Here is a 117,994-nt window from a genome sequence, read left to right on the forward strand (position 1 = left end):
TGAGGAAAGTCACCAATGGTGTAGGAGCATACTATTTAGTACAATAGTATGCAGGTTGGAACAGGACTCATGGGGGGTTGGTAGCTTAGTGATTAAGGTGTTGGACTATTGATTGGAAGTTCAAATCCCAGGTCCATCAAGCTGCCACTGCTGGGCCCCTGAGCAAACCCCTTAACCCTCAATTGTATAAAATCAGATAAAAATTGAAGTCGCTCTGAATAAAGGCATCTGCCAAATTCCAGAAATGTAAATGAGCTAGTTAGCTCTGATTACGATCCCCCTGGTCTAATAGCTAGCATGAATGTGCTGGACTGTGTGGGTGTCTGCTAGCTCCTCACCTCTCCAGCGTTCTACTCTAACAGTGACAGCTGTCTCCATCTTGACTACCTTTATTAAATCTTTCAGCAATGCACTCATCATTCCTAGTCATAAATTCAGTTCTGAACGACAGAATAAAACACTAAAACCTTTAGCAGCTCGGCTCAGAAACGGCGGTCAGACTATAATTTGAAGATTTTTAGAAGAAACATCAGATCTTATCAAAGAGTTAAGACGTACTTCATTTCGATCCCTTTATTATTCCATGAGTTACAGTGTGACACTAAATGAACAGGACTTTTAGGCACTGTGGCCTTTCACATTCCGCTGGTCTGAAGCTACATCCTGCCAAAAAACCAGTGTACAGTATACAAGAAGCAGGCAGGCCAACAGAAATGGTACAGTATGTTGTGCACAAGTCCGTGTGGCAATCAAGTCAACGTTACATCGAACATTAGCACATTCGTTAAAATATTTCATATGGGCATCATAGTATTCTTACTGTAAGCGGAGAACGTCTTGTCCTTTTTTATTTATTCTTCTATCTTGCGCCTCATGCTGGCTCATATCCTCTCATCGGTAAAATAGTTGCATAGTTGTAATGAATAAATTCACAAATCTCTTCACCCAAAGAAAAGGTCCATTTGTTGAAGCCCTATTCAACCTCAGAACCTCATCATCATTGCATTCTCTATATTTATAGAGCTTAAAGGCTTACATTAACAACAAGCTGAATCATGCTAGTGCTGTAAATGAGCTGTTTTCTCAAGCACTACAGCATGAGTCCTGAGTGAAATAAACAAAAAAATCCTCTGTAATTGTTTTGAGTCGGAGTGACTGTATGAAATACACATGTATAAAGTCAGTGATCACTTGTACCCAAGGTACATGTATGAGTCTGACCCAATGAGGTACTGCTGCATGTAGAAATATGTCTCAGGGTCTCCGAGTGCTACGTTTGTGAGTGTCTGAATAGCTTTAGGTGAACATTTGGCTCGATTGCTGTGTAACTCTGATGAACGTGGTCCTGCGACTGAGCTCTTTGAGTTTGGCTGCTCCTACATATGTACAGGTGGAGCGCAGACCACCCAGGATGTCTCTGATGGTGTCCTCTACATCACCTTTATAGGGGATCTGCACGGTCCGACCCTCGGACGCCCTGCAGAGACAAAAACCAGGATCGGGACATTCAATCTTCAATAAAAGGAAAAATGAGACCTGGACTACATGCAGTGTGGTCAGAAGATTGAGAGTTTAAAATATTGCTACTCTTGCGTTCTTTTGAGCTGAGTAATTGAGGGTCAGAATAATTGTTTAAAGGCCAGCAATTATTCTGACCCTCAGTTACTCAGCTCAATTGTAAATGAATAGTTGCATATGAATAAATGATTAAAATAATTACTTAAATAAAAAAAATATTCCCTACAAAATTGAAAAAAATTTAAGAACAGTGCATGGAAGTGTATAAAGCTTGTGGCCAGAAAAGTACAAAAAACGTCTACATATAAATTCATTTAAATGAAGTGTCTATGTTTAGAGTCTATGTGTGTCTTTACCTGTATTCTGCCACACCACCAACATATTTTTTCATGGCTGTGTCTGAGCTCATGCCATAGAACAGCTTAAACTTCTTTCCATCCTTTTCAATGACTTCACCAGCACATTGGTCATGACCTGCTAACATTCCTCCTAGCATGACGAAATCTGCCCCTGCGCCTTCAAGATCACCACAGAGACAGGAAATCAGAGCAGTCTCACATATTACAGATTGTTTTTATTAGGAAAATGACCCGAGAGCAAAACTTACCAAAGGCCTTCGCAACATCTCCTGGACAACTGCAGCCTCCATCCTGGAGAGGGACGAACGATTTAAAATACAACTTAATATAAAATTGAAAAAAATGGAAATTAAAAAATCCAGAAAATGGAATTAAAAAAATAGCCTTATGTGAATTTTAAGGTTAAAATACTAATCTAAAAGAATAAATGAGTAAAAATAAAAACATACATACATTTATTGACACAAATAATAATAATAATAATAATAATAATAATAATAATAATAATAATAATAATAATAATAATAATAATGGCAACAACTTTAGGACTTCAATCCTCTGAGCTTAAAGAAAAAAAATCCATCCTGAAACATATACAATATTTTTCTATTAAACTATTTATATAAATATTTCTATCCTCTGGTGCTGATTTGGTGGTTGATGATGTGTTTGTGTTTTTCTTTCCCTAAGAAGATACACCAATCAGGCATAACATTATGAGCAGTGACAGGTGAGGTGAATAACACTGATTATCTCCTCATCATGGCACCTGTTAGTGGGTGGGATATATTTGGCAGCAAGTGAACATTTTGTCCTCAAAGTTGATGTGTTAGAAGCAGGAAAAATGGACAAGTGTAAGGATTTGAGCGAGTTTGACAAGGACCAAATTGTGATGGCTAGACCACTGGATCAGAGCATCTCCAAAACTGCAGCTCTTGTGGGGTGTTCCCGGTCTGCAGTGGTCAGTATCTATCAAAATTATCCTTTAAGTCCTGTAAGTCCTTTAAGACCTGTAAGTATCTTTTAAGTTTTTGCAGAGTTACTCGACTCTGAGATCTGGTGTGGATGGTGACATTAGCACTAAAGTTCTAAAGAAGCTTTAGAAGCTGATCTGGACTTTGGCTGGACCGTGGACATATGATGAGGTGAGAGAGCTGGACAGACTAAAAATCTAAAGTGGTGCTGCATCACTCTCTTTAGCTAGAGATGAAGCAAAGGTTAAATCCCATCAGTACCTTTAGCAGCAGCTAGTCGAACAGCATTGGGGGTAATGCAGGAAACTCTTAACTAAAATGACAAAAGTTTAACATCTTTTACATCGATGAAGGTCAAAAGTTATTGATCGAGATGAGTAAGTTGTTCAGAGTGGATTTTTCCTTTAACTTCTTATCATGTGCAACGTTTCTCTTCTAGTGAAGCACAGAAAGCTAGATGCTGCCCTCTTATGATAAACTAAGGGAAGTGCGACTTGATATTAAATTGTGTATCCACGATGCAGAAAAAGTGTACTCATGCTCACAGAGATGATGTGTCCTTTCAGTCCGTGAGCAGAATCCGCACACTCAATAACAGCACTTAGCTGAGGGTAGCCCACGCCGGTCTTGATGCGGGTGGTACATACAGAACCTGCAAGCACAGTTTATACTTCACTTCTGCTGAACTCACTACACTGTATGCATCCATGATGATTTTCTGAGGTATTTTTCCAGATGCAGCTATTTCCAACTCTATATATCATGCAGTCTTGTTTAGAAGCAGCTCGTATTGCTTGTTTATTGCTCCTTAGTTTCAAATATGAATAGGAAACATGGCACTCACCTGGACCGATGCCCACTTTGATGATGTCAGCTCCAGACAGAATGAGCTCTTCCACCATTTCTCCCGTCACCACATTTCCAGCCTGTTGTATCCAGAAAGATGTGAATAATGGGATTTGTTTTTAAACGAAGCAACAGGTGATTGCTATTTGATGCTTGGGAAAGAAATGTCTTGGCTCTCTTCCTTACCATAATGGTGTGGTTAGGGAACTTCCCCCGGACTGTTTTGACGAACTCCACAAAATGCTCGGAATAACCATTGGCCACATCCAGGCAGATGTACTTAATGAGTGGAATGGCTTCCAGAATGCTGCATAGTTTCTCCAGATCTGCCTGGCCACTGCCTGAGCTCGCGGCCACATGCTACGGATCAGAGAAAAGATGTTGCATTTTCAGTCAGGAGGCAATCCAGGAGACAGCACACTTCCTACTGTGCCTGAATCATGACAACCACTACAATGGCACTACTGTTTTTTTCCTCTTAAAATTTGTTACTTGGCTGTGACTAAAGATTGCAAAAGCTCAGTCACACTGTCACTTGGCACATGCTGCATTTAATTTAATGTTACCTCTAGGCACTCTGGATGATTGGATGCAAATGACTTCCATTCTTCCAGAGAGTAATGTTTGTGGATGGCGGTGAAGAGCGTATGCTGAGAGAGAAGAAGAAGAAGAAGAAGAAGAAAAGTTTTTGAAACAAAGCCAAGTGTGCATAGTAGAGATGTATCTGAATACATGAAAAGATCATATGTTTTGAACAGATACTAATAGAATTGATGCAAACAGATTTTAATCACACACACATCTCTAGTTGATAACAATTATGAGTTATGTAACTGAGACTGAGGAGCTGTCAGAGCCGGAATTCACACACAGTGCAGCCAACTCTACCTCTGATAGAGGGGGGGGGGTAAAGAAAGAAAGAAAGAAAGAAACCTAGACCTAGAAATCATGCAGAATTGTGAATATTAGATATTAAAAATATTAGACATTTTCATTATTTGAAAAATTTCAGATTTCTCAAAAGCTCCTATTTATTTCCAATTTCAAAAATATTGTCTAAAATTTTAAACCCCACTGCATACAAATAGTCATTAGATTCATTATGGGGCTATACATATTTTATGAATTTATATTTTATTACATTTATAAACTTAATATTTTTAAATACACTATTAAACTAGTCTTACTAAAATATAATTATTTAAAATTGTATTGTCCTAAGGGAACACAAACTTAGCACTCTGCTAAGTGCTGAAACAGACTGCAGGTATTATGGCAGTTTCATCACGTAGAGTGGTGTGTATGGCACAGCAGATGCTCACCTTGCTCATTACCTGGGCCATCTCAAAAGTACCTGTGGTGTCCATGTTAGCAGCGATGACCGGGATGCCATTGTATGTATGTTTTGAGTTGCGGAATGTGAAAGTCCTCTGCAGGTCCACCTATGCAGGAGAGACACGAGGGCAAATGTATTAGGACACAGAGAGAGGGGGGGTGGGGTGGAGAGAGACACAGGGAGAGAGAGACACGGGGGGGCACATGGAGAGAGAGAGACAGGGAGAGAGAGAGAGAGAGAGAGAGAGAGAGAGGGAGGGAGGGAGGGAGGGAGGGAGAGGGGGGATGGAGAGGGGGGATGGAGAGAGACATGGGGGGAGACACGGGGGGCACATGGAGAGAGAGACAGAGAGAGAGAGAGAGTGAGAGAGAGAGAGAGAGAGAGAGAGAGAGAGAGAGAGAGAGAGAGGAGAGGGAGAGGGGGGATGGAGAGAGACACAGGGAGAGAGGGGAGAGAGGTAGAGGGAGAGAGAGAGAGGAAGAGAGAGAGAGAGACAGAGAGAGAGACTAATAGCTAATAATAGACTAATAACTTATTAACTTCTAAGTAAATCTGAGTAAGGTAACTAAACCTAAAATCTGGTATTTCCTTTCCTTAGACGTTTCCTCTATTTATGTGTTTACTTATTGTTTATTATTCCATTTTTTAAATGTTTATTTATTTTTGGATTGTTGTTACACACATGTAGCCAGCACAGTATACATTTAAACACCACTCTCTGTAACACATATAATTAAAGATAAAATCAAGTTTTTTCCATTAGAAAATACATATACTTTCAATAAAGACTCGTCTTTCAGTCAAAATAGGAAAAATACTATAAATCCTGGTGTTGTATCATTCGCACTAACCAAACAAAAAAAAGACTTATTTATTTTATTAAAAATATATTTAAAAATAGCATTTTATTACAATTTTTTAAGATGTTCAGGTACATCAGAGAAACGTGGATTATGGTTAGAGGTCAAAAATATGGTGTGTAATGAATATAGTTTTATTTCTAAATCCCCAAGAATCATCTCAGTTCCTCCTTCCAATATTCCACCATGGATTAAAAATACTATCATCTGCTCACTTCAGTGCTGAGCTTTGAGACAAACTCCTACGTGTCCATTCTTTACGTGTGTCTGAAACTACTTGTGGAAAAGTTTGCAGTATGCAAATGATATGTAAAGTATAATTGTTAAAGAAATTGTACCTGTCTAAAGAAAGTCTTTTGTTCCTTTTGACTGATTTTAAATGGAAATATTCGACTATTATGCAGGTTGTTTGAATGCAGTTTGTACTGAATCATTTACAGGATCAGTGGAGTGAATGAGTGACTCTGTGCCTTGTGATTTTAATGTCTCTCTCAAACACACACACACACACACACACATCTAATTTTTAATGAGGTCCACTTTGGACATGTATCATATTTTATATTTAATATATAAATGCTGAATGTCTGCAGTTTTTCACGTCTAATCTCTGTGTTTCTATCCTTCCCGTCATCCTGCTGTGACTCCAAACTGTTTCATTTTACTGCGTTAATGTGTCATTTTACACAATAAAAATTGAAACAACACTTAAAATTTATTTATAGTAAATTAAGGAGCTTATAGCCGAACCCGATTAGCTAAATTGGGATTGGCATATTAGGATTGGCATAATATCATTCATAGCAAAAAAAAAAGTATCCTGATGAAATGAGACATTAGAACTGAATCAGTGCACCTACAATTTAAAAACAGTGTTGAGAATACGGACTCCTCTAATGACCCGGTCATCTGTCCAGCCTGTAGGTGCTATGATAATTACTGTATTACTGCAGTTTCAAATGAAGGAAACCTCCCCTTTTTTCCTCCTAGTTATTGCACTGTATTGTAGATTATTTTATTACACCTCAGTACTTCTTCTTCTTATTTTCTTCTTCTTATTATTATTATTATTGTTGTTGTTATTATTGTTGTTTTGCCCAAATGTTTTTCTCTTTGTCTCCTTGTATTAAATATCTTTGTTCATTAAATGTTCAAAATCACGAAAGATATAACAAGATAAAAAAGAGGCCAGGATTATTTAGCTGTTTCTGTGCTGCAGCTCCCGTATATAGCGTGATCTGCTGGGCTGTGATGTCATCCTGCAGCTTCTCTAATGCACAAGATCAATAGTTGAGGTGGACTCGTGGATTATGAGGCAGAATCTGGGTGTATTTTCCAGGATGCCCTTTTTCTTGTTATTAAACATCCTTTTATAAAAGGAGAAAGTGGTGGTTTGGGAATTCCCGGACACATCAGTAAGACTGTAAATCAGACATGATGGCTATTGTGTGTAAATTATACCTTATTGTGGAATGATATAATTAAAAGATGATTGCAATTTAAGAATATCTATATTGTCTGGCCAGGAGACTTCCAGGAAAGCAATGGCATCTGGAATCATATAATGTATCAGAGCGCAGTGCATTGTGGGTGTTTCTCACACATTCACTTAAAGCAGACAGTGTTAAACAGAGCAGCTGCACCACAGAGTGGAATCTATTTTCAGAGGCATTAAGAACACAGGTCTATTTTTAAACATTTTCAGCACGTAACTCAGCTCGTGTTGCTCTACCTTAGCGTGATCAGTTGTCACCGTAAGGTAGCTCTCCCTCGGGGTTATGTATCTAGGCCGGATTCAGGTTGCATCAAGACAACATACTGAAGAAGATGAAAACACTCAGCATAAACACCGCTCGACTGACTACAGATCGGTCCTGATCAAATGCAGCCTTTTAGAGAAAACTAAACATGGGCCTAAATAAAGTCTGGTCAAGTTAGTTTGACCTCAGCAAGGTCAACACTCCCATTCTTCCAAGCTTTAAATTCCACTTTGACAGATTTAACTCTCACACAGTCCACTGATCTTACCTCAGACCTGCTCTTTAGGCTGCTCCTCTTTGGTCTTAACAGTACATCTTTAAAGTCCAGTTTGATGTCGGCGTCCACTCGTGGCATGGCTGAAGGCCTGAGCGTGGATGAGATTCTCCTGAGCTGGGCCGGTGCACTTGCTGCTACACAGCTCCAGGCACCAAACCCGAATCGGCAGAAGCCCAGCGTATTTATAGTGTGGAAAGAGCCATCCCACCCCAGGCCCACATGGCTTTATTTGGCGAGGGCCATACGCTACCTCTCGCTTCCTCGCTCCCTGCCTCGTCTCTGCTCACTCCTCTCTCCTCTTACAGTGTTGAGTAGCAGCAGCAGCCGAGGCAGGCGCATTTCCCGTCTGGCCAGCTGACACACATAAACACGCACTCGTGTACACACACACACACACACACACACACTCTGCGGCTCAGCACTGCAGTATGCGCAGTGGCACACAGACAGAAGCAGAACTCTAGCTAGCCTTTCAGACCGCCCCCTGGGGAATACGGGGGATGGGAAAAGGGGGAAATGAAATAGAAGAGGACGAATAAAGAAGGGATGAAGATCAAAGCATTCAGTCTCTCTAATCTCATCCAGTCTCACTTTCTTATTATCCATTCAAAACAAATGACAGTGAAATGTTTGTATATTTATGTATTGACGATACAAACTATTCATTTCTGGACATTTATTGATTCGATTTCTCAATATACTGAAAAGTAGTTATAATAGGCGACGACCAAATCCATACACACAGATATACATACAAAATACAGTCATCTTTACAAATGAACAGAAATCGTTTAATTGGCAAAGATTGTAATTCAGTGATTTGTAAACAGTGCATCTGTAAAATCGAATAAAAATCTTCAATAAAAAAATGTAAGGCAAAAGATTAAGGCAAAATACAGTCTTGTGTAAAATCATCTAGAAACTTCTCTCCTACGAACCATGCTGCACGTTAGACTGTTATGCCACGCCGTTCAGTTTGATGGTCCATGCCCCGGCGGGAGTGTACGGCAGCTCGGGCAGCAGCAGGATCAGTCCAGATGAATGCAGTGGAGCCCACTTTAAAGGCTCGGGGCTTCCCAACAGAGTCACCTAAACACGGGAATGAACATAAGACTTATCTTAATTTGCATATAATGTGCTTTTATGTATTGTAAACTAGCGCTTCATCATTAATTTAGTTTCATTATGACTTGCAGCTCTCTTCATGAATGAACCACACGATAGAATATCCGAGCCAAAATGATGCTGAATTCTGCTACCAGTGATCCGGAAAGGAGACCTGATTTTAGGCTGATCTTACATGACCATCGTTCTTTATTATCCTGAGGTGTGGGGTGTTTAAAATCTTATCAATCTACAATCTACCCGTCAGGGCTGTCCAGATTAAAAAAAAAATCGTACATTTAACATGTTTGACTTTGCATCACGTAGGTAGATTGTTGTATGAAAACGTCTTCCGGATGTCGCGTGTGATAAACTGCAGTTCACCAGGAAGTCACCTATTTTCATGAGAAATCCTACAGGATCATTGGACTGCAGCAGATCTTCACTTTTTATGTAGATTCGAACAATATGAGGCAAAGTTGCTCAGTTAGACTAAATCCTATAATTGCCTAGTCTGTCTGTCTGTCTGTCTTTCTGAGCCATTTTCTTTTATTTGTTTATGTCTGTTTTATACATTTAAAGAAATTATAGGCTTATGTTACCGAATGTAAAAAAATATATATATATACACATGTATATAAAAGTTTATCAATAATGAGGCAAAGGCTTCAGTACTACATACCACAGTGGTGTCTGAAGTTACAGGAGAGAAGAGCTCGAATGAGTACTGCTTCGGTCTGGTGTGAAAGATGGCATACACCGTAGTGCCTTTGGAAGTGTACCTGTGAACAAAAAGACAGGTATCTTGTATAATAACTCCCTCAAATGATCCTAAAGTGTGTGTGTGTTTTTTTTTTTTTTTATCTCAGGAGATGCAAAACAAAAGCAACTGTAGTCAAGGGTTTTAGGACCTCATCTTTGGAGTACTTAAAGATTCAATAGACGTTTATGTAGGGAATAAACCACAACAGGAGAATAATCAATGACAGGCTGGAGTGATGTGGACTAATGCAAAGTAAAGTTACATTAATCAACCAGAAGAGAAGCAAAAGATTATCATTCCTCTCATATGACATGGACAAATGAATAAACACAGTCACGCTTTTTATCCATTTATAATGCTGTAGAAGGTCAGTGCATTATGTTACTTCCTATTATGACTTATAAGCCAAAAAACACAACAAATCACACAATATAAAAGCTGTTTGTCAAGTTACCAAGAAACCTGCACTCCATTTTTCTGGGTTAAATAACCGGCTTTAAATCTGTTTAATCTGTCATGCACGTTATTACTATAGAAATAATAACCTATTAGATCAAACACAATAATATAGACCTGTGACTTATGTTACAGACAGAAATACTGTCAGAGCTGCAGTTTCTGAAATCAACACCTTCTAACCAATCAGAGTCAGAAACTTTAACCGTGTGGTGATGGTGGTAGGTTCGATTCATTTGATTGATTTATTCCTCTACTTATTTGTCTAGTTTAATAAGATCCTGCTTCAGTACTGAGGCCTCTACACAACAGGGCCATATATCTGAAAGATTAAAAAAAAACTGCATACGATATTGAAGATAAGAATTAGCATTTAAGGGAAAAAAAGTAAACAAGTTTATGTTTGGTGGCACACCTTGCACAAGCTTCCAAGTCAAATTTAATTACATGCAAGAACAACTGACAAAAGCTCAAGAGGTGTCAGTCGAGTGTTACTCAAAATCTTTCATCGCTAAGCTTCGAGTTAAGCAAAAAGGGTTATAATAACTCATTACATAAAACAACTCAATGTTATAGCTACATTGAATCTTATATCATTATGCTCCAAGAACAAAATCAGTGAAGTGGCTGGTATTCGGTATTACACACGCTGTCATTGTTTAGATCGCTAATACAGTATATATAAGCCACATTTGTGGCTTTATATGATGTGTAGTGTAGTCTGTCTCTGCATGCTCTTCAAGTACAAACTTTAAATGAATCACTTTGCAAAGAGAACACTGTATTCCCTACAGTTAAATAAACCCCACCTTGAATAATATTACACTTTACTAAGCCACAGTTAGCACACAATGCCATCCCTATGTTTGTTTTGCTCTTGTCATGGCCTAGCTTGTGTTTTTATGGAAATTTGTTCTGGTCAGCTTGGTACAGCAGTCATGTTCGGGAGTGTGTTTTATATATACACACATAAGCATCCATCTATAATCTGAACCACTTATCCTACACAGGGTTGCAGGGATCTTGGAACCCATCACAAGGGACTCTGGACACAAACTAGAGGACACCCTGGACTGGGTGCCAGTTAGACTACCATGCATGTGTTTGGCCTGGGAGTATGTGCAAGAAACCCTAAAGCACAGGATGAACATGCAAACACAGAGCAGAGATAGGAATCGAACCCCCAACCCTGGAGGTGTGAGGCAAACATGCTAACCACTAAGTCACCATGCCAATAAAGTCCTGGTACAGTGATGAATTGTTGCACAGAGTGATTGCTGTTGGAAAGAAAGACCTTCTGCACCGTTCCGCCGTTGCTGAATGAGTCTGAAGTTGCGCTTTACTAACATGGAATGGAAGGATTGTGGTACTTCACATTTTTAACCTGTTCTCTAATTTTTTTTTGCATGAAACTAGTTTTTCCTTCTTTGACAACATACTGCATCTAGCCTCGCCTACGATTTCATCTCACTTCTGTATTTACAACAAGGAAATTGGGGGAAAACACACACCAGACTGGCACAGTGGCATTCTCCTGCTGAACTCTCCACGGTGTGGTTGCGTAGATAGCTTCACCATTAACCTTCAACCAGGCGCCAATGCCTCGGAGCCGCTCCTCAAACACTGCTGGAATCATGCCATCTGACGTCGGTCCGATATTCAGCAGGTAGTTTCCTCCATAGGCTACAGTGAAGACGAGATCCTGCAGGAGAGAAAAGTGTGATGAGAAGGTTTGCTACCACACAGCCTTTAAAAAAGAAATAAAACTCTCAGGGAACATGCTGTTTCAGGAAAAGAGTCGATGACTCTTTGAATCTGAATCTTTGACTCTATGAATTTGGTCTTTTCATACAACGGCATGTTCTTCCTCTTCTACACCAGCACTTCACCAATGTTTTTCAATGGACAGCAGATGTCTTTTTTTGTTATTAGTTTATAGTTACATGTAATGTTGTGAAATGTCCATCCTTAATCTGTTTATTAAAAGATCATTCGATTGAATCCATTTATTACTAGAACATATTTCACCTTTATAATGGTGGGCAAATCCATCAAATCACTGAGCTTCATGTTCCTGCGATAACCCCAGGAGTATGTGTCTATTGAATTACATTTCTCCCATTTGTGTTCAGGCATTGTGGATGGCGTGAACTTATCAGCACAGTTGTAGTAACCGCCATGTTTGCAGTAGGTCCCGTTCCCCCATCTGTCATTCACCACAATTACATCCTGCAGAGATGGATTTACAACATAAAGATCCAGTTTAAATCCAATTTAAATGTAAGATACTTGTACAGATTATCTCGGACAAATAAGTGTATATGGCACACAGGCTACATTTCCCACCTTCACTGGACTGTCGTTGTAAAGCCAGGCTAAAAAATCAGTGGAGTTCCAGTACGTGTCAGGGGCTTCCCAATCCCCATCTGACCAGATCAGCTCCGGGTTGTACCTGAAAGTGATAGAGATATCAACAGCTAATAAACACTTCCTGGAACAGTATAAATAGAAAACTGAGATGCCATAGCATAGCTCAAGCTTAACAAAATGCATGTCTAATCATTTCTGCTATCTCAAACCTCTAATTAAGGTACGTTTTAGTCTTTTACACCTATAAAAAGACATGTGATGAGAGTGTGTGACTGCTCCAGCTTACCTTTTGACAAGGTCAATGAGCTCTGGCAAAGTTTTGCTATAAACAAATTCCTGGGTCTTAAAGCCTGACTCCTTGTCTTTTAGATACAGGGGATTGAACCATTCATATAAAGAGTGGTACAGTCCATAGTGCAGAGACCTGCAAGAAGCATTCATGAAACATTATGTCAATATGTCAGTGCACACAATATATAAGGAATTAAATATAAGGCATGTGCTTATAGGAAATGAATCAGTTAGAGATGAAGAGATGTGCCATGATGTTAGTAAAATTGAAGTTATTCATTTTCCTATAACAGCATGTACTGACCTGTGTTATTACTTTTCAGCATTTTGCTGAACACACTAACAATTGTTTTTTGTTTTTTTTTTTATTAAAGAAAGGCATGTGTTATTTTTGTCTGTTTAAAGTTGCAAGTTTCTGTAATCACTTCCTCACCGGCTTCTCATATCAGTAAGACAAAACGATTTACAGATACAGCTAACAAGGGAATCACAAACTGTAAAGCCATCTCGTCATTAAGGCTTCCCTGTACTGCTGGCTGTTAAAGAATTGAGGCAGAAGACAATGGTGAATAAGCAAAAATTTCCACAAAAAAAAAAAAAAGTTTCCACCATACCAGTTCCTGTTATTGAGTTGATACTATAGAAAAGATAACATAAACATAAACTAATTGCGACCTACTCGCCGATCAGAATAGAGAATTCAGCAATGCTGGAGTGTATACACATACAAGAAAGCACAAAGATAAGAGGCCTGCACAAACCTGTTCCTAATGGCAGCCCCCAGCTCCCCGACGAGGTCCCGATGAGGCCCATTATCAACGGAGTTCCAGTTCCATGACGTCGGCGATCCCCAGTTAGTAAAACCTTCATGGTGTTTCGTAGTGAAAACAACATACCTGTGAGGTGTAACACAAGCTCAGAACAAGCACACTTAAGACAGGGTTATTATAATAAATAAAATGTTCTAACACACCTGAAACAACACATCAATAGGTGTTGCCCTAGTGGAAAGTGTGTTAGAGTGGGATATACTGTATACTGGACTTGTTCTGTGGTGCAATACTGACTGTAATGCTTTGCCTATATAGTTTCTCTATATGTACAGCTTCTTGTGTAACATGATGCGTCAGGTCTGCATACATAATAGTTCTGCATTCAAAGTTCTAAGTTCAGTGATGATGGGGGCCTATAACAAACTGAGGAGTGGGCACGTGACATGCAATTTGGCCACGCCCCTGGTTTAAAATAGGAAAGGTGCCAATCATTATATATATATATAATTAAGTATATTAATATAGCAAACCACGTGGCATTTCTTTATTTATTTATTTATTATAGGAAAAGAACTCTTATTTTATTACGTTTTAAAATGTGTATTATTAAGTATACTATTCTGATGAAGCCTTGTTTGCATAAAGTTGAAATTTGTGGAAAGAGAAATGTTTTAATTATATTACAGGTATAATAGACCATGGTGATGGTGAGTATAGTGCTTATGAAAGGTATAATAGACCATGGTGATGGTGAGTAGTAGTGCTTATAAAAGGTATAATAGACCATGGTGATGGTGAGTATAGTGCTTATAAAAGGTATAATAGACCATGGTGATGGTGAGTAGTAGTGCTTATGAAAGGTATAATAGACCATGGTGATGGTGAGTAGTAGTGCTTATAAAAGGTATAATAGACCATGGTGATGGTGAGTATAGTGCTTATGAAAGGTATAATAGACCATGGTGATGGTGAGTAGTAGTGCTTATAAAAGGTATAATAGACCATGGTGATGGTGAGTATAGTGCTTATAAAAGGTATAATAGACCATGGTGATGGTGAGTAGTAGTGCTTATGAAAGGTATAATAGACCATGGTGATGGTGAGTATAGTGCTTATAAAAGGTATAATAGACCATGGTGATGGTGAGTAGTAGTGCTTATGAAAGGTATAATAGACCATGGTGATGGTGAGTATAGTGCTTATGAAAGGTATAATAGACCATGGTGATGGTGAGTATAGTGCTTATGAAAGGTATAATAGACCATGGTGATGGTGAGTATAGTGCTTATAAAAGGTATAATAGACCATGGTGATGGTGAGTATAGTGCTTATGAAAGGTATAATAGACCATGGTGATGGTGAGTAGTAGTGCTTATAAAAGGTATAATAGACCATGGTGATGGTGAGTAGTAGTGCTTATGAAAGGTATAATAGACCATGGTGATGGTGAGTAGTAGTGCTTATAAAAGGTATAATAGACCATGGTGATGGTGAGTATAGTGCTTATGAAAGGTATAATAGACCATGGTGATGGTGAGTATAGTGCTTATGTAAGGTATAATAGACCATGGTGATGGTGAGTATAGTGCTTATGAAAGGTATAATAGACCATGGTGATGGTGAGTATAGTGCTTATGAAAGGTATAATAGACCATGGTGATGGTGAGTATAGTGCTTATAAAAGGTATAATAGACCATGGTGATGGTGAGTATAGTGCTTATGAAAGGTATAATAGACCATGGTGATGGTGAGTAGTAGTGCTTATAAAAGGTATAATAGACCATGGTGATGGTGAGTAGTAGTGCTTATGAAAGGTATAATAGACCATGGTGATGGTGAGTAGTAGTGCTTATGTAAGGTATAATAGACCATGGTGATGGTGAGTATAGTGCTTATGAAAGGTATAATAGACCATGGTGATGGTGAGTATAGTGCTTATGAAAGGTATAATAGACCATGGTGATGGTGAGTATAGTGCTTATGAAAGGTATAATAGACCATGGTGATGGTGAGTATAGTGCTTATGTAAGGTATAATAGACCATGGTGATGGTGAGTATAGTGCTTATGAAAGGTATAATAGACCATGGTGATGGTGAGTATAGTGCTTATGAAAGGTATAATAGACCATGGTGATGGTGAGTATAGTGCTTATAAAAGGTATAATAGACCATGGTGATGGTGAGTATAGTGCTTATGAAAGGTATAATAGACCATGGTGATGGTGAGTAGTAGTGCTTATAAAAGGTATAATAGACCATGGTGATGGTGAGTAGTAGTGCTTATGAAAGGTATAATAGACCATGGTGATGGTGAGTAGTAGTGCTTATGTAAGGTATAATAGACCATGGTGATGGTGAGTATAGTGCTTATGAAAGGTATAATAGACCATGGTGATGGTGAGTATAGTGCTTATGTAAGGTATAATAGACCATGGTGATGGTGAGTATAGTGCTTATAAAAGGTATAATAGACCATGGTGATGGTGAGTATAGTGCTTATGTAAGGTATAATAGACCATGGTGATGGTGAGTATAGTGCTTATGAAAGGTATAATAGACCATGGTGATGGTGAGTATAGTGCTTATGAAAGGTATAATAGACCATGGTGATGGTGAGTATAGTGCTTATGAAAGGTATAATAGACCATGGTGATGGTGAGTATAGTGCTTATGTAAGGTATAATAGACCATGGTGATGGTGAGTATAGTGCTTATGAAAGGTATAATAGACCATGGTGATGGTGAGTATAGTGCTTATGAAAGGCGAAGGAAAATAAGGAAGTGTAATTATATGTGAAAAAAGTGAATTACTCACTTGGCACCGGAAGCCTCGAACACTTCTGCCCAGACGTCTGGCTCAAAGAACTGTGCGTTGAACTGCGGTGCGAACTCGGCGTATGTGAACCCTGGAGGATAATTCTTCAGCATGAAGCCGATGTATGCGGGATTCAGCGCACCCAGCCAGTTCCACCAGAACCACTCACTGCCGAAAGCCGGCACCGAAAACACCCCCCAGTGCACGAACAGCCCGAACTTGGCTTCATCATACCATTTCGGCAGAGGTCTGGCGTCCAGGCTCTTCCAGTCGGGTTTGTACCGCTCTCCAGTGACCGCCAGCACGCAGCACACCACACAGATCCACAGGCGCATCGTCCACACAGACACAGTGACCGGAACAGCTGGACAAACGAGGAGCGATCTCAGTGCACTCTGTAAATATACGATCAAACAGGAAATTTAGCTGCTGGTGCAAGTGTAAATACCCCCAAGAGGACAATAAAACTTCACATGATTGCACTAGACTCGACAAGTGCAGTGTCTCTCTTTCGGTCATATGAGCGGCTTTCCGCGTTGGTCATGTGAGTTTGTACGGAGAGTTTAGTGCGTCGTTAATGCGCCGCTTTTACGCAGACAGCAAATACAGGCAAAGGGTTGGTAGGATTGTTTTTGATATTTCACATCTGACGTACTTTGAATAGACATTCTTTAAAAAGTGGACAGAAAGGACTGAAATCCATTTGATTTTTTTTTGCCAGTTTATCAATTTTAAATATATGTATATATTTGTGATTTTTTTTTTTAACTGGGAAGAAAGATGAAAAGACATTACATTTACATTTTGCAGTCAGGGACCTCTGGACAATAAATTCCACTGACCCCCTGATTGATTTTCCTGAAATATTCACACTCATTATTCCAGCTGCAATATAGAGGATCTCAGAGGATCATGGGAAGGATAACATGAGGAGATGGCTTAACACATATTTGAACAACTCGATGCATGTTTTGTTGGATTCAATGATAGAAAATAACATTGCATTACTGGGGTACACCAATCTCCAGCTGGCATAACCTTGAAACGTTGCATTTGATTTCACTCAAAAGTGTGAACTTGCGACACACAATTACGTCATTTTACAATCTCCATGTGTTGGATCAACAAAATGAAGGAAAAATGGACAATGAATGAAACAGAAATGGAGAAATCTTTTCGCCAAGAGCAAACAGTGAAGTCTACTTACAGCAGAATATAGTCGATGTTCCAGGTTTGATATGTGAACATCTATATGGTGATTGACGTAAAGCAAATACTAGAATATACACCATGCAGCAAAAGTGGTTACTGCTGATGTAAGCAGCCATGCTGACATCACATGACGAATTCAAGGTTCAGGTGACCCGCCTTACATTCCGTTCAGGAAGTTAAGGGACATTTCTTTTTGTCTGGATTGTCTGGATACACGGAAAAAGGAAGTGCTGAGTTTTAATCTTACTGAGCATTAAACACCCACTTCAACAGATGCCCTGTATTCATTTAAACATACATAAAAAAATACAACGTATTGACATAAAAATTGTATTTACTGAAAGAATCGGATCTCTGAACCGAACAGAGTAGAAAGAATTCACGTGAATACATTAAAGATCAGTATTACAGGTCAGCATTTATTTTCACTGCGTGTTATTTCAGCGTAAGGCTGCAACCTTTCATGTTCACAGGTGAGCAAAAATTACATACAGACATAAATAAAAAAACGGAAAGTTAGAAAACAATTTGCACTTTGGTCAAACATCACGTCCCTGCTGTAACCGCATTGACCCATAAATAACAGCTCTCCTTTCAGTAAGACTTGTGGGTTTTTATGATTGACGCAGTAACAGTTCAGGTCCGAGATTTACAGAAATGTTCAAAGGCTGCACAAAACTCTTAAATGGACTGAAACACTCTTATCACGATTTGCACTGTAGAAACATTCAGCAGAATAGAGCTGCACAATTCATTAGACTAAAGACCGAGTGCGGTGTGTGTGTTTCGACCGTCAATCACACCAACCTCCCCTCAAACACGTCGATTTCATTCACGCACAAATCTAAAGATCACCAGACAAAAGCAGGGCAGATCTGTAACAGCCATCATTACATACTATGGTAGCTTGTTTCATTTCTTCAGTCTTACTGTATTCAAAAAAAAATGAGAGATATATTATATTAATTACCGTGAATATTTTTTATGTCGATTTATACATTTAAAAAGAAATATTTAAAGCAGTATGGAAAAAAAAAGCCAGGTTTCTGTTCCTTTAAAAAATCATAAAGTGCAAGGTTTTCTACTTAACTTGTCTAAATAATTATGTTAAATTATTTTGATTTATAAATTTTTTATGATTTCAGCCCCAATAAGCCAGAATAACAATTTAAATGAGAAAAATAATAAAGATTTGCTTATCATTATTATTAAGTCAAATTTCCATTTGTTTCCAGTTTATGATGTTCTATATGAGGGGTTTTCAAAGCCTTTCCATGTCCTTTTACAGTCAAGGACACCAGTCTAAAAAAATTCTCAGCACAAATTTATTTGACTAATAATAATAATAATAATAATAACTATTATTATTAGTAGTAGTAATAATAAGCCACATTGTTTGAATGTGTACAATAATGTTTTATACTATTTAATGATTTGTTTTCCTCCAACAGAACATTTTTATTACAATTATCATTAGATTCCATTCAGCAGGATAACAGGATTTATATAGGCACAATAACTTTAACCATGGTGAGGTGTAGTAATATAAAAAAAATAAAATAAAATAAAATAAAAAGTTGTTGACCACCTAGTTATGCTTTAAAGACCCAACTTTTATATAGAACCATTTTATATTATAATGACATTTAGGATGCAGTATCTCTCTAGACAGTCAGTGTTTCAGTCTAGAAGATAACCTGCATGTGTGTAAAAATAGCACTTGTCTAGTGTTATAATAATTAAGATTCTCTTAGGATTGTGTGTATGATCATTCTTGACACTCATTAAATATGTGCAGCTTTAAGGTGTCCTGTTAATGGTATTATCAAAATTCAAATACTGACTGCTGTACCTTTAAAGCAAAGTTATCATTTGATAATTACTCGATCGTATTAATCACTTATAATCGATTCCACCGGAGCTGTGGAAATTTGGTTCTTAAAGACTGCATACCCGTAAACATGATTACAGATCAGTACTAACTTTAAGTACTCTTATTAATTGGCATCAGGCCAACAAGATTATTTCCTCCAGATCTGTCTATACGCTTACTCTTGCTGTAGTGTCTATTCGCAGGTTCTCTGTAACATCCATCATCCCAAGCTTTGACAGCATGGTTTGTTTACTAAACCTTGAATGAAAGGATAAGTCATCAGAAACCTCAGTATGTTTACAGGAGACTTCCCCCCTCTGCAAGCTGCCTGTGGAGGTCCTTCTTATCGTCTACTTCCCCAGCGCCTGCACTGGGCTCCTCGTCCCCGTCTACCATGAAGATGGGCCAATCGTCCGTCGTGGCCTGTTCCCCGCCCACAGACTGACTGCTCAGGTTCATGGAAGGAGGGTCCTCGTTAGTTGTAGTGACGCAAGTACAATTATCACAAAGTCCGAAGCGCTTCAGACCCTGAGATACGGCTCCGGAGAAGACACGCCTGCAGCCTTTACACACGATGGGCCAGGTCGCACGATGGACCTGTCAGATATACACAAGGGGAAATATACACAGGATTAATAGTCAGGGGTGGACAGGGATGTCCTAACCCAGGACCAGCAGATTTTTTATCCTGACAGACATGTTAGAATAACAATCAGAATAAATACTCCTTATTGACTTGTACAAAACAGTTTTCATTGCTCATGTAGCTATGTTTAAATATAATGCTTATATATTTAAATATAAAGATTTTCTCTCTAATATACTGTATATATGTATATACTTTTGGAGTCATGGTGGCAACAGGCTGAGAAAGTCCCTCCAGACTTCCTAGCCATAGCTTCCAACTCCTCCTAGGGGAACCACAGACATTCCCAAGCCAGCTGTGACACATGATATCTACAGTGAGTTCTAGGACTGCCTCAGGGACATGTTCCACAAGCCGGTTTCCACTGCAATGATTTAGTCCTTCTCATGATTTAGCCTGCTGCCTGACAGGCATGGCACCTGACCCTCGCCATTTGATTTATAAAAAGCGAGAATACTAGAAGGCTCCAGGTCACCAGTTTGGGCTGAGCCTGACTAGGTTACTTGGGCGGTCCAGTCACCAAATGCTCTTCTGCATGTGACCCTAATCCTGGCATGTGTATTTTGGTGGATCTCAGGACTAGATCAATAGGTGTTTACCTTTTAGTGCCTTTAGATCGACTCGCCATTAAATCCCTGGTGATATAACCCTGAGCTTCACCAAAACACACAAGCCCCTCAACAATATTTGCACAATCCAAAACCAGGAAAATTATATGAAAAAAAGGGCAGGTATTAAAATCACATGACTAGAAATATTTTCATAGTGTGAGAAAACAGCTCATACGAAATATGCCAGAAAAATTTGAGCCAGCCACCTGATCTTGACAAAGCTGGACTTACAGTGACAGCATGTGTGCGTAGATGCTCCTGTCGAGTGAACCGCTTTCCACAGATCTCACACGGGTACGGCCTTTCCCCCGTGTGACAACGGATGTGCCTCTTCAGAATGCCCTTCTGTTTGGTTGTATATGGGCAGAACGGACACTTATGCAGCCTCCCTGAGTAGAAAACTGACATTTTATGATTAAGCCTTTGGCATTTAATGAAATAAAACAAACAAACAACAAAAAAACAGGTGAGCAACCAAAGGTGAGCAAATACAAACAAAAGAAAGAAGAAAAGCAAAAGCTGATTCCTCACCTGCATCCTCCACATACCAGTCGCTTTGGATCTCCATACTGCAGGATCCTCCATGACCTAGTCCTTCATCTACTCGACCCATCATATTACTGCTTCCCAAACCATGGCCAAAGTGAGGCACGAGCTCCTCGCGGTGAGAGCTGGTTCCTCCACGTAGCAGCACATCTACATACTGCTTCATCTGATAGTTGGGGTACGGAGGCAGGGATGTTGGCTCGGTGCTAGGTGCAGGACTTGAGCTGAGAGTTCTGTCTTCACCGTTGCTTGGGTTTTCATACAGGTCCATGTCCTTGGCTTCAAGAGAACACTCACCTTCTTCATCAGGGTCAAATTTAATCTTGGTGTGCACCGGCACGATGAGCATCCCTGAAGATGATGGGTTGATTACTTCTTGCGCTGGGTTGCTCTTAACAGCAGCACTGGTGGCTGGCTGGCTGGAGAAGCCTCCCTGAGAGTTCTCGCTCTCTGAGTCTTTGCTACTGGTAGCAGCTGGTGTGGAGGGAATATCAGAGGACGCCTCAACAGATGTGGGCATCTCCATACTCTGCGGGGTTCCTCTGTCTGCTTGGGAAGTGGACGGTGCAGGAACACTGGAGACTGAAGCAGGTGTCCCACTGTCAGCAGGTCCTTCTCTCTCACGACCCATTTCTTTCTGGCTCTCCTTCTCCCTGTTACAGATCTCCAACGAGGATTTGATGTAGCCTTTGCAAAAGTTCACCACGTCAGTCATCTGCAAGTAGCTGGCAGCGGACATGATCTCGATCACATTATCAGTGCGCAGGTCAAGACGACCGGAGTACAGAAAGTCCAGGATGAGTGAAAAAGCATCTGCTGTGACGATGTCCAGAGAAGCTGTGCTGTGCCTGTGGCTGCTGTCCTGCAAATAATGCACCAGAAGAGCCCGGAAATATCCGCTGCTAGCAAACAGGATGTTTCTGTGTGCCTTGAACACACGGCCCTCCACAATGACGCTGCAGTCACAGAAGAAGTCCCTCTTACGCTGTTCGTTCAGCTCACCTAAAAGCTTGGAGTGATAAGAGGGAACCTCCATCTTCTCCCTGAACATTCAGGCCTGAGCTCTGTTTCTGCACCAGAGGGAAACAAATAAGAGAAAATATGTGATGTGAAAATTCAGGCAAAGACAAAGGCAAAGCCAAACGAGAAACAGGAAGACTATAAAGAGAGGAAGACAAGAACACGTACTATAAACAATGTAGTGTGATGTGACCCAACATAAAGCAGATTTATTGTCACCACCTCAAAATTACAGTATAGGAACACACTGAGTTGATTCTGCTTACATCAAACTTTCAGTTTCCATTTTATGAGGAACACCTGGCAATGATGTGCACTTAAGCAGTAAGGATTTCTAAATCCAAGAAAAACAGCTTGGCTTGAAATGCATTATTATCAGAGAAAAGCAAGTTAAATATGCCAATAAACACTATAAAATGTGTCATGTCTGTAACACATATTTACATATTTGCACAAAAATATAAATCTGTCAGTCGGTCTGCCAAATGCTGTAAATGTACAACTATTGTGTCAGAGCCCCTCAGAGAATAATCTACTATCCAAATACGCTCTATCTGACTTTACAGAATAGTGGAAGACTAATGATTAACAATCCTATGACTGGGCGTTGCTCAGAAAAGGACTGGTTCCTCTACATGTTTCTTCCTCATGTTGCTTTGGGGAGTTTTTCATTGCCACTGTTGTCTGAACAGAACTTTCATTGCCACTTTTTTGTTCGCTAAAACTACATCTGGATTTCTGTAAAAATATCAGGCCAGTTGTTGTCCCGTGGTGGTCCCTGTATATTGACATAGAGAAGCGTCACAAACTTGTGCACCTATACACTAGAGCAGAACAGTGTAAAGATACAGTGTTCCCACTTCCCTAATCCTGACCTCTGGTTAGCGTGCGTGCAGTTACGCATGTTCTTCCTGTTTCATGTGGGTTTCTTGTGCATGTTCTTGGAAGATGAAAAGTAGGTGGACTGCTGACTCTAAATTGTCTGTAGGTGTGAACAAATGTGTGAATGTGTGTGTGTGCATTGTGACCTGCACTGAACTGGCAATCCATTCATGCTGTATTCCCACCTGACGCCAAGTGTTCCTGAGCTAGGCTCTGGTTTTACCAAAACCATGACCAGTAAGAAGCGGTTACTGAAGATGAATGAATATACACGATATTGCCAAAAGTTTTGCCTTTACCTGCACATGAATTTAATATGGAGTTGACTTTGCAGCTATATTGCAGTTGGAAAGGCTTTCCATAAGGTTCAGGAGTGTGATTTTTGACCATTCCACTAGAAGTGCATTTGTGAGGCCAGGCACTGATGTTGGACGAGAAGGTCTGGCTCGCAGTCTCCGCTCTAATTCATCCCAAAGGTGTTCTAACAGGTTGAGGTCAGGACTCTGTTCATGCCAGTCAAGTTCCTCCACACAAAACTCTCTCATCCATGTCTTTATGGACCTTGCTTTGTGCACTGGTGTGCAGTCATGTTGGAAAAGGAAGGGGTCATCCCCAAACTGTTCTCACAAAGCTGGGAGCATGAAAATGTCTTAACATTCTGAAGCATTAAGAGTTCCTTACACTGGAACTAAGGAGCCAAGCCCAACCCCTTGGTGTCCCAAAACCTTTGGCAATATAGAGTATGATACAGTCCTTAATAACTCTGGATCAGTGTATACATTAATATAAGTAAATAGCAATTATTATTAATAATAATAATACTTTCTAGTCCCTGGCACATCATTCAATATTTTTGATTATTTTCTGATTATTTATTAGATGGACTTTTGGTGTCTTTTTCTACTCACCCAGCTTCACTATGAATATTTTTTCTGATGATTTCTCCTTTCACATTTATAGTATCGTATAAAGAAGATCTTCTTATCTTTAGACGACATTAGGCTTTCTTCCAGGAGCTCTTAAGTATATAATAACGCATTATGCCACATGTACAAGACCATATATATATATATAAATATAGCGGAACCCTATTCAGACACTGAGATTAGTCTATTAGCTCGGTAGCTAAGTAGCAGTTCTTTTTAAACAAGGAGTCTACGCTGTGCATGCTAGCACGCTAGCTATCTAGCAAGACGTTTATTCTACTGTTTCCATTGATAAAAACATCAAATTGAGTGACCTGCAACACATATTTCGTAAACCCCTTACCTCTGCAAAATAAAGTCTATGTATTCCCAGCGGGTTTGATATTTATTTCAAACAAAGTTCCAATCCTATTTTCATTGCTAAGATTTAGCAACTTCCGGTATCTAGGTAGTAGCACAAGAGGACTGACGATGTACTCGTGGGCCAATGAAAAGGCGGTATGCTGTTTGGGGCGGGGCCAGAGACTTGCAATTTGCACTAGCGTGCAATTTGTGTTTGCTAAAGTTAAAATATTTATGTTGATGTCAAATTAAAAACTCTTTAATTGTTTTATTGCCTTCTTTACAGCACAAACTGGCCATAGATAATAAATATGAAATACCTTGTGAGTCTAGAAAATAGTGTTAATAGTCTATATTGGACTATTATAGTTTGTATTATTGTATATATAGTCTGTATATTGTCATGTCAGTCACTTGTTTTGGGAAAACGTATATAGTCCTTTTTAAACAAAAAGTCTTGGGACATTAGAGATTAGTTTGGTTTTCATTTGAAATGACTTCAAAAAATCTATTTCAATAATATTGTTGAATCCTCTGTTTGTATTAACTTTGTCGTGGAATATACACCGATCAGGCATAACATTATGAGCACTGAGAGGTGAAGTGATTATCTCCTCATCATGGCACCTGTTAGTGGGTGGGATATATTAGGCAGCAAGTCAACATTTTGTCCTCAAAGTTAAAAGCAGGAAAAATGGACAAGCGTAAGGATTTGAGCGAGTTTGACAAGGGTCCAAATTGTGATGGCTAAACGACTGGATGAGAGCATCTCCAAAACTGCAGCTCTTGTGGGGTGTTCCCGGTCTGCAGTGGTCAGTATCTATCAAAAGTGGTCGAAGGAAGGAACTGGTGAACCGGAGACAGGGTCATGGGTGGGCAAGGCTCATTGATGCACATGGGGAGCAAAGGCTGACCCGTGTGATCCGATCCAACAGACGCTGTTGCACAAATAGCTGAAGAAGTTAATGCTGGTTCTGATAGAAAGGTGTCAGAATCAGCGCATGATGGGTCAGGGCTATTTTGGCAGCAAAAGGGGGCCAGCACAATATTAGGCTGATCTATGTCTGATCAGTGTATATATTGTATAATAGGATGTGTAATATATACAACAATTCTAATTTCTCATTCTTCTTTTCCTTCTTCTGCATCTTGTTCTTCTTTTATTATCTTCCACCACCAGAAGGGGGTGCAAAAGCCCTGAAACCCTGGTCCTATACAAGTTCTGTATCCCATCCCCTGGAGATGCTAATATTCACATGAAAGTGTAGTGATACATCCATTGAATTGTCTTCAAAAGAAAGACAAATGTGAAAACACAAACTGGTTCTATTCTTTATTTACCCACAAAGCGGTCCAGCCAGAGTGTTGATCCACTCACTCTCTCTACCTTGTCTGCTCTGAGATGATTGTTTCTATGAAACAAATGGTTGTTTGCTTCCTTCCAGACTGAAAATAGCTGTTTTTTTTAACATGTGGACTGAGATAAAGAAAACACAACGTTCCTGCGGGCCGCAGCACGCCCGTACAGCACAATCCACAGCTCTCAGAAGTGTTTTTACACAGAGGGGTCGCAGGGTGACATTTGTTTAAAGAATTTTCCCATGGTGAAGCCACAAAGCACAAAAGGCTTCATGGTGGCCTTTCAAAACCACAGAGCAGGCAGGCGGACAGAGACTGCCCTACAACCTCTTTTGAAAATGTAATTTATGACACCTCATAAAGCTTATTCATGCTCATAATCTCTGTATGTAAACCAGAATAAACCAGAGCGGTGTCCCCTAGACAGTAAAGTCAAGGCTGCATAAGTCAAAGCTTGACTCTGATGTGGCTGTTGGTCACACAATAAGCCAGTGGGAGTAAAAGAAAAGCTTTGAATCTCAAGTTTGACACATCAGGTTTTCACAAGGTAATCCCCATTCTCACACAGTTCCTGTAGGAGGATCCAGAGAGCTGCAACCAGTTTCCCAAGTGAATATAAGTTCCAAAAGTCAGGGTATAGACTGGGTCTTAAACTTCAAGCTGAGTGTAGTCAGTTTATACCTAGCTATTCCATGCTAAAAAAAATAATTAGAAGTTGCCAGATGATGAATTGCATGTTAACTAAGTCAACATCTATCTATCTATCTATCTATCTATCTATCTATCTATCTATCTATCTATCTATCTATCTATCTATCTATCTATCTATCTATCTATCTGTCTGTCTGTCTGTCTGTCTGTCTGTCCGTCTGTCCATCTGTCCGTCTGTCTGTCTATCTATCTATCTATCTATCTATCTATCTATCTATCTATCTATCTATCTATCTATCTATCTATCTATCTATCTATCCATTTTTCTGTAACGTAGTGGCCATTTTAGGCAAGTGACTGCTGTTTTCTGTGATAGCAGCCCCCCTGAGTACAGACAACCAGGCTGTGTGGTGTTCTGATGTGCTTAAGGCCAGCGCATGGAGAAGAGTTGTGTTTTCCCAGATGCACACACACACCACAGGCGTATTTAAAGCCAGCGAGAAACTCTGATTAAAGAGGAAGACAATAGGAAGCGATTGCTACAGAATGGTGGCCTCGATTTCCAGCACCCTGCTCCTTATGGGTTTAAGATTGTGCCGTGAAACTTTTTGAATTAGCCCAGAATCTCTGGAATTTGTTTTGTGGCACCAACGCAGACCGGCTCTCATTGATCATAAGATTCGAGAGGCTCAGAGGCTCACTCGACTGTCTTTGTTGTGTGCATCTGTGTATGCGTGTGTGCATGTGTGCGTGCATGCGTGCGTCTACAAAATCCACAGCAAAGAGTTTCGAAGATTGAACAATGGTTACGGGGGAGGGTTAGATGATATGATCCCATCTCTTTGGGTTTAATAGGACAGGCGCCCTTCTTTGGCCTGAAGACGCCGCTTTCCTCTGTGGTCATGGGCATGAAGGGGAAATCTCCTCTCGCTGTAATTACCACTTAATGCAATTGTGCCTCTTGGAGACTTTTTTTCTCCCCTACTGAGTTTTTCTTTTTCTTTCAAATTCATGCCTTCCTGAGGACAATAAGACTTTTTAATTATCACATACATTCTGTATATAGAAGGAACGGATGATAATTAATCGCACAAGCCTGGATGAGCTATAAAAGCTCATGCTTTGCTGTCTAGAATTGGCAGTGATTGCTGGAGCAGTACAGAAAAGTCAGATGAATTTTACTGATTCACATGTGAACATTACACATAAATACACACAGTAATTTAGTCAATTCATTTATTTTTCACATGTGATTTATCTTCTCTTTTTCATATGAGTTTTACATATTATTTTTTTTATCCATAGAATTCTTTACACATAAAAAAGTTTATTATCCATCCATTCTATACCGCTTATCCTACTGGGTCGCAGGGAACCTGGAGTCTATCCCAGGAGTCTCAGGGCACAAGGCAGGGTACACCCTGGACAGGATGTCTATCACAGGGCACAATCTCATACACACACCCATTCACACACTTACGGACGATTTAGAGATGCCAATCAGCCTACAACACTTGTCTTTGAACTGTGGGAGGAAACCAGAGGAAATCCCCGAGGCATGGGGAGAGCATGTAAACTCCGCATACATATTGTGGAGGTGGGAATCAAACCCTCAACCCTGGAGATGTGAGACAAATAAGATTATGATGATTTTTTTTTACATGTTTGTTTATTAGTCATAGGTAATCATCTCACATGATTCATTTATTTTCACCTTTTCTGTGTAATATACGATCACGTGAAAAGCGTATGATTTTTCTATACATGTCAGTCATCAGATCAGTGAGCCATTCACATCTCACTGTCAATGTCAGTTATACAAGATCATGACCAGCATCAAGCAGAGACAAGAAATAGCCTGTGTCAATCCTCAGATGTATACAAGCCGTGCTTCAGTGCTAAAAAGGACGTGATTGTGTTTAGGACTGCGTGCATGCGCCGTTGTGTTTTTTGTGTATGCGGTTTGGACTGGGCTGTATCCGTGCCAGAGAGTGTGAGCTTTTAGTGGCCGAATGAGTGAGCGTGTGACTGTGGTACACTGCTGTTTGGCTTCCTGCTGCTGCTACCTACGCTCCGGCCGCCGGTGCTCTATGCTTGGCTGTAATGACAGGGCTGGCTGGATGTAATTAAGTTCAAACTTAGCACCGTGGCAGCTGGAGCTGGAGGCCTGTAACCCTCACTATAATACACTCTGACCACAGTGTGACAGCTCTGAAAGTCTCGCCAAAACAAAAAAAAAAGCCTGAGGTTGCCTCTCACCTCTCTGTCTGAGGTTACACCACGCAGGCATGCCCAATATCTACCTCCAGAAGCTTTATCTTATATCACCGGGCCTCTTTGTTTCTCTATTACAAGTCACCATCACATACCAGGATGACACAAATTTTGCCTTGTATCAAATAACAGATCAAGCAGCAGAACCTTCCGTCATCAGATCCTCAGCTCATCTCTTCCACTCCTCTTGCACACCCTGCATAATCCTGTTCTCAGAGCTGGAAGATTAACCTCTCTTTAAAATGCTCTGACACCTTTTTGTTTTTTTTAGCCTTGAAGCTTATTACCTCTGCCCCAGAAGGATGTGTTAGAGCAATCTGTCTTTGATAATATGTCACTGTGTGTTTTTATAAGCAGGCCATGCTTATTGAAGTCGTTGATAATATTATGCCACTGTGTATAATATAATAGAATGTGCAATGTATGTATGACATAATCAGCCTGAACTGGTGAAATCGCACTGCAGAGCATCAGAGTTGATTGTGTTGATTCATTTTCTATTACAGCAGCTCTGACATGGTGATGGACTGATGTCCTATCCAGGGTGTACCTGGGAAATGATCCACTGCCGCCCTGAAAGCAGTTACACTAGCTTTAATTCAGCTTTAATAGCTTTAATTCAAATCATTAATGCATTGGTTCTAATATATAATATATATATTTCTATAGTAACAGCTGATTCACAGAGATGGTGGACAACCTAAAAAATAATTGAATAGTAAACAGATTATTTAAATGTGTTTTATTTAACAAAGAACAAATAATCACTGATATGTTAAAGCTGTAAGGATTCTCTGAGATAGACAGGCATCCTGTTCATGGTGTAACTGCTATATGCCCTGAGTCTCCTAGAATGGGTTTCAGGATCCCTGCAGCCTAGGAGCATAAGCTGTGTAGAGGATGGATGGATGGATGGATGGATGAAAAGAGTCTCCAGGGTCAACATTCTGTAATAGAATGTTTTCCAACACAGTCTTCAGTACAAAGGACCTTTCAGTAACATGACAAGCATTCCATCATATCACCATCTCATCACTGAATCTTTTCTGAAGCATCATCTTGTCATGAATTACTATGTACTATGTACTGTACAAGTACCATACATAAATATTATTATTCATTTGCTATTTTTAGCTATTTAGCTGAATTATTTGTTCTAAGACATACACCAGTCAGGCTTAGCATTATAAGCAGTGCCAGGTGAAGTGAATAACACTGATTATCTCCTCATCATGGCATCTGTTAGTGGGTGGGATATATTATTAGGCAGCAAGTGAACATTTTGTCCTCAAAGTTGATGTGTTAGAAGCAGGAAAAATGAGCAAGCGTAAAGATTTGAGCGAGTTTGACAAGGGCCAAATTGTGATGGCTAGACGACTGGATCAGAGCATCTCCAAAACTGCAGCTCTTGTAGGGTGTTCCCGGTCTGCAGTGGTCAGTATCTATCAAGAGTATCCTTTACATCCTGTAGGTATGGAGGCCCCACCTCACAACCTACAGGATCTGCTGCTAACATCTTATTCTAGAGGAGTCCATGCCTTGATAGGTCAGGGCTGTTTTGGCAGCAAAAGGGGGACCAACACAATATTAGGCAGGTGGTCATAATGCTATGCCTGATAAGTGTATAGTTACATAACAGATCATTATTATGAGATTATTAAGCCCGCAGTTGAATCAGAAATGTAACTTATAAGGTATATATCGTTACATCCTGACGTAAAATAGCAAAAAGAAAATGAGAAGATTTGTCGCTTCACAGATTCACAAAGTTGCTGAGAGATGAAGAAATTGAAAAATACCTGCAAACATGTGGAGCAACTTCAAGCAACTCTCCCAGTTTATAACTCAAACAGATATCCCAGATAATATCTCCTACAAAGCAAATACAGCCAAGAAGTTGTAAATATTCTGCAACATTTCCAGTCGTTGTGCCAAAAGTGTGCCGTTACATTGGCCAGAGGGATAAAATGAGACAAAATGAGTTATTCATTTTTTGCTCTTTGCTCTTGACTTTTATGCTCCTCTTCTCCAAATCATAAAAGATGAAGTCGTGTGTGATGTGGTCAGGGACTTCAGTCAGAATTAACTGATTACCGTAGAACTGCCAATCCAGTGAGTCATGGCACAGACATTCTTTCAGCTCTTAAAAATAGAAACCGGTTCTCTCTTTTTTGGATTTGTTTTTCTCATTGGATGTCTGTGGGGCATCCTCTCTTGGTTTATGAGACTCGAATCATAACCAGATCCCTTTTTCCACGTTCTCCCTTTCCTTTCCTTCTGTTGTTGGAGCTTGTTTAATCTTGAGACGAAAATTGGCTTAGTGTGGGAACGACACAAATCTTTAGGGATAGGTTTTGTTGTTTTAGTTTGCATGTTTCTTTTTTTCAAAGCCATGCGAAAAGCGCTATCTGTGCCAAAACCTCATAAACTGAGATTTAAAAAAAAAAGAGAGAGAGAGAGAGAGAGAGAGAGAGAGAGAGAGAGAAAGAGAGGAGGGAGACCACAGCACCGTGACAAAGATAGGGCCTGTCTGCTACGAAAGAGCTTTACAAATGACAATCTTCCAAAGGAAAAAAAAAGACAGAGAGAGGACGACAGCATTTAGGGGGAGAAGGCTAAAAGGGAAAGAAATGCGTTTGGAATTGGGGGACAAAGGGGAGGAAACATTCCCCTGGCCACATTAAAGAAATAAAAAAGAAAACAAACAGAAAACATGTCTGACATGAAGACACTGGTTTCTGTGGCGACAGACAATAAGTGCTTGTGGCTTGGTGAGGCCTGAGCAGCCTGTCTGTGTCGCGGCACCAGCGAGAGTTACCGCAGTCAGGCCTTCGATCAGGTTTCTGTACTGTGGGAACGGCGCTTGAAAGAGACCTCGCCGGGGGCCACAAAAAGGCCCTTTCTGCTTCTTCTCCCTCCTTATTTATCTTTTGGGAGTCTGGATGAGGCGAGCATGGCTCGGTGGGTAAACAGCAGAGCTGACTTTCTCTCTCGGAGCCAGACTACTCTCACACTCTCACATGCTGCGAGCGCCGTCCAAGATGCTCACTGTCTCTCTGATCAATAATGCCAAACATTTGATGTCATGAAAGGAAATCTTTTGATACATAACAGATACCAGCATCACTCATAATATGAGGAACATGTGATGGGAAGGAAAATAAGCAGGACACACACATCATGCACACTGGGAACGCTCGCCCATAAATAAACACACGCACACGCACATGCACACACGCACAAGCTCAAATCCTGAGGAGTGGCAAGACGTGACAGAGGAACACTTTAGAGGACTAACACTAACAGACGAGATAAGAGCCTGTGGAATTCCAGTGTAGGCTCTCCTCTTCATGCACTCACACGTTTTGTGTTGAAAGAAATGCAGACTAAAGTATATATGTATTGTACATTTTTGTGTCTTTATAAATACCACGCAAAACTATAACACTATAAACTACTATTTATTAATTAGTATACTTTTTTTTTTAAATTTTTGATTTATTATCATTTTGAAAGAGCATGTCATTTCATCTTATTCTGTAAAATTGTTTCACGAACTTGATTTTTTAGCTAGGTTCTTAATAACTTTTTCTATTCGTAATTAAAATAAAAAACAGTAAACAATAAAAAGTGAATCCTGTTCGAGTGTGAATGCATGAAATTCCAATGCACAATTTAGCCAAGTTTCACTTAAAACTGGAACACGGCTTAAATAGAAGTAAACAGCAGAACCCCGACCGAGACGACACTGCAACACCTCCAACAAAAACAAATCCAAGTGACATTTTAACCTCCCATTTACATTGTCTTATTAATGAGTGGCTGTGTTGAGCTCCTTTCATGCAACCACTCAGAATTTAACAAGAAAAACACATGTTCATGTACACAACAAAATGCACAAACAAGTTACACAACATGTGAGTGATAAGGATCATGAAAAAGTCCTGAAAATGACAGAATCTTGGCTTACAAAACCAGACGAATATTACTTTGTGTTGCCTAATTTTAACTCTGTTTTATCAGATCAGATTTTGATCTTTGAAAAATGATTAAAGCTTCTAAAATAAATGATGACAAAGATAGTAGAATAATGAAAAATGGATGAGCTTCCTTTTTTATTCTGCCAGTAGTTTTATGTCATGTTTTTATATCAAAATATGTTATGACACATATGATCATAATGGTTTGAAGTGGTGTCGAAATTACACAAATTCTCTGTATGGGATTTATGTCCTTATACAGAGCAACTTACAGTGTTCTTTTATTTATTCTTACACAACTGAGCATTTCATTTCCAGCAAGAGCCTTCATCCTTACTGAAGACCCCAGCAGTGATACATTGATGGTGTTGGGATTTGAAGTCACAACCTTTCATTTGGTGGGCCAATATTATGACCACTGAGCTACTACTGTCCTGTAAAAAACAGATGCATAATTATTTCCACATTAAGTAAATTACCCTAGGATGTAGCATGTCCAGGGCAGTGGATCCTAGGCAGTGGCACATCCAGGGCAGTGGGTCCTAGGCAGTGGCACGTCCAGGGCAGTGGGTCCTAGGCAGTGGCACATCCAGGGCAGTGGATCCTAAGCAATGGTACATCCAGGGTTTAGATAGCAAAGCGGTAGCAAAGAAGGGGGCAAGAGTACATTTTCTATTTGATTGCAACCAACTTTATATATATTTGTTACCTGGTGAAAATAAATGAAATTATTTATTGAAGTATTGGCTTCAGTTGTTCTTAATACTGAAGGGATTTGACCAAAATATCTACAATGTCTACAAAATATCTAAAACAAGGACTTATAGCAGCATGAGCTCTGCTGTTGGCCTGAGATGCTGCAGGTATAGAAATCCCAAAATTGCAAAAGCTTGATTTAAAAAGCTAAAAAATATAAGCTAATACATAAATTGTAATTATTATTAACAGTCAATCAGTTGTATAACCATTTCACCAGTCCCTTTGTATCTCTGTTTTCTATTTCTCTATCAGTCCCAGCACATGTTTAGTCTTCTCTATTTCCAATTTTACTCATGTCATTTTTTCTAATTAATAAAAACCTCTAGGTATTCAATTCTTTCTTGAACATGTTGAATAAATGTCAATAATATCAGTTCTCACTCATGGACTTCTATAATGAATGCTTTTTTATTTTTATTTATTTATTTTTTATTTTTTATTTATTAATTTATTTTTATTTATTTATTTATTTTTATTACAAGGAAATGGTATTTTGGGACTTTACAGAAGGAGTTTCCAGTGTCAGTACTTTGAGACAGTCGGAAGAAAAACTATAACTTTTTTTTAAATAATTAAGAAAATGGGTTAAAGCATTCAGAAAGGAAAGCTTTACATTTCGTGGGTTCTTGATAATATGAGAAGCTTTACATTTCCAGTTATCCAAAGCTATTTACAATTGATCTAATTTTTATACAATTGAGGGTAACACAGGGGCAGCTTGGTAGACCTGGGATTTGAACCAACAATAATCTGAAGAGTAGTCCAACACCTTAACCACTAAGCTACCACATCCCGTGTTTTTTGTGCTAGCACATCACATGCTGTGTTTTTTTGTTCAAGAGAGAAAGAAAAATATGAATGACTCTGTACAGCTGTTACATTATGAGCAATAACAAGAACTTGCTTTCTGTCAAGCTACATCATACCACCCTGTTAATGATTTTAAAACAGGATGTCCTGTATTGTGTTCATTACATAATTAACATGATGCACTTTTGAAAATTGAGAAGACGTCTTGTTTTAGGAAATTCAAAGGCTGGTAGGTGAGGTGAGTTATTTCCCAAAAAATGGGATGGTTACATGCAGAAAAATGAGCTAATTAGACATGTGACAGTTTTGATACAGAGCAGACATTTGGTTTCAGGTGTGTGAATCAAAACTCAAATTCAATTCAATGACCAGTCAGAGTATTTTAGCTCTTTGAGAGGAATAGAAATGTATCAGATGTGGGGAACTATGCAAAAAAAAAAAAAAAAAGTGTTTTAGGACATAATGTGATTTGCTTTTGTGTGCATGTGTGTATGCTTTAGTGTGTGTGAGAATGTCAGGGAAATATGAGCTTGTTAATGTCAAATTGCAGAAGTGGCCTTGTTGTGGTGAAAAACAAGGGCACACCGAAAGCACTGAAGTGGCCAAGAAAACACGCCAAAAATTCACCCCCCACTTAGTGTCAGCATTCACTTTGTTCTCTTTCGCCCCCTATTTTCCTTCAACTACTGATTTTTATAAATTAAGTTTCTATTGGTTTAAATCTATTCTGTTCTGTTCTGTAGCATTTCCCTTTCCCAGGCTGCTATTCCCTCCGTAATCAGAGGAGGAAGTGTACCTCAAAAAGATGAAGGTCAGAAGGAAGAGCAGAACGGGATGAGAGTCAAATGCGAAAGAATCCAAGAAACATCGTGAAGGAAAAATACTCAGAATGAAACGAAGAAAATCACTCTTTTGAAGTGGAGCAGTGATAAAAATAACAGCAGAGACATTGTGAAGGCCTGACTTCATAGATCTCTCTGCTGCTTTCTTCTTGTTTTCAGACCGAGGGCTAGAAATAAGATCCAGACATAAGCAAAGTAAGGACTGGTAATGAAAGGAGATGGAGTCTGGGGGATGAAGGGAAAAGGGGGATCTCTTTACATTTGTCTTAACTCATACACCACACCATAAGCTTCTGGCGACGGTCAAACTCCATGTTTCCTCTATATTGCTAATGACATCCACCATCTCCTCCTGACAGCACTAAAGAGGCTCATGGAGCATCGGCTTCTACACAGCTAATGACCACAGAGGACAGTAGAATCGTTCCACACACTCCTAATGCCATGCATATGCAAGTACTATGAAACAAAGATGCATGAGAAAAGTGATTTACAGAAACCGAAACAAAACGGTTGTGTTTAGTTCAGCATATATGTGCCTTTAATGTATAACTCATGCATTCTTCTATATCCTGGTCAGAGTGGATCCAAGGCTGATCGTGAGAACGTCAGGTACGAGGATGAAAATATACTTTTAACAGGAACGTATGGCACCATGCACACATACTTTCACACCTAGGGACAATTTATAGTCACCAGTCTACCTACTGGCATGTTTTTTGGAGAAAAATGAACAGAATCTCACAGACACACAGACAACAACCTGAACTCAGGATCAAACCAGTGAAGATTTCGTTATATTTTGATTATTGTTCAGAGAAAATACCTTTACACCTTACGTTACAATTACTGTGATCATGCATATTAATAATTTCAATTGCTAATTATGTGATTTGTTTTGGCATATAAATCTTGTCATATGAGATTTTCCACTCTGTATGATGGTGCATTAGTTACACACTTCAGTTATAAGTTCGAAATCAAAGGATCCAGAGGTTATAATCCCTGCTAGTGACAAGAGACTAGCAGCCAAATCCTCAGTGGCAGCAAGTGTGAATGAAACGCGGTGCAAGGAAAAGAGCTTTGTTTATCACCGCTCTAATGGTGTGGTGCCAAATGAGGAAGGTTTGAAATCCATCAGTACCATCGTAATAACATGCTTGCTGTGTACTAAAGACTGACATAAAAAGGACAAACCAAGAGACTAAATGAAGGATGATTTAACTTACCTTTAACTTATACAAACCTGGCTTCCATAACATCACCATGAGCCAGCCTTATGGATACCATACGTTACATCTGATATGGACTAGAGCTTACACTTTGCACCACCTTCAGACAGTAATTTCAATGCTTAGATATAGTTAAGGTTGAAATGGACCCATCTTTCAGTCAGAAAACTTCAGGTTTGCTTATGAATGTTGAAGTGCAGACACACATTTTATAAATCTATTTACTGGATCTGGAGCATCTGCAACACCCCTGTTTGTTATTATAAAAACAATAATATATAAAAATGAGTGTATTAATATAATCCTGAGATTTGAATCACAGCTTGTCCTGTAGTCAACAAAGTAAGAACAAAAACTGTACAGTGAAATAGTGACCATAGAGGATCTCATGAACCCAGATCTCCAGCTTGTGAAATCATCATTTATTATCAATCAAGGAGCTGTTCATAGAGATTTGTTTTATTTAGTGAAACAATCAGATACTGCATACTATAACATATTATAATTACAGTCCATACAGCACAGCACTAAGAATGAGCTAAATGACAAGCAGAACAGCAGCAATGCAAAATTATGCAACTGCACCAAAGTATTGGGCAATATAATCAAAATATTTTTGCACTAATGGAACCTCATAGAACACTGACACTCCCAGTAAACAGGGCACGGGAGGACTCTGTTGCTCTCTTTCACACACACACACACACACTGTGTGTTTGTGTGCGGGAGAGAGACAGAGAGAGAGAGACCATCCAGTTAGAAGTCACTATTCCCACAACTGTATTATTATCCTTTGAGAGAGAAGCAGCAACTAATTAAAAAGACTGTGTGTGAGAGAGAGATGGCCTGAGAGTGAGAGACAGAAGATGAGGCGGAAGAAAGACAGAAAAGGCTAATTAAAAGGAGGAAAAATGACAGAGGAATACAGAGAGTGGGAGGGCTGATCAGGGCTGGGAAGGAGTGTGAGAGCGTGAGGAGGGGAAAAGAGAAGAAGAGCCAAACTGGCAATTCAGCCAAATTGCCTGAATTTGCCTCTGGAGAAAGAGAGAGAGAGAGAGAGAGAGAGAGAGAGAGAGGAGCCTCTGTACAAAAGGGATCAAGGGAATGTGACTTGGCAAGTGGCAGAGCATAGGGGTCTATTGAAGAAGAAGACAAACGAGGACCAAGCTGAAACAGCAAGAGAACACTAATAAAGAGTCCCCAAACATAGACGTTTTATTGTGGTGAGAGGGAAAAGGCAGAGACACAGGGGGGGGGGGGAGAGGCGTGTTGCTACCCCGGACTGTCTGATTTACTTTCAGTTATTTGTGGAGGGTAGAAGATCTGCTAAAAATTTCCTCCAAAGGATCAACTGCTGTACTGGTTCTTCATCTCTACACAATTCACCTGGTCAGAAGAGAAGAGCTGCTGAACCATGAAGAGACCTCACGATTACAGCTCTCCAGATTCCGATGTGGATGAGCTGATCGACGTTGGACAAGAGGACAGTTACTGGTGAGGATTAAACTTACACATAAACTCACCTGGAGCTTCACCTTTCCTCCTTAATCCTGCAGAGGGCACTGCCCAGTAGCAGGGACTGAGCAGGCACACTTATCTCAGGTGGAATGTCCATGCATGCATTCAAAATAAATTTTATATTTTTTTCTCTTCTAAATTTAGTTGTCATTAACTGGACTGGATTTATTGTGGTGGTTACAAAACTAGACATATCCGAGAAACTCCAATAAGAAATAAATGATATTTAGTAATGAAATTAGTAATCTGAGTTTAAATGGTACCTCATGTTTTTTTTGGCCAGTAATTGGAACTGTCCAGCTAAATCAGGACAAGGAACTAGCAACAGTTCATCACTATAGGTTAAGATAAAAAAATTTAGACTTTAATCTGCTAAAGACTATTTAATTTAGGGGGAAACCTAATTGTTGTTATATCTTAAGTAATATCTTAAGATATATAGCCATCTTTTAGCCAATTTTTTCCTTCATTTAATAACCAATTAAATGAAGGAGAAAATATCATGTTATGATTTAAAGCGATGCAAAGTTTCTTTTTTAATGCTTTTCCTTGCTTACCTTAGCAAATCACAAAAGCAAGCTGTGATAATAATAATAATAATAATAATAATAATAATAATAATAATAATAATAATAGGAGGAGGAGGATTCTGACATTGTAAACTAATTACTGTTGTATAATATTATATAAAATTATATCTAATATAAAATAATAAAATATCTTTCTTGTCTTAAATTTCAGCCTACCTGTGCAATACTATTTTTATTTTTAAATGCAGTCTTTATTTTAGAATTGGATGAAATGGTGCTCATGTGTATTTGCTTCAGAAACAAAACAGTGCGTGGCTGAAGCCTGACTTCACTTAGACAATTATTATTCCTCATTGTGGCATCGATTAGGCCTAACTGGGAATGTTTACTGAATCCAGCTCTCTTCAAAAAGACACTATATTGAGTTTGCTTCAGTGGTGCTTTGTACTGCACGGAAAAGGCAACCATTCCTCTTCCAGTCTGTTCAGCCTGTATTCTGCCAGCATTGTAGAAAACCATGTATTAACTTCCTGGGGGAAAAAAAGGCTGTTCATTATATAACATAATTTAATTCACTTTCTAAATTGTCATTGCATAATCGTATAATCACATTGCATGGTGACATTCTTCAGAATTTGACACGCAAACTCATGTTGAGGTTCCTGGATTGCTGCAGTGGCTCCAGTGATAAAATATCACATTATTTTTAATGTAAGCAAAGATTCTGCTAACAAAACATGTCGACGTTGAAACGGCAGTGGAAAATATACAACGAGAAGTTGGGACTAGAAGAGTGCAAAGATAAAACTGAGTGAAAAACATGGCTTCATATCACAGTGCTGTTGAATTCTCACTTCTGATTGGCCGGAAGGTGTTGATTAATTTTCTATAACTGCAGTGCTGGGAGTACAGCCAGTTTCATATAAATCATGTTTTTATTAATGCGCTTATATACATAGTTTCTGCATTTCAATGGGATTTGTATATTGGCTGCTCAAATATTTAATCAGTTAAATAAATATCTTAAGAAAAGGTTTTATTTTAAGTATTATATTTTAGTTTTTTAAAAAAGGATTTTATTTTTATGATTTTATTTAGCAATTATGGAACGAGGCACTGCTACGTAACAGTCAGAGGTTATTGACTTTAATGGAGAAAGAAAAGAGAAACCACTAAGGAATGAACTGATTTTGGGTGTTATATTGAACATGATAATAGATCAGTTTCATGGACCGTCCTTGTTGTGTCATTTGTATTTGTTGGTAAAAGTGAAATAAAACCCTGGGGAATGCGCTGCTCTTGGGAAACTGGTTGATTGGGTGGATATTCACATACTTTAAACAAATAAACAAACAGACAATAACCAAGATTCAGTTACTAAATGATGCCTTGAGGGTCAAAGGTCAGTGTTAATTTACCGGTGTTAACTCAGGTGCACTTTGGAGATTATAGCTAGTTATGATGAAGATCACATGGGCAAAAAGTCAAAAAAGAGTGACCAGTGTCAAAGCAGATCTGAAGACTATTTGTTGGTTACATTTTCTTATAAACATTAATGTAAGTATCCTACACCGTTTGAACATGAAAAGACTTCCATCCTCCCTTCATCCTTAACCATCTTCTTTCTTTCACTCTGTCATGTCAACTATTCACCCCCCCTCCCCCCCGCCCCTTTATATATCTGTCACAGCTTTGCAGACAAATCAGGAGCAGATTTAAGAATTGTTCTCAATTTTTCCTTTGAAACGCACCATAAAGAAGTTTCATAAGTACATGTTTTTAGGCTTTAAACTGACATGTGCAAATTACGTACAGTCATGGAAACGTTTAGTGCTCTGCAAGAAATGTGTGTCTGAAGTAATAAATATCCGCGTTGGCGTCACGTTATGTTTTAGTTTAGAGATCAAACGTCATAACATAATGAGCATGTCTCTGATCAATTATGGTCTTTAGATGGGAGTAAATATGCTTAAGTCACCAGGAACACACAAGCAAACAAATAGTGTAATGACTCTGGATGAGAGTTAGCGAGGCCAAAGCAAACCAGATCCACACCGAGAACCTTCAGAGGATTGAAGAAGACCAATTGCATGCAAATCCCACTGTACTCTCCGTGCCCTACAGATATGTGATCATCACAACTTCAAAAAAATTTTATATAGATTTTTTTTTTAGATGCAAGAAGCGTATCATATCAGCCAGGCGCTCCTGTGTCTCGTTGTTCTTTGTATTAAATTAGATTGAGTTTGATGATGTGCAACTATGTTTCTGCATTGTATTAAAGCACAATAATGACAACAATATGCAATGACATCAAAGCCTTTAATCTGTCTTTCTTTTGCTCTCTTTTTCTCTATTGCGCTCTTTTCTCTGTGCATTCGCTGTCTCAGTTCTGTCACTGGGTCCATGTCTCCCGGCAGTACTTCACAGATCCTAGCCCGCAAGAAGAGAAGAGGGGTAAATTTATTATTATTATTATTATTCTTTCTCTCTTACCCATTGCAGACATCGATGGTGATGTATCTAGGACATGCTGAATATTGTGTTCTGATTTTTATTTTCCTATCCAAACAACTTTCTGTAGATCATTGAGAAGAGGCGTAGAGACAGGATCAACCATAGTCTGTCAGAGCTGAGGAGACTCGTCCCCAGTGCCTTTGAGAAACAGGTATGAGAGTCCTTAACACAACCTGCTCATGAGTTTGATAAGTAGTGCTCTAAAACATCAACAATACTGGAGAGATCATTAGTTTGTATTTTTTTAGAGGCTCATTTACTAAGTTAATTGCTATTGCCATTAGCAAATCTTCTCCTTCACCCCAACTGACTCCAACGTCTCTGTTAAGATGATCTATGTGTTTCAAAGAAAAGAGGCAGAGTTAATTCCAAGGTGGGAAAAGTGAAAATGGCTCCTGAGTTCCGTATTGTCAGGAAATCACAGGTTTGAATGCCAATGATGACACAAATAGCAAGCAAAATTGGCTGTGATATGCAGGTGGGTGGGGCCTCATACTATCTCCCCTGTCAATCACAGAGGTACAGTATCTCATGTATGCATTTGGAAGATGATAGAGGCTTTGAATGTGTTACACTGCCCTGTGATGCAGCATGAATAGCAGCCGGAAAAGAAGCTGTTGTCTGGCTTCACGTGTCTCAGAGAAAGCACATGTGTACCTTTACCTTCCCTTAGTAGATAGTGAGGAGCTGCTAGTGGGAGGGAATTGGCAAGTGACTAAATTAATAGAGGAATGATTACAAAAATGAAAGTGTAAAGTAAAACAGGAGTAAAGAAAGAGATTATTCAGATTGATATAATCATAGCAATGCTATGAATTATTTTTCATTTTAAGGTATTAAAATGTCACTGTCTTTATTTTACTTTTTCTTGGTTAGGGGTCATCTAAACTTGAGAAGGCTGAGATTCTTCAAATGACAGTGGATCATCTGAAACTGTTGCATGCCATGGGTTCAAAAGGTGAGGAAATATATTTTCTGTACTTTCTATAAGTTGTGTTAGGAGACGTACCTGTGTACTGAAATGTAATGATATTTCTTTAAAGGTTATTTTGATGCTCGTGCCCTGGCAGTAGACTACAGGACGTTGGGATTTCGTGAGTGTGTGGGCGAGGTGGTGAGGTACCTCAGCTCTCTGGAAGGTGCAGATTCTTCAGATCCTATCGGTGCACGTTTGGTGTCCCACCTGAGTCAATGTGCCAGTGAGCTTGACCCTCTGCATCATAGCCCAGCCGCCGTGGCCTTTCCTCCTTGGCCTTGGGGCTCCTTTCCTCAGCTCAGTGCCTCCTCCAACCCAGCATCTTCTTCACCCTATCCCCCTGCCAACCGCCGAGACATGGCCCCTCATGCTGCTGCGACTCTCCTGGCATACCCCTCACCAACATTGTGTTTGGCACCACTGGGAAACCAGGGGGCGCTACTGAGCCCTACATTATCTCCAGTGCACAGGATGTCCTCTGTTTCATCGCACCCTCATAGACTGGCAGCACCGTCCACAGAAGGCTCGACTGTTCCTTCACCTTTGCATTCTGTCCCGCCCCGTTCTCATAACTCCTCCTCCCCTTCCTCTAATTCCTCTTCGTCTTCCCCCTCCTCTTCATCCGCTGGTCATCCTCAGGTTTCCTTCAGACCCTTCGTTGCTCTGAGGTCTCCAGCGGAACTGATCAGGGTCCGCAAATCAGCGCACACTTGGGGAACAGAGATCGGGGCCTTCTGATTCATCTAACTTAGTGGACTTTTCACAAGTATGCAACTCATACCTTGTTGGGACAAGAGAGCTATGATATCACGAGTAATATACATTTCGGTTATAGCCATTACAAAATGTTAAGAATGTATCCTCTTAACACTCCCTATGCTGTTACTTAAAAATGAGAAAGACGTCATGCAAAATCCCAATAGTGTCAAATGAACAATGCAAATAGAGATATGTCCGAATTGATACTTATTATTTAAATGAAAAGAGAAGTTTTAACTCAATGCTTTGGCATCATATTACAGAAAAGCATGTCTGGTGAAAAAGGACTGGAGAAAATGTGCCTTTCTATATAAACACAAACCAATATCAACACAAATTCCATCATCCCTACTAATGTATTTTTCTGTTTGTTTGCTTCTTTGTTTCCTCAGTCATTTAAATATCTTTACTCAGATTCTCATCTATGTTATCCATTTGACATGAAATTGCTTGTGGAGATTTCATAAAGACAAACATGCCTTTTCAAATCAGTGTGTTACGTTATTGTTCTCTGGGTGAGTGCGTCCACTAACTCCTAACCATTAGGTGGCAGCAAAGTAATATTTCAAATGAATGAACTTAAGTGACACCAGTCAGCATGTAGTCAGAATATGATAGAGAAGAAGATGAGTCACATATGTCAGCATTAGCTCATAGTGTTTCTGGCATTAAGCATTACTCCAAGCTTGATGTGGCTTTGGGTTGGATTACATTCACACCAGAAACCATCCTTCGGGGTGCAATATCATCAACATGCCACTTTGTGTTTTTCCGAGCCCTCTCAGAGAGGATTATGGGTATGTTGGAGGGAGGAAGTGAAACGTGGTGATGGTTTTCTGATTTTCTTTGCCATCTGGTCAGTGCTACATCTCATTGCACATCCTCTGAACAGTATGAATACTGTAATTTGAAGGCTTTGCTGTCTATCAGATTTATACTCATGCATACACACAAAAAAGGTATACACTTGAGCGCAAGGTACTATTGACACTTCTGCTCATCAATAATGACACAGAAAGCTTGCTATAAATGTAATTATGCAAAAAAAAAAGATACTCTTTGCCCTGAACAGGATAAAGAGGTTAATGGAGATGAGTGAATTAATTTTGGAACCTGGCAACCCTTCTCATGTTCTTCTGCCATTCACTGACCTCTACATTAAAATAAAAAAAATCTTGGCTCACACAAAAATTGATTTATTCATGTTACAGGATCCTAATACACACACCCCTTCTGGAGCTTTCCTCAGCTCTGTGTATGTGTATACAGGTTTAATGCAATTGGTCAAACATATTGTAATTATTAGGTGTGTATATGTGTGATGAATTCATTACTATACTACATAGTAGTATAGTACAGAACAGAACAGTGCAGTATAGTACATACTACAGTACATTAATGTAGATAAATATTTGTTTTAATTATTAGAGTTAAGTCTTCTGCTCGGTTGGAATGAAAACCTGCACCCCTGGACACCCCTGTCTTAGTGGCTTCAAATCAATACTCTAATGAAAAGAAAAAGTAAAATACAATTAATTAAACAGGTAGAAGCTGATGTGCTGTGATATTTCCATTGTCACACCACTTCCACTGCCTATAGGTTAGCTATAACAGGGTCATCAGCTAGCTCCTGGTGGTAGAGCACCTATTGTAACTGGACCTTAGACGAGGTGTTACTACCCCAACATTTCTACTTTCTCCCCACCTAGAGACAAAGTCTGCTCTTCTAAGCCTCTTCAGCCAAGTCTTTTAGAGCCTTCTGCTGGTTTGTCCCACAGGAGGTGAACAGCTGATTTTCCAAAAAGCCATGGCAATCTTTCTTCTCCTTGCTCCTCCAAAGCAAGATTTGTTTCCTCCTTCTATAGGACAGTTAGCTCTATGCGGAGCACACTCTTGGTGCCACTGGGCCACAATACTCTATCATCATTAAGACTTGTATAGAGTGATCTCACTGAAGAACTGGAACTTCCTGGCTGAGATTCCTGACGATTCTCATTCTTCAATCCTGCATACAATTAACTATCCTTGATGGAAGTTCCACTTGGTGCCACTGTCTTCTTTGATGAAGTAGATGGAGGACAACCTCTCTTTCATACATCTCATACATCTCTTTCATCAATTTTATTCAGTTTTATTCACTTTATTTATTTATTTTCATTAACTCCAGTCCACTAGAGGGAGTGATAAGTGGGAGTAAGCCATGCCTTTTCATCATGGACATATATTTTAAACTCTAATTAATCCAGATTAGTATTTTTTAGGAAATTTTTATTTTATTTTGTTGTATTTATTATGTGATTCTAAGATAGATTATAATGCAAAACAGTATGGTTTGATGTTCATACAGCTATTCACTGGGCATCTTATATGACTGGAACGTCTCACTCTGTTAGAAAATATGATGATGAGGAAGCAGGTCATCCATCTTCCCTACTGTTGTCTTGTATTCCTATGGAGACAGATGCACTGTAAAAACTGTTCTTGCCAGACCCTCATCATAATAACATTCTGACAAGGACACCTTTTGACAGTGTTGAATAAAAAACAGTTAACAATATCCAGCCTTGTGCCAAGAGGCCAAGGGTAACTGTTAACATGATACTGCCACCACAAGTGGATTGTGTTCTGATATATAATCCCATCTATGTCAATTTTGACTCAGTTTTGTAAAACAAATGTGGAGAAGTTCAATTACTCATCAGAAAAAGTAGGTTGAAAATATGCAAATTCAGGGAGTTTATTGTGACAAACAGAAGGAAACAAATCCTAAGGCAAAAATCGCTATCCAGAACAAAAATCCCAAGGTCAGGTGACATGCAAAAGATTCAGTATGGGCACTGGAGATAGAACAATGTCAGAAAACCAGGTCAACTACAAAAATGCTGAGTTCTATTTCACAACCAAAGTGGGAATTAAAGTCTCTTTTTAAAGGTGTGTATGATTAGGAAGATATGTACATGATAAAAAAATGATTCAAGTCACTGTGAATATTACAGAGTTCTTTAGACTTTGGAACTATAGTCCAGACGGCCATGTTTGTAGCCTGCAGTGTGTTCTAGGAAAACTGTGGATGCAGATGTTAACACAAAACCCTCTGAATTATTAGTTTATTTGTATTTATTGGTGTTCCTGTTTGAGTGAAATAAGGATGTCTGATTCTTGCATAAACACAGTGTTTCTGTATGTATGTGGGAAGAAGGGTGAATTTCTATGAAATGTTTTTCCCTATAGAAGAACCGATGTGGACCTGTGAGAGAACACCGGTGATCTGTTAGGTTAAGAGTTCCATAAGACACTCTTCAACCGCGTGAAATGAAGAAAGGCCTGATTTCGGCTTTACAGAAGGTCGGCTTACACTGAGTCACATTTGCCTGACATTGAGCAGAGAACTGCAGAAATTGCTGTCTGTGGCATTAAATGACTCTAACATGCATTTTCTCTATAGCACATGTTCAGAATAAACACATTCTATTAAAGCCAGAAGGCAAAATCTTCTCTGAAAGTGATGAAACCAGAGCTGTGAAATAATTTGGATCCTATTCTTCTTCATCTATTATGTCACACATCCTTTGTTCTATCACGCATCCAGACCTGGCAGCTCTGCTTGTGAAAGATTTGTACTAGTATTTGTACTTGTACTTGTACTAATGCTTATTTCATTACCACTATGCGAATCCTAATACTTCAATTGCTTAGATGCTGCGTGGCATCCTTGTGTGTTCTTTGGGATTCAGTGCTACTCTATTACTCTGTCTGAAGTGTCTGGCCTCTGCCCCTCCCCGTGGGAAAGCTGGCCTTGTGTGACTGCGGTGGCCAAAGCTGGAAGCTGTGGTGGCAGCCCTGACTCTGCTGCTGCCAAAGGAATGGTAGGCAAGAGGAGATTCTCATGCACACACACACACACACACGAGAGAGAGTCTAAACATACTGCAACATAAACACACAAGCACACACTCTCCTGCCCACATCCAGCATGCCACTTGTCCAGCCCCATTCTGCCTTGTGGATCCACACTTCAGCCCTTACAGACACAGAGTCCCACCACAGCTGGGAACAAACACACATGCACATACACACACTGACATTTTATATGTGTAAGCACGCTCTTTTTGATATATAAACTCCAAAAAAAACATAGTCACACAAAAAAAATTACCCCAAAACCAAAAACATGCATCCTTTTATGCATTCGAAAGGATCGCTTTAAATCACTCTAATGTGTTGCTCTTTGATGTTCAGACAAACACTTTAATTGCACTACTTCTTGAGGGAATACCATGTAGTGGTACTGTTTGTTATACAAGACCACCATTACGCATTGCTTAATTGTTAAAGGACAAAAAATTACCCACATTATAAAGTCAATGAGGGAATAAGCGAATATGGTACAATGTACTGTGTCGCTCATGTGACACAGTCATGGATACTGTAAATTTGTACCTCCCAAAACTACCGCTGTAATCATAAAAGCTTTCCTGTGCTCATCCAGTGACACATAATCGCAATACGCTCATAATAAACATTCGATTTCCTTTCAACACATGTAGTACAGATAGCAGCCTTCCTGGGTTGTGTCCCAAATGGGATCTAGATTGCTGGGTCAGCGCGCTGGCATTACTGATCATTCTGTACTTCCCAATACCTTCCTCTCTGATGATGAAGATGATGATGATGTTGAACACTCAGATAATAAAAACAGAGCTGATGCCCATCTCTATTTTCTGGAAGGCTTTGGCAATGGCCATACAACCTCAGCTTCCGCATCTATCTATCTATCTATCTATCTATCTATCTATCTATCTATCTATCTATCTATCTATCTATCTATCTATCTATCTATCTATCTATCTATCTATCTATCTATCTATCTATCTATCTATCTATCTATCTATCTATCTATCTATCTAATAGCAGTATTTATAATTATAATAGTATTTCTGTTCTGTAAAGCTGCTTTGGGACAATGTCCATTGTTAAAATGCACTATACATAGATGGAGAGAGCACATACACAATTTATGCTCTCGTGGTATTAACAAAAACCCCGAATTAGTTACATTAAACAGTCATTGTGTCAGTGAGCATAGAATAGACCACTTGCAGTATACACACCATGGGCTCTATGGCTCTGACGCTTTATAACAGCTTCAAAATAGTAATCCAAGCACTTTGTCTGTCTACCATGAAACTATCCATCCGTCCATTGTCTATACCTGCTTTATTCCTAATTAGGGTCACAGGGATCTGCTGGAGCCTATCCCAGCACACATTGGGCGAAAGGACGGGGTACACATGAAACTCTATTAAACTAAATTAAATAATAAATAATACCAGGAACATTTACATTATTAGTATTATAGTATTATTTACATTGTCAGTATTATAGACAAGAAAAATAACCGATGTTAAAATGATTATAAAATAAATATAATAAAATTATTAATAAAAGATAAAATTAATTATTATTCCAAAATTATACCCCTCGGACATATAGTATAAATATAGACACATTTGTGACACAGACATTGCAAATATTAATTAAGAATTAAGAAAGTTTTGGTTCGTTCATTCCTGATGGCTTTATGTTTATGTAACTTGCTTATCAGAAACTTGCTTACAAAAAAAACAACTTTTCTGTCATTGCATTTTTAGTGATGAAATGTGAAACATTGTCGTTTTTAATTTTAGAACTTCAAAAATAATAAATAATTTTTATAAAGAATAAGAAAAATAAAAGAACAAAAGCATTGTGGTCATTTGCAGCCAGTTCATGTTTGGATAAATGATGTGACAAATCTGGGAAGACTCACTACATTAACAACCGCTATTTCAAGCCTTCTCAGATGGCTCTCTAATGCTCTCAGTGGTCCTTATTCAATGGTCAATAAAGCCCTGGAAACCATGTGACAGACTGTATTTATTATTGTTGTTCAATTTAATTTAACTTTGCTGATTAAACAGCAGTTCATTTGACTAAGCAGTTAGAGAATCATATCAAAATATGGGTAAACACTTGATGGTTTTTCTAGTGCAACTTTATTTCGTGTCACAGTATAATTGACTTTGAAAGGAATCTTGTTTTTCCTTTTCACAATAGCTGGTGCAGCCAAATGCTGCGCAACGTTCCGGCATTCTGTTGACAGAAACGCACAAAGGCAGAAATGCAGACCAAAAACTTTCACATACAGCCAAGTCCCATTTTGATAATATTACACAAGCAGTGAGCTCTCTCCACCTTTATGCCTATGCCACTAGATGGTAGAGACTCTGGTCTCTGGTTTACAAGATCATCTTTCCCTCAGAGTTTCTTAGCATAGTATCTGAACACATACAGTAATTACCCATAACTAACAACAAGTTTGTAGGATTTCTGTGGAATTACTAACACAGCCAAGATATCTGAAATAATGTTCCTTCCATAGCTTACTTTCTTTTTTAATTTATGGCAGTGGAGGTTTAAGTTTTTAAGGCTCTAGGTTGTTGACCGGAGGATCAGGGTTCAAACCCCAGCCAAACCAAGCTCCACTGTTGTGCAATTGAGCAAGGCCCTTAACACCCCCAACTTTATACCAGGGGTGCTGTATAATAGCTGCCCCTACACTCTGACCCCCAGCTTCCTCAGCTGGAACACGTGAAGGAAAGAAATCCAGTGTGTTGTAATGTATGTGTGGTTATAATAAAGGCTTCTTGCCCTCAGTTCTTCTTTCTGTTTGTCAAATAAAAATGTTACTTACTCATTTGTATTCAGAAACTCAAAGCTCAGATACTTGAATATAACCCTTTGGTTCATCCATCTGTCTGCGTGTCAGTACACAGTCGTGTGAGATTGTCATTAATATCTGAAACTCAAGTAATATTCAAGCAAGGTATAAATACGCCAAAAGGTCCCCAAAACCACTCAGGTACTTTCCATGTTAATCTTTGGTGTGTAGTTGCAGAAAGCTGCCTCACTGGTGTGTGTGTGCATGCTGCATGCAGTAGAGGGAGTGCTTTAGTTGTTGGGCTGCTGGTTGCTTTGGATAGTAATTTTAATGTAGAAAGGCGTACTGCTCCACTGAAACATACCTGAATCCCTGAAGCTACATCAGCATCACTGTTTAGTATGCTTTTGACCCCACATGCACTTACGTGAATGGTCTGGCTTTACAATATATGACTACAGGAATTGTAAGTCTTTTCTTTTTTTCTTTCTGTTTCTTTGTCAGTTAGAAATAGTGTATGTAAAATTTAACAAAAACAGTTTAACCTCCTGGACCAGTGACTACTTTTTCTTTTTTTCTCCCCTGATCTCTTTCCTTTTCTAGCCTCCTCATATAAAAAGTTTAATTAAAACATCAAATGCAGTTGGGAAGCTGTGCATGCTCTCTCGCTTCTCCAAACACTTTATAATGTGGTTCATTTTTTCTCTCAAATTCCTCAAGCGTTCTGTATATCAATCAGCACCATTAGCATATTATTCCCTCAAGAAAAGCAACAAAAAATCCTTCTGAATACATGAAAGGATGCATGTTTTTGATTTTGGGGTTATTGTTTGTTAGACTATGGATTTTTGAAGAGGTTGTATTTCAAAAGGAACATGTTTGCACATACTGAATGTGTGTGTGTGTTTGTTCTCAGCTGTGGTGGGGCTCTGTGTTTGTAAGGGCTGAAGCATGGATCCACATGGCAGCACGTGGGTCTGGACAAGTGGCATGCTGGATGTGGGCAGGAGAGTGTATGCCTGTGTGTTTATGTTGCATAATTTTAGACTCCCTCTTGTGTGAGTGGTGTGTATGTGTGTGCATGAGAATCTCCTCTGGTCTGCCAATTTTTTGCAGGAGCAAACTGAGGGCTGCTACAGCAACTTCCAGCTTTGGTCACCGCACTCACACAAGGCCAGCTTTCCCACGATGAGGGGCAGAGGCCAGAGGCTTAAGACACAGAGTGGCAGTGATTCCCAGAGAATAAAACACAAGCAACATGAAGCATCTAAGACTGTTGCATCTGAACATACACTGATCAGGCATAACATTATGAGCAGTGCCAGGTGAAGTGAAATAACACTGATTATCTCCTCATCATGGCACCTGTTAGTGGGTGGGATATATTAGGCAGCAAGTCAACATTTTGTCCTCAAAGTTGATGTGTTAGAAGCAGGAAAAATGGGTAAGTGTAAGGATTTGAGCGAGTTTGACAAGGACCAAATTGTGATGGCTCAGAGCATCTCCAAAACTGCAGCTCTTGTGGGGTGTTCCCAGTCTGCAGTGGTCAGAATCTATCAAAAGTATCCTTTAACTCCTGTAAGTATCCTTTACATCCTGTAGATATGGAGGCCCCACTTCGCAACTTACAGGACTTAAAGGATCTGCTGCTAACATCTTGGTGCCAGATACCACAGCACACCTTCAGGGATCTAGTGGAATCCATGCCTCGATGGGTCAGGGCTGCTTTGGCAGCAAAAAGGGGAACCAACACAAAACACCCAAAATGTAAATATTAAACGGAATATTAACAAAGATGAATTATGCAAAATGGTAAGATGTGCATAACGGTAATAAATTCGGATATGGATATTAATATGAAATTAGTCTTCTATGAGTCTGTACAACAATGAAGAGTCTTTAACAGTTAACATCCATATGTACAGCAGCATTACAGTGAATCAAATAAAACACCACAAAGCACAAATCTTTCACAAGAAGAAAAGATAGGACATTTAATCAAATTATTTTATTGTGTGCAATGGTAGGGTGGAATGGTTTCATTCTCCTTATCACAATATTGATTTAGAATTTGCAGAACATTATTAAATTGTACATTCAATATTACAAAAAAAATTTAAGAAAATGCCTTTAAAATGTTCCACAAATAATTACAACATATAAACTTTAAAAGATTTATTTTCACTCTTAAGCATTAGGCATAAAGCTTTTTTTAATAGAGACACCACCAGTCACTGAACAACACTGTCCCCAGCAACCAATCATAAAAACCAATAGTCCTATTTTACAAGTCATTGTATCTTCTGTGGCCCCAGTTTGGCCTAGACTCAAGACTGTTACTCTCTTTATAACACTAAGCAGGGTGAGCAGTAGATTCACTGCAGTTCCTCAGAGAGAAGCCAGAGATCACGCCGTGACTGTGCTTCACCTTTTCAGGTATGGGGAGAGCCATGACATGCTTCAAATAACATCCACGCCTGGAATAACACAAACAGGGACACACAAATAGATAAGTCATTATTATTTCATGTTAATGCTTATAATTTTATAAATTAAATACATTTTAAGTTCATTTTGTTTCCATGTTCATTAATTATTTTTGACAGATCTTATTTTTCAACACTACAATACAGATAATATTATATATTTACCTGACGCTTTTATCACGGTTAAAAGGTGGGACATAAGTGTAAAAATGGCAGTTTGGGTCTTTTGTGCATGTTTCTCGACAGATCTCAGATGAATCCGTTTTAAAATCACGGTAATCATGGCCTGAGAAGTGAAGGCCTTGGTAGCGTGCTGTTGCCCAAACTTTGGAAGAAAATTGAGAATTAAGAAGAGAGAAAAAGGGATAAATTAAGAGGACACCAGGCAAAAAGCATCACAGGCTGAATAATAGGGTCTTAGCATGCTCAAGTAAAAAACAAACCCTTTGAGGGTGTACAATTTCGTGTTGGGAACCCAGAAAAAAGTTCTTCTTCTCTATCGGGCTCTAACTGGCTTACATCTTGAATATACTTCAGGAAGCAATGCATATTGATCCTGAAAGGAAAATCAGATTGAAAATAAAACACTTTTGGCATTTAAACATTTATGTAATATATTTAGGACATGAACTATTAGGCTGAGATTGTGTTTTCTAAAGCCATTGATACAGAAAGCAGCAAAGGGAGACTTAAAGGAGATTAAGATGTAAATTAATATGCTTAGACATTTATAAAACATTTAGTCGTTCTATTGTTCATTTTTGCTTTAATTAATATTTTTTGCACCATAACATTCGATGAGGACAATTTTGCCCCCTAAGTAGCACTTACTTAGGATCAGTAGAATAACTGGATGTTGTGTAGGTGAAATGTGTGCAGCGGGGATGTGTGTTACACAGGAACTGACAGTGTTGAGGTGAGGCAGCAGGGACATTATAAATGTCATTTCCTCTGTAGTGTATGTTAGCAAAGATCTCCTCCTTACAATCTATGATGAGACATAGGTTTATCAAAATGATATTAATGTTAATATTTCTAGAATTCTATACCAACACATATCGTGAGAGGATCTGTTTACCTTCTTTAGTCTTATACGATGCATCTGAAAACCCTGACACAAGACCAGGTGTTTTTATGAGTACAGATGGGGTTGGAACAGTCCAGCGGAATTTTAGAAAGCATTTGTTCCTGCAGAGAAGTCATCAACTTTAACTAGTAAAATGCACTAGGATACACACAGTGGGTTAATAGAGAAATTGTGATAAGACCCACTTTGTTAACAGTTGTACATTGTACTGTATATCATGCAGAATGGATACTGGTCAGTATACTATTTTGTGTATTTTGTGTATCTCTTCTGTATTCTGTAGTGTTTTGTTTTTTCTTTTTGCTCTGTCTTTTTGTCTTGTACTGTTTGCACTAGGTTGCACTTTATGTGGCTAGCACAACTTACTTTAAGTCCTTAGCTCTGTGTTCTTCTATGTAGCTCTGTGTTGTTCTCTGTAGCCCCATGTTGTTCTATGTAGCTCTGTGTTCTTCTATGTAGCTCTGTGTTGTTCTCTGTAGCCCCATGTTGTTCTATGTAGCTCTGTGTTGTTCTATGTAGCTCTGTGTTGTTCTCTGTAGCTCTGTGTTGTTCTATGTAGCTCTGTGTTGTTCTCTGTAGCCCCATGTTGTTCTATGTAGCTCTGTGTTCTTCTATGTAGCTCTGTGTTGTTCTCTGTAGCCCCATGTTGTTCTATGTAGCTCTGTGTTGTTCTATGTAGCCCTGTGTTGTTCTATGTAGCCCCATGTTGTTCTATGTAGCTCTGTGTTGTTCTATGTAGCTCTGTGTTGTTCTCTGTAGCTCTGTGTTGTTCTATGTAGCTCTGTGTTGTTCTCTGTAGCCCCATGTTGTTCTATGTAGCTCTGTGTTGTAGCTCTGTGTTGTTCTCTGTAGCTCTGTGTTGTTCTATGTAGCTCTGTGTTGTTCTATGTAGCTCTGTGTTGTTCTCTGTAGCCCCATGTTGTTCTATGTAGCTCTGTGTTGTTCTCTGTAGCCCCATGTTGTTCTATGTAGCTCTGTGTTGTAGCTCTGTGTTGTTCTCTGTAGCTCTGTGTTCTATGTAGCTCTGTGTTGTTCTCTGTAGCCCCATGTTGTTCTATGTAGCTCTGTGTTGTTCTATGTAGCTCTGTGTTGTTCTCTGTAGCTCTGTGTTGTTCTATGTAGCTCTGTGTTGTTCTCTGTAGCCCCATGTTGTTCTATGTAGCTCTGTGTTGTAGCTCTGTGTTGTTCTATGTAGCTCTGTGTTGTTCTATGTAGCTCTGTGTTGTTCTCTGTAGCCCCATGTTGTTCTATGTAGCTCTGTGTTGTTCTGTGTAGCCCCATGTTGTTTTATGTAGCTCTGTGTTGTTCTATGTAGCTCTGTGTTGTTCTATGTAGCTCTGTGTTGTTCTCTGTAGCTCTGTGTTGTTCTCTGTAGCCCCATGTTGTTCTATGTAGCTCTGTGTTGTTCTATGTAGCTCTGTGTTGTTCTATGTAGCTCTGTGTTGTTCTGTGTAGCTCTGTGTTGTTCTCTGTAGCCCCATGTTGTTCTATGTAGCTCTGTGTTGTTCTATGTAGCTCTGTGTTGTTCTCTGTAGCTCTGTGTTGTTCTCTGTAGCTCTGTGTTGTTCTATGTAGCTCTGTGTTGTTCTATGTAGCTCTGTGTTGTTCTATGTAGCTCTGTGTTGTTCTCTGTAGCTCTGTGTTGTTCTCTGTAGCTCTGTGTTGTTCTATGTAGCTCTGTGTTGTTCTATGTAGCTCTGTGTTGTTCTATGTAGCTCTGTGTTGTTCTCTGTAGCTCTGTGTTGTTCTCTGTAGCTCTGTGTTGTTCTATGTAGCTCTGTGTTGTTCTATGTAGCTCTGTGTTGTTCTCTGTAGCCCCATGTTGTTCTATGTAGCTCTGTGTTCTTCTATGTAGCTCTGTGTTGTTCTCTGTAGCCCCATGTTGTTCTATGTAGCTCTGTGTTGTAGCTCTGTGTTGTTCTATGTAGCTCTGTGTTGTTCTCTGTAGCCCCATGTTGTTCTATGTAGCTCTGTGTTGTTCTGTGTAGCCCCATGTTGTTTTATGTAGCTCTGTGTTGTTCTATGTAGCTCTGTGTTGTTCTATGTAGCTCTGTGTTGTTCTCTGTAGCTCTGTGTTGTTCTCTGTAGCTCTGTGTTGTTCTCTGTAGCCCCATGTTGTTCTATGTAGCTCTGTGTTGTTCTATGTAGCTCTGTGTTGTTCTATGTAGCTCTGTGTTGTTCTGTGTAGCTCTGTGTTGTTCTCTGTAGCCCCATGTTGTTCTATGTAGCTCTGTGTTGTTCTATGTAGCTCTGTGTTGTTCTATGTAGCTCTGTGTTGTTCTCTGTAGCTCTGTGTTGTTCTATGTAGCTCTGTGTTGTTCTATGTAGCTCTGTGTTGTTCTATGTAGCTCTGTGTTGTTCTCTGTAGCTCTGTGTTGTTCTCTGTAGCTCTGTGTTGTTCTATGTAGCTCTGTGTTGTTCTATGTAGCTCTGTGTTGTTCTATGTAGCTCTGTGTTGTTCTCTGTAGCCCCGTGTTGTTCTATGTAGCTCTGTGTTGTTCTATGTAGCTCTGTGTTGTTCTCTGTAGCCCCATGTTGTTCTATGTAGCTCTGTGTTGTTCTATGTAGCTCTGTGTTGTTCTCTGTAGCCCCATGTTGTTCTATGTAGCTCTGTGTTGTTCTATGTAGCTCTGTGTTGTTCTCTGTAGCCCCGTGTTGTTCTATGTAGCTCTGTGTTGTTCTATGTAGCTCTGTGTTGTTCTCTGTAGCCCCATGTTGTTCTATGTAGCTCTGTGTTGTTCTATGTAGCTCTGTGTTGTTCTATGTAGCTCTGTGTTGTTCTCTGTAGCTCTGTGTTGTTCTATGTAGCTCTGTGTTGTTCTCTGTAGCCCCATGTTGTTCTATGTAGCTCTGTGTTGTTCTCTGTAGCTCTGTGTTGTTCTATGTAGCTCTGTGTTGTTCTCTGTAGCCCCATGTTGTTCTATGTAGCTCTGTGTTGTTCTGTGTAGCCCCATGTTGTTCTATGTAGCTCTGTGTTGTTCTATGTAGCTCTGTGTTGTTCTATGTAGCTCTGTGTTGTTCTCTGTAGCTCTGTGTTGTTCTATGTAGCCCCATGTTGTTCTATGTAGCTCTGTGTTGTTCTATGTAGCTCTGTGTTGTTCTATGTAGCTCTGTGTTGTTCTGTGTAGCTCTGTGTTGTTCTGTGTAGCTCTGTGTTGTTCTCTGTAGCCCCATGTTGTTCTATGTAGCTCTGTGTTGTTCTATGTAGCTCTGTGTTGTTCTATGTAGCTCTGTGTTGTTCTATGTAGCCCCATGTTGTTCTATGTAGCTCTGTGTTGTTCTATGTAGCCCCATGTTGTTCTATGTAGCTCTGTGTTGTTCTATGTAGCCCCATGTTGTTCTATGTAGCTCTGTGTTGTTCTATGTAGCTCTGTGTTGTTCTGTGTAGCTCTGTGTTGTTCTATGTAGCTCTGTGTTGTTCTATGTAGCTCTGTGTTGTTCTGTGTTGTTCTATGTAGCTCTGTGTTGTTCTGTGTTGTTCTATGTAGCTCTGTGTTGTTCTATGTAGCTCTGTGTTGTTCTATGTAGCTCTGTGTTGTTCTATGTAGCTCTGTGTTGTTCTGTGTTGTTCTATGTAGCTCTGTGTTGTTCTGTGTAGCTCTGTGTTGTTCTATGTAGCTCTGTGTTGTTCTTTGTAGCACCAGGGTCCTGGAGAAATGTTGATTCATTTCACTGTGTACTGTGTCAGCTATATATGGTTTAAATGACAATAAAAGCTTCTTGACTTCTTGACTTAACTTTATCTTGTATTCTTCAATTCTAATTTATTGTTTTTAACTGAGCTTATTTTACAGCACTACAGATTAGATTATATTATATATTTACCTGATATTCTCATCATGGTAACAAGGTAGGGCATAAGTGTAAAAATGGCAGTTTGGGTCTTTTGTACACGTTTCTCGGCAGAGCTCAGATGAATCCGTTTTAAAATCATGATAATCATGGCCCAAGAAGTGAAGGTCTTCATAGCGTGCTGTTGCCCAAACTTAAGGGGATAAAAATAAATAAATGAATGAAAAATCAGATAATGCATGTTATGTTAAACTGTACAGTTTCAGCATGCTTAAGCAGAAAGAAAATCAGACCATTTGAGGGCGTGCAATTCCGTGTTGGAAATCCAGAAAACATTTCTTCTTTACTAACTGGCACTAGCTGGCTTACATTTTGTGAATGCTTCAGGTAGCAATGCATATTGATCCTGCAGGGGGAAAAAACAGGTTTAAAATATTCAGGGAGTCTTTTGTGGTGCATTTCACTCTTTCCTACCCAGCAAAGACCAGGAGTTAAAAAAAACTGAGAAATTATACTTAAATGTAGATACTGTGACAAAATGTAAATTAAAAACAGAAATATCCAGCTGAAAATGTACACGTGAAATTAAGAATAAAAGCTACTTTTAAATATAATAATTATTCAAAATGTTAAGCTTAATTAAACAGTAAGCTTTTTTAATAGAGACACCACCAGTCACTGAACACCACTGTTCCCAGCAACCAATCATAAAAAACAATAGTCCTATTTTAAAAGTCATTGTGTCTTCTGTGGCCCCAATCTGGCCTAGACTCAAGACTGTTACTCTCTTTCTAACACTTAAAGCAGCAATACTGAGAAATTATACTAAAATGTTGATTCCATGACAAAATCTAAGTTAAAAACAGAAATATCCAGCTGAAAAGGTACAAGTGAAGTTAAGAATAGAAGCTACATTTAAATAAAATAAGTATTGAAAATATTAAAAGTTCAGTTTAACTGAGAAAAATTAGGCAAATGTTATGATTTTATTAAAAAAACAAAACAAACTTATCACTCTATTAGAATGGAATTTTTAACTATGCTGTTTAGCCTAAAATTATCATTCAGTCTCTGTAGGGTTGTTGGTCATATACAGTATCTCACAAAAGTAAGTACACCCCTCACATTTTTGTAAATATTTATTATATCTTTTCATGTGACAACACTGAAGAAATGACACTCTGCTACAATGTAAAGTAGTGAGTGTACAGCCTGTATAACAGTGTAAATTTGCTGTCCCCTCAAAATAACAACACACAGCCATTAATGTCTAAACCGTTGGCAACAAAAGTGAGTACACCCCTAAGTGGAAATGTCCAAATTGGGCCCAAAGTGTCAATATTTTTTGTGTGACCACCATTATTTTCCAGCACTGCCTTAACCCTCTTGGGCATGGAGTTCACCAGAGCTTCACAGGTTGCCACTGGAGTCCTCTTCCACTCCTCCATGATGACATCACAGAGCTGGTGGATGTTAGAGACCTTGCACTCCCCCACCTTCCGTTTGAGGATGTCCCACAGATGCTCAATAGGGTTTAGGTCTGGAGACATGCTTGGCCAGTCCATCACCTTTACCCTCAGCTTCTTTAGCAAGGCAGTGGTCATCTTGGAGGTGTGTTTGGGGTTGTTATCATGTTGGAATACTGCCCTGCGGCCCAGTCTCCGATGGGATGTTCTGCTTCAGTATGTCACAGTACATGTTGGCATTCATGGTTCCCTCAATGAACTGTAGCTCCCCAGTGCCGGCAGCACTCATGCAGGCCCAGACCATGACACTCCCACCACCATGCTTGACTGTAGGCAAGACACACTGGTTGCCGCCACACACGCTTGACACGATCTGAACCAAATAAGTGTATCTTGGTCTCATTGGACCACAGGACATGGTTCCAGTAATCCATGTCCTTAGTCTGCTTGTCTTCATCAAACTGTATGCGGGCTTTCTTGTGCATCATCTTTAGTAGAGGCTTCCTTCTGGGACGACAGCCATGCAGACCAATTTGATGCAGTGTGCGGCGTATGGTCTGAGCACTGACAGGCTGACCCCCAACCCCTTCAACCTCTGCAGCAATGCTGGCAGCACTCATACGTCTATTTCCCAAAGACAACCTCCGGATATGACGCTGAGCACGTGCACTCAACTTCTTTGGTGGACCATGGTGAGGCCTGTTCTGAGTGGAACCTGTCCTGTAAAACCATGGTCTTGCCCACCGTGCTGCAGCTCAGTTTCAGGGTCTTGGCAATCTTCTTATAGCCTAGGCCATCTTTATGTAGAGCAACAATTCTTTTTTTCAGATCCTCAGAGAGTGCTTTGCCATGAGGTGCCATGTTGAACTTCCAGTGACCAGTATGAGAGAGTGTGAGAGCGATAACACCAAATTTAACACACCTCCTCCCCATTCACACCTGATACCTTGTAACACTAACAAGTCACATGACACCGGGGAGGGTAAATGGCTAATTGGGCCCAATTTGGACATTTCCACTTAGGGGTGTACTCACTTTTGTTGCCAACGGTTTAGACATTAATGGCTGTGTGTTGAGTTATTTTGAGGGGACAGCAAATTTACACTGTTATACAGGCTGTACACTCATTACATTGCATTGGAGCAGAGTGTCATTTCTTCAGTGTTGTCACATGAAAAGATATAATAAAATATTTACAAAAATGTGAGGGGTGTACTCACTTTTGTGAGATACTGTACATGACTAACATTATGTAGTTTGCTAAACAATTAATTAAAATAAATATCATGTAAAAAGCCAATAATTTTGATTAACTAGAATTTGACTTGCAGCCTACCCAATTTGTTATGTATTGCAATTGATGCTAGTTAAAAAGATCAGATTAATGAAGAAGACACCTGATTTTATATGAGTCAGTGCTTACTCCAGCATACTGCTCATGTGGGCTCCTCATACTAAAGCACAATACTACAGGCTTGTGGCTTATCCATCTTCATATCATATCTATCTCTGTAGTGTCGAAACATTCTACTACTCCCTTAAATCTTCAGTTCATTTCTAAAAATGTTTTTAAATGACTGTCATGACTAAAGTCTTACTAATGGAACCAAAGTCTTAATGCTTATTAAAGTGTAAACTAAGATGCATGGGGGTGTAAAAGACAGGTAGTTTTTTTTTTATTGATAATTTTTACTTCAATTAAATAGAAAATAAAGATTTTATGAGGACAAATTTGACAAATTTTTTGTTTTTACCCCCGATGTATTTATTAGACTCCTTTCTCATAGTAGCACTTACTCAGGATCAGTAGAATAGTTGGATGTTGTGTAGGTGAAATGTGTGCAGCGGGGATGTTTGTTACACAGGAACTGACAGTGTTGAGGTGAGGCAGCAGGGATCTTCGCAATGCCATTGCCTCTGTAGTTTACGTTAGCAAAGATCTCCTCCTTACATTCTATGATGAGACGTAAAGAATGGAAAATGATTGTGTTGATTAAAATATTAATTATAACCTTTCATAATTCTATACAAAACACATATCATGAGAGAAACCGTTTACCTTCTTTAAATTCCTTAGTTTCTTGCAGTGAATCTGAAAACCCCGATACAAGACCGGGTGTTTTTATGAGTACTGATGGTGTTGGAACAGCCCAGCGGAATTTTAGCAAGCACTTGTTCCTGCACAGAAATCACCAACTTTAACACACAGTAGACTATATTCAGATTTAAATGAAGGGTGTGTATTGAAGATATACACATTATTACCACAGTATTACCTGATGCCTTTATCTCGGTAAGAAGGTAAGACATAAGAGTAAAAATGGCAGTTTGGGTCTTTTGTACACGTTTCTCGACAGAGCTCAGATGAACCTGTTTTAAAATCATGGTAATCATGGCCAAAGAAGTGAAGGCCTTCATAGCGTGCTGTTGCCCAAACTATGAAAGAAAATGAGAATTAAGTGAAGTTAAACTTTAGCGTATTTGCATGAACAGAGTAGAAGGTAGAAATAAAAAAAATAAAAAAAGCAAACCATTAGAGGGCGTGCAATTTTGTGTTGGAAATCCAGAAAAAAGCTTTTCTTCTATAACTGGTTTTAGCTGACTGACATTCTGTGTATGCTTCAGGAAGCAATGCATATTGATCCTGTAGGAAAAAATCAGTTTTAAAATATTCAGGCTATTTGAAATTAACTCTGATGTATTTATTGATAGAGACTTGATAGATGCCGGAAATGTAAATGACTTTCATGCTATCCATTTCAGTCTGTTTCTCAGAGTAAAGACACCAGTGGTGAAGAATAATAACGAGAAATTACAACATAACTACAGATATCATGACAAAATATTACTTAGATAAAAGTGGTCACATCCAGTCAATGAAATTATTATTCATTTACGGTAAAATAGATCAATTTTTAATGTAAAAATGTTAGAAACTGTTAAAAGATTAATATCATTTTAAGGCAACTATGCTTTTTAAATCGGTTTTTATTAGACTTCATTTTCTAGCACTTACTCAGACTTGGTAGAATAACTGGATGTTGTGTAGGTGAAATGTGTGCAGCGGGGATGTCTGTTACACAGGAACTGACAGTGTTGAGGTGAGGCAGCAGGGATGTTCTCAATGTCATTTCCTCTGTAGTGTATGTTAGCAAAGATCTCCTCCTTACAATCTATGATGAGACATAGGTTTATCAAAATGATATTAATGTTAATATTTCTAGAATTCTATACCAACACATATCGTGAGAGGATCTGTTTACCTTCTTTAGTCTTATACGATGCATCTGAAAACCCTGACACAAGACCAGGTGTTTTTATGAGTACTGATGGGGTTGGAACAGTCCAGCGGAATTTTAGAAAGCATTTGTTCCTGCAGAGAAATCAACAACTTTACCTAGTAAACATTGGAAGTATAGTTTAATTCTATGTTTGTCTGCGTCACACAGTGGGACATAACATTCATCTGCCACTTTATTAGGAACACCTGTGCATTTGATATTCATTCTATTACTGTAACAGCATATATAGACGACATCCTGATTTACTCCCCCAACCCCGAGGACCACATCAGACATGTTCGTGCTGTCTTCAACCGCCTATCGGAACACAGCCTGTATGTCAACCTAGAAAAATGTGAATTCCATCGCACATCCATGACCTTTTTTAGGTTATGTGCTTTCACTGGAGGGGGTGGAGATGGATCAGTCCAAGGTTTCTATGGTCACTGCCTGGCCTGAGCCCACTAGCATCAAAGAGCTACAACACTTCCTGGGTTTCGCCAATTACCGCAGGTTTATCCGCCATTAAAGTACCATAGCTGGACCACTCACTTCTTTACTTAAGGGCAAACCCAAAAAATTTACATGGACCAAGCCAGAGCAGCCTTCCTGAAACTGAAACAGAGTTTTACCTCAGCTCCCATACGCCCAGTCTGCCGTTTGTTGTAGAAGTGGACGCTTCAAATTGTGGCATAGGTGCGGTATTGTCCAAATGTCAGAAGGACTCTGGGAGGTTACACCCTTGTGCCTATTTCTCCCTTAAACTCACCCCTGCAGAAGCAAACCACAACGTGGAGAATTGGGAGCTGCTGTCTATGAAGGCTGCTCTGGAAGAATGGAGACACTGGCTAGAAGGGGCTCGCCACCCATTCCTTGTGTTGACTGAACACAGAAATCTAGAGTACCTCCATGAGGCCAAGCGCCTTAACCCGCGCCAAGCCAGATGGGCCCTGTTTTTCACTAGGTTCAAGTTCACTGTCACATATCGACCTGGTTCAAAGAACGAGAAGGCGGATGCTCTGTCTCGGATATATGAGACCAAGGAACCACCAGCACACCCTGAGCCCATTCTCCCACCTTCTGTCCTAGTACAACCTATCCTGGCCTGTCCTAGTAGAACCTATTGAACCAGTGTTAATGTTTTCAATGATAGAGACTTAAAGCACTTTTGTATGTCGCTCTGGATAAGAGCATCTGCCAAATGCCAGAAATGTAAATGTAAATGTAGTAGCTCCTGTTCTATGGGGCATCATGGAAGAAATCGAATGGGCTCATTCCACTGAAGCCCCACCTCCCGCCTGTCCTCCCACCAAACTCTATGTACCCACCTCTCTACACCAGCAAGTTATGCAGTGGACCCATGAGAGTCCCAGCTCAGGGCACCCAGGCATTCACCGCACCTCCCAACTCTTACGTCACAGGTTCTGGTGGCCCTCACTCACGACAGACGTGGAGAGGTATGTCAAATCTTGTACCATGTGCGCTCAATCCTGTACTAGCCGCCAACTACCGGAAGGGTTACTGGAATCCCTTCCCATTCCATGATGACCATGGTCACACCTGTCCACAGATTTCCTCACTGGCCTACCAGAGACTCATGGGTTCACCACAGTAATGGTGGTTATTGATCGGTTCTCCAAAGCATGCAAGTTAATTCTTATGTAGGGATTACCTACAGCTATGGAGGCAGCACAAGCCTTATTCCACCACGTGTTCACACTCGTGTGTGGCAGGCATTCTGTAAGCAGTTGGGTATGAACGTCAGTCTGAGCTCAGGATATCATCCCCAATCTAATGGCCAAGCACAGCATCTCAACCAAGAACTGGGGAGGTTCCTGAGGTTGTACTGCAACAGGGAGCAACATCGCTGGAGTGATGGGCTGAGTATGCACAAAATTCATTAACCCAATCCTCCACAGGCCTCAACCCTTTTCAATGTGTTCTAGGCTATCAACCACCCTTGATAACAACCTGAACCGCAACCTGAAGTTGCAACTCCCCTGTCGTAAGCTAAGCCCTAAGTTTATCGGGCCATTTAAAATCATTCATCAAGTTAATCCAGTCTCTTACCATCTGGAACTGCCCGCTTCATATCACATCTCACCTACATTTCATGTTTCACTTCTTAAGCCATTCCAAGAACCGCTGGCATCGAACCATGCCACCAGTGAACCACCTCCTCCCCTGGACATTGACGGGTCCCTCGCCTACCAGGTACATGCCCTCCTGAACTCTCGCCATGTCGGATGTCATCTTCAATACCTAGTTGACTGGGAGGGGTTTGGCCTGGAGGAACGTTGCTGGGGTGACGCAGCTGATATTCTGGATCCCTCTCTCACTGAGGAGTTCCACCGCTCTTTCCCCAACAGACCTGCCCCTCGCCCGCGGGGATGTCCATGTCGTCGAACACCTGAAGGTGTTCCTAGAGAGGAGGGTTCTGTAACAGCACGCCACGATCCAGAACACCAGAGGGAGCCCTCTCCTGAGTATTAGCACCCACGAACAACACTTCCAGGGTCTGCTCAGACATATAAGCGGCGTGCTGCCTTTGTTTTACGTGAAGTATCGTTCCCTAGTGACATACCAAGCCTTAGATTACGTTGACTCTGATTGATATTGCCGTGTGTGATCCTTTGCCCGTTTACGAGTTTCGATTTTGTGATTCAGTTTTGGTTTCAAGCATTTGCTTTCTGGTTTTCGACTTTGGCCTTGCTTCTTGGATTTACAGCTTCAGCCTGTGTGATTGTTTAATAAAGATCTGCATATGGATTCTAACACTCCCGTCCCCGATGAGTCCTTACAATTGTCTGGTCAGCCAATTATGTGTCAGCAGTATAATGCAGACACAAACAAATTAATGTTAAATCAAACATGAAAATGGGGAAGAATATGATCTCAGCTTCAGTTAATGTTCTCATTAAACATCAGGATGGGGATAGTGTGATCTAAGTGATGACAGGGTTACTGGTTTATCTAAGACCTTTCATCATAGGAAAACCTCAATCTCTGGGAATTAGCAGTGTTCAGTGTATATATGGAGAAGTTAACAGTAACCTAGTGACAGGAATTCTGTCTCTATTCAGTAGGTGAGATCAATTGATTTAGCTCACCAATAAGAGCTGACTCTTCCAGTACCTGGTTTTCTCTTTCTCGTTTTTTTTATTTTTCTTTATTTAATTAATTAACAGTAATCACCATACTTTGCCTGTGTACAGATTGTTCTCTACTTTCTTATTAGAAAAGTATGATAGATAGATAGATAGATAGATAGATAGATAGATAGATAGATAGATAGATAGATAGATAGATAGATAGATAGATAGATAGATAGATAGATAGATAGATAGATAGATTAATTGATAGATAGATTACTGACATATTATTCAGACTTGTTTTCCTGCATATTGTTAATATGGACTAGTAATGTTAAAACAATGCTTCTTACCTGCTTTCTGCATCCGGGAAAGTCTTTGTTGTGAATGAAAAAAAAGCACAGTCTGGATCGCTGGTGCATTGCTTCTGGCAGTCATCAGAAGTATTTAAGGTCAATTGGACATAGTCTGATCCTGTGAAATCTATGCCCTGATATGTAGATGACAAACAGGTATCTGTGGAGTTTTTTATAGTACAGCCACATTAAGATCTCACAAAATCTTTAATATCTTTTATAATAACTATCAAAATATCTATAATTTAAAACTAAAACAGTCCAGAAGTTTTAATCACAGACTACAAAATATTGCATTTACCCGTTTTGTTGTCCTGATGCACAAGTTTGAAGCCTGAGGTCACACCCGTCTGTGCTACAACCTGAAATGGGGATCCAGTGGCTGTACGTTTCAGGTAGCAGTGGAAAGTCCTTTAAAAGTAAGCAGTTTTACTGTGAGGTTGACTAACTGCATTGTCTGAATGAATTAAGAATATACATTAACAGCATACATGAAAACCTATGACAGCTTGCTCACAGTTAGTCATCCTAACATGCCTCCCTCCTGCCAATATCTTCAACATTCACACAGTCAGAGAGAAGAGATTTACTGAAATATTGCGGGTTAATATACAAACAGAATTCATCTCAAGACATCCATCTCAGGACCATCTGACTATTTTGAAAGAATTTTTATGTGTTACTTTGACCATGAATGAGAGTTATTAAATAATCAAATCCTTAAATAATAATAATAATAATAATAATAATAATAATAATAATAATAATAATAATTTGTTTATATGATACTATTATTTTTAAGTAAATATTTAAAAAAAACTCTTTTTGATATGAATTATGATGAACATTAAATTATTGTGTGTTAGACATCAAACTATATTACTGAACTTGATATGTAAATTTTCTGGCACATGACATTTCAGTAAATCATTTTTATTTTTTAAAAATGACTTAAAATTCAGAATTAATTAAAAATGGCTTCTTCTTTTTTTCCCAAAATGTCACAAAAGGTTTTTTTTTTTTTAAATATAATTATTATAAAATTTCCAGCCATTTTATTTGAAAAAATATATTTCTACATTTATGCATTAAAATGTTTTTTATTTTTTTAAAATTAGGAATCACTGATCTATATTGTGTCTTGATTTTATGTAATGTGACCAGCTCAATAGAAAGTATATCTCCATATAAATCTTTTTTCCACTATGAGACTAACTTGTTGTCTTTGACCCAATCAGAGCGGAAAAACGTGAAGAATAAGCAGGAAGGGTGTTGTGTGCAGGCGAGCTGACAGTGCTGGACGTCTGGGGAGTAAATCTGTAGAAAATCATCTCCAGGAAAGTCCACGTCCACCTTCAGCTCCTGGGCTGTAGAAAGCAAAACAGTGCAGAATATTCGCACATCTATTTGTAATTACATAATGATTCATGAAAGTAAAATAAGTTCATACAGTTGAATCCATCCGCTCCACAAAGTAAAAGCATTAGAGTACTATTCACTTCTGTATTTTGGAGTATTAAATGATTTATGTCTTACTTAATACTCTACCTTTACTGAAGGAATCTGGAAAAACACACCAGAGCACAATCAACACGTATACTCTCATTTTCACCCTGAAGTACACTCACTGCATCTGCTTTACACACAATGAGCCACAGTTCAGAACGACACAGGTTTTAAAATGTCAACGAACAAACAAAGTTTGTTGTGCAACATTAAAATAAACACACCACTCACCATTTGAAAAAGGAAATCAATGAACTACGCACTCACAATTACACCAGATCCAAAACTGCAGGCTTCTCTCTGGCACCTTTCATATTCTGTGTTGGAGTCGAGGTGGTTCTGGACATAAAGGAGAAGTTCACTTCCAGAACAAAAATTTACAAATAATTTACTCACCCTCTTGTCATCCACAATGTTCATGTCTTTCTTTTTTCAGTCATAAAGAAATTATGTTTTTTGAGGAAAACATTTCAGGATTTTTATAGTACCTCTTCATAGTACCTCTATATAGTGGACTTTGGTGCCCGCGAGTTTGAACTTCCAAAATGCAGTTTAAATGCAGATTCAAAGAGCTCTAAACGATCCCAGCCCAGGAAGAAGGGGCTTAACTAGTGAAAGAATCTGTCATTTTCTTAGAAAAATAAAAAATTGTACTTGTAATTGTACTTTTTAACCACAAAAGCTTGTCTAGCACTAGCTCTGGGATGCGTGCCCATGAGACTGCGTACTACGTAATCACACGCATGACATAGGCGGAACTAAAGACCCAGTTTTTACAAAGTGAACATGCAAAGACCAAGGAAGTGCAAATAAGTCAAGTCAAAGTCAAAGTCAAAGAAGCTTTATTGTCACTTCAACCATATATAGCAGATGCAGTACACAGTGAAGTGAAACAACGTTCCTCCTAGACCAGAGGTGCTACACATAACACAGACAAAGTACAGTGACACAGACAAACATAGAGCTATAACATAGAGATAAAAAAATTAAACTATAATTTAAAAATTAAAATTAAACTAAAAAATTAAACTATACTTAAGGTGCAGACTTTAAGAACTAGACATACAACAGAAGTGCACAGGAAGACAAGACAAGACAAGACAGTGCAGACAATGTCCAGCACAGTTCAGTTCATTTTTTGTGCGTGTTATATATGTGTGTGTGTGTCCGTGTCCAGCACAGTTCAGTTCTCCTTTGAGGTCAGATCTTGGTTGTATATGTGTGTGTGTGTGTGTGTGTGTGTGAGTGTGCGTGTGTCCAGCTCAGCTCAGTTCTCTGTTGAGATACCTGATTGCCTGAGGGAAGAAACTGTTTAACAGTCTGGTTTGAGGGTCCGAATGCTTCGGTACCTCTTTCCGGATGGCAGAAGGGTGAAGAGTGTGTGTGAGGGGTGTGTGGGATCCTCCCCAATGCTGTTAGCTTTGCGGATGCAGAGTGTGGAGAAAATGTCCCTGATAGAGGGAAGAGAGACTCCGATGATCTTCTCAGCTGTCCTCACTATATGTGAGGATATAATAATCAGAGTCAGGTGTTCCAATCACTTCCATGGCCACAGGTGTATAAAATCAAGCACCTAGGCATGCAGACTGTTTTTACAAACATTTGTGAAAGAATGGGTCGCTCTCAGGAGCTCAGTGAATTCCAGCGTGGAACTGTGATAGGATGCCACCTGTGCAATAAATCCAGTTGTGAAATTTCCTCGCTCCTAAATATTCCACAGTCAACTGTCAGCTGTATTATAAGAACGTGGAAGTGTTTGGGAACGACAGCAACTCAGCCACGAAGTGGTAGGCCACGTAAACTGATGGAGCGAGGTCAGCGGATGCTGAGGCGCATAGTGCGAAGAGGTCACCAACTTTCTGCAGAGTCAATCGCTACAGACCTCCAAACTTCATGTGACCTTCAGATTAGCTCCAGAACAGTGCGCAGAGAGCTTCATGGAATGGGTTTCCATGGCCGAGCAGCTGCATCCAAGCCATACATCACCAAGTGCAATGCAAAGCGTCGGATGCAGTGGTGTAAAGCACGCCGCCACTGGACTCTAGAGCAGTGGAGACGCGTTCTCTGGAGTGACGAATCGCGCTTCTCCATCTGGCGATCTGATGGACGAGTCTGGGTTTGGCGGTTGCCAGGAGAACGGTACTTGTCTGACTGCATTGTGCCAAGTGTAAAGTTTGGTGGAGGGGGGATTATGGTGTGGGGTTGTTTTTCAGGAGCTGGGCTTGGCCCCTTAGTTCCAGTGAAAGGAACTCTGAATGCTTCAGCATACCAAGACATTTTGGACAATTCCATGCCTCCAACTTTGTGGGAACAGTTTGGAGCTGGCCCCTTCCTCTTCCAACATGACTGTGCACCAGTGACCAAAGCAAGGTCCATAAAGACATGGATGACAGAGTCTGGTGTGGATGAACTTGACTGGCCTGCACAGAGTCCTGACCTCAACCCGATAGAACACCTTTGGGATGAATTAGAGCAGAGACTGAGAGCCAGGCCTTCTCGTCCAACATCAGTGTGTGACCTCACAAATGCGCTTCTGGAAGAATGGTCAAAAATTCCCATAAACACACTCCTAAACCTTGTGGACAGCCTTCCCAGAAGAGTTGAAGCTGTTATAGCTGCAAAGGGTGGACCGACGTCATATTGAACCCTATGGATTAGGAATGGGATGTCACTTAAGTTCATATGCGAGTCAAGGCAGGTGAGCGAATACTTTTGGCAATATAGTGTAGCTATCTATCTATCTATCTATCTATCTATCTATCTCACGCGTGACCTTTCGGCGTGATTACATAGTACGTAATGTCGCAGACGCGCATCCCAGGGCTAATGATAGATGAGCTTTTGTGGTTAAAAAGTGTACAATATTTTTTTCTAAGAAAATAGCTAATGGTTTTGCTAGATACCTCCCTTGGCTGGGATCGTTTAGAGCCCCTTGAAGCTGCATTAAAACTTCATTTTGGAAGATCAAACTCGCTGGCACCATAGAAGTCCACTATATGGAGGAAAATCCTGAAATGTTTTCCTCAAAAAAAATTTCTTTACAACTGAAGACAGAAAGACATGAACATCTTGGATGACAAGGGGGTGAGTAAATTATTTGTAGATTTTTGTTCTGGAAGTGAACTTCTCCCTTATAAACAAAGCTTACTGGCAACAGTCAGTGAGGGTTTTGCTATCTAAAAAAAGAGGGATAAAATCCAAAATATGGAGAGTTTGAACCAAGTCATGGTTAAAACAATTTTCACGTTTTCCTTAAACTATTCAATCACAAAAAAAAATTCATTATAAAGAACACTAAGACTAGAGTGCAGTTATGATACCAAAGGATTGCACATACACTACCAGTCAAAAGTTTGGACACATCTTCTAATCCCATGGTCTTTCCTGATGTTTATTTCTTTTTCTACATCGTAAAACAATGCTGAAGGCGGCCGAAATACACAATAATGTCCTTTGAACAGATGATATTGAGATATGTCTGCTACTGATGCTCTGTAAAGCCTTCATAACGGCTCTAATCTGAGGTGCTGTTAATTGGTGATTTCTGAGGCTGGTAACTCTAAATGAACTTCTCCTCTGCAGCAGAGGTAAGTTTTGGTCTTGCTTTACTGGGATGGTCTTCATGTGAGCCAGTTTCATCATGGTGCTTGATGGGTTTTGCAAATGCACTTGACAATACTGTTCTTGCAAGAACTGTTCCAGAACACCTGACCTTCGTGTCTTAAAATAACAACTGACTGTTTTATTGTCATTACATATGGATTACTTAAGTCCATGTGTATTATTTCATAGTTTTGAAATCTCCAGTATTGTTCTAGAATGTAGAAAATAAGTCACTAAACAAAAAACATTGAATTAGAAGGTGTGTCCAAACGTTTGACTGGTAGTGTATGTACTAGATGCAGGTTGAAAATAACTGTGATATGAGGATTTGTTGAAAAACATTAGAAGGTTTTTTTTTATATTTAGAATCAATGTGCTTAATTTAAAGGTGTGTGAGATTTAATTAGTTAACCATTTACTGACCTTATACAGATATGAAAGGATGCATGTTTTTGGTTTTGGGGTTATTGTTTGTTAGACTATGGATTTTGGAATGGAATATAAGAGGTTATATTTTAAAAGGAACATGTTTGCACATACTGAATGTGTGTGTGTGTGTGTTTGTTCTCAGCTGTGGTGGGGCTCTGTGTTTGTAAGGGCTGAAGCGTGGATCCACATGGCAGCACGTGGGTCTGGACAAGTGGCATGCTGGATGTGGGCAGGAGAGTGTATGCCTGTGTGTTTATGTTGCATAATTTTAGACTCCCTCTTGTGTGAGTGGTGTGTATGTGTGTGCATGAGAATCTCCTCTGGTCTGCCATTTTTTTGCAGGAGCAAACTGAGGGCTGCTACAGCAACTTCCACCTTTGGTCACCGCACTCACACAAGGCCAGGTTTCCCACGATGAGGGGCAGAGGCCAGAGATTTAAGACACAGAGTGGCAGTGATTCCCAGAGAATAAAACACAAGCAACATGAAGCATCTAAGACTGTTGCATCTGAACATACACTGATCAGGCATAACATTATGAACAGTGACAGGTGAGGTGAATAACACTGATTATCTCCTCATCATGGCACCTGTTAGTGGGTGGGATATATTAGGCAGCAAGTGAACATTTTGTCCTCAAAGTTGATGTGTTAGAAGCAGGAAAAATGGACAAGTGTAAGGATTTGAGCGAGTTTGACAAGGACCAAATTGTGATGGCTAGATGACTGGATCAGAGCATCTCCAAAACTGCAGCTCTTGTGGGGTGTTCCCAGTCTGCAGTGGTCAGAATCTGTAAAAAGTAGCCATTAAGTCCTGTAAGTCCTTTAACTCCTGTAAGTATCCTTTACATCCTGTAGGTATGGAGGCCCCACTTCGCAACTTACAGGACTTAAAGGATCTGCTGCTAACATCTTGGTGCCAGATACCACAGCACACCTTCAGGGATCCCTCGATGGGTCAGGGCTGTTTTGGCAGCAAAAGGGGGACCAACACAATATTAGGCAGGAGGTCATAATGTTATGCCTGATTGGTGTAATTAAACCCCCAAAATGTAAATATTAAATGAAATATTAACAATGATGAATTATGCAAAATGGTAAGATGTGCATAACGGTAATAAATTCGGATATGGATATTAATATGAAATTAGTCTTCTATGAGTCTGTACAACAATGAAGAGTCTTTAACAGTTAACATCCATATGTACAGCAGCATTACAGTGAATCAAATAAAACACCACAAAGCACAAATCTTTCACAAGAAGAAAAGATAGGACATTTAATCAAATTATTTTATTGTGTGCAATGGTAGGGTGGAATGGTTTCATTCTCCTTATCACAATACTGATTTAGAATTTGCAGAACATTATTAAATTGTACATTCAATATTACAAAAAAAATTTAAGAAAATGCCTTTAAAATGTTCCACAAATAATTAAAACATATAAACTTTAAAAGATTTATTTTCACTCTTAAGCATTAGGCATAAAGCTTTTTTCTTCTGTGGCCCCAGTTTGGCCTAGACTCAAGACTGTTACTCTCTTTATAACACTAAGCAGGGTGAGCAGTAGATTCACTGCAGTTCCTCAGAGAGAAGCCAGAGATCACGCCGTGACTGTGCTTCACCTTTTCAGGTATGGGGAGAGCCATGACATGCTTCAAATAACATCCACGCCTGGAATAACACAAACAGGGACACACAAATAGATAAGTCATTATTATTTCATTTTAATGCTTATAATTTTATAAATTAAATACATTTTTAAGTTCATTTTGTTTCTTCCTTGTTAAATAATTATTTTTGACAGATCTTATTTTTCAACACTACAATACAGATAATATTATATATTTACCTGACACTTTTATCACGGTTAGAAGGTGGGACATAAGTGTAAAAATGGCAGTTTGGGTCTTTTGTGCATGTTTCTCGACAGATCTCAGACGAATCCGTTTTAAAATCATGGCCTGAGAAGTGAAGGCCTTGGTAGCGTGCTGTTGCCCAAACTTTGGAGGAAAATTGAGAATTAAGAAGAGAGAAAAAGGGATAAATTAAGAGGACACCAGGCAAAAAGCATCACAGGCTGAATAATAGGGTCTTAGCATGCTCAAGTAAAAAACAAACCCTTTGAGGGTGTACAATTTCGTGTTGGGAACCCAGAAAAAAGTTCTTCTTCTCTATCGGGCTCTAACTGGCTTACATCTTGAATATACTTCAGGAAGCAGTGCATATTGATCCTGAAAGGAAAATCAGATTGAAAATAAAACACTTTTGGCATTTAAACATTTATGTAATATATTTAGGACATGAACTATTAGGCTGAGATTGTGTTTTCTAAAGCCATTGATACAGAAAGCAGCAAAGGGAGACTTAAAGGAGATTAAGATGTAAATTAATATGCTTAGAGATTTATAAAACATTTAGTCGTTCTATTGTTCATTTTTGCTGCACCATAACATTCAATGAGGACAATTTTGGCCCCTAAGTAGCACTTACTCAGGATCAGTAGAATAGTTGGATGTTGTGTAGGTGAAATGTGTGCAGCGGGGATGTGTGTTACACAGGAACTGACAGTGTTGAGGTGAGGCAGCAGGGACATTATAAATGTCATTTCCTCTGTAGTGTATGTTAGCAAAGATCTCCTCCTTACAATCTATGATGAGACATAGGTTTGTCAAAATGATATTAATGTTAATATTTCTAGAATACCAAAACATTTCATGAGAGGATCTGCTTACCTTCTTTAGTCTTATACAATGCATCTGAAAACCCTGACACAAGACCAGGTGTTTTTATGAGTACAGATGGGGTTGGAACAGTCCAGCGGTATTTCAGGAAACATTTGTTCCTGCAGAGAAATCATCAACTTTATCTAGTAAAATGCACTAGGATACACACAGTGGGTTAATAGAGAAATTGTGATAGGACCCACTTTGTTAACAGTTGTACATTGTACTGTATATCATGCAGAATGGATACTGGTCAGTATACTATTTTGTGTATTTTGTGTATCTCTTCTGTATTCTGTAGTGTTTTGTTTTGTCTGTTTGCACTAGGTTGCACATGAGGCACTTTATGTGGCTTGGACAACTTACTTTCAGTCCTTAGCTCTGTGCTGTTGAATGTAGCTTTGTGTAGGTTCTGTTTTCAACTGAGCTTATTTTACAGCACTACAGATTATATTATATATTTACCTGATTTTCTCCTTATGGTAAGAAGGTAGGACATAAGTGTAAAAATGGCAGTTTGGGTCTTTTGTACACGTTTCTCGACAGAGCTCAGATGAATCCGTTTTAAAATGACGATAATCATGGCCCAAGAAGTCGAGGCCTTCATAGCGTGCTTGTTGCCCAAACTTTGAAAGAAAAATGAGAATTAAGTGAAGTTAAACTTTAGCGTATTTGCATGAACAGAGTAGAAGGTAGAAATGAAAAAAAGCAAACCATTAGAGGGCGTGCAATTTTGTGTTGGAAATCCAGAAAAAAGCTTTTCTTCTATAACTGGTTTTAGCTGACTGACATTCTGTGTATGCTTCAGGAAGCAATGCATATTGATCCTGTAGGAAAAAATCAGTTTTAAAATATTCAGGCTATTTGAAATTAACTCTGATGTATTTATTGATAGAGACTTGATAGATGCCGGAAATGTAAATGACTTTCATGCTATCCATTTCAGTCTGTTTCTCAGAGTAAAGACACCAGTGGTGAAGAATAATAACGAGAAATTACAACATAACTACAGATATCATGACAAAATATTACTTAGATAAAAGTGGTCACATCCAGTCAATGAAATTATTATTCATTTACGGTAAAATAGATCAATTTTTAATGTAAAAATGTTAGAAACTGTTAAAAGATTAATATCATTTTAAGGCAACTATGCTTTTTAAATCGGTTTTTATTAGACTTCATTTTCTAGCACTTACTCAGACTTGGTAGAATAACTGGATGTTGTGTAGGTGAAATGTGTGCAGCGGGGATGTCTGTTACACAGGAACTGACAGTGTTGAGGTGAGGCAGCAGGGATGTTCTCAATGTCATTTCCTCTGTAGTGTATGTTAGCAAAGATCTCCTCCTTACAATCTATGATGAGACATAGGTTTATCAAAATGATATTAATGTTAACATTTCTAGAATTCTATACCAACACATATCGTGAGAGGATCTGTTTACCTTCTTTAGTCTTATACGATGCATCTGAAAACCCTGACACAAGACCAGGTGTTTTTATGAGTACTGATGGGGTTGGAACAGTCCAGCGGAATTTTAGAAAGCATTTGTTCCTGCAGAGAAATCAACAACTTTACCTAGTAAACATTGGAAGTATAGTTTAATTCTATGTTTGTCTGCGTCACACAGTGGGACATAACATTCATCTGCCACTATATTAGGAACACCTGTGCATTTGATATTCATTCTATTACTGTAACAGCATATATAGACGACATCCTGATTTACTCCCCCAACCCCGAGGACCACATCAGACATGTTCGTGCTGTCTTCAACCGCCTATCGGAACACAGCCTGTATGTCAACCTAGAAAAATGTGAATTCCATCGCACATCCATGACCTTTTTTAGGTTATGTGCTTTCACAGGAGAGGGTGGAGATGGATCAGTCCACGGTTTCTACAGTCACCGCCTGGCTCGAGCCCACTAGCATCAAAGAGCTACAATGCCTCCTTGTTTTTGCCAATTACCGCAGGTTTATCCGACATTACAGTACCATAGCTGGACCACTCACTTCTTTACTTAAGGGCAAACCCAAAAAAATAACATGGACTGACCAAGCCAGAGCAGCCTTCCTGAAACTGAAACAGAGTTATAGGTGCGGTATTGTCCCAAAGTCAGAAGGACTCTGGGAGGTTACACCCCTGTGCCTATTTCTCCCGTAAACTCACCCCTGCAGAAGCAAACCACGACGCGGGGAATTGGGAGCTGCTGTCTATGAAGGCCGCTCTGGAAGAATGGAGACACTGGCTAGAAGGGGCTCGCCACCCATTCCTTCTGTTGACTGAACACAGAAATCTAGAGTACCTCCATGAGGCCAAGCGCCTTAACCCGTGCCAAGCCAGATGGGCCCTGTTTTTCACTAGGTTCAAGTTCACTGTCACATATCGACCTGGTTCAGAGAACATGAAGGCGTACGCTCTGTCTCGGATATATGAGACCCAGGAACCACCAGCACACCCTGAGCCCATTCTCCCACCTTCTGTCCTAGTAGCTCCTGTTCTATGGGGCATCATGGAAGAAATTCGAACGGGCTCATTCCACTGAAGCTCCACCTCCCGCCTGTCCTCCCACCAAACTGTACGTACCCACCTCTCTACGCCAGCGAGTTATGCAGTGGACCCATGAGAGTCCCAGCTCGGGGCACCCAGGCATTCACCGCACCTCCCAACTCTTACGTCACAGGTTCTGGTGGCCCTCACTCACGACAGACGTGGAGAGGTATGTCAAATCTTGTACCATGTGCGCTCAATCCCGCACTAGCCACCAACTACCGGAAGGGTTACTGGAACCCCTTCCCATTCCATGACGACCATGGTCCCACCTGTCCACAGATTTCCTCACTGACCTACCAGAGTCTCATGGGTTCACCACAGTAATGGTGGTTATTGATCGGTTCTCCAAAGCATGCAAGTTATTTCCTATGTAGGGGTTACCTACAGAGGTGGGTAGAGTATCCAAAATCTGTACTCAATTAAAGTACAAGTACTTAAGGAAATATTTACTCAAGTAAAAGTAGCAATCTTAATAGTTACTTGAGTAAGAAAAAAAAAAGTATCCAATGAAAAAACTACTCAAGTAGCTAGTTACTAATTACTTCTGATCTGACTGATATGAAGCAAAAACCCAGAATTTCAAACTACTTGGAGAGCTTTCACACACCTCTCCTTTTTTTGTTCTGCTTATATAAAACATAGGTTGAAGTGAAGTAGCCTATCTCAGTCCAGTGATGGTCACATCTCAGTCCATGACCTGTCATTTGCAATAAAATCTCAAACACACCCAGGTGTTTTTCTAACAGTTAACTCTGTCTTTATTTTCACATTCACAACAGAAACTTGTCAGCATAACAGAGAACAAAACAGAAGGTGTGTGTGTGCAGAGTGTGTGTTTGTTATGTTTGTGTATGAACTTTTTTGTGTGTGTTTGCCCTTCAGTTTGTGAATGTTTCTTTTGTCATATGTTCTTTCTTGAACAATCAGTTTTACAGAATTTTACTGTGGACTGATCCTCATTTTCTTGACTTAGTTTAGTTTTATTCCTGATTAATTCTGCATAAAACTTAAGCTTGTTTGGTGAATCCTCTGATGAAATAATAATATATGCATTTTATAAGTACATGCATTCTTTAGGTAGGAGTAAAATAAAATACAATCCTTTTTTTATTTTGTATGTATGTTCTACACTTTGTTGAGGTGTCTGTATTTGTGTATAAATACAAGACGTCACAGTATGCTTTTCAATTGATGTAGTTTTGTGGAAAATGGGTGTGAAATTGTGCAGACGTTTAGAATGAACATTTGTTCATGAACCTGTGTTGTTTGTAGGGTTCACAAGATATTGGTCATTGCTGAGAAATCTGGTATTAAAATGAGGTCAATGTGCCCATGGTTACCAAATGACCATTAATAGGGTTCAAATAGGCATAACTGTGACACTTACTGCTCCGTGTTTTTTCAGGTTGGAGCTGGAATTCTTGGACTCTGCAGTGTCAGTTGTTTTGGTGAACACAGCATGCATCGCATAATGAAACTATTCTTTTTGACATCTTGGAGTGAAAACATAGACTGAACTTGAAGGTCATGGGTGATCTTCCTCCGACAACTCACACATGTCTTCCCCCGCTTCAGCCATCATCTTCCTCTAAACGCATGCTATACGCAAGAGGGAGATCCGTAACAGCCTCTCGGGATGCAGCCTCTCCAACGTCTCGCGAGACTTGCAAATAAGCCATATAAACTAATTATTTTAAAAAGCTCATATTTATTAACCTTTGACAGTAACGGAGGAACGCCGGCAAAATGTAGCGAAGTAAAAGTAAAGTTTTTTCACTAAAAATGTGCTTGAGTAAGAGTAAAAGTACACATCTTTAAAAATACTCTAAAAGTACAAGTTACCCAAAAAATTTACTCAAGTAAATGTAACGAAGTAAATGTAATTCGTTACTACCCACCTCTGGATACCTACAGCTATGGAGGCAGCACAAGCATTATTCCACCACGTGCACAGCGTCTCACCCAAGAGCTGGGGAGGTTCCTGAGGTCGTACTGCAACAGGGAGCAACATCCCTCAACCCTTTTCAATGTGTTCTAGGCTATAATCCTCCCTTGTTTCCATGGTCAGGAGAGCCCTCTGATGTTCTGGCGGTCGATGACTGGCCCATGTACACCTCCAGAGGGCAGTATGCAGACAGAGAATACAGGCAAACCGTCATCGGCGCCCACACCCTGCTTACCGGGTGGGTCAAAGGGTCTGGCTCTCTACCCGCAACCTGCAAGTTGCAACTCCCCTGTCGTAAGCTAAGCCCTAAGTTCATCAGGCCATTTAAAATCATTTGTCGAGTTAATCCAGTCTCTTACTGTCTGGAACTGCCTGCTTCATATCACATCTCGCCTACATTTCATGTTTCACTTCTTAAGCCATTCCAAGAACCGATATCGTCGAACCATGCCACCAGTGAACCACCTCCTCCCCTGGACATTGACGGGTCCCTCGCCTACCAGGTACATGCCCTCCTGAACTCTTGTCGCGTTGGATGCCGTCTTCAATACCTAGTGGACTGGGAGGGGTATGGCCTGGAGGAACGTTGCTGGGGTGACACAGCTGATATTCTGGATCCCTCTCTCACTGAGGAGTTCCACCCCTCTTTTCCAAACAGACCTGCCCCTCGCCCACGGGGACGTGCACGTCTTCGAACACCTGAAGGTGTTCCTAGAGAGGGGGGTTCTGTAACAGCACGCCGCGATCCAGAACACCAGAGGGAGCCCTCTCCTGAGTATTAGCACCCACGAACTACACTTCCGGGGTCTGCTCAGACATATAAGCGGCATGCTTCATTCTGTCTCTATTCAGTAGGTGAGATCAATTGATTTAGCTCACCAATAAGAGCTGACTCTTGCAGTACTTGGTTTTCTCTTTCTTGGTTTTTTGCTTTTTCTTCATTTAATTAATTGACAGTAATCACCATACTTTGCCTGTGTACAAATTGTTCTCTACTTTCTTATTAAAAAAAGTATGATAGATAGATAGATAGATAGATAGATAGATAGATAGATAGATAGATAGATAGATAGATAGATAGATAGATAGATAGATAGATAGATAGATAGATAGATAGATAGATAGATAGATTACTGACATATTATTCAGACTTGTTTTCCTGCATATTGTTAATATGGACTAGTAATGTTAAAACAATGCTTCTTACCTGCTTTCTGCATCCGGGAAAGTCTTTGTTGTGAATGAAAAAAAAGCACAGTCTGGATCGCTGGTGCATTGCTTCTGGCAGTCATCAGAAGTATTTAAGGTCAATTGGACATAGTCTGATCCTGTGAAATCTATGCCCTGATATGTAGATGACAAACAGGTATCTGTGGAGTTTTTTATAGTACAGCCACATTAAGATCTCACAAAATCTTTAATATCTTTTATAATAACTATCAAAATATCTATAATTTAAAACTAAAACAGTCCAGAAGTTTTAATCACAGACTACAAAATATTGCATTTACCTGTTTTGTTGTCCTGATGCACAAGTTTGAAGCCTGAGGTCACACCCGTCTGTGCTACAACCTGAAATGGGGATCCAGTGGCTGTACGTTTCAGGTAGCAGTGGAAAGTCCTTTAAAAGTAAGCAGTTTTACTGTGAGGTTGACTAACTGCATTGTCTGAATGAATTAAGAATATACATTAACAGCATACATGAAAACCTATGACAGCTTGCTCACAGTTAGTCATCCTAACATGCCTCCCTCCTGCCAATATCTTCAACATTCACACAGTCAGAGATAAGAGATTTACTGAAATATTGCAGGTTAATATACAAACAGAATTCATCTCAAGACATCCATCTCAGGACCATCTGACTATTTTGAAAGAATTTTTATGTGTTACTTTGACCATGAATGAGAGTTATTAAATAATCAAATCCTTAAATAATAATAATAATAATAATAATAATTTGTTAATATGATACTATTATTTTTCAGTAAATATTAAAAAAACACTTTTTGATATGAATTATGATGGACGTTAAAATTTGTGTTATACTTCAAACTATATTTGAACAGATATAACTTGATATGTAAATTTTCTGGCACATGACATTTCAGTAAATCATTTTTATTTTTTAAAAATGACTTAAAATTCAGAATTAATTAAAAATGGCTTCTTCTTTTTTTCCCAAAATGTCACAAAAGGTTTTTTTTTTTTTTTTAAATATAATTATTATAAAATTTCCAGCCATTTTATTTGAAAAAATATATTTCTACATTTATGCATTAAAATGTTTTTTATTTTTTTTAAATTAGGAATCACTGATCTATATTGTGTCTTGATTTTATGTAATGTGACCAGCTCAATAGAAAGTATATCTCCATATAAATCTTTTTTCCACTATGAGACTAACTTGTTGTCTTTGACCCAATCAGAGCGGAAAAACGTGAAGAATAAGCAGGAAGGGTGTTGTGTGCAGGCGAGCTGACAGTGCTGGACGTCTGGGGAGTAAATCTGTAGAAAATCATCTCCAGGAAAGTCCACGTCCACCTTCAGCTCCTGGGCTGTAGAAAGCAAAACAGTGCAGAATATTCGCACATCTATTTGTAATTACATAATGATTCATGAAAGTAAAATAAGTTCATACAGTTGAATCCATCCGCTCCACAAAGTAAAAGCATTAGAGTACTATTCACTTCTGTATTTTGGAGTATTAAATGATTTATGTCTTACTTAATACTCTACCTTTACTGAAGGAATCTGGAAAAACACACCAGAGCACAATCAACACGTATACTCTCATTTTCCCCCTGAAGTACACTCACTGCATCTGCTTTACACACAATGAGCCACAGTTCAGAACGACACAGGTTTTAAAATGTCAACGAACAAACAAAGTTTGTTGTGCAACATTAAAATAAACACACCACTCACCATTTGAAAAAGGAAATCAATGAACTACGCACTCACAATTACACCAGATCCAAAACTGCAGGCTTCTCTCTGGCACCTTTCATATTCTGTGTTGGAGTCGAGGTGGTTCTGGACATAAAGGAGAAGTTCACTTCCAGAACAAAAATTTACAAATAATTTACTCACCCTCTTGTCATCCACAATGTTCATGTCTTTCTTTTTTCAGTCATAAAGAAATTATGTTTTTTGAGGAAAACATTTCAGGATTTTTATAGTAGCTCTTCATAGTACCTCTATATAGTGGACTTTGGTGCCTGCGAGTTTGAACTTCCAAAATGCAGTTTAAATGCAGATTCAAAGAGCTCTAAACGATCCCAGCCCAGGAAGAAGGGGCTTAACTAGTGAAAGAATCTGTCATTTTCTTAGAAAAATAAAAAATTGTACTTGTAATTGTACTTTTTAACCACAAAAGCTTGTCTAGCACTAGCTCTGGGATGCGTGCCCATGAGACTGCGTACTACGTAATCACACGCATGACATAGGCGGAACTAAAGACCCAGTTTTTACAAAGTGAACATGCAAAGACCAAGGAAGTGCAAATAAGTCAAGTCAAAGTCAAAGTCAAAGTCAAAGAAGCTTTATTGTCACTTCAACCATATATAGCAGATGCAGTACACAGTGAAGTGAAACAACGTTCCTCCTAGACCAGAGGTGCTACACATAACACAGACAAAGTACAGTGACACAGACAAACATAGAGCTATAACATAGAGATAAAAAAATTAAACTATAATTTAAAAATTAAAATTAAACTAAAAAATTAAACTATACTTAAGGTGCAGACTTTAAGAACTAGACATACAACAGAAGTGCACAGGAAGACAAGACAAGACAGGACAAGACAAGACAGTGCAGACAATGTCCAGCACAGTTCAGTTCATTTTTTGTGCGTGTTATATATGTGTGTGTGTGTCCGTGTCCAGCACAGTTCAGTTCTCCTTTGAGGTCAGATCTTGGTTGTATATGTGTGTGTGTGTGTGTGTGTGTGAGTGTGCGTGTGTCCAGCTCAGCTCAGTTCTCTGTTGAGATACCTGATTGCCTGAGGGAAGAAACTGTTTAACAGTCTGGTTTGAGGGTCCGAATGCTTCGGTACCTCTTTCCGGATGGCAGAAGGGTGAAGAGTGTGTGTGAGGGGTGTGTGGGATCCTCCCCAATGCTGTTAGCTTTGCGGATGCAGAGTGTGGAGAAAATGTCCCTGATAGAGGGAAGAGAGACTCCGATGATCTTCTCAGCTGTCCTCACTATATGTGAGGATATAATAATCAGAGTCAGGTGTTCCAATCACTTCCATGGCCACAGGTGTATAAAATCAAGCACCTAGGCATGCAGACTGTTTTTACAAACATTTGTGAAAGAATGGGTCGCTCTCAGGAGCTCAGTGAATTCCAGTGTGGAACTGTGATAGGATGCCACCTGTGCAATAAATCCAGTCGTGAAATTTCCTCGCTCCTAAATATTCCACAGTCAACTGTCAGCTGTATTATAAGAACGTGGAAGTGTTTGGGAACGACAGCAACTCAGCCACGAAGTGGTAGGCCACGTAAACGGACGGAGCGGGGTCAGCGGATGCTGAGGCGCATAGTGTGAAGAGGTCGCCAACTTTCTGCAGAGTCAATCACTACAGACCTCCAAACTTCATGTGGCCTTCAGATGAGCTCCAGAACAGTGCGCAGAGAGCTTCATGGAATGGGTTTCCATGGCCGAGCAGCTGCATCCAAGCCATACATCACCAAGTGCAATGCAAAGCGTCGGATGCAGTGGTGTAAAGCACGCTGCCACTGGACTCTAGAGCAGTGGAGACGCGTTCTCTGGAGTGACGAATCGCGCTTCTCCATCTGGTGATCTGATGAACGAGTCTGGGTTTGGCGGTTGCCAGGAGAACGGTACTTGTCTGACTGCATTGTGCCAAGTGTAAAGTTTGGTGGAGGGGTGATTATGGTGTGGGGTTGTTTTTCAGGAGCTGGGCTTGGCTCCTTAGTTCCAGTGAAAGGAACTCTGAATGCTTCAGCATACCAAGACATTTTGGACAATTCCATGCCTCCAACTTTGTGGGAACAGTTTGGAGCTGGCCCCTTCCTCTTCCAACATGACTGTGCACCAGTGCACAAAGCAAGGTCCATAAAGACATGGATGACAGAGTCTGGTGTGGATGAACTTGACTGGCCTGCACAGAGTCCTGACCTCAACCCGATAGAACACCTTTGGGATGAATTAGAGCAGAGACTGAGAGCCAGGCCTTCTCGTCCAACATCAGTGTGTGACCTCACAAATGCGCTTCTGGAAGAATGGTCAAAAATTCCCATAAACACACTCCTAAACCTTGTGGACAGCCTTCCCAGAAGAGTTGAAGCTGTTATAGCTGCAAAGGGTGGACCGACGTCATATTGAACCCTATGGATTAGGAATGGGATGTCACTTAAGTTCATATGCGAGTCAAGGCAGGTGAGCGAATACTTTTGGCAATATAGTGTATCTATCTATCTATCTATCTATCTATCTATCTATCTATCTATCTATCTATCTATCTATCTATCTATCTATCTATCTATCTATATCACGCGTGACCTTTCGGCGTGATTACATAGTACGTAATGTCGCAGACGCGCATCCCAGGGCTAATGATAGATGAGCTTTTGTGGTTAAAAAGTGTACAATATTTTTTTCTAAGAAAATAGCTAATGGTTTTGCTAGATACCTCCCTTGGCTGGGATCGTTTAGAGCCCCTTGAAGCTGCATTAAAACTTCATTTTGGAAGATCAAACTCGCTGGCACCATAGAAGTCCACTATATGGAGGAAAATCCTGAAATGTTTTCCTCAAAAAAAAATTCTTTACAACTGAAGACAGAAAGACATGAACATCTTGGATGACAAGGGGGTGAGTAAATTATTTGTAGATTTTTGTTCTGGAAGTGAACTTCTCCCTTATAAACAAAGCTTACTGGCAACAGTCAGTGAGGGTTTTGCTATCTAAAAAAAGAGGGATAAAATCCAAAATATGGAGAGTTTGAACCAAGTCATGGTTAAAACAATTTTCACGTTTTCCTTAAACTATTCAATCACAAAAAAAAATTCATTATAAAGAACACTAAGACTAGAGTGCAGTTATGATACCAAAGGATTGCACATACACTACCAGTCAAAAGTTTGGACACATCTTCTAATCCCATGGTCTTTCCTGATGTTTATTTCTTTTTCTACATCGTAAAACAATGCTGAAGGCGGCCGAAATACACAATAATGTCCTTTGAACAGTTGATATTGAGATATGTCTGCTACTGATGCTCTGTAAAGCCTTCATAACGGCTCTAATCTGAGGTGCTGTTAATTGGTGATTTCTGAGGCTGGTAACTGTAAATGAACTTCTCCTCTGCAGCAGAGGTAAGTTTTGGTCTTGCTTTACTGGGATGGGCTTCATGTGAGCCAGTTTCATCATGGTGCTTGATGGGTTTTGCAAATGCACTTGACAATACTGTTCTTGCAAGAACTGTTCCAGAACACCTGACCTTCGTGTCTTAAAATAACAACTGACTGTTTTATTGTCATTACATATGGATTACTTAAGTCCATGTGTATTATTTCATAGTTTTGAAATCTCCAGTATTGTTCTAGAATGTAGAAAATAAGTCACTAAACAAAAAACATTGAATTAGAAGGTGTGTCCAAACGTTTGACTGGTAGTGTATGTACTAGATGCAGGTTGAAAATAACTGTGATATGAGGATTTGTTGAAAAACATTAGAAGGTTTTTTTTTATATTTAGAATCAATGTGCTTAATTTAAAGGTTATGTTTCAGTGTGAGATTTAATTAGTTAACCATTTACTGACCTTATACAGATATGAAAGGATGCATGTTTTTGGTTTTGGGGTTATTGTTTGTTAGACTATGGATTTTGGAATGGAATATAAGAGGTTATATTTTAAAAGGAACATGTTTGCACATACTGAATGTGTGTGTGTGTGTGTTTGTTCTCAGCTGTGGTGGGGCTCTGTGTTTGTAAGGGCTGAAGCGTGGATCCACATGGCAGCACGTGGGTCTGGACAAGTGGCATGCTGGATGTGGGCAGGAGAGTGTATGCCTGTGTGTTTATGTTGCATAATTTTAGACTCCCTCTTGTGTGAGTGGTGTGTATGTGTGTGCATGAGAATCTCCTCTGGTCTGCCATTTTTTTGCAGGAGCAAACTGAGGGCTGCTACAGCAACTTCCACCTTTGGTCACCGCACTCACACAAGGCCAGGTTTCCCACGATGAGGGGCAGAGGCCAGAGATTTAAGACACAGAGTGGCAGTGATTCCCAGAGAATAAAACACAAGCAACATGAAGCATCTAAGACTGTTGCATCTGAACATACACTGATCAGGCATAACATTATGAACAGTGACAGGTGAGGTGAATAACACTGATTATCTCCTCATCATGGCACCTGTTAGTGGGTGGGATATATTAGGCAGCAAGTCAACATTTTGTCCTCAAAGTTGATGTGTTAGAAGCAGGAAAAATGGACAAGTGTAAGGATTTGAGCGAGTTTGACAAGGACCAAATTGTGATGGCTAGACGACTGGATCAGAGCATCTCCAAAACTGCAGCTCTTGTGGGGTGTTCCCAGTCTGCAGTGGTCAGAATCTGTAAAAAGTAGCCATTAAGTCCTGTAAGTCCTTTAACTCCTGTAAGTATCCTTTACATCCTGTAGGTATGGAGGCCCCACTTCGCAACTTACAGGACTTAAAGGATCTGCTGCTAACATCTTGGTGCCAGATACCACAGCACACCTTCAGGGATCCCTCGATGGGTCAGGGCTGTTTTGGCAGCAAAAGGGGGACCAACACAATATTAGGCAGGAGGTCATAATGTTATGCCTGATTGGTGTAATTAAACCCCCAAAATGTAAATATTAAATGAAATATTAACAATGATGAATTATGCAAAATGGTAAGATGTGCATAACGGTAATAAATTCGGATATGGATATTAATATGAAATTAGTCTTCTATGAGTCTGTACAACAATGAAGAGTCTTTAACAGTTAACATCCATATGTACAGCAGCATTACAGTGAATCAAATAAAACACCACAAAGCACAAATCTTTCACAAGAAGAAAAGATAGGACATTTAATCAAATTATTTTATTGTGTGCAATGGTAGGGTGGAATGGTTTCATTCTCCTTATCACAATACTGATTTAGAATTTGCAGAACATTATTAAATTGTACATTCAATATTACAAAAAACATTTAAGAAAATGCCTTTAAAATGTTCCACAAATAATTACAACATATAAACTTTAAAAGATTTATTTTCACTCTTAAGCATTAGGCATAAAGCTTTTTTCTTCTGTGGCCCCAGTTTGGCCTAGACTCAAGACTGTTACTCTCTTTATAACACTAAGCAGGGTGAGCAGTAGATTCACTGCAGTTCCTCAGAGAGAAGCCAGAGATCACGCCGTGACTGTGCTTCACCTTTTCAGGTATGGGGAGAGCCATGACATGCTTCAAATAACATCCACGCCTGGAATAACACAAACAGGGACACACAAATAGATAAGTCATTATTATTTCATTTTAATGCTTATAATTTTATAAATTAAATACATTTTTAAGTTCATTTTGTTTCTTCCTTGTTAAATAATTATTTTTGACAGATCTTATTTTTCAACACTACAATACAGATAATATTATATATTTACCTGACACTTTTATCACGGTTAGAAGGTGGGACATAAGTGTAAAAATGGCAGTTTGGGTCTTTTGTGCATGTTTCTCGACAGATCTCAGACGAATCCGTTTTAAAATCACGGTAATCATGGCCTGAGAAGTGAAGGCCTTGGTAGGGTGCTGTTGCCCAAACTTTGGAGGAAAATTGAGAATTAAGAAGAGAGAAAAAGGGATAAATTAAGAGGACACCAGGCAAAAAGCATCACAGGCTGAATAATAGGGTCTTAGCATGCTCAAGTAAAAAAACAAACCATTTGAGGGTGTACAATTTCGTGTTGGGAACCCAGAAAAAAGTTCTTCTTCTCTATCGGGCTCTAACTGGCTTACATCTTGAATATACTTCAGGAAGCAGTGCATATTGATCCTGAAAGGAAAATCAGATTGAAAATAAAACACTTTTGGCATTTAAACATTTATGTAATATATTTAGGACATGAACTATTAGGCTGAGATTGTGTTTTCTAAAGCCATTGATACAGAAAGCAGCAAAGGGAGACTTAAAGTAGATTAAGATGTAAATTAATATGCTTAGACATTTATAAAACATTTAGTCGTTCTATTGTTCATTTTTGCTGCACCATAACATTCAATGAGGACAATTTTGGCCCCTAAGTAGCACTTACTCAGGATCAGTAGAATAGTTGGATGTTGTGTAGGTGAAATGTGTGCAGCGGGGATGTGTGTTACACAGGAACTGACAGTGTTGAGGTGAGGCAGCAGGGACATTATAAATGTCATTTCCTCTGTAGTGTATGTTAGCAAAGATCTCCTCCTTACAATCTATGATGAGACATAGGTTTATCAAAATGATATTAATGTTAACATTTCTAGAATACCAAAACATTTCATGAGAGGATCTGCTTACCTTCTTTAGTCTTATACAATGCATCTGAAAACCCTGACACAAGACCAGGTGTTTTTATGAGTACAGATGGGGTTGGAACAGTCCAGCGGTATTTCAGGAAACATTTGTTCCTGCAGAGAAATCATCAACTTTATCTAGTAAAATGCACTAGGATACACACAGTGGGTTAATAGAGAAATTGTGATAGGACCCACTTTGTTAACAGTTGTACATTGTACTGTATATCATGCAGAATGGATACTGGTCAGTATACTATTTTGTGTATTTTGTGTATCTATTCTGTACTCTGTAGTGTTTTGTTTTGTCTGTTTGCACTAGGTTGCACATGAGGCACTTTATGTGGCTTGGACAACTTACTTTCAGTCCTTAGCTCTGTGCTGTTGAATGTAGCTTTGTGTAGGTTCTGTTTTCAACTGAGCTTATTTTACAGCACTACAGATTATATTATATATTTACCTGATTTTCTCCTTATGGTAAGAAGGTAGGACATAAGTGTAAAATTGGCAGTTTGGGTCTTTTGTACACGTTTCTCGACAGAGCTCAGATGAATCCGTTTTAAAATCATGGTAATCATGGCCCAAGAAGTCGAGGCCTTCATAGCGTGCTGTTGCCCAAACTTTGAAAGAAAAATGAGAATTAAGTGAAGTTAAACTTTAGCGTATTTGCATGAACAGAGTAGAAGGTAGAAATGAAAAAAAAAATAGCAAACCATTAGAGGGCGTGCAATTTTGTGTTGGAAATCCAGAAAAAAGCTTTTCTTCTATAACTGGTTTTAGCTGACTGACATTCTGTGTATGCTTCAGGAAGCAATGCATATTGATCCTGTAGGAAAAAATCTGTTTTAAAATATTCAGGCTATTTGAAATTAACTCTGATGTATTTATTGATAGAGACTTGATAGATGCCGGAAATGTAAATGACTTTCATGCTATCCATTTCAGTCTGTTTCTCAGAGTAAAGACACCAGTGGTGAAGAATAATAACGAGAAATTACAACATAACTACAGATATCATGACAAAATATTACTTAGATAAAAGTGGTCACATCCAGTCAATGAAATTATTATTCATTTACAGTAAAATAGATCAATTTTTAATGTAAAAATGTTAGAAACTGTTAAAAGATTAATATCATTTTAAGGCAACTATGCTTTTTAAATCGGTTTTTATTAGACTTCATTTTCTAGCACTTACTCAGACTTGGTAGAATAACTGGATGTTGTGTAGGTGAAATGTGTGCAGCGGGGATGTATGCTACACAGGAACTGACAGTGTTGAGGTGAGGCAGCAGGGATGTTCTCAATGTCATTTCCTCTGTAGTGTATGTTAGCAAAGATCTCCTCCTTACAATCTATGATGAGACATAGGTTTATCAAAATGATATTAATGTTAACATTTCTAGAATTATATACCAACACATATCGTGAGAGGATCTGTTTACCTTCTTTAGTCTTATACGATGCATCTGAAAACCCTGACACAAGACCAGGTGTTTTTATGAGTACTGATGGGGTTGGAACAGTCCAGCGGAATTTTAGAAAGCATTTGTTCCTGCAGAGAAATCAACAACTTTACCTAGTAAACATTGGAAGTATAGTTTAATTCTATGTTTGTCTGAGTCACACAGTGGGACATAACATTCATCTGCCACTTTATTAGGAACACCTGTGCATTTGATATTCATTCTATTACTGTAACAGCATATATAGACGACATCCTGATTTACTCCCCAACCCCGAGGACCACATCAGACATGTTCGTGCTGTCTTCAACCGCCTATCGGAACACAGCCTGTATGTCAACCTAGAAAAATGTGAATTCCATCGCACATCCATGACCTTTTTTAGGTTATGTGCTTTCACTGGAGGGGGTGGAGATGGATCAGTCCACGGTTTCTAAAGTCACCGCCTGGCTCGAGCCCACTAGCATCAAAGAGCTACAACGCCTCCTGCGTTTCGCCAATTACCGCAGGTTTATCCGCCATTAAAGAACCATAGCTGGACCACTCACTTCTTTACTTAAGGGCAAACCCAAAAATTACATGGACTGACCAAGCCAGAGCAGCCTTCCTGAAACTGAAACAGAGTTTTACCTCAGCTCCCATACGCCCAGTCTGCCGTTTGTTGTAGAAGTGGACGCTTCGAATTGTGGCATAGGTGCAGTATTGTCCCAACGTCAGAAGGACTCTGGGAGGTTACACCCCTGTGCCTATTTCTCCCGTAAACTCACCCCTGCAGAAGCAAACCACGACGCGGGGAATTGGGAGCTGCTGTCTATGGAGGCCGCTCTGGAAGAATGGAGACACTGGCTAGAAGGGGCTCGCCACCCATTCCTTGTGTTGACTGAACACAGAAATCTAGAGTACCTCCGTGAGGCCAAGCGCCTTAACCCGCGCCAAGCCAGATGGGCCCTGTTTTTCACTAGGTTCAAGTTCACTGTCACATATCGACCTGGTTCAAAGAACAGGAAGGCGTACGTTCTGTCTCGGATATATGAGACCCAGGATCCACCAGCACACCCTGAGCCCATTCTCCCACCTTCTGTCCTAGTAGCTCCTGTTCTATGGGGCATCATGGAAGAAATGGAACGGGCTCATTCCACTGAAGCTCCACCTCCCGCCTGTCCTCCCACCAAACTGTACGTACCCACCTCTCTACGCCTGCGAGTTATGCAGTGGACCCATGAGAGTCCCAGCTCGGGGCACCCAGGCATTCACCGCACCTCCCAACTCTTACGTCACAGGTTCTGGTGGCCCTCACTCACGACAGACGTGGAGAGGTATGTCAAATCTTGTACCATGTGCGCTCAATCCCGTACTAGCCTCCAACTACCGGAAGGGTTACTGGAACCCCTTCCCATTCCATGACGACCATGGTCCCACCTGTCCACAGATTTCCTCACTGACCTACCAGAGCCTCATGGGTTCACCACAGTAATGGTGGTTATTGATCGGTTCTCCAAAGCATGCAAGTTAATTCCTATGTAGGGGTTACCTACAGCTATGGAGGCAGCACAAGCCTTATTCCACCACGTGTTCCGCAATTACGGCCTTCCGGAGGACATTGTCTCAGATCGGGGTGCACAGTTCACACTCGTGTGTGGCAGGCATTCTGTAAGCAGTTGGATATAAACGTCAGTCTGAGCTCGGGATATCATCCCCAATCTAATGGCCAAGCACAGCGTCTCAACCAAGAGCTGGCGAGGTTCCTGAGGTTGTACTGCAACAGGGAGCAACATCGCTGGAGTGATTTTCTCCCATGGGCTGAGTATGCGCAAAATTCATTAACCCACTCCTCCACAGGCCTCAACCCTTTTCAATGTGTTCTGGGTTCTGTTTTCAACTAAGCTTAATTTACAGCACTACAGATTATATTATATATTTACCTGATATTCTCATTATGGTAAGAAGGTAGGACATAAGTGTAAAAATGGCAGTTTGGGTCTTTTGTACACGTTTCTCGACAGAGCTCAGATGAATCCGTTTTAAAATCATGGTAATCATGGCCCAAGAAGTCGAGGCCTTCATAGCGTGCTGTTGCCCAAACTTTGAAAGAAAAATGAGAATTAAGTGAAGTTAAACTTTAGCGTATTTGCATGAACAGAGTAGAAGGTAGAAATGAAAAAAAAAATAGCAAACCATTAGAGGGCGTGCAATTTTGTGTTGGAAATCCAGAAAAAAGCTTTTCTTCTATAACTGGTTTTAGCTGACTGACATTCTGTGTATGCTTCAGGAAGCAATGCATATTGATCCTGTAGGAAAAAATCTGTTTTAAAATATTCAGGCTATTTGAAATTAACTCTGATGTATTTATTGATAGAGACTTGATAGATGCCGGAAATGTAAATGACTTTCATGCTATCCATTTCAGTCTGTTTCTCAGAGTAAAGACACCAGTGGTGAAGAATAATAACGAGAAATTACAACATAACTACAGATATCATGACAAAATATTACTTAGATAAAAGTGGTCACATCCAGTCAATGAAATTATTATTCATTTACAGTAAAATAGATCAATTTTTAATGTAAAAATGTTAGAAACTGTTAAAAGATTAATATCATTTTAAGGCAACTATGCTTTTTAAATCGGTTTTTATTAGACTTCATTTTCTAGCACTTACTCAGACTTGGTAGAATAACTGGATGTTGTGTAGGTGAAATGTGTGCAGCGGGGATGTATGCTACACAGGAACTGACAGTGTTGAGGTGAGGCAGCAGGGATGTTCTCAATGTCATTTCCTCTGTAGTGTATGTTAGCAAAGATCTCCTCCTTACAATCTATGATGAGACATAGGTTCATCAAAATGATATTAATGTTAACATTTCTAGAATTATATACCAACACATATCGTGAGAGGATCTGTTTACCTTCTTTAGTCTTATACGATGCATCTGAAAACCCTGACACAAGACCAGGTGTTTTTATGAGTACTGATGGGGTTGGAACAGTCCAGCGGAATTTTAGAAAGCATTTGTTCCTGCAGAGAAATCAACAACTTTACCTAGTAAACATTGGAAGTATAGTTTAATTCTATGTTTGTCTGAGTCACACAGTGGGACATAACATTCATCTGCCACTTTATTAGGAACACCTGTGCATTTGATATTCATTCTATTACTGTAACAGCATATATAGACGACATCCTGATTTACTCCCCCAACCCCGAGGACCACATCAGACATGTTCGTGCTGTCTTCAACCGCCTATCGGAACACAGCCTGTATGTCAACCTAGAAAAATGTGAATTCCATCGCACATCCATGACCTTTTTTAGGTTATGTGCTTTCACTGGAGGGGGTGGAGATGGATCAGTCCACGGTTTCTAAAGTCACCGCCTGGCTCGAGCCCACTAGCATCAAAGAGCTACAACGCCTCCTGCGTTTCGCCAATTACCGCAGGTTTATCCGCCATTAAAGAACCATAGCTGGACCACTCACTTCTTTACTTAAGGGCAAACCCAAAAAATTTACATGGACTGACCAAGCCAGAGCAGCCTTCCTGAAACTGAAACAGAGTTTTACCTCAGCTCCCATACGCCCAGTCTGCCGTTTGTTGTAGAAGTGGACGCTTCGAATTGTGGCATAGGTGCAGTATTGTCCCAACGTCAGAAGGACTCTGGGAGGTTACACCCCTGTGCCTATTTCTCCCGTAAACTCACCCCTGCAGAAGCAAACCACGACGCGGGGAATTGGGAGCTGCTGTCTATGGAGGCCGCTCTGGAAGAATGGAGACACTGGCTAGAAGGGGCTCGCCACCCATTCCTTGTGTTGACTGAACACAGAAATCTAGAGTACCTCCGTGAGGCCAAGCGCCTTAACCCGCGCCAAGCCAGATGGGCCCTGTTTTTCACTAGGTTCAAGTTCACTGTCACATATCGACCTGGTTCAAAGAACAGGAAGGCGTACGTTCTGTCTCGGATATATGAGACCCAGGATCCACCAGCACACCCTGAGCCCATTCTCCCACCTTCTGTCCTAGTAGCTCCTGTTCTATGGGGCATCATGGAAGAAATGGAACGGGCTCATTCCACTGAAGCTCCACCTCCCGCCTGTCCTCCCACCAAACTGTACGTACCCACCTCTCTACGCCTGCGAGTTATGCAGTGGACCCATGAGAGTCCCAGCTCGGGGCACCCAGGCATTCACCGCACCTCCCAACTCTTACGTCACAGGTTCTGGTGGCCCTCACTCACGACAGACGTGGAGAGGTATGTCAAATCTTGTACCATGTGCGCTCAATCCCGTACTAGCCTCCAACTACCGGAAGGGTTACTGGAACCCCTTCCCATTCCATGACGACCATGGTCCCACCTGTCCACAGATTTCCTCACTGACCTACCAGAGCCTCATGGGTTCACCACAGTAATGGTGGTTATTGATCGGTTCTCCAAAGCATGCAAGTTAATTCCTATGTAGGGGTTACCTACAGCTATGGAGGCAGCACAAGCCTTATTCCACCACGTGTTCCGCAATTACGGCCTTCCGGAGGACATTGTCTCAGATCGGGGTGCACAGTTCACACTCGTGTGTGGCAGGCATTCTGTAAGCAGTTGGATATAAACGTCAGTCTGAGCTCGGGATATCATCCCCAATCTAATGGCCAAGCACAGCGTCTCAACCAAGAGCTGGCGAGGTTCCTGAGGTTGTACTGCAACAGGGAGCAACATCGCTGGAGTGATTTTCTCCCATGGGCTGAGTATGCGCAAAATTCATTAACCCACTCCTCCACAGGCCTCAACCCTTTTCAATGTGTTCTGGGTTCTGTTTTCAACTAAGCTTAATTTACAGCACTACAGATTATATTATATATTTACCTGATATTCTCATTATGGTAAGAAGGTAGGACATAAGTGTAAAAATGGCAGTTTGGGTCTTTTGTACACGTTTCTCGACAGAGCTCAGATGAATCCGTTTTAAAATCATGGTAATCATGGCCCAAGAAGTCGAGGCCTTCATAGCGTGCTGTTGCCCAAACTTTGAAAGAAAAATGAGAATTAAGTGAAGTTAAACTTTAGCGTATTTGCATGAACAGAGTAGAAGGTAGAAATGAAAAAAAAAATAGCAAACCATTAGAGGGCGTGCAATTTTGTGTTGGAAATCCAGAAAAAAGCTTTTCTTCTATAACTGGTTTTAGCTGACTGACATTCTGTGTATGCTTCAGGAAGCAATGCATATTGATCCTGTAGGAAAAAATCTGTTTTAAAATATTCAGGCTATTTGAAATTAACTCTGATGTATTTATTGATAGAGACTTGATAGATGCCGGAAATGTAAATGACTTTCATGCTATCCATTTCAGTCTGTTTCTCAGAGTAAAGACACCAGTGGTGAAGAATAATAACGAGAAATTACAACATAACTACAGATATCATGACAAAATATTACTTAGATAAAAGTGGTCACATCCAGTCAATGAAATTATTATTCATTTACAGTAAAATAGATCAATTTTTAATGTAAAAATGTTAGAAACTGTTAAAAGATTAATATCATTTTAAGGCAACTATGCTTTTTAAATCGGTTTTTATTAGACTTCCTTTTCTAGCACTTACTCAGACTTGGTAGAATAACTGGATGTTGTGTAGGTGAAATGTGTGCAGCGGGGATGTATGCTACACAGGAACTGACAGTGTTGAGGTGAGGCAGCAGGGATGTTCTCAATGTCATTTCCTCTGTAGTGTATGTTAGCAAAGATCTCCTCCTTACAATCTATGATGAGACATAGGTTTATCAAAATGATATTAATGTTAACATTTCTAGAATTATATACCAACACATATCGTGAGAGGATCTGTTTACCTTCTTTAGTCTTATACGATGCATCTGAAAACCCTGACACAAGACCAGGTGTTTTTATGAGTACTGATGGGGTTGGAACAGTCCAGCGGAATTTTAGAAAGCATTTGTTCCTGCAGAGAAATCAACAACTTTACCTAGTAAACATTGGAAGTATAGTTTAATTCTATGTTTGTCTGAGTCACACAGTGGGACATAACATTCATCTGCCACTTTATTAGGAACACCTGTGCATTTGATATTCATTCTATTACTGTAACAGCATATATAGACGACATCCTGATTTACTCCCCCAACCCCGAGGACCACATCAGACATGTTCGTGCTGTCTTCAACCGCCTATCGGAACACAGCCTGTATGTCAACCTAGAAAAATGTGAATTCCATCGCACATCCATGACCTTTTTTAGGTTATGTGCTTTCACTGGAGGGGGTGGAGATGGATCAGTCCACGGTTTCTAAAGTCACCGCCTGGCTCGAGCCCACTAGCATCAAAGAGCTACAACGCCTCCTGCGTTTCGCCAATTACCGCAGGTTTATCCGCCATTAAAGAACCATAGCTGGACCACTCACTTCTTTACTTAAGGGCAAACCCAAAAAATTTACATGGACTGACCAAGCCAGAGCAGCCTTCCTGAAACTGAAACAGAGTTTTACCTCAGCTCCCATACGCCCAGTCTGCCGTTTGTTGTAGAAGTGGACGCTTCGAATTGTGGCATAGGTGCAGTATTGTCCCAACGTCAGAAGGACTCTGGGAGGTTACACCCCTGTGCCTATTTCTCCCGTAAACTCACCCCTGCAGAAGCAAACCACGACGCGGGGAATTGGGAGCTGCTGTCTATGGAGGCCGCTCTGGAAGAATGGAGACACTGGCTAGAAGGGGCTCGCCACCCATTCCTTGTGTTGACTGAACACAGAAATCTAGAGTACCTCCGTGAGGCCAAGCGCCTTAACCCGCGCCAAGCCAGATGGGCCCTGTTTTTCACTAGGTTCAAGTTCACTGTCACATATCGACCTGGTTCAAAGAACAGGAAGGCGTACGTTCTGTCTCGGATATATGAGACCCAGGATCCACCAGCACACCCTGAGCCCATTCTCCCACCTTCTGTCCTAGTAGCTCCTGTTCTATGGGGCATCATGGAAGAAATGGAACGGGCTCATTCCACTGAAGCTCCACCTCCCGCCTGTCCTCCCACCAAACTGTACGTACCCACCTCTCTACGCCTGCGAGTTATGCAGTGGACCCATGAGAGTCCCAGCTCGGGGCACCCAGGCATTCACCGCACCTCCCAACTCTTACGTCACAGGTTCTGGTGGCCCTCACTCACGACAGACGTGGAGAGGTATGTCAAATCTTGTACCATGTGCGCTCAATCCCGTACTAGCCTCCAACTACCGGAAGGGTTACTGGAACCCCTTCCCATTCCATGACGACCATGGTCCCACCTGTCCACAGATTTCCTCACTGACCTACCAGAGCCTCATGGGTTCACCACAGTAATGGTGGTTATTGATCGGTTCTCCAAAGCATGCAAGTTAATTCCTATGTAGGGGTTACCTACAGCTATGGAGGCAGCACAAGCCTTATTCCACCACGTGTTCCGCAATTACGGCCTTCCGGAGGACATTGTCTCAGATCGGGGTGCACAGTTCACACTCGTGTGTGGCAGGCATTCTGTAAGCAGTTGGATATAAACGTCAGTCTGAGCTCGGGATATCATCCCCAATCTAATGGCCAAGCACAGCGTCTCAACCAAGAGCTGGCGAGGTTCCTGAGGTTGTACTGCAACAGGGAGCAACATCGCTGGAGTGATTTTCTCCCATGGGCTGAGTATGCGCAAAATTCATTAACCCACTCCTCCACAGGCCTCAACCCTTTTCAATGTGTTCTGGGTTCTGTTTTCAACTAAGCTTAATTTACAGCACTACAGATTATATTATATATTTACCTGATATTCTCATTATGGTAAGAAGGTAGGACATAAGTGTAAAAATGGCAGTTTGGGTCTTTTGTACACGTTTCTCGACAGAGCTCAGATGAATCCGTTTTAAAATCATGGTAATCATGGCCCAAGAAGTCGAGGCCTTCATAGCGTGCTGTTGCCCAAACTTTGAAAGAAAAATGAGAATTAAGTGAAGTTAAACTTTAGCGTATTTGCATGAACAGAGTAGAAGGTAGAAATGAAAAAAAAAATAGCAAACCATTAGAGGGCGTGCAATTTTGTGTTGGAAATCCAGAAAAAAGCTTTTCTTCTATAACTGGTTTTAGCTGACTGACATTCTGTGTATGCTTCAGGAAGCAATGCATATTGATCCTGTAGGAAAAAATCTGTTTTAAAATATTCAGGCTATTTGAAATTAACTCTGATGTATTTATTGATAGAGACTTGATAGATGCCGGAAATGTAAATGACTTTCATGCTATCCATTTCAGTCTGTTTCTCAGAGTAAAGACACCAGTGGTGAAGAATAATAACGAGAAATTACAACATAACTACAGATATCATGACAAAATATTACTTAGATAAAAGTGGTCACATCCAGTCAATGAAATTATTATTCATTTACAGTAAAATAGATCAATTTTTAATGTAAAAATGTTAGAAACTGTTAAAAGATTAATATCATTTTAAGGCAACTATGCTTTTTAAATCGGTTTTTATTAGACTTCCTTTTCTAGCACTTACTCAGACTTGGTAGAATAACTGGATGTTGTGTAGGTGAAATGTGTGCAGCGGGGATGTATGCTACACAGGAACTGACAGTGTTGAGGTGAGGCAGCAGGGATGTTCTCAATGTCATTTCCTCTGTAGTGTATGTTAGCAAAGATCTCCTCCTTACAATCTATGATGAGACATAGGTTTATCAAAATGATATTAATGTTAACATTTCTAGAATTATATACCAACACATATCGTGAGAGGATCTGTTTACCTTCTTTAGTCTTATACGATGCATCTGAAAACCCTGACACAAGACCAGGTGTTTTTATGAGTACTGATGGGGTTGGAACAGTCCAGCGGAATTTTAGAAAGCATTTGTTCCTGCAGAGAAATCAACAACTTTACCTAGTAAACATTGGAAGTATAGTTTAATTCTATGTTTGTCTGAGTCACACAGTGGGACATAACATTCATCTGCCACTTTATTAGGAACACCTGTGCATTTGATATTCATTCTATTACTGTAACAGCATATATAGACGACATCCTGATTTACTCCCCCAACCCCGAGGACCACATCAGACATGTTCGTGCTGTCTTCAACCGCCTATCGGAACACAGCCTGTATGTCAACCTAGAAAAATGTGAATTCCATCGCACATCCATGACCTTTTTTAGGTTATGTGCTTTCACTGGAGGGGGTGGAGATGGATCAGTCCACGGTTTCTAAAGTCACCGCCTGGCTCGAGCCCACTAGCATCAAAGAGCTACAACGCCTCCTGCGTTTCGCCAATTACCGCAGGTTTATCCGCCATTAAAGAACCATAGCTGGACCACTCACTTCTTTACTTAAGGGCAAACCCAAAAAATTTACATGGACTGACCAAGCCAGAGCAGCCTTCCTGAAACTGAAACAGAGTTTTACCTCAGCTCCCATACGCCCAGTCTGCCGTTTGTTGTAGAAGTGGACGCTTCGAATTGTGGCATAGGTGCAGTATTGTCCCAACGTCAGAAGGACTCTGGGAGGTTACACCCCTGTGCCTATTTCTCCCGTAAACTCACCCCTGCAGAAGCAAACCACGACGCGGGGAATTGGGAGCTGCTGTCTATGGAGGCCGCTCTGGAAGAATGGAGACACTGGCTAGAAGGGGCTCGCCACCCATTCCTTGTGTTGACTGAACACAGAAATCTAGAGTACCTCCGTGAGGCCAAGCGCCTTAACCCGCGCCAAGCCAGATGGGCCCTGTTTTTCACTAGGTTCAAGTTCACTGTCACATATCGACCTGGTTCAAAGAACAGGAAGGCGTACGTTCTGTCTCGGATATATGAGACCCAGGATCCACCAGCACACCCTGAGCCCATTCTCCCACCTTCTGTCCTAGTAGCTCCTGTTCTATGGGGCATCATGGAAGAAATGGATCGGGCTCATTCCACTGAAGCTCCACCTCCCGCCTGTCCTCCCACCAAACTGTACGTACCCACCTCTCTACGCCTGCGAGTTATGCAGTGGACCCATGAGAGTCCCAGCTCGGGGCACCCAGGCATTCACCGCACCTCCCAACTCTTACGTCACAGGTTCTGGTGGCCCTCACTCACGACAGACGTGGAGAGGTATGTCAAATCTTGTACCATGTGCGCTCAATCCCGTACTAGCCTCCAACTACCGGAAGGGTTACTGGAACCCCTTCCCATTCCATGACGACCATGGTCCCACCTGTCCACAGATTTCCTCACTGACCTACCAGAGCCTCATGGGTTCACCACAGTAATGGTGGTTATTGATCGGTTCTCCAAAGCATGCAAGTTAATTCCTATGTAGGGGTTACCTACAGCTATGGAGGCAGCACAAGCCTTATTCCACCACGTGTTCCGCAATTACGGCCTTCCGGAGGACATTGTCTCAGATCGGGGTGCACAGTTCACACTCGTGTGTGGCAGGCATTCTGTAAGCAGTTGGATATAAACGTCAGTCTGAGCTCGGGATATCATCCCCAATCTAATGGCCAAGCACAGCGTCTCAACCAAGAGCTGGCGAGGTTCCTGAGGTTGTACTGCAACAGGGAGCAACATCGCTGGAGTGATTTTCTCCCATGGGCTGAGTATGCGCAAAATTCATTAACCCACTCCTCCACAGGCCTCAACCCTTTTCAATGTGTTCTGGGTTCTGTTTTCAACTAAGCTTAATTTACAGCACTACAGATTATATTATATATTTACCTGATATTCTCATTATGGTAAGAAGGTAGGACATAAGTGTAAAAATGGCAGTTTGGGTCTTTTGTACACGTTTCTCGACAGAGCTCAGATGAATCCGTTTTAAAATCATGGTAATCATGGCCCAAGAAGTCGAGGCCTTCATAGCGTGCTGTTGCCCAAACTTTGAAAGAAAAATGAGAATTAAGTGAAGTTAAACTTTAGCGTATTTGCATGAACAGAGTAGAAGGTAGAAATGAAAAAAAAAATAGCAAACCATTAGAGGGCGTGCAATTTTGTGTTGGAAATCCAGAAAAAAGCTTTTCTTCTATAACTGGTTTTAGCTGACTGACATTCTGTGTATGCTTCAGGAAGCAATGCATATTGATCCTGTAGGAAAAAATCAGTTTTAAAATATTCAGGCTATTTGAAATTAACTCTGATGTATTTATTGATAGAGACTTGATAGATGCCGGAAATGTAAATGACTTTCATGCTATCCATTTCAGTCTGTTTCTCAGAGTAAAGACACCAGTGGTGAAGAATAATAACGAGAAATTACAACATAACTACAGATATCATGACAAAATATTACTTAGATAAAAGTGGTCACATCCAGTCAATGAAATTATTATTCATTTACAGTAAAATAGATCAATTTTTAATGTAAAAATGTTAGAAACTGTTAAAAGATTAATATCATTTTAAGGCAACTATGCTTTTTAAATCGGTTTTTATTAGACTTCCTTTTCTAGCACTTACTCAGACTTGGTAGAATAACTGGATGTTGTGTAGGTGAAATGTGTGCAGCGGGGATGTCTGTTACACAGGAACTGACAGTGTTGAGGTGAGGCAGCAGGGATGTTCTCAATGTCATTTCCTCTGTAGTGTATGTTAGCAAAGATCTCCTCCTTACAATCTATGATGAGACATAGGTTTATCAAAATGATATTAATGTTAACATTTCTAGAATTATATACCAACACATATCGTGAGAGGATCTGTTTACCTTCTTTAGTCTTATACGATGCATCTGAAAACCCTGACACAAGACCAGGTGTTTTTATGAGTACTGATGGGGTTGGAACAGTCCAGCGGAATTTTAGAAAGCATTTGTTCCTGCAGAGAAATCAACAACTTTACCTAGTAAACATTGGAAGTATAGTTTAATTCTATGTTTGTCTGCGTCACACAGTGGGACATAACATTCATCTGCCACTTTATTAGGAACACCTGTGCATTTGATATTCATTCTATTACTGTAACAGCATATATAGACGACATCCTGATTTACTCCCCCAACCCCGAGGACCACATCAGACATGTTCGTGCTGTCCTCAACCGCCTATCGGAACACAGCCTGTATGTCAACCTAGAAAAATGTGAATTCCATCGCACATCCATGACCTTTTTTAGGTTATGTGCTTTCACTGGAGGGGGTGGAGATGGATCAGTCCACGGTTTCTAAAGTCACCGCCTGGCTCGAGCCCACTAGCATCAAAGAGCTACAACGCCTCCTGCATTTCGCCAATTACCGCAGGTTTATCCGCCATTAAAGTACCATAGCTGGACCACTCACTTCTTTACTTAAAGGCAAACCCAAAAAATTTACATGGACTGACCAAGCCAGAGCAGCCTTCCTGAAACTGAAACAGAGTTTTACCTCAGCTCCCATACGCCCAGTCTGCCGTTTGTTGTAGAAGTGGACGCTTCGAATTGTGGCATAGGTGCAGTATTGTCCCAACGTCAGAAGGACTCTGGGAGGTTACACCCCTGTGCCTATTTCTCCCGTAAACTCACCCCTGCAGAAGCAAACCACGACGCGGGGAATTGGGAGCTGCTGTCTATGGAGGCCGCTCTGGAAGAATGGAGACACTGGCTAGAAGGGGCTCGCCACCCATTCCTTGTGTTGACTGAACACAGAAATCTAGAGTACCTCCGTGAGGCCAAGCGCCTTAACCCGTGCCAAGCCAGATGGGCCCTGTTTTTCACTAGGTTCAAGTTCACTGTCACATATCGACCTGGTTCAAAGAACAGGAAGGCGTACGCTCTGTCTCGGATATATGAGACCCAGGAACCACCAGCACACCCTGAGCCCATTCTCCCACCTTCTGTCCTAGTAGCTCCTGTTCTATGGGGCATCATGGAAGAAATCGAACGGGCTCATTCCACTGAAGCTCCACCTCCCGCCTGTCCTCCCACCAAACTGTACGTACCCACCTCTCTACGCCTGCGAGTTATGCAGTGGACCCATGAGAGTCCCAGCTCGGGGCACCCAGGCATTCACCGCACCTCCCAACTCTTACGTCACAGGTTCTGGTGGCCCTCACTCACGACAGACGTGGAGAGGTATGTCAAATCTTGTACCATGTGCGCTCAATCCTGTACTAGCCACCAACTACCGGAAGGGTTACTGGAACCCCTTCCCATTCCATGACGACCATGGTCCCACCTGTCCACAGATTTCCTCACTGACCTACCAGAGTCTCATGGGTTCACCACAGTAATGGTGGTTATTGATCGGTTCTCCAACACATGCAAGTTATTTCCTATGTAGGGGTTACCTACAGAGGTGGGTAGAGTATCCAAAATCTGTACTCAAGTAAAAGTACAAGTACTTATGGAAATATTTACTCAAGTAAAAGTAGCAATCTTAATAGTTACTTGAGTAAGAGTAAAAAAGTATCCAATGAAAAAACTACTCAAGTAGCTAGTTACTAATTACTTCTGATCTGACTGATATGAAGCGAAAACCCAGAATTTCAAACTACTTGGAGAGCTTTCACACACCTCTCCTTTTTTTGTTCTGCTTATATAAAACATAGGTTGAAGTGAAGTAGCCTATCTCAGTCCAGTGATGGTCACATCTCAGTCCATGACCTGTCATTTGCAATAAAATCTCAAACACACCCAGGTGTTTTTCTAACAGTTAACTCTGTCTTTATTTTCACATTCACAACACAAACTTGTCAGCATAACAGAGAACAAAACAGAAGGTGTGTGTGTGCAGAGTGTGTGTTTGTTATTATGTTTGTGTATGAACTTGTTTGTGTGTGTTTGCCCTTCTGTTTGTGAATGTTTCTTTTGTCATGTGTTCTTTCTTGAACAATCAGTTTTACAGAATATTACTGTGGACTGATCCTTGTTTTCTTGACTTGATTAGTTCTGCATAAAACTTAAGCTTGTTTGGTGAATCCTCTGATGAAATAATAATATATGCATTTTATAAGTACATGCATTCTTTAGGTAGGAATAAAATAAAATACAATCCTTTTTTTATTTTGTATGTATGTTCTACACTTTGTTGAGGTGTCTCCCCTGTCGTAAGCTAAGCCCTAAGTTCATCGGGCCATTTAAAATCATTTGTCAAGTTAATCCAGTCTCTTACCGTCTGGAACTGCCTGCTTCATATCACATCTCGCCTACATTTCATGTTTCACTTCTTAAGCCATTCCAAGAACCGATGCCGTTGAACCATGCCACCAGTGAACCACCTCCTCCCCTGGAACATGCCCTCCTGAACTCTCGTCACGTCGGATGACGTCTTCAATACCTAGTGGACTGGGAGGGGTATGGCCTGGAGGAATGTTGCTGGGGTGACACAGCTGATATTCTGGATCTCTCTCTCACTGAGGAGTTCCACCCCTCTTTCCCAAACAGACCTGCCCCTCGCCCACGGGGACGTGCACGTCTTCGAACACCTGAAGGTGTTCCTAGAGAGGGGGGTTCTGTAACAACACGCCGCGATCCAGAAGGGAGATCCAGAAGGGACACCAGAGGGAGCCCTCTCCTGAGTATTAGCACCCACGAACTACACTTAAGCGGCATGCTTCATTCTGTCTCTATTCAGTAGGTGAGATCAATTGATTTAGCTCACCAATAAGAGCTGACTCTTGCAGTACTTGGTTTTCTCTTTCTTTTTTTTTGTTTTTCTTTATTTGATAGATAGATAGATTACTGACATATTATTCAGACTTGTTTTCCTGCATATTGTTAATATGGACTAGTAATGTTAAAACAATGCTTCTTACCTGCTTTCTGCATCCGGGAAAGTCTTTGTTGTGAATGAAAAAAAAGCACAGTCTGGATCGCTGGTGCATTGCTTCTGGCAGTCATCAGAAGTATTTAAGGTCAATTGGACATAGTCTGATCCTGTGAAATCTATGCCCTGATATGTAGATGACAAACAGGTATCTGTGGAGTTTTTTATAGTACAGCCACATTAAGATCTCACAAAATCTTTAATATCTTTTATAATAACTATCAAAATATCTATAATTTAAAACTAAAACAGTCCAGAAGTTTTAATCACAGACTACAAAATATTGCATTTACCCGTTTTGTTGTCCTGATGCACAAGTTTGAAGCCTGAGGTCACACCTGTCTGTGCTACAACCTGAAATGGGGATCCAGTGGCTGTACGTTTCAGGTAGCAGTGGAAAGTCCTTTAAAAGTAAGCAGTTTTACTGTGAGGTTGACTAACTGCATTGTCTGAATGAATTAAGAATATACATTAACAGCATACATGAAAACCTATGACAGCTTGCTCACAGTTAGTCATCCTAACATGCCTCCCTCCTGCCAATATCTTCAACATTCACACAGTCAGAGATAAGAGATTTACTGAAATATTGCAGGTTAATATACAAACAGAATTCATCTCAAGACATCCATCTCAGGACCATCTGACTATTTTGAAAGAATTTTTATGTGTTACTTTGACCATGAATGAGAGTTATTAAATAATCAAATCCTTAAATAATAATAATAATAATTTGTTAATATGATACTATTATTTTTAAGTAAATATTAAAAAAAAAACACTTTTTGATATGAATTATGATGAACGTTAAATTATTGTGTGTTAGACTTCAAACTATATTACTGAACTTGATATGTAAAATGATTTCCTGGCACATGACATTTCAGTAAATCATTTTTATTTTTTAAAAATGACTTAAAATTAAAAAATTAATTAAAAATGGCTTTTTCTTTTTTTCCCAAAATGTCACAAAAGGTTCTTTTTTAAAAAATATAATTATTATAAAATTTCCAGCCATTTCATTAAAAAAAAATATTTCTACAATTATGCATTCAAATTTTTTCAAAATTAGGAATCACTGATCTATATTGTGTCTTGATTTTATGTAATGTGACCAGCTCAATAGAAAGTATATCTCCATATAAATCTTTTTTCCACTATGAGACTAACTTGTTGTCTTTGACCCAATCAGAGCGGAAAAACGTGAAGAATAAGCAGGAAGGGTGTTGTGTGCAGGCGAGCTGACAGTGCTGGACGTCTGGGGAGTAAATCTGTAGAAAATCATCTCCAGGAAAGTCCACGTCCACCTTCAGCTCCTGGGCTGTAGAAAGCAAAACAGTGCAGAATATTCACACATCTATTTGTAATTACATAATGATTCATGAAAGTAAAATTCATACAGTTGAATCCATCCACTCCACAAAGTAAAAGCATTAGAGTACTATTCACTTCTGTATTTTGGAGTATTAAATGATTTATGTCTTACTTAATACTCTACCTTTACTGAAGGAATCTGGAAAAACACACCAGAGCACAATCAACACGTATACTCTCATTTTCCCCCTTACAGTGAGTACACTCACTGCATCTGCTTTACACACAGTAAGCCACAGTTCAGATGGACACAGGTTTCAAAATGTCAAAGAACAAACAAAGTTTGTTGTGCAACATTAAAATAAACACACCACTCACCATTTGTAAAAGGAAATCAATGAACTACGCACTCACAATTACACCAGATCCAAAACTGCAGGCTTCTCTCTGGCACCTTTCATATTCTGTGTTGGAGTCGAGGTGGTTCTGGACATAAAGGAGAAGTTCACTTCCAGAACAAAAATTTACAAATAATTTACTCACCCTCTTGTCATCCACAATGTTCATGTCTTTCTTTTTTCAGTCATAAAGAAATTATGTTTTTTGAGGAAAACATTTCAGGATTTTTATAGTACCTCTTCATAGTACCTCTATATAGTGGACTTTGGTGCCCGTGTGTTTGAACTTCCAAAATGCAGTTTAAATGCAGATTCAAAGAGCTCTAAACGATCCCAGCCCAGGAAGAAGGGGCTTAACTAGTGAAAGAATCTGTCATTTTCTTAGAAAAATAAAAAATTGTATACGTAATCACACGCATGATGTAGGCGGAACTAAAGACCCAGTTTTTACAAAGCAAACATGCAAAGACCAAGGAAGTGCAAATAAGTCAAACGCTGTTTACTAACAAAAAGGGACAACAAGAATGTATGGGTGTGTTGATATCCAGGTGCAGAGCAAGAAAAAACAGCTTTGATAGCTCAGGATTTTTTAAAGGAAATTTTTCAGCATTCTTGTTATTTCCAAGCGGACGTAAGCTTTTAGGATTAATTCTATTTCCACATCCTGGGTACATATGCGAACAGACGATTTTAAACAAAAAACTGACACAAAGACATATAACTTTGTGTCATTCCACACGCAACAACTTCGGAGCAGTCCTCCTTCTCTATACTAGTGAACACTGGGTCTGTAGTCCCCCCCCCCTTTTTGTGATTTATATACTGTATTTATTTGCTTCTTATATTTCTTGTAGTTCTTGTTCTAAAATTGCACTAGTAATTCTGGTCAGGTATCCTGGTCACATTACCCTGTGTATACTAACTATTTGTAAGATATACAGTGTGCAATTTACAACCTGTCTTTGTGTTACTGTCTCTATTGCTGCTGGATATCTGGAATTTCCTTAGGGATCAATAAAGTATCTATCTATCTATCTATCTATCTATCTATCTATCTATCTATCTATCTATCTATCTATCTATCTATCTGTCTATCTATCTGTCTGTCTATCTATCTATCTATCTATCTATCTATCTATCTATCTATCTACATCACGCGTGACCTTTCGGCGTGATTACGTAGTATGTAATGTCGCAGACTCGCATCCCAGGGCTAATGATAGATAAGCTTTTGTGGTTAAAAAGTGTACGATATTTTTTTCTAAGAAAATAGGCAGTGGTTTTGCAAGATACCTCCCTTGGCTGGGATCGTTTAGAGCCCCTTGAAGCTTCATTAAAACTTCATTTTGGAAGATCAAACTCGCTGGCACCATAGAAGTCCACTATATGGAGGAAAATCCTGAAATGTTTTCCTCAAAAAATGGTTTCAATCTCCTTATCACAATACTGATTTAGAATTTGCAGAACATTATTAAATTGTACATTCAATATTACAAAAAACATTTAAGAAAATGCCTTTAAAATGTTCCACAAATAATTACAACATATAAACTTTAAAAGATTTATTTTCACTCTTAAGCATTAGGCATAAAGCTTTTTTCTTCTGTGGCCCCAGTTTGGCCTAGACTCAAGACTGTTACTCTCTTTATAACACTAAGCAGGGTGAGCAGTAGATTCACTGCAGTTCCTCAGAGAGAAGCCAGAGATCACGCCGTGACTGTGCTTCACCTTTTCAGGTATGGGGAGAGCCATGACATGCTTCAAATAACATCCACGCCTGGAATAACACAAACAGGGACACACAAATAGATAAGTCATTATTATTTCATTTTAATGCTTATAATTTTATAAATTAAATACATTTTAAGTTCATTTTGTTTCCTCCTTGTTCATTAATTATTTTTGACAGATCTTATTTTTGAACACTACAATACAGATAATATTATATATTTACCTGACACTTTTATCACGGTTAGAAGGTGGGACATAAGTGTAAAAATGGCAGTTTGGGTCTTTTGTGCATGTTTCTCGACAGATCTCAGACGAATCCGTTTTAAAATCACGGTAATCATGGCCAAAGAAGCTGAGCCGTTCATAGCGTGCTGTTGCCCAAACTTTGGAAATAAATTGAGAATTAAGAAGAGAGAAAAAGGGATAAATTAAGAGGACACCAGGCAAAAAGCATCACAGGCTGAATAATAGGGTCTTAGCATGCTCAAGTAAAAAACAAACCCTTTGAGGGTGTACAATTTCGTGTTGGGAACCCAGAAAAAAGTTCTTCTTCTCTATCGGGCTCTAACTGGCTTACATCTTGAATATACTTCAGGAAGCAATGCATATTGATCCTGAAAGGAAAATCAGATTGAAAATAAAACACTTTTGGCATTTAAACATTTATGTAATATATTTAGGACATGAACTATTAGGTTGAGGTTGTGTTTTCAAAATCCATTGATACAGAAAGCAGCAAAGGGAGACTTAAAGGAGATTAAGATGTAAATTAATATGCTTAGTGTCACGGTGTTCACAGGTCCAGACCACCAGAGGGAGCCCTCGCCCGAATATTGACTGTGCTCATGTTGTTTCTGGTTTTCAGGGCTTTTAATCAGCATGCTCCCTCTGGCCCAACACAAAGCATCGTTTCCCTGAGTCTCGTGCCAAGCCTTGCTGTTTATAGCCTTCTGATTGATATATGTGTATGATCCTTGCCTGTTTTCCTGTTCCTACGATTTACGGTTTCTGTTTTGGTTTTGATTGCTTAGTATTTGCTTTTCCAGGTTTTGACCTTTTTGCCTGCTTACCCATTTACGATTATGCCTGCTGATTTAATTAAATATCTGCACATGGATTCTAACCCTCCCACGTCCAGCGAGTCCTTACAGGATGCTTCGCCGGATATGAGTCCAGGGGATATGAGAGTGGCTCTGTGGTGACAGCGTGTCCTCATCCAAGTTTACCAGACGGAAGTGGATTCGCTGAAAGCCGCCAACCAACAGCTCCAGCTACAGCCAGATAGCCAAGCCAAGGATGCCACGCCGGCCTCGAGTTCTCACGGTGAGCTACCCCGCTACGCTCTTCTGAAGAAATTCGACGGCTCAGCCGACAAGTGCCGAGGATTTCTGCTCCAGTGTGACAACTTCTTCAGCCAGCAACCGGAAGCCTACAGCAGAGAATGTACAGAGAAGGTGTGCTTTCATGCTATCGCTACTTACGGGCAAGGCGCTGGATTGGGTGTCGGCTGTATGGGATGGGCAATCAAGGTGGAACGCACCCTCACTCATGGCTGTTTTTCGTGAAGGGCTCAACGTGGAACTGAAAGCCGACATGGTGTGCAGAGAGACTAACGTTACTCTTTCCCAGTATATCACCACCACCATTCGCCTCGATAATCTATGCCATCAACACCAGCCAGCTTCCACCACAGTTCGCCGCCCGCTAGAAAGCCACGAGACGGACTTCTCTGAACCCATGCAACTCGGACAGGCTAGAGTCTCCACTGAGGAACGAGAACACCGTATTCAGCATTGGCTATGCTTCTACTGTGGGAAACCGGGCCACAGAGTGTACGAATGCCCTGAGAAGCCCACTACAGCCAAGGTAGAGACTCGTACATTATCATGCAGACTATCGCTTCCTGTTTGTGTATCCCTCACTGACTCATGTTTCCATGCCACAGCGCTGATCGACTCTGGTTCCGTGGTTAACCTCATCGATCACCACCTGGTTCAGAAGTTCAACATTCCCATCATTCCATGTACAACCCCACTAAAAGTCACTGCTATCAATGACCAGCCCATAGGGGAAGGCCTGATCCGTCATCAGACTACCTCCATTGATCTGCAGATTGGATTGCAGATGAGACTATCATCTTCTATGTCATCACCTCTCCATCCAACCCAGTCGTTCTAGGCCTTCCTTGGCTACAGCTCCACAATCCACTTATCTCCTGAGGGAAAGAGACATCTTAAAGTGGTCACCTCACTGTCACGAGAACTGTTTTTTACTCCATCTTCCAAGTCCATGTTGTTCCACGTCCATTGAGAGCCCCATCGCCACGACCTCCACCACTCTTCCCAGGGAATGACCTCAAGGAGGTATTTAGCAAAGAGAGAGCAGCCAAGCTTCCCCTACACCAGTCATGGGATTGCGCCATAGAGCTCCTACCCAACGCCATGCCGCCTAAGAGTAAAGTTTACCCTCTCTCCACACCTGAAAAGCGAGCAATGGAGGAATATATTCAAGAAGCTCTCTCTGCAGGATAAATCTTTCCATCTACGTCCCCCGCCGCACCAGGTTTCTTATTCGTCGAAAAGAAGGATGGTGGACTCCAACCATGTATTGATTATCGGGGACTGAACACCATCACAGTTCCCTACCCCTATCCTCTGCCACTTGTGCCCGCAGCCCTCGAACAGCTCCAAGGAGCCAAGATATTCACCAAACTAGACCTGCACAGTGCCCAAAAATTCCGATCAGGATCAGGAAGGGGGATTAATGGAAAGCAGCCTTCCACACCAGACATTTGCACTACGAATACTAGGTCATGCCCTATGGTCTCACGTATGCTCCTGCCATATTCCAGTCTCTGATTAATGAGGTCTTCAGAGATATGCTTAACCGCTATGTCATCGCCTACATCAATGACATCCGCATCTACTCCCTCCCTCGACCATGAACAGCAAAGTTCGGGCCATCCTCCGCCGTTTAGCAGAACATCACCTGTATGCCAAGCTGGAGAAGTGCGAGTTTCACCGAACGTGCATAACATTTCTGGGTTACGTCATATCACAAGGGCAGGTGGAGATGGACCAGAGTAAAGTGTCGGCGATCACAGCCTGGCCAAAGCCTTCCACTGTCAAAGACCTACAACGTTTTCTGGGTTTTGCCAACTTTTACCACCGTTTCATTAGAAACTATAGCACCATTGCGAGCCCTCTCACATCCCTATTAAAAGGGAAGCCACATCACCTACAATGGACTGATCCAGCCAAGAGAGCATTCCAACTCTTAAAACAGAGCTTCACTTCCGCTCCCATTCTCTGCCATCCTAGACCTGACTTACCTTTCATTGTTGAAGTGGATGCCTCTAGCAGTGGGATAGGAGCGGTCCTGTCACAGCGTTAACCTGGTTCTGGAAAGGTACACCCATGCGCTTTCTTCTCTAGAAAACTCACACTGGCGGAGGTGAATTATGACGTTGTAAACAGAGAACTCTTGTCCATGAAGGCGGCCTTAGAAGAGTGAAGGCACTGGCTGGAAGGAGCCAACCACCCATTTTTGATCATCACCAATCATAGAAACCTGGCATACCTACGAGAAGCCAAGCGACTAAACCCCCGCCAAGCCAGATGGGCTTTGTTCTTCTCCCGCTTCAAGTTCTCTGTCATGTATTGACCTGGCTCTAAGAACGGAAAAGCTGATGCGCTCTCCAGACTCCATGACACCACAAGCCAACCTGCTTCCTCTGAACCTATCCTACCTCCGTCTGTTCTCATTCCCCCAGTCCAATGGGACATTCTAAGGGAGATAGAACAAGCCCAGCACTCAGAGTCACCTCTGCCCAACTGCCCTCCTGCCAAAGTGCTTGTTCCCACCACGCTACGGAACAGACTTATACAATGGTCTCACGAGAGCCCAAGCACAGGACACCCAGGTATCCACAGAACAACCCAGCTGATCCAGCAACAGTTCTGGTGGCTGTCCCTACGCCAAGACGTCAAGGAGTTCGTCACGTCTTGCATCAGGTGCGCCCAGTCACGAACAAGCCACCAGCTACCTGAGGGCCTCCTAGAGCCGTTACCCATTCCTCAGCGCCCCTGGTCTCACATATCTATTGATTTTCTCACTGACCTCCCAGTGTCTCACGAAATCACCACAGTCATGGTCATCATAGACCGCTTTTCGAAGGGCTGCAGACTGGTTCCTATGAAAGGGCTCCCCACTTCCATGGAGACTGCTCAGGCTGTGTTTCATCACGTGTTCCACACCTACGGTCTACCTTAAGACATCGTGTCTGACCGAGGAAGCCAATTCACGTTTCGTGTCTGGCTCGAGTTCTGCCGTCAGCTGGGCATCAACATCAGCCTGAGTTCCGGTTACCACCCACAGTCCAATGGCCAAGTAGAACGGCTCAACCAAGAACTGGGGAGATTCCTTCGGACCTACTGCAGCCGCGAACAGCAAAGGTGGAGTTAGTTAGTTATTGGCCCTGGGACGAATATGCCCAGAATTCGCTATGTCATTCATCCACTGGGCTGACTCCGTTTCAATGCATTCTAGGTTACCAGCCACCGCTATTCCCCTGGTCTGGGGAACCATCTTGTTTCCCAAGCATGGAAGACTGGTCTAGAAGGAGTCAGGAGGTCTGGGAACGGGCCCATGTGAGACTCCAGCGTGCTGTGAGGAGGCAGGAGATCCAGGCGAACTGCCAGCGACGTCCTCATCAGTAATACCAAGTGGGCCAGAAGGTATGGCTATCAACAAAGAATCTGAAACTCAAGCTGCCATGTAAAAAGCTCAGTCCCAGATTTATAGGCCCATTCAAGAGCAGATTAACCCTGTCTCCTACCGCCTAGAGTTACCCCCAGCATACCGCATCTCTCCTACTTTCCACATGTCCTTGCTCAAACCCTATCACGCACCCAGGGTTTTTTCAGGGCCTTCTGGCCCAATGCGAAGCATCATTTCCCTGAGTCTCATGCGAAGCCTTGCTGTTTATAGCCTTCTGATTGATATATGTGTATGATCCTTGCCTGTTTTCCTGTTCCTATGATTTATGGTTTCTGTTTTGGTTTTGATTGCTTAGTATTTTCTTTTCTGGTTTTGACCTTTTCGCCTGCTTACCCATTTACGATTCTGCCTGCTGATTTCAATAAATATCTGCACATGGATTCTAACTCTCCCACGTCCAACAAGTCCTTACACTTAGACATTTATAAAACATTTAGTCTTTCTATTGTTCATTTTTGCTGCACCACAACATTCAATGAGGACAATTTTGCCCCCTAAGTAGCACTTACTCAGGATCGGTCGAATAGTTGGAGGTTGTGTAGGTGAAATGTGTGCAGCGGGGATGTGTGTTACACAGGAACTGACAGTGTTGAGGTGAGGCAGCAGGGACATTATAAATGTCATTTCCTCTGTAGTGTATGTTCTCAATGAATTCCTCCTTACAATCTGTGATGAAATTACTGTTACTAATTAATGTTAACATTTCTAAAATTCTATACCAACACATATCATAATAGGATCTGCTTACATTCTTTAGTCTTATACAATGAATCTGAAAACCCTGACACAAGACCAGGTATTTCTATGAATTCTGTTGGGGTTGGAACAGTCCAGCGGTATTTCAGGAAGCATTTGTACCTACAGAGAAATCATCAACTTTAACTAGTAAAATGCAGTAGGATACACACAGTGGGTTAATAGAGAAATTGTGATAAGACCCACTTTGTTAACAGTTGTACATTGTACTGTATATCATACAGAACATATACTGGTCAGTATACTATTTTGTGTATTTTGTGTATCTCTTCCGTATTCTGTAGTGTTTTGTTTTGTCTTTTTGCTCTGTCTTTTTGTCTTGTACTGTTTGCAGTAGGTTGCACTTTATGTGGCTAGCACAACTTACTTTAAGTCCTGTTCTATGTAGCTCTGTGTTGTTCTATGTAGCTCTGTGTTGTTCTATGTAGCTCTGTGTTGTTCTATGTAGCTCTGTGTTGTTCTATGTAGCTCTGTGTTGTTCTATGTAGCCCTGTGTTGTTCTATGTAGCTCTGTGTTGTTCTATGTAGCCCTGTGTTGTTCTATGTAGCCCTGTGTTGTTCTATGTAGCCCTGTGTTGTTCTATGTAGCCCTGTGTTGTTCTATGTAGCTCTGTGTTGTTCTATGTAGCTCTGTGTTGTTCTATGTAGCCCTGTGTTGTTCTATGTAGCTCTGTGTTGTTCTGTGTAGCTCTGTGTTGTTCTATGTAGCTCTGTGTTGTTCTATGTAGCTCTGTGTTGTTCTATGTAGCTCTGTGTTGTTCTATGTAGCCCTGTGTTGTTCTATGTAGCCCTGTGTTGTTCTATGTAGCCCTGTGTTGTTCTATGTAGCTCTGTGTTGTTCTGTGTAGCTCTGTGTTGTTCTATGTAGCTCTGTGTTGTTCTATGTAGCCCTGTGTTGTTCTATGTAGCTCTGTGTTGTTCTATGTAGCCCTGTGTTGTTCTATGTAGCTCTGTGTTGTTCTGTGTAGCTCTGTGTTGTTCTATGTAGCTCTGTGTTGTTCTATGTAGCTCTGTGTTGTTCTATGTAGCCCTGTGTTGTTCTATGTAGCCCTGTGTTGTTCTATGTAGCTCTGTGTTGTTCTATGTAGCTCTGTGTTGTTCTATGTAGCTCTGTGTTGTTCTATGTAGCTCTGTGTTGTTCTATGTAGCCCTGTGTTGTTCTATGTAGCTCTGTGTTGTTCTGTGTAGCTCTGTGTTGTTCTATGTAGCTCTGTGTTGTTCTATGTAGCTCTGTGTTGTTCTTTGTAGCACCAGGGTCCTGGAGAAATTTCACTGTGTACTGTGTCAGCTATATATGGTTGAAATGACAATAAACTTCTTGACTTCTTGATTTAACTTGATCCTGTGCTTCTTCATCAAGCTATTGTTTTTAACTGAGCTTATTTTACAGCACTACAATACACAAAGATAGTGATACAATATATTAGATTATATATATATTTACCTGATATTCTCATCATGGTAATAAGGTAGGGCATAAGTGTAAAAATGGCAGTTTGGGTCTTTTGTACACGTTTCTCGGCAGAGCTCAGATGAATCCGTTTTAAAATCACGATAATCATGGCCCAAGAAGTGAAGGCCTTCATAGCGTGCTGTTGCCCAAACTTGGGGAGATAAAAATACATAAATAAATCAAAAATCAGATAATGCATGTTATGTTAAACTGTAGGGTTTTAGTGTGCTTAAGCAGGAAAAAAAACAGACCATTTGAGGGCGTGCAATTCCGTGTTGGAAATCCAGAAAACATTTCTTCTTGCACTAGCTGGCTTACATTTTGTGAATGCTTCAGGTAGCAATGCATATTGATCCTGCAGGGGGAAAAAAACAGGTTTAAAATATTCAGGCAGGCTTTTATGGTGCATTTCACTCTTTCCTACCCAGCAAAGACCAGGAGTTTAAAAAAAAAACTGAGAAATTATACTTATATGTATAATAAATGTTATTTATTGCAATTGATGCTAGCTAACAGGATCAAATTAGTGAAGAAGACACCTGATTTTATGAGTCAATGCTTACTCCAGCATACTGAAACATTTTACCGCTCATGTGGACTCCTAAGCTACTAAATCTAAATACTAAAAGCTTTAAAGCTCAATACAGGCTTGTTGCTTATCCATCTTCATATCATACCCCCGATGTATTTATTAGACTCCTTTTTCATAGTAGCACTTACTCAGGATCAGTAGAATAGTTGGATGTTGTGTAGGTGAAATGTGTGCAGCGGGGATGTTTGTTACACAGGAACTGACAGTGTTGAGGTGAGGCAGCAGGGATCTTCTCAATGCCATTGCCTCTGTAGTTTACGTTAGCAAAGATCTCCTCCTTACAATCTGTGATGAGACGTGATGAGGTTTAATGATATTAATTATATTAATGTTAACATTTCTAAAATTCTATACCAACACATATCGTGAGAGGATCTGTTTACCTTCTTTAGTCTTATACGATGCATCTGAAAACCCTGACACAAGACCAGGTGTTTTTATGAGTACTGATGGGGTTGGAACAGTCCAGCAGAATTTTAGGAAGCATTTGTTCCTGCAGAGAAATCATCAACTTTAACTAGTAAAATGCACTAGGATACACACAGTGGGTCATAATATTCACCTGCCACTTTATTAGGAACATTTGCATTTGATATTCATTCTATTATCTGGTCAGCCAATTATGTGCCAGCAGAGAAATGCAGAAAACCATGCAGACACAAACAAATTAATGTTAAATCAAACATGAAAATGGGGGAAAATATGATCTCAGCTTCAGTTAATGTTCACATTAAACATCAGGATGGGGATAGTGTGATCTAAGTGATGACAGGGTTATTGGTTTATCTAAGACCTTTCATCATAGGCAAACCTCAATCTCTGGGAATTAGCAGTGTTCATGTATATATGGAGTGTATATTATTATATATGTGTATAATATATATGTATATATTCAGTAAGTGAGATCAGTTGATTTAGCTCACCAATAAAAGCTGACTCTTGCAGTGCCTGATTTTCTCTCTCATTTTGTTTGTTTTTCTTTATTTAATTAATTGACAGTACCATACTTTGCCTGTGTACAGGTTGCTCTCTACTTTCTTATTTTTAAAAAATGCATTACTATCTTAGGCCACTATCACTCAAGCTATATTAAAGCTAAAATGAATGGACTAGATGCTAGATGGATGGATGGATGGATAGATAGAAAAATAAACTATAAACTATAAATAATACTTTATTTATTAAATAAAGTATGATTGATAGATAGATAGATAGATAGATAGATAGATAGATAGATAGATAGATAGATAGATAGATAGATAGATAGATAGATAGATTACTGACATATTATTCAGACTTGTTTTCCTGCATATTGTTAATATGGACTAGTAATGTTAAAACAATGCTTCTTACCTGCTTTCTGCATCCGGGAAAGTCTTTGTTGTGAATGAAAAAAAAGCACAGTCTGGATCGCTGGTGCATTGCTTCTGGCAGTCATCAGAAGTATTTAAGGTCAATTGGACATAGTCTGATCCTGTGAAATCTATGCCCTGATATGTAGATGACAAACAGGTATCTGTGGAGTTTTTTTTATAGTACAGCCACATTAAGATCTCACAAAATCTTTAATATCTTTTATAATAACTATCAAAATATCTATAATTTAAAACTAAAACAGTCCAGAAGTTTTAATCACAGACTACAAAATATTGCATTTACCTGTTTTGTTGTCCTGATGCACAAGTTTGAAGCCTGAGGTCACACCCGTCTGTGCTACAACCTGAAATGGGGATCCAGTGGCTGTACGTTTCAGGTAGCAGTGGAAAGTCCTTTAAAAAAAGCAGTTTTACTGAAATCCTCAAAAAAAAAAAAAAAGAATAAACAAAATATAAACAAATAATTTATTATTTAAAAATATATAATATTTGAAATTTAATTATGATAAACTTTCAATTATTTTGTTGTGTCAGACTTCCAAATGATATTACTTACTGATCTTGAGCCATTAAAAAAATCTTTTTCTCTGTGATCCGTTCGGAGCAGGAATAAGCAGGAAGGGTGTTGTGTGCAGGCAAGCTGACAGTGCTGGACGTCTGGGGAGTAAATCTGTAGAAAATCATCTCCAGGAAATTCCACGTCCACCTTCAGCTCCTGGGCTGTAGAAAGCAAAACAGTGCAGAATATTCGCACATCTATTTGCATTTACATAATGATTCATAAAGGTTCATACAGTTTAACCCATCCGCTCCACAAAGTTAAAGCATTAAAGCATTCAACAATGTGTAATATACAAGATAATTCACTTCTGTATTTTGGAGTATTAAATGATTTATGTCTTACTTAATACTCTACCTTTACTGAAGGAATCTGGAAAAACACACCAGAGCACAATCAACACGTATACTCTCATTTTCCCCCTGAAGTACACTCACTGCATCTGCTTTACACACAATGAGCCACAGTTCAGAACGACACAGGTTTTAAAATGTCAAAGAACAAACAAAGTTTGTTGTGCAACATTAAAATAAACACACCACTCACCATTTGTAAAAGGAAATCAATGAACTACGCACTCACAATTACACCAGATCCAAAACTGCAGGCTTCTCTCTGGCACCTTTCATATTCTGTGTTGAACTAAGTTGTGGTTAAATAATCCTTCACGAATTCATTGTAAAGAACACTAATACAGCTGCCAGATTTTCACCATTTTAAAGATATTCTGCCATTTTAAGTCACATCACTATACATTATTTGCTTTTCATATCATAACCTTGTGATTATCATAATCACAAACCCAGTCCTCAATCTTGAAGCTCACTGCAAACATGCCCTAGAGAGGACTTGGTCTTTATTCTTCAATCTCCTCAAGAAGACTAGAGTGCAGTTATGATGCCAAAGGATTGAACAGGGTGATAACTTGTGACTAGAATAAATGCTCTTAATTTAAAGGTTAAGTTTTAGTGTGAGATTTAGTTTAATTAACCATTTACTGACGTTATACAGATCTTTCACATAATCTTTCATCACTGGTTATTCAAAACAGCTTTTTAAAGGGAGATGGCTTTCAGATTATTTTTTAAGTTTGAGTAACTGAGCTTCCTGAGTTTGTACTGTTCTTTAAAAACACAGATGCAGCGATACCAATACAAATACAACCACTGACTGGCAAACAGGAGTTGCTGAACAGTGAAATAATCATTCAGCCAAACTCTCACTAGTTGTAAACAAAATGAATAGAATTTACTTTGAATGTTTAATCATTTCATCAGCTCAGTGGTTAACATGTTGGACTACTAATCCAAATCTAATACTAAGAGTTTAAATCTTGGGTCCACAGGTCCAGGGGCGGTGGTGGCTCAAGTGGTTAAGGCTCCGGGTCGTTGACCAGATCAGGGGTTCAAGCCCCAGCACCGCCAAGTTGCCACTGTTGGGCCCTTGAGCAAGGCCCTTAATCCTCTCTGCTCCAGGGGTGCTGTATCATGGCTGACCCTGC

The 117,994-nt window shown here is 40.1% G+C and overlaps 5 protein-coding genes, 2 long non-coding RNA genes and 1 pseudogene across 13 annotated transcripts; 1 reads left to right on the forward strand and 7 right to left on the reverse strand.

Moving 5' to 3' along the window:
* Positions 1-558: 558 nt before the first annotated feature.
* Positions 559-8,302, reverse strand: gmpr (guanosine monophosphate reductase). Its single transcript, XM_058378403.1, has 9 exons — positions 7,922-8,302; positions 5,020-5,139; positions 4,264-4,347; positions 3,884-4,057; positions 3,696-3,777; positions 3,397-3,503; positions 2,126-2,168; positions 1,875-2,034; positions 559-1,477 (listed from the first exon to the last, which is right to left on the reverse strand). The coding sequence occupies exons 1-9, from the start codon at positions 8,006-8,008 to the stop codon at positions 1,297-1,299; spliced, it is 1,038 nt and encodes a 345-aa protein (XP_058234386.1). The 5' UTR covers positions 8,009-8,302; the 3' UTR covers positions 559-1,296.
* A 289-nt stretch (positions 8,303-8,591) lies between these two features.
* Positions 8,592-17,864, reverse strand: fuca1.2 (alpha-L-fucosidase 1, tandem duplicate 2). Of its 2 annotated transcripts, XM_058378402.1 has the most exons (9): positions 17,712-17,864; positions 16,505-16,899; positions 13,676-13,810; positions 12,910-13,047; positions 12,600-12,705; positions 12,282-12,482; positions 11,765-11,955; positions 9,717-9,816; positions 8,592-9,019 (listed from the first exon to the last, which is right to left on the reverse strand). In XM_058378402.1, the coding sequence occupies exons 2-9, from the start codon at positions 16,837-16,839 to the stop codon at positions 8,888-8,890; spliced, it is 1,338 nt and encodes a 445-aa protein (XP_058234385.1). In that variant the 5' UTR covers positions 16,840-16,899; positions 17,712-17,864; the 3' UTR covers positions 8,592-8,887. The 2 variants fall into 2 exon arrangements, with proteins under 2 accessions (XP_058234385.1, XP_058234384.1); XM_058378401.1 differs by lacking the exon at positions 17,712-17,864 and having other exon boundaries at positions 16,505-17,045.
* Positions 17,865-18,115: 251 nt separating this feature from the next.
* Positions 18,116-24,702, reverse strand: zbtb8b (zinc finger and BTB domain containing 8B). 4 transcript variants are annotated; one of them, XM_058378398.1, is made up of 4 exons: positions 24,564-24,702; positions 21,378-22,462; positions 21,078-21,247; positions 18,116-20,186 (listed from the first exon to the last, which is right to left on the reverse strand). In XM_058378398.1, exons 2-4 carry the CDS (start codon positions 22,441-22,443, stop codon positions 19,887-19,889), a joined length of 1,536 nt encoding a protein of 511 aa, XP_058234381.1. In that variant the 5' UTR covers positions 22,444-22,462; positions 24,564-24,702; the 3' UTR covers positions 18,116-19,886. The 4 variants fall into 4 exon arrangements, with proteins under 4 accessions (XP_058234381.1, XP_058234382.1, XP_058234383.1 ...); XM_058378399.1 differs by lacking the exon at positions 24,564-24,702 and adding an exon at positions 24,203-24,555; XM_058378400.1 differs by lacking the exon at positions 24,564-24,702 and adding an exon at positions 23,594-24,186 and having other exon boundaries at positions 21,078-21,235.
* Positions 24,703-37,185: 12,483 nt separating this feature from the next.
* On the forward strand, positions 37,186-43,867 carry heyl (hes related family bHLH transcription factor with YRPW motif like). Its single transcript, XM_058377359.1, has 5 exons — positions 37,186-37,963; positions 40,908-40,974; positions 41,102-41,185; positions 41,911-41,992; positions 42,078-43,867. Exons 1-5 carry the CDS (start codon positions 37,884-37,886, stop codon positions 42,746-42,748), a joined length of 984 nt encoding a protein of 327 aa, XP_058233342.1. The 5' UTR covers positions 37,186-37,883; the 3' UTR covers positions 42,749-43,867.
* Positions 43,868-51,458: 7,591 nt separating this feature from the next.
* Positions 51,459-105,462, reverse strand: LOC131345023 (uncharacterized; annotated as a pseudogene).
* Positions 66,283-66,938, reverse strand: LOC131345025 (uncharacterized). Its single transcript, XR_009203434.1, has 3 exons — positions 66,803-66,938; positions 66,566-66,592; positions 66,283-66,396 (listed from the first exon to the last, which is right to left on the reverse strand). It is a non-coding gene; the product is annotated as an uncharacterized LOC131345025 (long non-coding RNA).
* Positions 80,240-81,046, reverse strand: LOC131345026 (uncharacterized). The gene is made up of 3 exons (XR_009203435.1): positions 80,760-81,046; positions 80,523-80,549; positions 80,240-80,353 (listed from the first exon to the last, which is right to left on the reverse strand). It is a non-coding gene; the product is annotated as an uncharacterized LOC131345026 (long non-coding RNA).
* Positions 105,463-106,794: 1,332 nt separating the features above from the next.
* LOC131345024 (plasma kallikrein-like) lies at positions 106,795-116,991 on the reverse strand. 3 transcript variants are annotated; one of them, XM_058377656.1, is made up of 13 exons: positions 116,851-116,991; positions 116,491-116,654; positions 116,218-116,278; positions 115,912-116,074; positions 114,942-115,051; positions 114,687-114,843; positions 114,218-114,321; positions 113,958-114,117; positions 112,506-112,615; positions 112,267-112,423; positions 107,480-107,592; positions 107,202-107,361; positions 106,795-107,024 (listed from the first exon to the last, which is right to left on the reverse strand). In XM_058377656.1, the coding sequence occupies exons 1-13, from the start codon at positions 116,906-116,908 to the stop codon at positions 106,901-106,903; spliced, it is 1,641 nt and encodes a 546-aa protein (XP_058233639.1). In that variant the 5' UTR covers positions 116,909-116,991; the 3' UTR covers positions 106,795-106,900. The 3 variants fall into 3 exon arrangements, with proteins under 3 accessions (XP_058233639.1, XP_058233638.1, XP_058233640.1); XM_058377655.1 differs by having other exon boundaries at positions 116,839-116,981; XM_058377657.1 differs by lacking the exons at positions 112,267-112,423; positions 112,506-112,615 and having other exon boundaries at positions 116,839-116,981.
* Between the last annotated feature and the right edge of the window lie 1,003 nt (positions 116,992-117,994).

This window comes from Hemibagrus wyckioides, linkage group LG24, assembly GCF_019097595.1.
Source record: "Hemibagrus wyckioides isolate EC202008001 linkage group LG24, SWU_Hwy_1.0, whole genome shotgun sequence".
NCBI lineage: Eukaryota > Metazoa > Chordata > Actinopteri > Siluriformes > Bagridae > Hemibagrus > Hemibagrus wyckioides.

Excerpts from the sequence above, each read along its gene's own strand:
- heyl (XM_058377359.1), top strand. The coding sequence starts at position 37,884 with ATGAAGAGACCTCACGATTACAGCTCTCCAGATTCCGATGTGGATGAG. Across the intron at positions 40,975-41,101 it reads CCCGCAAGAAGAGAAGAGGG|ATCATTGAGAAGAGGCGTAG; the intron begins GTAAATTTATTA and ends AACTTTCTGTAG. Across the intron at positions 41,186-41,910 it reads CCAGTGCCTTTGAGAAACAG|GGGTCATCTAAACTTGAGAA; the intron begins GTATGAGAGTCC and ends TTTCTTGGTTAG.
- fuca1.2 (XM_058378402.1), bottom strand. The coding sequence starts at position 16,839 with ATGCGCCTGTGGATCTGTGTGGTGTGCTGCGTGCTGGCGGTCACTGGA. Across the intron at positions 12,706-12,909 it reads CTCATTGACCTTGTCAAAAG|GTACAACCCGGAGCTGATCT; the intron begins GTAAGCTGGAGC and ends TATCACTTTCAG. Across the intron at positions 9,817-11,764 it reads AATGCCACTGTGCCAGTCTG|GTACACTTCCAAAGGCACTA; the intron begins GTGTGTGTTTTC and ends TTTTGTTCACAG.
- zbtb8b (XM_058378398.1), bottom strand. The coding sequence starts at position 22,443 with ATGTTCAGGGAGAAGATGGAGGTTCCCTCTTATCACTCCAAGCTTTTA. Across the intron at positions 21,248-21,377 it reads CTGGTATGTGGAGGATGCAG|TTTTCTACTCAGGGAGGCTG; the intron begins GTGAGGAATCAG and ends ATAAAATGTCAG. Across the intron at positions 20,187-21,077 it reads TACGCACACATGCTGTCACT|GTCCATCGTGCGACCTGGCC; the intron begins GTAAGTCCAGCT and ends TATATCTGACAG.
- gmpr (XM_058378403.1), bottom strand. The coding sequence starts at position 8,008 with ATGCCACGAGTGGACGCCGACATCAAACTGGACTTTAAAGATGTACTG. Across the intron at positions 4,058-4,263 it reads ATCATCCAGAGTGCCTAGAG|CATGTGGCCGCGAGCTCAGG; the intron begins GTAACATTAAAT and ends TCTGATCCGTAG. Across the intron at positions 2,169-3,396 it reads TGAAAGGACACATCATCTCT|GATGGAGGCTGCAGTTGTCC; the intron begins GTGAGCATGAGT and ends GTCCCTCTCCAG.
- LOC131345024 (XM_058377655.1), bottom strand. The coding sequence starts at position 116,908 with ATGAGAGTATACGTGTTGATTGTGCTCTGGTGTGTTTTTCCAGATTCC. Across the intron at positions 115,052-115,911 it reads TTCCCGGATGCAGAAAGCAG|GAACAAATGCTTCCTAAAAT; the intron begins GTAAGAAGCATT and ends ATTTCTCTGCAG. Across the intron at positions 112,424-112,505 it reads ATTGTATAAGACTAAAGAAT|ATTGTAAGGAGGAATTCATT; the intron begins GTAAGCAGATCC and ends ATTTCATCACAG.